The 143103-nt window shown below is 37.3% G+C and overlaps 1 protein-coding gene across 1 annotated transcript; it reads right to left on the reverse strand.

Annotated features, from left to right (window-relative positions):
• Window positions 1-15896: 15896 nt before the first annotated feature.
• On the reverse strand, window positions 15897-108880 carry SPATA6 (spermatogenesis associated 6). Its single transcript, XM_054572837.1, has 13 exons — window positions 108629-108880; window positions 87080-87217; window positions 85885-85933; window positions 69596-69637; window positions 68446-68570; window positions 62070-62150; window positions 57459-57752; window positions 50751-50838; window positions 42692-42732; window positions 38137-38321; window positions 34154-34253; window positions 25859-25950; window positions 15897-16077 (listed from the first exon to the last, which is right to left on the reverse strand). Exons 1-13 carry the CDS (start codon window positions 108878-108880, stop codon window positions 15897-15899), a joined length of 1668 nt encoding a protein of 555 aa, XP_054428812.1.
• Window positions 108881-143103: the final 34223 nt, after the last annotated feature.

Here is a 143103-nt window from a genome sequence, read left to right on the forward strand (position 1 = left end):
ATGTGTTCAGCAAGTAATTCCATCTTAGCTGCCCGAAGACGTTCATAGGAAAAGCCATTAAACCTTGTGTGTTTTATTTTCTCTCTCCTGCACCCTGAAGTGTTTGCTGACATTGGAAGTCTGGTAATAATCATGGTCCCCATGTTTCTGAATCTTCAGGCAAATTCGTGGCTGTCCCATTTTCTGAGTCCAATGTTCTAATCAGCCAATCTGTTCTCAATCCTTGCTTCTGGATATAAAGGCGGAATGAAAAATAAACCTCTCTAAACTTCAAGGTCACAAAGACTGTGCTAGAAAATGTGCCCAGTAGAAAAACTGGATGGTCACAGAAGACAGGTTTTACTAATAAAAATAAATATATTTGAGACTTCTATGCCTTGGCATGAATTGAATGAACCATGGTCAGGGACAAAAAACTGCTCATTCAAAATCTTTTGAAGGGATTTTTATTTTGTTTTGTTTTGTTTTGTTTGTTTTTGTCTTTGTATACCTCATTCACAACAAACTTGAAGTGCAGTAAATTAAACAAAGTGCATCTTGTGTTGTACTCAAATTACTCTCAGAACACACAGATTGCTTAATAAGCATAGAGATACATAAACCTTTATAAATAAGAGGATTTCAAATGGATTCTATCTTTAAAATGTAGCTGCCAGAATAACAGTAGCTTGTTTATTGGCACCAGGTGCCAGCCATTGTGCTATGCATTTCTGTGTATTATCTTGATTAATCCTCCCGACCCACCTGAGATAGGTAGGACCTCTGTACAATGTGGATGATGTCTCCCTCAACTGTGCCACATGGCAGCCCTGGGGACAGGTGTCTTCTATCTTTTTCACAGAAAGAAAGGAAAGTACAGAATGGTTCGGCATCTTCACCAGCTCACACAGCTGGCACCCGACACCGACCAGCTGCTCTGAGTCAGCCAGGGCTCTTACTGCCCTGACCTGCCCTGTACTTTCTCCTCTGCTGTTACAAGATTTACTTATGGTTGGCTAGACAGTCTCTATTACCATGAATTCCTCTTTGTTCTAGCTGTTCTCATGGCCTACACCATCCTGTACACCGCTGCCTACTGAAACCCCACGCATCCCTTAAGGCCCAGCTCCAGTGTCTGTGATAACTTCCCCGGACCCATCTTCCATCTACCAGAATCAACCGTATTCTCCTTGTCCCTACAGTACTCCAAGCGTGGATAGTCCCCTGTTTTTCCAAGATGGAAGAGTAACAGCATTCAAAAACATTGAATAAGTGCAGCTTTAACGCTGAGGTGAGGACAGGAGCACCTCTCGTTCCTTCAGACGGGAAGGGTGCGCCCCCTCTTGCCCCTTTACCTGCAATCCCTACCTCTCCTTTTTTTCCCTCTTTCTTAATTCTTCAGGGTTCGCCACTGGATTTGTATATACTTGTTACAGTATGTTCATGTTGAAGCATAACCCACCTATTTGTCCCTATTTCCTTGGGACTCGAAGCCCCTCAAGAGCAGGGCTGAAGTTTCACTCATCTCTATATCCCATTTTCTACCACACCGAGAACTGCGCCCCGCACGTGTGTTCAAAGCCAGCCCTCTGTGACCTACAAATTTGTCTTCTGCGTGTGTAGATATGTCTTAGTTCAAGGACAGAAAGGCTCTTATCATATGTATAAATGTAGAAGATATAATTCAGAATGTATTTATTGAAATGAAGGTGAAGTGTTACAAAGGAATAAAAAAATCTATTAGCCTATTTCAAAATGACTGCACAGAAAATACAAAGCCCTGTATTTTAGCTCTTTCATTTGTGTTGCGATTGAAGGAAGGTTTCCATTTCAGAGAGAAAACACTATGAGCTTAAATAAAAATGCATTACAATGTCTGTATTGGGGTAATGCTGCATCTTGCATCATAGGTTATGTGATACTATATTCAAGACATGCATTCTAGGGTAGAAGTTGTGTGAAATAGGAAATCCTCTTGTAAAGGAACCTCAATGCAGCCTAAATGCACTTATGCTTCTCTCATATTAAAAATTTACATGAAATTTGAACATTAGGCCGAAGTAATTTTATCCTTAAATTTGGAGAGACAGTTTACATGGATACTTAACACTCTTTGGGCACAGCAAGTCCGTCCACCTCGATGGAACAGAAGCAAACAAAAGCTCATCAGGGTCCAAGGTGATGGCATAATAGCAACGGCTACAAGGTCCCTGACAGGACAAGCTCACACTTGTTTTATACAGTCATATCAAGCCTACTTTAAGTCATGAGCAGAACATTTGAAGAGGAAAAAGAAATTCTGGCATAATGACACGTGCCAATTGCCAGCAAGGGAGGAACGGAACATCAAAGTAGCATAAATGCTAGAGACACAAAACAAAACAAAGCAGAGCCATGTTAGCGTGGAGGCTGCCGCTGCTGGCACGCGGCTCTCCTCTCCCTCAACAGCCCAGCATGGACACCAGCTGACCAGCAGCTGGGGAACCACCGAGACTGCATTATGATATACATTTTAATATATATTCATATGTATATTCAGTATCCTCTGTTTTAAGGAGGTTAGGAAATATGTGATAAGCTCAGATGTTCCAGTCAATAGTTAAAAGAACAAATATTTTGAAGTGTAACAATTATTTGAAAAATTCAGGGATTCAGAACTTAGGGTTCAGATAGTGATGGTTTTACTCTTCTCACCTTTATTCTATGGAGAATGTAAAGCCTATCATGACTTATTTCTTTCATTTTCAGAAAGGCAAAGCAAACTTCCTAATGCCCTCAGATATCATTGCCTTTTCTAATTCAGATTCAACGTAAACATCACTTTTTAAATTATTTCATCTCTGACTATACCCAACTTGAAGTACAGCACAAGTTATCTCAAAAAGCACTTACGTGGTAGGGACAACCCTGCAAAACTATTTTCAGATGAGAGCATGATAGCGTGATGCTGAAAATAAAAGGGAGAATCTGATTTTTACGTTTCCCGTCCCTCCGAGGTCTTCACATTCAGTTTAATGATCAACACTAAGGAACGGCAATGTATACAACGTGCACTACTGCCAAGTAGCACCAGTAGTATCTTCATTGTAAGTGTTTACCTCTGGCAAAACTTCAGGTCTCACTGGACACATCTTCTCTCCATGTCTTATAAACAGTAGGAACCTAAGATTACATCCTTTATAATCACATACAACCTGACGAGCCAGAGGATCACTCAACGTTTCCAGTTTTTTACTTTACCTTCTGACAAGTTCTATTAAAGAGAAGGGAGTAAACTAACTTGTATTACATACAAGATGTTGCCTACACAAGTGCCAAAAAGGGAAGCAAAATGAACAGCCGGAACATATGCCGTGAGCTGACAGCAGAAAGAAACTAGTTCTGCATGAGCAACAAGGAACATCTTGAAATGTACAAGACATATGTGTTTAAGGAAGAAGACTGAAGTGTTTCATAATAAAAACAGGACAAAGTGAACCACGAGTGCTGAATAAAGTTTTAATTAAAAATGGGTTTTAGCCTTCAACGTGAATACACAATCTGCTTCACAGATGGATTTTATATTTAAACCTTATCCAAACCAAAAAGTAAGTGAGACAAATCAAGCTTCTGAAAATGGCACAGAGGCTAAAATGTATGTAAACAATAGAGAGTCCCAGTACAAACAAACAAGGAAGGAAGAACCACCTTCTGTCACCCACTTTCTGTGGGCTTGCACGTTGCATAAGCAGATTATATAACCTACCTTTGGTGCGAACACACTTCTCCTCAGTTTTAAATATACAATAGACACAAACAATTAGGAAGCAACCTAAGTGTCCAAACACAGAGAACTGGTTAAATTACTTCATAGTATATCAAGACAACATTAAGTAACTGTTAAAAATGTATTTATGCATCATTTTAGAAAAAGAAATGTGTTTGTATTAACATTAGTAAGGTACAGAATTTGTAAAAAAAAACTTTGTAGAAATGCATAGATATCACAATATACAAAAATATTACCACGTTATCTCAAGTTTTTACTTTTATATGAGTACTTCATAAACCTTCCAATTTTATGCACTATTTTTTAAAATATTTAACATTTGAAAAGTCCAGTTTAAGCTAAAATAGCTACCTAGAAAAACTGATACAAAATAATGATTTTTATCTTTAAAGAAAATGTTTTATCTTTGATGTCTGAGTTATAGTGGTGCTTATGTATACAGTTTTATTCTTGATGCAAGGCAAGAAGGAATCATCCCCAAAGTTCACTGACTATAGACAAACAATGAGGGAAACAAAGACATCCAGCAGATGAAGATATGACAGTTACCCTCTGTGCACACAGGACCAATGACCATACTTTTCTATTTTTTCCTTCGGGGGAAAAGTCTAAACTATCTGAAGCTCTTCCCAATGCATTTAAACAGCATGAGTTCAAGGTGGAAAATCTCTTAGTGTCTGAAAGTATTCTAATGCCAGGAAATACTCTTCTATTACAAATTTTTTTTTTTTTAAGTTCAGCTGAGGTTTGCGTTTTATGAGAGATTTTTAAGATGGATCGAAAATAAACTCAGGAAAGCCTTTCTTACTAGTTTTTCGGAAGGTTTCATTTCACTGAGGAGCCCTACTTATTGTCAATACTTAGTGATATCCTCCCTACATGAACCCTCAGCTCCAGGCATGTGGTGCCCTCAAACACCTTCGTGCAACAGCTAGTTTTTCCCCCACTTAAACTGTTTTTATCCTTTCCTGCCTATTCCAGTCCAACCCATTCTTCAAATTGAACTCATCCCTCCTCTGTATTCAAGAAACCTTTTCAGATAAATGGCTTTAGTTCTCTCCACCTTTTGAACTCTTATTACTCATTTACTCTTCAGTGTTTATGAATCCCCTTGTGGTATCTCTTACTGTGGTCTTTTCAAGAATTTGCATCGCAGGTTAAACTGGACTGAAAATTCAGTGAGAACATTTAAGAATTATTTTTTATGTCATCTATAGTGGTTGATGTACAAGTGCTCTAAATATGCTCAAAGATGAGAAGTTGCTGGAGACACAGACTACAAAACCCTTATCCTTGGTCTTAATGTGACCTTTGGAATGTCAGCTATATCTGTTCAATTATACTATGAGAATGAAATGGCATTACTGTTCCGGTTAAGACGGAGGCTTTGCCTTCTTGCACAACCATAAGGTTTTGGATTACAACTAACCTCAAAACAAAAAAATAAACACCCAGAACTGCCAGAAAATTAAGCTGTATGGAAGTCCAACAACCAAGGATTTAAAGCCATATTCATTTAGGCAGATAGAAGGGGCAGAGCCAGAGAGCCTGGGCCAAGAGGACATGGTGTGCCAATGGCAAAGTAGTGACGGTGAGGTGGCCTTAAGAATGGGCAGTCCCACATTCACATGTGGTGGATAAAATCAGGAGGGATACCTTGGGAACGAGCGATCCCAGCCCCAGGCCAGACCACACAGCCCAGGGTTCCAGCACTGGGAAGTAAAGCTTTATAACTTCTGGCTGTAAAAACTAGCGGGGGTTGGGGTAGTGGAAGAAACTTCCAGTCTCTTGGGAGGGGCTTTTTAAAGGGTCTGCATGGTCCTAGAATGAATGCAGACCCACCCACTCTGTGAGCCAGCACTGGGACAGCAGCTAGAGGGGCACCAGTTGCATACTGCAAGCGGGTGAAGTGACTGGAAGCGGGGCAAGTGTTAAGCAAGACTCAGTGGTGGTGTCCCCTCTCCAACTCCTCCCCCACATACAGAGCCACAAGGTGGTAAAGCAGGTTGCCCTGCCCTGGTGAATACCTAAGGGTCCGCCCCACACAACTTACCAGGTACACTAAGACAGGGAGTCAAAGCAGCTCTACTCAGTACACAGAAACAAACACAGGGAGGCTACCAAATAGAGGAGACAAAGAAATATGGCCCAAGAGAAAGGACAGAACAAAAGCTCAGAAAAAGAACTAAACAAAATGGAGATAGCCAACCTATAAGATGCTGAGTTCAAAACACTGGTGATAAGGATACTCAGAGAATGCACTGAATTCAGCAAAAGTATGAGGTAAGAAATGAAGACTACACTAAGTGAAGTAAAGAAAAATCCACAGGGAACCAACAGTGAAGGGAAGGAAGCCAGGGTTCAAATCACCGATTTGGAACAGAAGGAAGAAACTAAAAATCAACCAGAACAGAATGAAGAAATAAGAATAAAAAACAAGTAAACAATAAGAAGACCCTAGGACATCTCCAAACATGCCAATATCCAAATCATAGAGATACCAGAAGAGGAAGAACAAGAAATTGAAAACTTATTTGAATAAATAATGAAAGAAAACTTTCCTAATTTGGAGAAAGAAATAGACATACAAGTCCAGGAAGCTCAGACAATCCCAAACAAATCGAACCCAAAGAGGACTACACCAAGACACATAATTAAAATGCCAAAGGTTAAATGTAAAGAGAGCGTCTTAAAAGCAGCAAGAGAAAAGCAGTTACCTACAAAGGAATTCCCATAGTACTATCAACTGAGTTTTTAAAAGAAACTTTGCAGACAAGGTAAAGTTAAAGGAGTTCATCATCAGCAAACTCTTATTATATGAAATGTTAAATGGACTTATTTAAGAACAAGATCAAGACTATGAACATTAAAATGACAACAAACTCACAACTATCAACAACTGAATCTAAAAATCAAAAACAAACTAAGAAAACAACTAGAACAGGAACAGAATCACAGATATGGAGATCATCTGGAGGGTTAACAGTGTGAAGAAGGAAGGGGGAGAATGGGGGAAAAGGTGCAGGGATTAAGAAGCATAATTGGTAGGTACAAAATAGAGAGGGGAATGTTAAGGAAGTATAGGAAATGGAGAAGCCGAAGAACTTATATGCATGACCCAAGGTCATGAACTAAGGGGGAGATTACTGGAGGGAAGCGGGGTACCAGGCAGAGGGGAGCAAAGGGGGAAAAATTGTGACAACTGTAATAGCATAATCAATAAAATATACTGAAAAAAAAGAAATGACATTACTGAGCACGTAGTGGGTTTTGTTGCTGTTGTTCTGATATGAGGATACAATTCAAATCCTATAGCAAGGCAAAGGAAGAAGGACCTTCTGTTGAAATGTGATTTCAACAGACATACCACCCTCATCTTAGGCCCCAATTTTACCACATACCCTCATACTCTTAACCATTCCAACCTCTTGCAGTTCCTTGAATACGCTGTGCGTATTTCACATCCAGGAAGCTGTGATGCCCTGGCTCCTCTTCTGATAAAACCATCCCTGAGATCCAGAGGAAAGGCTGATTCCTCTGTGATGTCTTCCTTCACTCATTGATTACTTCTTCTTTCACATATTTACTTGTACTGTATATACCCACAATACACTTAACATTTTACAGTACACTGTATTATAAAGTGTTTGTGAGAGCTCAGGATTTATCTTATTTTATATTTGCCCAATGCTACTCACAATTAGCTAGTTTATAGTAGTTTTGCTTAATTAATACATAAATAAATGACGATATCTGTTGAGATGAAAAGAGAAAAATAAAGCTCTGGTATTTAAAGGTTGGCCATGGATAACCCAAAAGATACATAATTCACATGGAAATCAAGAGCCAGTCACTGTATTTCTTGGAGCTCAAGGTATTTTGTGCCTAAAATTAAAAAAAAAAAATTTAGATGATGAAGAGATTAACAAAGTAAAAATGTTTTAAAAGGCAACATTTAAATCAGAAAAAGAAAGCCCTCTATGGTCCTTACTACAGATTGGAAGCTATATAGGTGCAGACCCCTCGTTCTCACCTGGGCAAGCATCACAATCACCTAGATAGTCTTAAAAACGCAGTGAAATTGACTGCATCAGAGTCTCCACAGGTTGAGATGAGGAAACTATTTTTAACATGAGTGATTTTGATCAATCAGGATTCAGAGCCACTGACCTGGAACAAAACCAAAAACTTCACCAGCTTTACACCTGGATGCTATATAGTCATGCATATGGTACTTCTGAGTCCAAATGGTACCTAGATCACTGAATTCTTTGAATCCCATAGAAGTCTTCACTGCTAAAACTTTCTGGCAGAGGTGCTTGTAAGTCACAGGTTGGCTAGTTTAATTTCTTTCACTGCTCAATGGAGCAGAAATGTGTTAATAAGCAGGTGAATTGGTCAATAGGTAAGACATAGTTGGAAGTAGGAAAAGCAAATGTTTGGACATATTTACAAACATATAAACATTTTGAATTATGGAAAACAAGCCTCCCCCAAACATAGAAGTGAATAAATCACTGAGAATAAATATCATCCCTTAATATCCAATACCTAAAGAAAATCAAACAAGAGTAGGAAAAAGTTCTATAAACTACTTATGAGAAAATACTAATATCTGGGTTGAAGTCCTAGTTAAGCCACTTACACACCCAAAATGTGACCTGCAAGAGACCCTTAACCCAAACTTGAGCTTTCTCATTTGTAAAAATGAAGATTATAATCCTGCTCTACCTAATTGACAAATGAGTTAAGGAGAGAGAATAAAATAACTCAGGTAAAAATGTTTGAAAATGTTAAAGGGCTTTGTAAAATACAAGTTACTATTTATCATAAAAAATTAGTGGAAATAATGTTCCAAGGCTTTAAATGTTTACTAGACAAAAATTCACTGCAGTTAAATGTTCTTTCCCTTCCATTTTCTCAACATAAACACTTGAAAATACTTCCTAATTCAAAAGCTGGCATCTTTTCTCTCATTTGGCAAAAGCAATTCCCCTCCTTCGGTTTCCAGTGGAACTGAAATGAGTTTGACTGTTTTTTGTTTAAGATTATCAACAAAAAGCCTTCCAAATTATGCAGTTGCCATGCCAAAACACATTCTTTATGCAGCGCAGTTGTAGAAATATCATAAGCGAACAACTGCTGGGCCACGAAGGAGAATCAGGACAGCATATTTTTCTATCCTTTAGGAAAATGCAAAAAGTCTTTAACATGTTCTTTTTGAGTGGCGTGGTAGATTCCTTTTCAATGTAACTTTTACTTAACAGAATATTATTAAAAACAGGGTACAAAGGGAGCTATACCGAGTAATTGTTTCAGCAAACATAGGTTTCAGATGAGTCCCACATATAATCAGTCAGATACATCATCATCATCGTAAGTAATATCACTTATAGAGCCCTTACCAGGTGCTAAGCATTGTTTTAGGCACTTTGTATTTGTTTATTAATTTAATCAACATAATGATGTCATAAGATGGGTAACATTATTTTCATTTTAGAGGTGAGAAAACAGGCACAAAGAAATCAGGTAACTTGTGTAAGGTCACATGGTTACTAAGTGATGACTGGGCAATTTGAATGTAGCAGGGTGACTCCAGAAGCTGTTTATTTAACCACTGGGCTAATTTTCTGGGCAGTGAATAATTTACATACAGGAAGATGCAATAGATAAAATAAAATACTCATTAGCTAGCAATTTCCAAAAATATATAAACCTAAGATGGGTCTACTTTAAAAAGGTATGTATATATGACATATATATATAGACACGTGCCCCATAAATGATGTTTCGGTCAATGAGAGACCGAATATACAAAATGATCTCATGAGACTATAACGGAGCTGAAAAATCCCTACTGCCTAGTGACATCATAGCTGTTTTAATGAAATGTATTCCATGTTTGTGGTGATGCCGGCGTAAACAAACCTACTGAGCTGCTGTCAGATAGAAAGTATAGCACATACAATTAAGTGCATATTACTTGCTAATGATAATAAATGACTGTTACCGGTTTATGTATTTACCATACTATATTACTATTTTACAGTGTCCTGTTTTTACTTATAATAAAGTCTACTGTAAAACAATATGCCATGTTATGCCAGCAGCAACCTCATACATCTTGTGCTCACCGAGTCTCTTGACTGCATCACTTTCTTTTGTGCTGGATTTAGTCTCGTGCTGTTTTGCACAGTACCACGCTATACAGGCTTGTCACTTAGGAGCAGCAGGCTATACCACACAGCCTAGGTGTGCAGCGGGCTAGACCATCTAGGTCTGTGTAATCGCACAAGAATGAAATTGCCTAATGACAGATTTCTCAGAGTCTATCTACATCATTATGCAGCACACGACTGTACACATACCTCTGTGACTAGGGTCAAACAGTATAACCTTCGGAAGAAGGTGGTGATTACTCGGTCACATTCATTACAGGTCCTTCAGCACCACTGAGACGTTCATATGGGCGAGATGATCCAGGACCACTTCTATTGAATTAGGGGGGTTTACTCTAACTTCTACCTCTAACATCCCCCAAATCCAAAGAACATGATTAATGTAAAATATAACCGTACAAAGTTAAAAAAATAAAGAACAAAAGAAATTTCCTAAGTCAAAACTGGCTTAACAGAATATACTCTCAAACTAAATTTAGTTTTATTTTAAAACAATACTTTAACAAGTGAGAGACATCACATATAAAATTTAAACAGATAATATTCTCAGAAACTGAAGTCATGCACTTAGTTCACTTGTAAAATTTACATAAAACCTCTACCAAAGTGCACAACATACAAGGTTAACAGCTTAGCAGTTGTCTATGCCTGGGTGGATTTATGCACAAAACTATTAAACTCATGACGGGGGAAGGGCACTAAATCACTTTTAAGCATATACTTCTTGTCAGGTGCAATGCTAGTTACTTTGCTTCATTTACCTAATATGTATATATTTTATAGTAACAATCCTAGATAGGTATCATTCCCATTTCATGAAAAATAAAATTAAGGTTCAGTACCTTTAGGTAACACCACAGTACAGAATTCAATCACAGGTATATATGGCTCTTTCCATAATTCTGTACTACCTACATACATGAAATAACTAACAGATTTAAGAGCCATACCAAAAATCTGACTACCCTGATCTCGTGACTTAAAATAGCTTAGAATATTTTACATTTATTCACATAACACATATTCCTATTTTCTCCAATCAGATCCTCAGTATCTTTCAGAACACTACCGGTATGTTGACTTGGAGTTTTAGTATCAGTTACTCTTTATCGAGCACCATGTATCATACAAGGTGCTCCACATGTATTAACTCTTCAAATGATCACAACACTATGAAAACAGCTTTCATTTTATAAGTGAAAAAACAAGTTCAGAGGTGGCAAATTTAAAAGAAGAAACCCGAGGTCTGTTCAACTCTAGAACCAACAGTATAGCTATTATGCCACAAAAAATATTTTTTCAAATTGCAAATTCCTTTTCCAAATCATTTCCAAAAAGCAATTATGATAGTGCCTAGTATATGTCAAAGAATGTCCACATTTATTTTTCTATTCAATTCTAATAGTTCTGTGAGGAATGAAGGACGTTTATTAATATCCTATTTCACACGTAGTGAAAAATGAGGTGCCTTGTAAAGAAGTGCTTTTTCTACTACGAAACATTGCTGGAAATAGAATTTTCTGAAAACCTCCATATACATAAATTCTTTAATATTTTGTTTGCACACATTGCTAATTTACTGAAAATGAAACCACAGACAAAAACTCAGGTGACTAATGAGTTTCATTGATAAAAGGGAGCCTCTAACAGGATACACTTATTCTCAGTTCTGTTATATATGTTCAAAGACATTAAAGGCTCTCTCTCACCTTATTTCTGAACTACATCATAAACTCAGAAAGCTCAACTTCTTTAACCTTGTACTGCAACATATATGTAGTGATTCTTGTGACAGTTTTTGACTTACAGTCTATTGTTTGCTGATATTTCTGATATTCTCTTCTGTTCACTATTTGCATGGAATGGTATTTTCCCATTCTTGCACTTTGAGCCTGTGTGTCCTTAAATATACAGTGAGTTTTATAGATGGCATATAGTTGTGTCTTGTTTTATTATCCCTTCAGCCATCCTATGCCTTTTGAGGAGTTTATTTACATTTAAGGTAATTATTTATACAAAAAGGTTTACTTTTGCCATTTTATTGTCTTCTGTTTTGTAGTTCTTTTGTTCCTCTAATCTGATTCTTTTCCTTTGTGTTTTGATTTTTTTGTAGTGATATTAATTCATTTTTCTTTTTCTATTGTGTATCTTCCATATTTTTTTGTAGTTACCATGTGGCCTTTTAGGATGTCCATACTACCCAAAGCGACCTGCAGATCCCTATCCCCATCATGTCATTGCTGTACCCATCAAAATCTTAATGGCATTTTTTTTTAAATAAATAGAAAAAAATTAAATTCAAATAGAACTACAAAAGACTGAGAATAGCCAAAATGATTTTAAGAAAGAAGAATAAGGCTGAAGGTATTATACTTCCTGATTTCAAACTAAGTTACAAAGCCATAGCAATAAAGGATTATGTTCCTGGCAAAAAGATAGGCATATAGTAATGAAAAAGAATAGAGAGCCCAGAAATAAAACAACACATATACAGTCAACTGATCTTTGATAGGGTGCCAAGACTGCACAATGGGGAAAGGATAGTCTCTTCAAAAAATGGTGAAGAGAAAAATAGATATCCACAAGCAAAAAAAAAAAAAAAAATTAGACCCCTACCTCACAGCATACACAAAAATCAACTCAACGTGGATTGAAGATTAGTGTTAAGATCTGAAACTACAATACTCCTGAAAGAAAACTTAGGGGAAAAACTTCTTGACATTAGTCTAGACAATCATTTCTTGGGTATGATACCAACAGCACAAGCAACAAAAGTAAAAATAGATTAAGTGGAATCATATCAAATTAAAAAGCTTGTGCGCAGCAAAGGAAAAAACAGAATTAAAAGTCAACCTATGCCATGGGAGAAAAATATTTGTGACTCATGTATCTAATAAGGGGTCAATATCCCTTTTATTGGTTCATAATTAATAAAGTTTTAGTTATACAAGATGAATGAGTCCTTGAGAACGACTGGACAGCGTGGTGCTTATAGTTAACAAACAAAAAAATGGGACACAGGGAAACTCTGGACGGTGCTGAATATATCCGTTACCTTGAGTGTGGTGCTGGGGTCACAGGTATTCGCACAGGTCCAAATTCATCAAAATGTGCATATTTAATATGTGCAGTTCTTTGTAGATCAATTACACCTCAACAAAGCTGTTAAAAAGGGTAGTGCTACAAGAATGTGTGGTTATTAAATCAAGAGAGTGACTAGGGCTCCACAGTAGGAATTTCATGAGTCCCTCGCCAGCAACTATCCCGTAAACCAACTCTGGTTACCCTGAAATCGTGTGTCAGTTAAAATGAATCTTCAGTGATATTCTTTTCATACACTTCTACCAACTTCTTAGCTCACAGATCTCTTTATTCATTTTTAGTGTTTGAATGTTGGAAATCTGCCCAAGGTTCTACCACATTAACGTGAGCTCAGCTTGCGTTGTAATTTACTGAGGTTCTCTCTGAAGAGATAACTAGCTCCACCATTTAAAAACTTATGAACTGTGACAAGCTGAGTTTTTTAACCACTTATCTGGTTGAGAGGCAGGCTGGGGTTGGATTCAAATCCCAGCTTCACCATTTACTGGCTGTGTTTATCACTGGCCAACCACAGCAGTTTGGTCCTTAGTCAACCCAGCCTATAACACTGCAATTGCTTACACCTAACCTAGTTTACAGAGCTGTCAAGATCAAATAAAATAATGTATGAAAATCAACAAGTACAGATTGTGGTCCTTAATAAATATTACCTTAATCCTCTTGCTTTAAAGAACTTTCAAGATCACACTAAGGTGGGGCTGGGAAGAGGAAAAACCTCCCTCAAAACACCTGCACACATGCATACACCACACAAGTTAGAGCAGAGTACATTCTCTTCCACCAGGCTCACTTCTGTGATTTTTCTTAGCATGAAGGCAACATACAAAGATTAAGATATGAATAAAAATGAAAAAAAAGGACCACATTTCATTGAGAAAGTTTGGCTTAAATATTCACATAAATACCTGACTTATCATACTAATTTTTAATCAAGAGAGCCAGTTTCTAGATTAAGTAGGTTGGTTACATCTGACTGCTAGAAGAAAGAGAATTCAATCCCTTGGTCAAAAATGCACTGCTTTGTGAGTGACAAAAGATAAGACACTGGGAAAGAAAACATTTAAGGTTCATCTTGGGAACCGAGACATTTGCATTTCATAGAAAGGAATTAAACTTCATTGGAATACAAGGTGCTGGAAACAATTGAGAAAATTGCTTCCTTGGTCCATTGCCTAACCCTGTACTTATCACCCTCTGCAGGAGCAGCGTGGGAGCTGGCCCTGGTCACCTGAACGTTTCATATTAGTTGGTTAGCAAGTAACAGACAAACAAGAAGGCAGGCCGTCATATTATGCCTTCTTTTTTCCCCTAAATTTAAGAGGACTCTTTTAAAAAATAGATTTCACTACAGAAACACTAACTCTCTCAACTGAGAAACCATATTTCTCTTCTTGAGGACCAAGGTACAACTAAGATTTTTCTCTTATCTTTTCCGTTTTTATCTCTTTGACTACAGGTATAAATAAACTAGCTCATAGAAACAAGTCTTGTCAGGGCATCTTATTTCTTATATACAGATAGAGTAAGGCTTTGTATTGTTTTCAGTGGCCCTTCATGTATTTTTTTTCTTTCATTCAGTTATTTAATAAACATTGTATATCTACTGCATGCCACAAATGCAAAGGAAAACCCAGAAAAATAGAAAAAGACACAAAAGTCATTGATATTTCAGTTTTTGTTAAGTGCTGTAATAGAGATATGCCTGGATTGTGGTGCTGGGGCTACAAAAATAATACAAAAATGAAGACATATGTAGATATATAAATACAGAGTAAAACTGAGGAAATCCATAGATATTACACTCTGTTTATTTGCCTGACCATCCATCAGTAGTCAAGGTAAGATCCCAGAATTCAAGAACCCCAATTTATCTCACTAAGTGATTTCTTCATATCTTCAAAGTGTCACTGGATTCACAGGTGTGTGTTTGAGGGGTGGGGAAGGCGCTAATTTTATCAACCAATAGGCTTTCCAGTGCCTACTACACAAAGAGTACCGCTATAATATTTTACTCCCTTTTTGGTTCCAGGTATTCTCTAAAGTAAGGATATTACTTTCTTGGGCCATTTCATACCTATGAAAACTCCAAATAGATTAAATTACAATATAATTCCCACACAATTTTTTTTTTGAATTTCTACACACTTACTAACAAAGGCTATTTTCTGATTCTGTTTGTACCAAAAAATGTGATCCTAGAAGAAAATCAGGCAAAGAATTCTATCCTTAAAAATAAGTTATTCACATTTTGAGTCATACACGATCTCTGCTATTCTAGATAACTGTTACGCATTTTAGATGACTCAGAGAATTCTTTTAGAGAAGAGGGAATGAATGGTTATATAAACTTCAGAAAGTGACTTCTAACGAGCTAAGAAGGAAGAAGTAGAAAATACCAGTTAAAACAGGGTTTTAACTCTTAGGTAATTCATTTCTACACAATATATCTTTTTTGCTCACTGCCTAGAAAAGGTAGTTAATATTAATTCTTACTCAGACAGGATAACCGGTTAAGTATATGGAAAGAAAATTACAAGGTGATTAAGGAAGAACATCTTTAGAATCGACTCTTGGAATTTCAGATGGTGATAGGACACTCATGTGACAATATCCTTTTGTAATCACAGTGGACATTGTGATTTTGTTGCAGAGCTTTGACTTTTGGAACATAGCACTCTTTTCTGTGATTAAAAAAAGCTTGTCTATGATAATTTACCATTTAAAATAATAAACTTATTCAAGTCTCACAAATGTACTCGATTATAACCACCTGGTCAAAAAAATAAAGGGAATACAGGTATCGATCACATCAAACGTTTTCATTGAGAAGTTGACACGGACACTCATACAGTTTATCGTGGATGGTCTCAGAAGCTTTCCTGCGTATGAGAAACAGAACTACAGGCCTTTTTGTATAAGTTCCTGTAGAGCTTGTCCATGCTGTTCTCAAAGATGGGTCGGTGGGATTTTCCTTTGTAAGAGGCTGCCCTGTTGGACCAGTATTCACCATCATCCAAATGGAGAGTGCCATGTTGCCGCTGAAATGGGCTATAAGAAAGGAAATACGAGATTAAAACAACGGGGAAACTAAATGAGAGGCAGTGCTATATAAATCAAATATTTACGGAGTACTGCATAGGTATGTATACTCTGTTTAGACTATGTGAAATAAACAATATGGCCTGTGCCTTCAAAGAGTGACGCTATTTGCATGAAACATTACAAAACAATAAAGTGAAAATTGTGTGTGAGACACAGAGTTAAAAAGGAATTCAGAGAACAGAGATAGGTGGGACATGGTAAAAGCGGAGCAGAGATGGTGTCAGGTCAAGCCAGTTATTAGAGTGTCTGGCTTCTAAAGTCAGGCAGACCTGCTACTGAATTCCATTCAATCCTTTAGAGGCTGGAGGTCTTGAGCAACTGATTTAACTGTCCAGGGTCTCAGCTTCCCTTTATTGTATTTTTTTTTCAGTATTGTTTGAAAAGTCAAAGAGGGTATATGCAAGGTGCATAGTACAGTTCTTACCTTGCACAGAGAAGTTATTAATTATGAGGCATTGAACTACTAGGCATTTTACATATATTGATATACATTTATCAAAAAAATCTTACAAATCTCTAAAATTAGTAACTGTGGAAACTGAGACTCAGTGAAGTCAAGTGATTTCCTAAGACTACTCAGCTAGTAAGTGGCAGAGTGGAAGGGGAGAGCACATCTCTGGCCCTAACGCCATTTCTACTGTGGCATGCTATTATCCTCAGGGAGGCATGCAAAGTTAGACTGAATAGGAAGCACTTTTGGAAAATGGGAAAAAAAGCAGAGGAGTGTGTGTTTGAAGTGACAGGGATCCACTGTAAGTTTTAAGAGTTTTGAAGGAAAAAAGAGAGAGAGAATAATAGATAGGAAGCTACAAAATAGCTGTAATGGAAACAGGGAAAAAAGGGTAACTCTGAAAGCTTGATAGTACTTTTAAAAAACATACCAAAGGTATAATTTTACTATCACAACATTAAGTTCTGGGCTTACCACATCATTTGTCAGAAATAAAATGTTGCCTTCTTCAAAGACTAAGTTAATTTTATTTTTTAAATAAATAATTGACCTACTCCAATTAATTAAGTACTTGTTATAGGTAAGACCGCTCAGGCATGTTAGAGATTAAGCTTGTGCCTTATAAAACTACATGTTCTGACTATTAAATATTATAAATATTTTGTTCATATATTTGGAATCTCATTTCACAAAAATAAACAATTTCTTCCCTAAATTATCAGTCCCTTGATGTTACCTCTATTGTCAACTGTGAAATAGGAATTCTTGGAATTGTACATAGATGTTTTGGTTTTTGGCCTTAAGTCAACATTACCACCTGAACACAATAAAAGTAACCATGAAAAAAGGCATGAAGTGGCTGTGTTATCATTTCTAGAGCTTGACACAGTATCAGTGATGATATAGTGAAAAACATTTATACACTCACTTTGGAAAGCTGTTTGGCATTACCAAGTAAGCTTAAATACGCAAACTCACCCCTGTAATTTAACTGCTATATGCCCCGGCAAAGGTCTTGCACATGTTACCATGTGCCAAAATATGTTCACAATAACATTCTTTGTAGCAGAACCAAGAACTAGAAGCAGCCTGAATATCCATTTACATTAAAACAGGTAAATCAAATTTGAGTATATGCATACAATGATATAATATACAGCAGGGAAAAATAATAATCTGTAACTATGAACATGGATGAATTAAAAGAGGAAAAAGCCAACTTCAAGCAATACACAGTTATAATTATATATATATAAAGTTTAAAACAAAAAATTAAATAATTTATTGATTAAAGCTAGATACATGTGTGGTATAACTAAAGAAAAAATGATGAAGAGAAAAGTCACCATAGCCGTTACCCATATGGAAGAGACGCAATTGCTTAGGGGCATAAGAGGCCTTAAAGGGAGGGGTTATGGCCTATTTCTTAAGCTAGATGGTGAGTAAGTGGTTATACATTTATATTTATTATTATTATTATTTAGGATAAACAAACCTTAAAATGAGTTCCTTTGTTATACTTGATACACCTTATATTAAATTTTTAAAACTTCACTTCTGTGAACCATGACAATAGGTCTCTCAGCTTCCTGATGGCTGTGCTAGAAACGGGATTCCAACTCAACCTTCCTAGCATTATTTACTCGATCCTGCCAAACTTTCCTATACTTAGGACTACCATTTTCACCCTGAAAAATTTTTGAAAAATTATATCATTTCTGGGATAACAAAGGTCTTTTAAAACATGATTCTCAGTACTTCTGTCTTATCCACTCAGTCTCACAGATGTAATTGACATAATTTCTAACAATGTCAGCATAATCTTTCACATTTTTCTAAAGGCCTTAGCAATTAGCAAAGTCTTAATGTGCTTTGATATAGTTACATTTCCTTCATTAGCTTTGCTCGACAAATCATCTAGCCAACTGAATGTCATTTATTTCACACCATTTCTCACCAAGCCTATCTCCTGTTGTCACTTGAAACAGTTCTTTTGGTGGGGTGGGGAATTTGAATCAAGTGATAAATCACACACAAATTTTTTCTTTCTTCCTTTCTTTTATTTTTTGCTGTTATTTTGCAATAAGCAAACCCTAATACACACACACAAATTTCTGCATGTTCGTCCTATCTCTGCAAACACATCCACCAGACTGAGTCCCGCACTGGCCGCTGTTGCTCGCACTACGTTAGGAGTCCCACATGTTGTGTGTGTTTGGTTGTCTTCTGTTTATTTGTTGTTTTGCAGCAAGTCATGCACTAATTAATATCTCACCAAACACAGGTTTGTCTCTATCTCCTTACTGTCCACAATCATCAACTTCGCTGCATTCTAATGACCAGATAATCATGTCCTTGCCTGAATTCTATTATTTTGTTTAGTCACCAAGACTAGTTCTACTTCGATAAATCTACTCAAGATAAATTTGAATTTCTAACACACCATTACCAAACTATCAGAAAGGTAACGTTAAAAATCATTCTGTAGGTTTGTCCAAGGTTGTACACCAAATCCCTAATCCCTATATAAAATGTTACATTTAATGTTACCAGGCACAGATTTGCTACTGCCTTGGTTTCATTACACAACACTTTTTTCCCCCATGTCTCAGAGCTGCCTTAAAATACCACCACAGTATCCTGCAATGAATAAATAAAATTCAGAAAGCTTTTCAGCTCTCTTGTTTACAGAACCTGCTTTGTAAACAAAACCTAACATGGCCAAAACAGACATTCTAATGCTTTCAGTTCGTGAGAATTTGGCAGGGAGTTTATTTCTATTTAAAATCGTAAACTCTATAAATTTAGTAAAAGTACTGTGGTTCCCTGGAGAGAATTTGTAAATAGGTTCAACCTGGAAGTCTGAATTGCAAAACACAGATGTGAACACAGTGGGTTCTAATATGGACCATGAATAGGTAGGTGCAAACAAAGATTATCAGAATCTTAAAGACAATATTTACTTCCAGACATGGAAGCATTGGCTCGCTAATTAATGAACTGTTAATATACTGAGTCAATTCTGATTTCCCATTATTGGGTAAATTAATGAATTTAAAATGTGTACGAGACACTGAAAAATCTTATTACAGTAATAGGCTTTTGAAAACTACACTTTTCTGTTTTATCATGAGTATCTCCAGCTTTTATTCATGCAAAGCATTTACAAATTCCTAGTATACTCTATAAAATACTGCATCAATGCTATATACCATCAAATGGTTATCTTCAAAGCAGGGACAATACTGTTATTTTATTGAATGCAGTGCATTATTTTTTAGCAACTTACACTCTCATTATTTCAATAGGGAGCCTTCTATTTAATTACAACAATGCTATTAAGGAAAAAAAGACAAAAAGAACATGGAGACCAGGATAGAACTGGGCAGTTTCAAGTCCTAAGTATTAAAAGGTATAAATTATAAATTTATTTTTTAAAGCCTAGCATATGTGCAAAGAAACATGTCTTAGGTAGCTTAGCATGGAATAGGCTACAGAGAGCATGACTAGCTTTTTGCTTAGAAAAGGGTGAAATCAGTGAAGACCTATGCATACTACTCTATACACAGTCTTCAGATAAAATATCTGTAAGGTGATATTCATAGTTAAAGAAGGTCAGATGGCTATACTACCCAAAGAATATTAATTCTAAAAAATAATTGAAAGGTCATGAGAAAAAAAACAATGGGGGAATTGCTATTTGTGCTCAAAAAACCAGAGCTGAAAGTGACTTTAAAGATGATTCATATTCTCTACTTTAAACTTATGACCTAAGAGTCAACATAATGGGACATTTTATACTACACGAGACAGATTCCTCTCTGTAATACTCAATAAAGGTTCCTATCAAGCAAAACTCTGATTGACAAACTACTGATTATAGAATAGCATTGGGAATGCAATGTATGCTCTATAAATATTGAATGGAAGGATGGGTGGAAGTAGTAGTATTGCAAGTCTTGGAGTTCAGAACAGATGATAAGAAGAATTTATATTAGGGCCTAATAAAATCTAAAAAGCATTTTGTATCTTTTAAGATATGATACAAAGATAAAAATATCATTAAAGATATCTAATTTTACTGATAAATTATAGCAGTAGTTCTCAAACTTTAATATATGCATTAGAGTCATCTGGAGGGCTTACTACAATTCAGATTATTGAGCCTCGACTATGGAATGACTAATTTAGTACGCCTGAGGCGTCCAAGAATTTTAATTTCTAACAAGTAACACGGTGGTGCTGATGCAGATGGTATAGAACTACACTGTAGAAAGCACTGAACTAGAGGGTTAGTTTTTTACAGGAAAATTTTTTAAAAGCTTAGGGGAAAAAATTGGATGTTGTTATTTAACTCCTTTTATTAATTAGCAGCAACTATGCAGTAAACATTAAAAGAAGTCTATTTAAATGAGTTTACTAAAGACTGGTTATTTATAGCTTACTTACAGGTCACTTATTTCTCTTCCCTGAGTGGAAATACATAGAAATGAGCCATTGACAACAGATACAGTCTAACACCTTCCATTATTAATTCCATTATTGATCCTTATCTAGAAATGTTGTTAAATATCACTGTAATAAAAATGAGTTTACTTAAGCAATGCCTTAGAGTTTCAGCAATACAATTGATCATTATTAAAAAGGACCAATGTTAACATTTGAACTTCTTAAAAAAAAAATTGAACTCCTAGAACAATTCAGAGACCTTGATGGGCAGTCAAAAAACAAAGATATGTAAAACATCTGCGCCTTCAAAGAACTCAGTCCATAGAAGGAGGCAAGGCAGATATATAATGAAATAGCCATCATTGTGAGATAAATATTGCTAATTGAAATTATATATATGAGAGGAAGTAGTAAGATAAAGGAGAAAATGCCTAACAGTCTGTTGAGGTCATAAATGGTATCTCTGAAGAGGGAATATCTAGAACTTAGTCCAAAAGGATGAGTAGGCATTCACTAGATAAACAAGAAGACATGGGTTACTCCAGGTACCAGACTGTAATAGAACCAAGGCATGAAATAGTCTGGGTTGTCATGAAATACTGCAGAGGTAGGATCTTGTAAAGCAAGATTTAACTGTTAAGAGTCAAACAGAATTTTATTCTGAAGTGAATAAGAAGCTTAAAAGAGAATACAGAAGGAATTTCTACTGTAATGGGAGATTGAATTAAGATATACTATGTGACCATAAAAAAGAAAATTTTACTTTTTGTGACAGCATAGATAGACCTGAAGATTATTATGCTAAGTGAAATAAGCTAGTTAGAGAAAGACAAATATCATATGATCTCACTTATATGTGGAATCTAATGAATAAATAAAGTGATGAACAAAATGGAAAAAGAGAGGCATGGATACATGGAACAGACTGACAATTGACAGAGGGGAGGGGATTTGGAGGACTGGATGAAAGGAGGCGAAAGGATTAACCAAAAAACATATATGAAGTTTGTCCAGAAAAAGTCCAGCCATTGTTAATATAACGAGAATTGTTTGCATGACAAGGATGTAACCTGGCAGCCCAGGAGAGTGGACTGGAATGCATATATGTGAGCAATGATGACTTCGATGTACTAGTCAGAGGGGGTGGTAGAGGCTGTTGAGTGAGCATGTGTACTGTGTAGCCGTCACATTCAAAATGGCTGCGCAAGCAGACCAATGAATCTGCATCAAATTTTGCGTTAAGCTTGAACATTCCCCCGCAGAAACTATTCAGATGATTCAGAAAGCATTTGAAGATGACGCAATGAATGCAGTGCAAATAAAAGTGTGGCATAAGCCCTTAAAGCACCCTTGAGAATCTGTTGAAAGTAATCCACATTCTGGAAGGCCTGCAGCAAGCAGAACACCTGAGAATGTTAAATGCGTATGGGCTGCAATCAGCAAAGATTGCCAACTGACATTGTGAGAACTAGAAGCTGATCTGATGATTCCAAAAGCTATGAGTACTGTGTCTGAGATTTCCAAGATTTTGATGCAGGGCCTCAGCATGAAACGGTCATTGCAGAATTCATTCTGCGGCTTCTGTTATCAGAGCAGAAGGAGCATTGTGCTGCAGTTGCTAATGACTCAAACCACTACCAATGAACCAGATTTCCTCAAGAGGTCAAAACTGGAGATGAATTGTGGATCTATGCCTATGATCCATAAACAAAGACCCAGTCATCCCAATGGAAGTCGCCTGGTTCTCCATTCCCAAAGAAGGCACAGCAAAGTTGCAGCAACATCAAGAGAATGTTAACTTTGTTTTTTGATTGGGATCATGAGTACACCCCTCCAGACCAAACAATTAATAAGGAGTACAAACACCGATGTTTTTCATCAGTTGAGAGATGCAATATGATGAGAATGGCTGCAGCTATGGGCGACTGGTGATTGGCAGCTTCATCACAATAACGCACTTGCTCATGCATCATGTCTTGTGCGGAGTGTTTTGGTGAAACATCAAATCACCAAGGTGACTCAGTCTGCCTGCAGCCCAGATTTAGTGCCCTGAGACTTCTGGCTTTCCCCAAAACTAAAATTACCTTTGAAAAGGAAGAGATTTCAGGGGACATCAATGAGATTCAGGAAAATAAGATGGGGCAGCTGATGACAATTCCAACGAAGGATTTTGCAGTGTTTTGAACAGTGGAGGAGATGCTGGGAGAGCTGTGTGAGGTCACCAAGGTGCCTACTTTGAAGGGGACTGAGGTATCATTGTCCTATGTACAATGTTTCTTGTATTTTCTTCAATAACTGTCTCTATTCGTCACAGTGCATGGCTGGATACTTCCTGGACAGACCTTGTATACATGACACATAGACACAGACAACAGTGCGATGCCCAGAAGGAAAGGAGGGTGGGGGCTGGCGGGAAGTGGGCAAATGCTGCAGGGGCAGGGAATGAGGATGGAAAGACACTGTGCTTGGGGTGCTGTGCAAACATTGTGCAGATGATGTTTTATTGAGTTGTACACTTGAAACCTGTATGGTTTTGTGAACCAATGTCACACCAATAAATGCAATTAAAAAAATTAAAAATTAAAGAAAATTTTAAAATTACAGTAAAGTCTCCTTAACCTAAAAAATTATTTCTAGGTAAAGAAGACAAGTTGTCTTTATTTAAACACTCAAAAATAGAATTTTAAACTGGCATTTTAGGTCATCCCTCGCATTTCACTAATGCAGGTTGAACTCAGTATCACTGTCATGTCCATTGAGAACATACTATCTGTTTTTATTATTTTATTCTGAATTCCCTCTTACACCTCAAGTAAAAAAATATTAGCCATAAAGCTGACATAATATGGAGTACAGCCCAAATACTTTAGTTTCATAAATAAATAAAACAATATACATACTTTTTATTCCTAATGGCAGTTATGACTAAAGCAGCTACAGTTTTGAGCATAATATCATGAAATACTATGTATTATGGCTTCCAAAGCTAACTTGAGGTTGCTGCTAATAATCTTCTCTGTCATCATCAGCAGTCTATCTATCTAATAATGTCTAGTCAAAACCATAATTGCCTACTTGTTTGTGAGAATGTCATAAAAGCATAAAACAATTCTGGTTGCCTACTGGTGTTCTCTAAGGGGCTACCAGGCATCAACATTAAGTAAGCTAGTTTAATTACCAAGGCATGTTTTTGTTTTTGAAAGATGAATGCAACCCATGGATGTACTCCTTCAGTGCAGGGATTTTTTTTCTTTTCTTTTGATATTATTTTTTGCAAGAACCTTGCTCAAATTCCTGATGTAACTAGCAAAACCCTGTTTTAAAGCAGGAGCCATATTTGATCTAGTATAGATGTTTCCTGTCTATTCTTTGTGACAGGGCCTTTTACATGAGTCTATTCTTTCTGTATGTGTTACATGTTTGTTGTATTAAATAAACAGGGATCTGCATTTAAAAAGTAAAGATGAAACCAACACTTCTCTTTTCTAGTCATCAGAAACTTTTCTAGACCCCTAAGCTACAATTTTTAAAACACTTTGAAAAATCACATAAACATGCAGCAACACAAATTTTCTGAATATCAATATACCCTCTAGACAAAAACCTTTAAAAAACTAAATCTTAAATATTTAATTAAAAAGGACTTTATGATACTCGAGTTAATTACACAAGATCCAATGAATTCCAATTAGGATGAAGCAACATTTTCTCACTTAAAAATGAAGGCTTATTCTTAGTCAAGAGATTCCGAGTCTCTTAAGATATATTATTTAGATTTTTTTATTCCACTTGTTAATACTAAAGATAGCTTTTTGGCTATGTAGTACATCTTAGTAAATTCGTGAAATTAATCAGCTGGTATAGTCAATCCTGTATTATTTAAAAATAAACAGCCAAATTTTAAATTATTCAGTTTTAGATTCTGTTATAAATAATTTCATAATTAAAGCATTTATATTGAGTATATTCCTACTGTTAGTGATCTAAAAAATATGCATAAACAAATAGAAAACAGATATATCAATAGCTAATTCTGTAAGAGAACATGGTTAAAATTTTGGGCAATAGTCATAAAAGGCCAAGTCATATTCTAAACGTGAACTTCAGATTACTTTTATCCTTACTTCTCTCTTTTTGTGGCCAGCTGCCATCTATATGAAGCAGCACCTCAAGCCTGGCCTTTAATTAGGACTAATGCTCAAACAGGATAGTGATGCCAGAAGTACTGTAGGAATTTGAGATATACACAGAGGTACCAATAGGAGGGAAGAGCATCCTGGGGCCCTGAGAACTGGCAAGGTGACCAGGGCACATGTCTAAAACTCTAAAAGAGCAGCAATATGATATTGAGAAAGAAGTATGCATGGGTAGTAGATTCTTTCCCCAATCCAGCTCCCGAATCCCGAAGTATAAGAAGTAAAAAGTCACTTAATAACTCCTTGATAAGAGATTTCTTCTTATTAATTTCATACTCAAAGGCAGTGAAAGACAGGACAACTAGTATGGATATATAATATAGCCTGAAATAAGCCCTGGATATGTGGATTTGCAGGGAAGTCAAATAGACTAAAAATCTTAAGTAGGATGAAAGCATCACCATTAATTGACTATACTTGTTTTCATTGAAAAGTTTCATTAATGCAAACATTAAAATATTTTAATATGATTTTACATACTTAAATATTTTTAACATATAAAAATAATCAATTAATAATAGCTAATTTGAGTCTAAATTTCCCACAAATCCAGCAGATTAAGAAGCAGGTTATTTTTTATATCAATTATGAGAAAGAACTCTACACTACACAGAATTAAGCAAGCTCATACCTATACTCAGGGTCACTGTCATAGGCATAGTCTCTGCATAAAAGACCTCTTTTCAGTTCTAGTTCATCTTCTTTCTCTGGATCTCTCTCATCCTAAAAAAGTAAAGATGATCATGAATTCATTTTATAATTACAATGACACATCTCTTTGGGAAATCCTCTCTTTCTCCGCTATTAAAAGAAATTAAATTAAATGTTTGCATGTCTTAGGAAAGAAACAAAAGAGTAGTTCAAAATTTATTATTCTGTTCAATAAGACAAATATAGTTTTATTATATTTTTGTTAACAATGCTTATCAAAGACTGGACAACCAGTAGAAGTTTCCTGAATCAACCAATGAATGGGAATGGAAACTGTGTATTAAGATATGTAGTAAGATGTGTAGTAATATCTTACACATTGTTATGTGGAATCAAAATGCATGGATACTTCTTCTTCTATGGGCAGAGTGTTCTTCTAATAGACACATTCAAGGGCATAAGAAATAGGATTCTAAAGCAATAACTTTGTAAACTATATCATTCATAGTAATTATGGTCTTAATGTATGGTACTTTATGCAATTTAGTATTAAATATCTTTCTCACCTACTGGCCAATACCCTTATTACTTAGTCGAACTGGAATAGAAATAAAGAAATCTGGTAACAAAAGCAAATGGTAAGCACAAATAGACTACTATAAAGAATAGTGTTAATAATGAATTCACTTTATGTAAAAAGTCAGCTGAAAACCAATTATGAAGAAAATAATTTTTAAAATTTGCTGATAGCATGAAACTGGAAAGAGAGCATTCAGTTAAAAATGTAAGCAGTACACAGTAGAGCAAGTCAAGAAATAATAGAAAATGTGAATATATATCTAGAGTTATTAAAGCTTCTAGGTGAATTGAAACCTTTTATCACTAGGAGGTCAGTCCATTTAATTCTATTAATGCTTCCCCCATAACTTTTTTTTGGTTCACTATTAATTCAGCTACAATAGCATTCTTTTAGTTATGCCTGGGTGGTATATATTTGTCCTTTTATTTTCAACCTTTCATTGTTATTAGGTTTTAATCTTTTTTCTTAAATAGCATACAGCTAGATGTTACTTATTTTTGTCCAGGCTGATAAATCAGTAAAGTGAAGCATTTCCTCTATTAATATCATGGAAAATATAATTGGCTGTAATGAACACAAAGACACTACAAAAAATGTAATGCCTTCAACCTAAGAAATAGATTATGTTGCAAGAAGAACTAAATGAAACAAGTAAATAATATTAAATTTAAAAATTCTCTCCCTGGGAAAAGTTATTTATTTCTAAATTATATAAGTTACTACATAAATCATAAACATACATCAATATTTCTTATTTAATTTTGTCAATACAATTGAAAAGTTAATTTTTGACAATGTTGTAAAAAAAGGTGACTAAATTTTAAAAACATACAAAAGTACTTTTTAAAAAAATCCAAGCCTAAATTATTCATTAAACAAAACCCATGCTTTGCGCTGGGTAGTTACTATCCCAGACGCTGAGGAAAGATGACTACGGCATGGTACCCACACACACATGGAACAAGGGCCATTGATTCTATGAAGCTCTATGGATGGGATGGACTGAAGGGGGGTATTATTAGGAGACATAATAGAAGACAACATAAGGAAAACCATTTCATTAATAAAGCATTCTAAAAACAGAATGGCTGTCTTAAAAGGGAGTAAGATCACAATCACTAAACTATTCATGCAGAGCACTCATCCCCATTTAGGTAAAGGATTTCATGGGGAGGGGGTTATTGCCCTGAGAAATAAAAAGGACTAGACATTCCCAGTTATTCCCATCAAATTTTAAGGTTCTATCTGGTGATGTTTTATATGTACAATCAACACACATACATCTTGTATAAGAGTTCTCATATAGTCTTTTGTTTTAAAGGTCAGGTGATGTAAAAGCAAAGAGGCAGCAAACATCATATCTTATTGTAAGTGACTACAGATCAAGCAAACATTTGAAGAAAGCAACATTCCTGTCCGTGCCAGAAATCCATTCCTAGGGCACAGAGAAGTGAGTCGCCTCTTATTCCTCATCAACATTCCCATTTGCCCATGTGTAAATACAGAAAAAGATGGATAGCACCAATATACGCTGAGCACCTTTTCAAGGTATTTAGGTACTTTTTATATAAATATCATTTAAGCCTTCAATAACCTTATCAAAGGTTCTGACACTCAGAAAAATTAAATAATAAATAACTTAAATAACTTTCCCAAAAATACAAATTATTAAGTGGCAGGGCTAGAATTTAAGTCAAGCTATAACTTGATTTACATTATACTGCCTCCTAGAAGGCAAATAAACTGAACTATGAAATCAAAAATTCCATTTCAAGCCATTAGATCATTCTCCTATATGAAAATTAGGCTTGGCCCTGGCCAGGTAGCTCAGTTGGTTAGAGCATCTTCACTGTATGCCAAGGTTGTGGGTTCAATACCCAGTCAGGACAAAAACAAAAAGCAACCAATGACTGCATAATAAATCAGTGGAACAACAAATTGATTTTCTCTCTCTCAAATCAATCAATAAAAAAATTAGGCCCAAAGTCTTTCAGCTAATATATATTTAGTTAATTTTTTATGAAGGTATTCTGAAATAATGCAGTCCAGAAGAAACTATTTTTCTTTCAGTAAAAGTCATTAATAAAATGAAACCATTACAGGGAAGTGGGGCTCTCCTTCCCATTAACTGGTAGTAAATTAAATGTTCCCTTAAGATTCCAGTTTGGGGTGATAACCAATAAAGTTTCCATAAACATCTGTGAACAGGCTTTTGTGTGAACACATTTAAGAGTAGGATTGCTGAGTCATCTGATGTGTATATTTTGCCCCATATAAAACTGCCAAACTGTCTTCAAAAGTGGCTGTATCACTGGGCATTCCCACCAGCATTGAATAAGAATTTTTATTGCTCCATTTAAAATTTCTACATTTCCTTTACAGCATCTGCTATTTTAAATTTTAGGAGACTTTTGTTTTTGTTTAATTCTAAAAGGCATGGGGTAGCATCATATCATTGTTTTAATTTGCATTTCTATAATGACTATTGAACATCTTTTTCTATGTTTATTTGGTGAAAGGTCTGTTCAGATGTTTTACCATTTTTAATTTGGTAGTTTTTGTCTTATTATTTAGTTGGAAGTTTTTTGGGTATTTTTTTAAATTCTAGATACAAGTCCCTAATCAGATATGTAATTCACAAATATTTTCATCTAGACTGAGACTTGTCTTTCTATTCTTTTAACAGTATATTTCATATGGCAAAAGTTTTTGATATTAATGAAATTCAATCTATCAATATTTTTTCTTTCATGGATCATATGTTTGGTATCATATCTTAAAAGTTATTTCCAAACATAAACTAAACAGATTTCCTACTGCATTTTAGGTCTGTGATCTTTGTCGAATTATCTATCAAGGACTTTTCTAAAAAAAAAAATCCAGAAACCATGTACTGTAAAGGCAAAATATGCAAGGTCTACATTTCACTGACTATGCGCTTGTTTGAAAAATCAGTTGACAATATTTTTGCAGGTATATTCATATTTATGGGGCATCTACTTTACTCTTTGGATCTATGTGTCCCTATTTTAGTCAGTATCACACTGTCTTCATTGTTGTGTTTTACAGGAAGTGTTAAAATTACATACTGGGTCCTACAACTTTGTTGTTCTTTATTTCAATCCTTCTTTGGTTTTTCAAATTATTTTGCCATCCCATATACATTTTAGAATCAGCTCATCAATATCTATTTAAGAAACTTAATGTGGTTTTTATTATGTCTGCACCTGACAAAATAAAATTGGAGAAAACTGACATCTTCATATTGAGTCTTCCAATCTGTGAGTATAGTATATCTCTCCACTTAGGTCTCTTTTGAGTTCCCCAATACTATTTTGTAGTTCATAAAATGCAGATCCTAAACATATTTTGTTAGACTTATACCTAAGCACTTCAATTTCTGATGCTATTATTACATGTGGTATGGATTTTCTAATTTAAAATTTCAATTGTTCACTGCTGGCATATAGGGGAAAAATGACTTTTTTTGTATACTATGACCTTGCTAAACTATTAGTTTTAGGAACTCTTCTGTAGAAGATCCTTTAGCATTTTCTAAAACACTTAACTATATCTTCTTCAAATACAGTTTTGCTTCTTCTTCCTTTCCACTCTGCATGACTTTCATTTCTTTTTCTTACCCTCCTACACCATCTAAGACTCCTGGTATGCTGTTAAAGGAATGGTGAGAGGGGGCATCCCTGCCTTCTTGCTAAATTTAGGGGGAAAGCATTCAATCTTTTGTAAGCACAATGTTAGATGTAGGGTGTTTTTAAATATTTTATTTATTTATTTATTTTTAGAGAGAGAGGAAGGGAGGGAGAAAGAGAAGGAAAGAAACATCACTGTGTGGTTGCCTTTCACATGCCCCCCGGCCTGGGGACCTGACCTGCAACCCAGGCATGTGCCCTGGCTGGGAATTGAGCCAACAACCTTTTGGTTTGCAGGTTAGCACCCAATCCACTGAGACACACCAGCCAGGGTAACAGCCGTTAGCAGTAGGTTTTTAAAGGGTGCCCCTTATTAGGCTGAGAAAATTCTCTTCTATTTTCAACTTTACTCAGATTATCATGAATAGAGTTAAATTTTTCTGGATACATTGTGTCCACTGAAATGACACAGAAAAGAAATACATTTTTATTCTTATTTAATCTGTTAGTGGGATGAATTTACTTTGCATTTCTGGAATGAATCCACCTGATTATGGCATACTTTCATTTTTATAAACTGCTAGATTTGATTTGGTAATATTGCTATTGAGGACTTTTGCATATATATGTTCATGAGGGATTTAGGTGAGTCTAATTTTTATTTTTTGTAATGTAGTTGTCTGGTTTTGACATCAGAGTAAATGTCGACCTCAAAAATAACTTGGGAAGTTTTCCTTTAATTTTCAGGAATACATAAGACTGATATTATATTTTCCTTACAGGTTTTGTAGAATTTACGAGAGAAGCCATCTGGGCCTACAATTTCCTTTTATGGAAGATTCTTAACTTCAAATTCCATTTCTGTAATATATATACAATCACTGAAATTATTCCTTCTTGAGTTAGTTCTGGTAGTTTGTGTCTTTTTAAGTTACCTATCAAAAAGTTTCTGATAGCTTTAACAGCAACATAAACAAAGTAGAAGACAGTAGTAGCAACTTAAAGGATATTTCAAAAGAAAATATCCAAACTTGAGAAAAAAATTTAAAATATCCAAGTAAGTGTAAGGTATATATGAGATACTACCTAGAGATATTATGAAAGTGTAATGGTGAATTCCAGAGGGAGCATAAGGAGGGGCAGAAGCAATGTTTAAAAAGAGAATTAATTGCTACTGCTTTTCAAAAACTGATAAAAGATAATCTTCAGGTTTGAGAAGCTCTAAAAACTTAACATAGAGTTAGTCCAAGAAAACCACAACTAGGTATACAATGGTAAGACTCCTAAACACAAAGGGTGGGAAAACTCCCACACTATTCCAAAGGAATAACAGCTGATTTTTCAACAGATACAAATGAAGCCAGAAGACAATGGAATGGCCTCTGACATACCAAGAAGGTTATTACCAACCTAGATTTTTATATCCAATTAAACCATATTACATAAAATTAAATCAAGATGTTTTCAAAAAAACCAAAGCAGAACTCACATCCAGGAAAATGACGTGAAAATAAGTATCACAGGGATTCTTAAATCTGAGGGAAAATGATTCTAGAATCCAGATGGGAACATGAAATTGCCAGAAATAAAAAAATAATAGAAAGGATAAATATGAAGTTAAAATGAATAAACATTACTATACAAAAAAAATTTGTCTGTTTAATATGTGTAGAATTAAAAAGGCATAACAAAAATAGATACACATAGAGGAGGTGGATTACAAAGAGTTAAATGTTTTTAGGTCCCAATATGATTGGGGAGGTCAACAAAGAAATAATATCAGCTAGGCATGTTGAAATCTTCAGGGCAGACAATGACAAAATAGAAAAAATAAATAACAAGTTAGTAAAAAGGAAAATGAATAGCAAAAAAATACGTATTAATCCAAATGAAAGCCCCATCAATTGATATAAAAATTCTGAAAAAGTCTCATGTGCTTATTACTAGATATGCACTTTAAGTACAATGATAAACAGCAAAGGATGGAAAAAATATACACCTTATATATATTAGCCAAAAAAAAATCACTGTAACTATGCTATCAGAAAAAAATACTATGAAACAAAGAATAATCCTAGAAATAAAAAGGAACATTGCACAATAAAAGGCTCACATCCCAGTCTGAAATATGTAATGAGATAGCTTCAAAATATATAAAATAAAAATCAACAGAACTAGAAAGAAAAAGAGATGCATCCACTATCACGAGACTTGAACATTTCTTGAATCTTGAAACCTATTTACCACTATACAGAAAAAAATAACCCCAACCAAATCATATACTTGTGAAAGAAAACAAAAAGCCTTTAGGAATGAAAAACGACAATGTTTTATAGACAAAAATTTTAAAAATGCTAATAAAAAATAATAAGTTGGGTTTACTAGAATTGAGAACTCTTCACCAAAAGATACCACTAAGAGAATGAAAATGCAATGCACAGAAAAAAAAGATAACTGCAAAACATATACCCAACTAAGAACTCATATCAAGAATCTATATGGGAGTCTTAACAAGCCAAAAAAAGGGAGGCAATCAGTGCAAAAATGAGTGGATGACTTGAACAAATGTTCACAAAAGAGGATATCCAAATGGCCAATTAATATATTCACTAGTCATCAGAAAACAGCAAATTAAAACTATTATGTGATAGAATGCTAATTACTTATGAAAATGCCAAAATGAAAACACACACAAGCACACACACAAAACTGATCAAATAGTAGTGAGGATGTGGAACAAGTAGAACTCATACATACTGGTAGTGGTAGTACAAACTGTTGAGTCACTTGTAAAAATCTTGGGTGGTGTCTATAAAACTGAATGGACACATACACTAACTGAGCAATTCCACTGGTAACTATATACCCAAATAAAATGTATGCAGTGTTACCCAAGGATATGCCTAAACTGCTAACAGCTCTATAATAGACCAAACAAGAAATAACCCAAATGTATAACATGAAGGAATAAGTAAATCAATGATAGTATTTTCACATGATGAAATACCATAGAGCAGCAAGAGTGAAGAACAATTGCTAAACATAACAAGATGTCTGCATGGCCAAAATGTCTGACCTGCAAAAACAAAGTGAAATAAGTTGGGAGAAAAAGTAGATACTGTCATTTATATAAAAATAAAAAATGCACAATACTTACAAAACACACTATTAGAAGTCAAAATAGTGTTTACCCTTGGAGTGGCAATAGCTATGTGAAAAAAGGAGGGACTTATGCACAGCTGATAAAGTTTTGTTTCTTGACCTGGTAGATAGTTTACTTAAAGTGGTATTGTTATAGTTCATGAAACTGTTACTTATGGTGCATGTATATTCTAAATGTATGTTATTTGGAAACAAGTTTAATTAAAAAACACTATGCATATAGAAACTTAAAATGGCACAAACTGATGCCAATGTCACAGAATCCAATTATGTTCTCAGGACTTAGCTTAGTGTCCAGCATGACACTAAGGTTTTGAAACTAAGTGAAACAAATAATCAAGCACAAAAGAACACACAGTATTCATCTCCCAGCTGTCATTCATGTGCACACTTTTTGCCTTATCTCAGAAAATATTCTCATATTGATGTTCTCTTAATACGAAACCTGATAGACCTGACTTGCTCTTTTCCTCTTTTAAACATTTAATTAACATAAAAATTAGCTGGGAGTTTTCTTTAAAATACATTATTTTCTCACTCTCTCCCCTCATTCTACCATTCAGAATCAAGTCTATTTATAGGACATGCATTTGCTTTGTACTGGACAAAGAAACAAGAGTTCCCATATTTTGAAGGCTGTGAAAAAATTATCACAAAGTCACTATTTACTGGCTCTTTATGAGATAATAATCACTAACTTATGGTTACAGTTTAGATAATCCACATCAAACAGTTTGCATAATGACTCAGGTCAAGCAGGAGGTTAGATATGGAGGCTGTATCTTTTCTCTCCCAGTGATTAAATATTGCAAGCTTTAGGCATCTTGGGTGGTTTTCATGCCCAGTTATAAAAAGGATTCAAGAGAAAATTTTAGGAACTAACATATAAATGTCTTTGATGAGCCTGATGTGATTTCAGGACATTTTTCACCCGGTCATGGATCTCATCACAGTTTGAAGGTGAACACCAATCAGAATGGAATCTGTAGACATAAAAAACAAAGGTGAGTTGTAGCTAGAGGGAGAGAAAAAGAAATCTTTCCAAATGCCAGACACAGAAAGTAATTTTTTTTCTCATCTCTATGTGATAATATATAAAGATTAGAATAACATATTTCTTCTTTCAACCAAGAATGAAAGGCAAATATAAAATCAGGTACTGATTCGCAGCTGTAGTATTAAGTATTCATGATATGTTCAGTAAATAGTCTTAATAATAAGCTTTGACATGAATTTGGAAGAACATACCCATATATCTGTCCATTTTAATAATTTCCATATATAATTCTTGAGAGCTTTATGTCTACATAAAGATATAGGTTTTCATATTAGAACAATAATTCCATGAAGAATGCCTTTAAAATTAGTTATTTTCCAGTAATTGAATCATATTCAAACTATGTGGAAGAAATTCCTTTCTGCATAAAGAAGAATATAACTAATTTTATGAAATGACACAAAACATTTATAATAGATTAAAATATTATTTATAATCCAATCATGTTCTTATTCCTTCAGAACACAGGAGAACAATACAAATACTGAATCATTAAGTTGTACATCTTAAAGCAATATAATTTTGTGTGTCAATTATAACTCAATGAACAAATAAACAAGAAAGAATACAGGGGAACATAAAAATTGAATGACCCATTCCCAATACAGATGATACCACTTGAAAAAGTAAATATTGAAGAATAGGAAAGAAAAACATGCCTTTTATTAGACTGTAAGTGTTGGACTTAGAGATGTCAAAGAAGAAATAAATAAACCATTCCTCTTTCTTATGCCTTTCCCAAACTCAAAACTGGCATTAGTATAATTAAGCTATATAAGTAACAATGAAATTTCTAGAGCTGATTATAATGCATCTATATGAAATGCTATTGATAGTTCCTATATAAAGGAATGAGTACTAGAATGCTAATAGGTTGCTTAAAACTTTGCCTTTTTATCCCACAGTTTGTTCTTTAAAAGTTACAATTTTACATGTTTACTCAGAGTATAGACTATTAAGCAGGATAAATGATTTATATTACCTGTTTTAAAGAATGTAATCAATAATGGATGATTAACTATAATCTCCTGCAATTCTAAAAGAAAGTGTTAGTGCATCTCTGCAAATATACTGGCAGACTTTATTTGCTCCATATGGAACACACCTTGAACATCTGAGATCCGTATGTGGCTCCAACAGTACACTATGGTGTCTTTAATGAGACCATGAGAGGATCCACTAGTCTGTGCTGTGGTATAAGAAATGATTGCCTAACAATCTTTAATTCCATTTACAAAAATAAAACCCTTATACATGATTTAAAAGAATATCAGTTCCTTTTTTAATTAGATTTGCTAGTATTCCTTAGTCTTATTTTAGTAATAAGTCTACAGCCTAATACAAACTGTAAGTCATAATATTAATATTTATACTTAGAGGAGAAAACTGCTTCTGAACTATAACACATCAAAATTGAAACCATTTTATGGTGTGTTAACTCTATTTTTGAAGGTATTTTTGAAATGGGCTTAAAGCAAAAAGAACTTTCACTATCAATAAAAAATTCATTTGCTTAGAGTCACTGATAAAGTTTTAAAAGTCTGTTTAATTCACATACATGATTAAGGAGTCAGCATTTTACAGCAATCTTAGAGGAAACTTAATTAATTTTAATGAATACTTCCCCAGATAGATTCCTATAGCTGTGTGTTCTGTCATACTCCCATTTTTTTTCTGGGACATATAATCTACATTTACATCAGTTTAAATTGCTTATTATTCCAATGGATTGTATAAACACCCTAGAAATAGACTGCTGAGTGACATAAAATGTCAGATCAGAGATGTCTTATATTTAAAGATGTGGTACTGAGTGTGCTAAAGAACAAAATGATTTTGATCCTAGTAATATTTCATAGAGGTACTTTATTTTCCTTTATAGACTAAATAATCTTCTTTAGGAAACACACTCAAAATAGAGGTATTTCACCTCAGTGAAAGTAAAACATTTTACCTATCCTAGAAAGTACCCCCCAAATTTTATTAATTGTTTTAGATTAATGCAAAATTAAATTGCTGTTGTATTCTCTTATTTTAACAGTTCCTTAATCATCCTCAAGTCATAGATAAGAGGTAATGTTTAATATTAGAATCACTCATTTTCCAGCAAAGAACTTAACTCATACCTACCATGCAGCATCAAAATAAATGTGTAAATGTCATTATCTACTCTGAACCATCCTCTGCCTTGAAATATGAAAAAAAAAAAAAAAGACAACTGACTTTAGCTATCCTCAATGAAAAAAAAATTTGAACATAACCTCAATGAAGAATTTATCAACCTTGAAAGGATAGGATTTAAAAGCTGGATCAAAATTACATACAAGGATAAAATAATGTAAGACTAAAATTGACATTGTACCATAGTGGTAAACAATTAGAGAGTTCTGCAAAATATGCGAAAAGGTAGAAAAATAAAACAATACTTATAAAAATATATCCAAGGATACGCAGGTAAAAAAAAATCTTAAAAAACTACAGATACTGTAAAGAACCTAATCAACAAAACCACAAGCCCTTAATTCTAAAAGTAGGTAAAAAAGAAAGCAGCACCAACTATATCTCTAAATATCTGAGCAGATAATGGAATTCAAAAAAAAAATCCCTTAATACTAAGATGCAAGTTACCAGACTTCAGCAGAAAAACCTCTCTTTAAAGACTCCTCTTGAACTTTTAAAGCCTATAGTTTATAAAGATTATCTGCCTGCCTACCTACCTATCTATCTGAACTCAATGATCCCCATAGGCATGATTATAATGGATTATACTAGAAGGAACATTAATCAAAATTCCCTACTCAGGATTAGGGTCTTGAGCATACTTCCATATATCTCTTTTGAATGTTTATCAGGCTAATGAGAAAATAGACAAATCTATTTGCTCAGAGCAGGAATGTTTTAGTACAGCCTCCAAACGGACACATCAGTTTTAACATGAACTTTTGATAGAACCTCTACAGTTAAACTTTGTCAGTTATGTCTGATGGCCCTAACATGCTGAAGAAATTTAGTGTACTACTTTAGCTTTTTAATAGTATCATAAAGATAGTTTTTATCTTCATGTTGTGGATGGTATTATATGTTAGGTACTCAAATTTCTATAAAAATTTTTTAAATACTAAGGGTTGAGTGTTTTTTGTTTTTGTTTTTTGTTTTTGTTTTTTAATTTAAGACAACTATTGTTTTCTATGTTACTTTGTGAGAGCAGCAAGGAATTTCCAATTTGGATTTAACAACAATAACAAAAAAATAGATGAAGAGAAATTATTATCTTTTACATTCAAATTATAACTAGGGGCTAACTTTGGTTGCAAAAGCATTTTTAGAGAGAGAGCTAGAATCTACATGATTAAGATTCTCTTGGGGGAGGTGAAAGGAGGTTACTCGAGGAAACTAGGTACCATATACCAACAATATATGCTATCATCATTATCACCAAAGGGAAAATATAACCTATGCTGTTTTTATACATAAGTCATGCCTATAATATTAAATATCTATGAATCTACTAAAAACAAACTATCACACACTCTAGTCTTCTCTTTTATGAACTAAAGTACATAATTAAGGTTAAAGTCACCCTAATTAATAAACTCACTAATAATAAACTCACTTTAAGAGAATGAGGCTGGGGAGGGGTATTTAACTCTATTGAAATATGCAATATGTTCTAAATAAAAACAACTGAAGCCTCTGAAAATCAAATTATACTTTTATAAATAATCACTTCACATACATGATTGCTGCCTTCTCTTTTCTAGTGATTATTATTCAAAGAAAGTAGTCCTGGAACAGAGACCAAGCATTACCTTTCCCTGAGAGAAGCGCGATTTAACACAGGGCTTGGAGAATGCTTCAGCACTGTTGAGGGTGCTGAATGGACCAGCAAGGTCCTCGCTGAATGCTGGGGCTTGCTACATGACCTTGAGCTCAGATACTCATCACACCTTTCCAAAGAGTCGTCGAAATCTCTTCCATGGGGTGTCCTGATAACCTGCTTTAAAAATGATTTATGTTTACGTATAATAAATAGTAACATTAAACAAACACACACACACATGCACATTTTGTAGAAGTTAAAAGTATACATACTTCCACAGCTATATTTGAAAATAAATTTCAGAGAGTAGCAATCATTATTACTGCAAGAGTAAACATTAAATCCATCTGGATTGTTCATTCCACATGTCTAAAATTTACATACCTAGAGAGATACAGGAATTTAAATTCACAATCCAGATGAGACAGGGCATAAGCAAAAGATAAATGAGAATGAGACACATTAAGTGTCAGGTATACCCTAACGACAATAACTGCAGAAGGAAACTCAAAAGACTTCTAATGAGCTGACTGGTGAGGTCTCATGGAGAAGGAGAGATGGCAATTAAGACCAAAGTAGAGAAAGGGGGAGAAAGGGCATCTGAATGTGGAAAAACGCAGAAGGACAGATAAACTGACTATAATCACTTGGCTATCTCTACAAGAAAGTAATACGAGAGAATACGATACAGAAAAAGAAGGGTACACTGTAGAGAAAATTAATTGTTATAATTCAATACTGTTCAACATTTATTAAGCATCTTCTATGTGCCATATAAAGTATTGAACAAGGTAGGTGAAAGAAATTACAGATACATATAACAGAGGACCTCAACGACATTACAATCCAGAAAGTAGACATGGAGAAGAAAGTAATGATAAAACTCTGAGGAATGAAATTAAAACAAAACGGACATACAATAAGTAATTATGCAATGGGAACACAGCTGAGATTCATTCTTTCCATAGAATTAGAGTAAATATTTGTTTTGGGAAGTTTTATATTTAAATGGAAGACTGGGAGGTATAATGAGGGGGTCTTTGATGAGAATTCACTTCAAACTTTCAACCTTAAGCCTTAGTTTTAAAAACGTTTCCACAGATCTTAAGAGTTTTCCACAGGTTACTTACTTCCCAAAACCAAATGAAATACAATCTCTCTGGCTTATAACAGAAGAGTTCCATTTTTTGGATGACTCCTCAAGAACACTGGCTTTAAAGTCCAAAGACACAGGTTCAAATCCTTCCTAGTTATGGGACACTGAGCAAGTCATTTACTCTATCTAATCTTTAGTTTCCTTTTTATAAACTGGGGGAATAACCTTATAAATTTGCCACAAATATAAATAAAATAAAATTAGTGAAAACACAAAGTAGAGGGCTTGCCTTATAAATGTCAATAATATTTCTATCCTCTGTTAACAGCAATCTTCATATGTCAGCATAAAAAGATCTTTTTATATTTATGGAAATAGTTCTTTAAAGGCCTTTTCTATGACCTCAGAAGTATAACAATTACAACATTGAAAATACTGAAAGATATCACGAAAAAAACCTAATATTTTAAATCAATATGAAACTGTTACAAGAAGAAAAGAAAATTTCATACACTAAACTCACTGCAGTTACATTAATGTGATTATGTAAATAACATACTTTTCAAATATGTGATATATAATGGTTTGGTTCTACCATACTTATAAGATTCCTGAAAAGTTGCTTATACAGTAAGTTAATAAGTTAAACCACATTAATGGCCATGCAGTTTTTATACTTACAGGAACTCCAAGGTCAAGTTATTGAAAGAAAGAATTAACTATTAAGTATAATGGGAACCACAGAATTCACTTATACAACAAATATTTGTTGAAAGTGTACCTATTGCCTGTTATTACGCACCATACTCTAAAATTTCTCTGTTGTAATGGGCCATAAAATTTAACAAATACATTAAAATAATTCTAATGGAAATAGAATTCCATTATTCTATTGGGGGGAAGCAGTTGAGAATAAAGACCATAAGAAAGAAGTGCAGTATAGCCACTACTTTCAGGATGGTAAAAAGAAGTTATGGTTCTGATTCAAAAGGGAGAAAAACAAAGATTGGTAACTTAGATCAGTTTCTCAAATTTTCCAGAAACAGTCCTTGGTGAATCCTACTTTAAGTGAACAATCAATTCCTATTTTATACAATTTAAAAATTCATATGCTACACTATCTGGTTTGGTTTAAAGAAGATGTACTTTCTTTATACTGGAGAAGAATGTATAGAATTCAAAAATAATGCAATAAAAATAAGTAATTCCTAAGTATATTAGTCCTTGGACTGAGGTGTGGGAAACCCTCCCTTCTTAGACCGCTGTTCTTATGCACTTTTATAAACAACTTAAATCTGCACAACAATATTATGAGGTGGGTGTTTTTATTATCTACACTTTACAGTTGAGAAAACTGAAGCAAAGTTAAAAAGCTATTAATGGGCAAGGGTTGCAAGCCAGCGACATAGGAGAGGTCTATGACAGAAACAAATGAAAAATTCCCATAGTTCCAGCCTCACTGGATGACTATAAGGAAAGTACCGCAGAAGATGGTCTCACAATCCAACTCACTAACAACTTGATAGACAGAGCTAAGGGACAGACTGACTCCCAAGAAAAAAAGAAAATATTCCTCACCTAATTTTTTGATGTAATCATAATGGTTCTACCAAACCCTTCAAGGAAAGTAGAAGAAAGGTATTCACAAACCATCCTCACTAGTGGTATATATGGAAAAAAATCTTAAATAAAATATTAAAAATTGAATTTAATAATGTTAAAAAATATAACATGACCAATTTGGGTTTATCCAAAGAATACAAGAATGGGTTAACATTAGAACATCTATTCATTCATTACAAAAAAAAAATCATTATCAACAAAAAAGAGGATACTGACAAAAAGCATTTGATAATATTCAATATCCACTCATTATTTAAAAATAAATATTTTTTGCAAACAAGGAATTTCAAAGGGAACATCCTTAACAAGCTAGGGAATATCTAACAAATATCTACTGCAAGAAACATTCACAGGTGTGAAACCTTGGACATGAGCCTATCAAAGACAGGATCAGGACAAGAATGCACACTCCATTAGTCTAGGCTGCAACATATTAGGCTACACTGCAGTAGCCAATTAAGTTTTGAAAATCAGGGCTTAACATAATAAAGGTTCATTGTTCCCTGTGCTTTATGGTAGTACAGATTAGCAAGAGAAATGAACACTTCACAAAACTGTCCAGTGACTCCGTGCTGATGAGACTCATGGAAAAACTTAGAATTGTGCCATCTAGGACACAAGGTTTTATTGTCACTGTAACAGAAGAAATTTCATATTGCTTCTTCTGAGCTTCATCCTGGAAGGGATCCACATAACTTCCATTCACAGACTACTGGCTAGAACTAGGCCCCCGCAGACCGGCCAGAGGGCTGGAAAATATGATAGGGCATACAGAGCCATGAAGCATTAAATGTCTGCCCCCCATCCACTATCACCACTTTCATTTAACACTATATTGAAGATCCTAGTAAGCTAAGACAAAGAAATGATTTGAAAGGCAGTATGAAAATTCATTATTTGTAGATGATATGGTTTCCTCTATTAAAATATCAATATCTACGACAAGAATTTTACATAAAAGTCAATTGCAAACCTATATAGTAAAACACAAAAAATGTAATTTGACATAAAATACTATTTGCAATAGGAAACACACCTATGAGGTTCCTAGGAATAAATCTAACAATGTGTGCCACTACTGGGAAAACATGTATAACTTCAGTGGAACATGAGGCCCGAGACCACCTGCATTCATTTGGCTTCACTATCGGCAAGGAGCTGAGGTCCACCTACCTCAGCTTGACTTTACCACGAATTCCATGAAATTCTTTCTCAAGAAAAAAAATATTATAAACCATTAAATAACTTCATTATTTGCTTCAGGGCCTTCCTGTATAACATTTATCTGAACAGCAGTTTGCTCCATCATCAATCAGCTCCCTTCTTGAAAGAATAGATTTTTCAATCCAGACAAACAGTCCCTTTCGCAGGACAATAGATCAGTCAACTAGACAAATCCCTTCCTTATCAAATACTGTTTATTTATCAAGGGTTGCTGTAAGACCCCAACCTTAGTGTCCACTAATCCTAAACTTTTGTATCACAAACTTTATTAGGAGTATGCCCTGTGCATGACTGCAGTTTATACACAGGACTGTGTGAGGTACAACTAAAAGTAACAACCAATTTCACTGTCTCTCTCTCTCTCTCTCACACACACACACACACACACAAAAGGAACTAAACCAAATGAAAAATCAAAAGCCACAAAATACTTGTAAAAAGACATGCAATGAAAAGTCTATTCTAACTGACAATGTAGCCAAAACAATGACATTCATGATATGACAATTATTGTTGGTACACTTTTTGACTTTGATAATCTCTGACTTCTGTTTTCTCTGAAAGCAAGGAAAATTATTATTCCATAATTTATACTACATACCTTATAATCCTTGGGTCGGCAGCTGCCAAGATGACAATGATCTGAAAAAGATATACAAAAGAAACTATAAATATTTCATATCAAAAAAATTTGGTTTCATCTTTGTTTTTTGCTGCTATCACTCTGTTTCTATGATTATAATGCATATACCAGATTTCAGAAATATCTTAAAATCCTTCAATGTTACATAAGCAAAGATGATAAGCAACAAATTGAAACCTGTATTAGTTCTTCAGTAATTAAATGACTTCATAAACACTAATTTCATTGGAGTAGAAAATATCTGAAAATAGACCAGAATAATTTTTAGTTGATTAACCAATTTGTCCACATAAATATAGATATGGATAAAACATAATTTTTAGTTGATAAATCAGTATATGATGTAATGTAATTTTAATACATAGATTTAATATATATTGTCAATCCTTGGAGACAGAGCTAGAATCAAGTCTGTATAATGAAAACAGGACCAGTTTTGGAGGTGGTAGCATGCGTGGGTGTGCTCGTCTTGTTGACAGACCTACACTGCAGTCCAGCCCCCAGCACTTTGAGTACAACTTTGGCCAAATTAATCTCTCCAAGGCTCATATTCCTCATCTGGCTAATGTACCTTGTTCATAATTAGTTTTAAAGATTACATTAGACAGTACATGCAAGGTAAAAAAAATAAATGTTAACTCTTATTATTAACACCGTCATCAGCATCATTACTATCAAATTCTAAGTCAAACAAGCCTAGGTTCAATATCTGATGCCACCACTTATCAAATGTGTTACTTTGGTGAAGTTATATAATTAATCTGTTTCATCCCTCTTTTTAAGCGTATGAAGGCAACGCTTATTTTACGTCAGGGAGTCACAGTGATGATTAAGTTCTATAGCTTATAAAAAGTCCCAAGCACAATATCTGTAACAAAGTGGATTAGAAAACTATTCTAAATCTCTCCCTAAGATAAGGACCACTACATTGCAGATACAGATTTTGGGTTTCACTCATTACTTAAAGGAGTCAACTTTCAAGAATCAACTTTTAAGTATTATAATCTCTGTTACATTGACAGTCACACGAATTAGAGCCATAATTCTCAATTCTACTTCCTTACTAATACATTTTGGTCAAAAGTATTCTATACTTTACCTTCCAAACAGCTCTGTCCAGAAAAAAAGAATGGCTATATGAATAGAGACCAAGGATAATCTATATTCAGTCAATTAATTAGCTTTTGTTAATGGCACAAAATGTTGCTTTTTTCCCCAAGTACACTGAACCATTATAAAGAATTGTTGAAACATTAACGTCTTTCACACAAGGAAAATTTCACCATTTAATTCAGAAAGATTCAACTTACTTCAAGTGCTTTTCAAAATTATAAAATAAATCACATCCCAACTCCTCCTCTGTAAAGTCTAATGCACAGCATGGCCACAAATAGCAGAAGAAATAAAAGAATAATAAGGATATTGAACCTAATTCTCCAAACATGCTAACATTGAAAATTAAAATAATAATTTCTGGATATGGTATATATTACTTCTGGCCACTAATGTAATGTTAAAATATCAATATATTAAAACACTTGTATGTGTTCTGCTTTCCACAAACCATTTATAAACTTACCCTAATTCAGACAGATTTATACGTTTCTTTCATTTTTACAAATTAATCTGTTACTTTAATCTGAGGTTTCCCAATGTTCACAGTTAATCACCCTTACCAATTACTACTATATTCTAAATGCAGGAGATAAAGGAGATAAGACTCATGGCCCATGGCTGTGAAGTGCTTATAAATTACATCGGTTAAGTTACACGAAGTTGAGTAACAGCAGCATAAAAGAACAGACTAAGTCAGAATGATACAGATAATTAATACTACTAAAAAGTCCTATCAAGATCAAACTCTCAAGGCTGAAGGAAATCAGAAAAACGTCCTAAAGGAGGAAGTTGAGGTGGGCCTTAATGAACGGGTCATATTTGAGAAAAGTATGAAAGAACTAATTTCAGATAGTGTGTGTGACTTTAATTAAATATACTTCTTTAAATCTCAGGGGTTTTTTTAGAATAAATAACCGTATCTAAAATTCTTGGGGTTATAAGTACTTAGAATAGCAACTAGCAGAAAATACATTCAAGAAATGTTGGCAATTATGTGATTCTTCAATAACTCCATGAACTAGGTATTATGGACTGAACGTTTTTGTCCTCTCAAAATTCAGATGTTGAAGCTCTAATCCCTAAAGTGATGGTATTTGAGATTGGACCTTTGGGAGGTAATTAGGGTAATCAGGGTTAGATGAGGTGATGAGGATGGAGCTCTCATAATGGAAAAAATGGCCTTATGAAACAAGATATCAAAGAGCTTGCTCTCACACACATATTCATGTTGTCTCTCTCTCTCTCTCTCTCTCTCTCTCAATTTCTTTCTCCATTCACACATGAGGAAGAGGTTATTTGAGCTTACACTGAGGTGGCAGCTGCCTACAGACCCAGAGGTCTCAGAATGAAACCTACCTTGCCAGTACCTTGAAGTTGGATTTTCCAGCCTACAGAACTGTCATAAAATAAATGTCTGTTTTTTAAGCTCCTAGTTTATGGCATTTTGTTATGGCAGCCTAAGCAGACTAATACAGTACATAGGACTGTTATTTCTATTCTACATTTCAGGAGGCTGACTTCCTATATAGCTAACAAATAATGGAACTGAGGTCTTTGATTAGTTCAGTGCTACATCCGCTAATATATGAATAGTAGATTTCCTTATAATAAAACAAAAGCACACAGAATAAAAGTGACTTTGTCTCAAAAATGACATCATGTTATGGATTTGTTAACCAAATGGATGTGATATATAATCAAATTAATCAAATATGAAGTAATGACTAACAGGAGAGGTTAAAAACAAAAAGTGCCAACCAGTCATTAAAACATTTCCTTAGCAACTATCTAACATAAGACATTAAAATCCATTTTATATTAAAGTCACCATTCACACTGGAAGTAGTTTAATAACTTAAGAGTCTTTGTATCCTTCCTCTCTCCATAGCTGACTTTCACCCAAAAGGTTTAGATATGACTGAGTCCTAAAGGACCAATCCTGACTTTAAGTAAGAAGGAATTAAAGCTTTAACTCTATATTAACTCATTGTTTCCATCAAAGTAAGCCTTCAGCCCTGTACTGATAATTATTGCTACTACGTGTTCCCCACAAGTCAATCCCGATCTTGGCAACCTCCATAGTACCCTAGTAAGGAGGGTACTATTATCTTCCTTTTTCATAACTTCAAGAAATTACATCCCATTCTGGTATTTAGTGCTACTATTACTGCAAAACACCTATGTTGAATGTATATACCTATTTGAATCTTCAAAGAGCAGGACACTGGAGTCCTTTATCAGGACTTACTCTACTGCTATCCCAGCGTCCGTGTAACATTCTAAGGCCAGCCTCTGCTCTCCTGTGAACCGCCATGGAGAGCAGGGCCAATGCATTTGCCATATGTACAGCTTTGTAAAATAAAACCAGGGTTTAATATCTCTCAGGGGATCCCACCTTCTAAAAAGGAAAGACACATAACAAAGTGTTTTTTTATCTCTTGGTCACTTGTGATGTATTTACTTGAAACTAATTATTCTGACCTCTAATATTTTTATCTTTTCTATCTATGGCTGTCAAAGTCTCAGTAACAAAAGTCTCAGACCTTCCTCCTCACTTTTTTCTTGTCTGAAGTTTAGGAAACAGCAAGTTCCCTACTTACTAATGACTAGAAGAGTGATGATCATCAAAAAAAGACATATAAATGACTAGTAAGCACATAAAAAACACTCCATGCCACCAGTCAAATGCAAATGGAATCACAGTGAGATAGGAGGGCATACCCACTAGAATAGTAATAAAAAATGGCAGGAGCAAGTGATGACAAGGATGTGGAGAAACTAGAAGCCTCATACATTGCTGCTGGGAATGTATTATGGAGCAGCGCATTTGGAAAACAGTTGGCAATTGCTTTAAAAGGTAAACATAAATTTATCATATGAACCAGCTATTCCATTCCTAGGTATCTGTCCCAGAAAAAAGAAAATATATTTCTATGCAAAGACTTCAGTGAAAATGCCCACAGTAACATTATTCCTAATAGCCAGAAAGTGGAAGCAATCCAGGTACTTAGGTGGGAATGCAGGTTTACTGCAAATGGGTATATGGAAACTCTTCTGGATAAGAGAAATATTCTCAAAATGGATTGTGCAAATTTACTTAAAAATCATTTAACTGTACACTTAAAACAGGTAAATTTTATGGTAGATAAACTTTACCTTTACAAAACTACTAAAATATTTAATAAAGAACAGAGAAATAAAGAAACTAAGCTGTCTATTGCTAAATGGAGGAGGGACACATTTAAATAAAAACCGACATAAATGAGATATTTTGCTAATAAATATATACATGATGACTACATGCTATTTCATTCAGAAAACATTAAAATATGACCATGTATTTCTATCTACTCAAGATATGACATATTAAGATTTAAGTATTATTTCCATTTTATGGGGGGCAAAAGTAGGTTTATGGTTGTTTCATGGAAAATAATACAATAATTAATAAATAATAATACAAAAATAAACTCTACCTCATGTACCCACAACTGTAAACCCACTTTTGCCCTACCCTGTATTTTACTTTACAAATAATAACCACCAAAGGAATTAGCAGAAGTTCATAAAATATTACAATCTTATATAGAAATGAAATTCATAAAAGAATCTTCAAATGAAACGATTAAGACAAGTTTCCTCCCAGGGAGAGACAGAGTCTAACATCTTTCCTAAATTCTAAGCAAATAAAAGGGACCAGGATGACACCCTTGATTTCCTCTTCAAAATTCACAAGTGACTGGATAAAGCTTCCAAACATAATTGAGGTATAAGACATACTTTGAGTTTCTTCAAAAAGACCGCACAAATTACAATTAGAATTACATACCATGGAAATTCCTGGCAGAGAAAATGTGCTTGAAAAATTTATCTAAAAATAATACAGCTGAATGAATGTAGAGAAAGTAGTAGGAGAGCGGTGGAAAAGAAGGAACTTGGGGTTAGAAGACTTGTGCTCTAGACTGAAGATGGCTCTTTTGCAATTCTCCAAAAAATCAAACTCTCTAAGTCTCTGTCATTTTTCTTAAATAGTTAAATTCATCTTCATACGATGATTGTGAGGACTAAAACAATCAATGACAATGAAAATGATATCCCATAAAAACTTAAGAATTATTAGGCCTAAGTAGAGGGTTCGATCCCCAGTCAGAGCCCATGTAAGAATCAACCAATGAATGTGTAAGTAATGGAGAAACAAATTGATGTTTCTCTCCCCCCTTCCTCGCTCTTTAAAAATCAATGAATAAAAAAATATTTTAAAAAAGAATGATTAGGTAAGATAATTTGGCAAAAGAGTGTTCAAGAAGAATTTCCATTAAAGTAAGATAGTCACCAGTGAAATTCACTGCTTTAGAGACTTTATCACACGAAATCCTCATATGCATTTAAATAGTTTATGAAAACTCAAATCATAACTGCCAACCAGGAAAAAAAATACTGAGCCAAACAACACAGGCAACAAAATTAAAGAAATGAGAAAAAAAGGCTTTCCATAGTAGAAAGACAAGTAATAAATGCAGAAAGAATAATGAAATATTTTTCAATCACTACTTGGTAATCACTATAGAAACAAATTTTTTCAAGCAAAAATCATCAATGTATGCTACTGGGGTCAAAGTTGAGGAGTCACAGGATATTACATAGTCTCAAGTTATCTCCCCATAATTACAAGAAAAGAAATAGCACTTTCATGATGAAGAAACCAAGCATAAACCATCTTAAGCAAGTGAGCAAATTAATATCACCAGTAACAAAGCAACTTCACATACATTCTGACATGATGCACTGAGAGTAACATATCACTTTCATTGTATTCTGAGGAAAAACAAATAATCTAAATCTAATAATGAAATTAAAATCAAACAATCCCAAATTGAGGGATATATTACAAAAATATTGCTCAGTATTCTTCAAAATTTCAATGTCAAATACATTCTCAATGTCAAATACAAAGGAAGTCAAAGAAACTGGTCCATGTTAAAGGAAACATGGCAACTGAAGGATCTGCATGATGTGGGGTTTCTCTTGCTATAAAGATATTATTGGGACAGGTAGCAAATCTGATTTAGATTTACAGGTTAGTTACTGTTCTTATACCAGTGTTAATTCCTGCTCTGATAATTGCATCTCAAACAATAATATCATTTTGGTTTCCTCGGGTTGCCATAACAAAATACCACAGACTAAGTGGCTTAAACAACAGACATTTATTTCTCACAGTTCTGAAGCATGGAAGTCTGGGATCCAGGTGCCAATACAATCAGATTCTAGTAAATGTTCTTGTTTTGGCTTGAAGATGGCCACCTTATAGTTGTGTCTTCACATGGCAGAGAGGGAAAGCAAGGTCTCTGGTGTCCCTTCTTACAAGGGCACTAACCCTAACAGGAGAGACCCATCCTCATAACCTCATCTAAACCTAATTAATTCCCAAAGGTCCCATCTCCAAATACCACACAAATGGGGTTAGAGCTTCAACATAGGAAGTTTGGAGGGACACCATTCATTTCATAGCGATATCCTTGTCAAAATGTTTATACACAGGCACACACACACAGGTGAAGGCAGGAGAGGAAAGATAAGGAGAGGGAGAGAGAAAAGCAAATATTAGTATGTGTGGATTCTGAAAGGTGCATGAGAATTCTTTGTACTCCTTCAACCTTTCTGTAAGTCTGGAATCAGCAAATGTGTAACTGTCAAGAAAAATCACACACTTAAATGCATTCCAAAAACATCTTCCAAATGACATGTATATTGAAGTTATTTCTGAGTTTCGTGTTCTTAAAGGTTATTTTTCCATGTCCGTAAATTTTTTCTAAGAAGAGAAACAGTGTAACATCTGTTCCTAATTCATATAATCTGACATCCAAGGAATAAAAGACATTGATTACCACATCTCTCTCCCTGTTAGTGCTAAAAAGTAAAGCAAAATAAATGAGCATAAACTGTGAATGTTCTTTGAGAAGAATGTTTCATTTCCTCACTTAATAAAAAAGATTACACACTACAGTTTAGAAAGAGAAAGTGAAGGAGCTCACAACATGTCATGATTATATTTTTTTCACTCTATCTCATTCTTTTCTCTCTCTGCCTTTCTCAGTGTGTAGTAAATTAACATAAGGGCTGTTGGTGAATGCTTGCTGAACTGACTAGCCAATGTCTATGGATATTAACACTCAAATATCCTTAATTATACAATTCCATTTAACCTTCATAAAAATCATCTTCATATTAAATTTAAGAAAATACTTATCTAACCATTAGGATGAGGACTAAAGTTTAAAGATGTATTCTTACAAACTAACCCTGAAGGATGTTATCTTTTCAGAAATAAAAACGGTAAGTATTACTTATATATTAAAATGACAGCTGGTATTTATAAGTCCAGTGTGCTAGGGCAGTTTACAGGGTAATACCATGTAATCTTCACTCTTTGATAAACAAACTGATTATTAAAGTAGTTAAGGATTTATTCAAGAATGCCCATTTTGTAAATAGGTGGCAGAACAAATATTCAAATACATGTGTAAATGTCTGTCCAAAATCTACAACCTTGAACTCTCTTTACTATAGTATTCCCCAAAAACTAATATATGTTAAGTGAGAGAAGGCTTCCAGAGTCAAATAAATTTAGAAATTGTTGAGCAAAACAAAATCAAGTTGCTTTTATACTAGAAGGGAATATATATTTTTTTTCTTAAAGAGAAAGATGGTTTAACAGCACAGAAATTCTACTGTTTTTAGGGAGGACCTATACAGGTGTCCCACAAGTTATAAAAAGTAGCACTATATCATATTATCCAAGAATGCAGAAAAGATTCTGTTTTTGTTAATTGATGCCAAGTTAAAGTCTTGATAGCAGCCAAGGCAATGAAGCAAGAAAGAGAAAGAACTTGTAGCTTACCATTGTGCATCCTAGACCATCCATCTCGTTCACAGTCTCTGCCAGAAGATCCAAAGAAAGTATCAGCCCTGGGACTTGGGGGGTCGACCTAGAAAAGAGGAATTCAATGTGAAAAAAACCAGCTTAAACCTTTCAGTCCTCTGGAACCAGAGTACAAAGACCACATATCTTCAGGTTACCATGATAGTGACCATACGGTTCAGGCATGTTTCCAAGTCAGAGCACAGTGGAGTATTTTGCTCCTCATCTTTAAACAAAATTGATATTAAACTCAAGAAATATTGAATTATATATTTGAGCCTAATTTTAAATGAACAGATACACAGATGAAATGTCCATTACTCCATTGCCTAGTTTGCTTTTCATTACAAAGTTTGGGACATCTACACAGTGGAATACCACTCAGCCAGAAAAAAGAAAATCTTACCCTTTCTAACACTATGGATGGACCTAGAGATCATTATGCTAAGTGAAGTAAACCAGTCAGAGAAAGACAAACACCATATGATTTCACTCATATGTGGAATCTAATGAACAAATTGGAGGAGGAAACTGGGGACAGACTCATAGACAGAGAACAAAATGACAGTTAGTGCGGGGGGAGGGATGGAGCAAAAAGGAGAAAGGACTTATGGACATGGATAACAATGTGGTGACTGTTGGGTGAGGGGGTATAAGGGGACTAAATGATAATGGAAAAAAATACAATGAAGATTAAATAAAATTTTAAAATATTTTTAAAAAAGGTTTAGCCATTTGCTACTTGTCTCCTTAGCAAACAGAATTTGAATTCAGTGTCTTTACTTGGTTGTGTTCAGAGCCCGGAATGCTGAGTGCTTTATCATTTATTGACAATAAGCAAAATAGAAAGTCAGAGTGATATAAATCTGTGTAAAAAAGACAGCTCCATTCATGAAAATTAAAAACTGTGTGTTTTACAAGAACAGACCCTTAGACCAGTGGAACAGAATAGAAAGCCCAGAAATAAGTCCAGGTCTCTATGGGCATCTAATAGTTGACAAAGGGGGCAGAAGCATAAAATGGGGCAATAATAGCCTCTTCAACAAATGGTGTTAGGAGAGCTGGACAGCTACATGCAAAAAATTGAAATTGGATCATCAGCTGACAGCATACACAAAAATAAACTCCAGATGGATAAAAGACTTAAATATAAGTCACAACACCATCAAAGTCCTCGAGGAGAACATTGGCAGGAAACTCTCAGATATCCCACGCAGCAATTTTTTCACTGATATGTCTCCTAAAGCAAGGGACATAAAGGAAAGAATAAACAAGTGGGACCTCATCAAAATAAGAAGCTTCTGCACAGCAAAAGAAAACATCAGCAAAATGAAAAGGGAGCCAACCCTATGGGAAAATATATTCGCTAATGATACATCAGACAGAGGTTTGATCTCCAAGATATATAAAGAACTCACTCGACTCCACCCCAAGAAGACAAACGATCCAATCAAAAAATGGGCAAAGGACCTGGGCAGATGCTTTTCCAAGGAGGAGATACAGAGGGCCCAGAGGCATTTGAAAGGATGCTCAGCATCACTAGCCATCAGAGAAATGCAGATCAAGACCACCATGAGGTACCACCTCACACCGGTCAGAATGGCCATCAGAAACAGATCAACAAACAACAGGTGCTGGCGAGGCTGTGGAGAAAAGGGAACCCTAGGTCCACTGTTGGTGGGAATGCAGACTGGTGCAGCCACTGTGGAAGGCGGTGTGGAGTTTCCTCAAAAAGCTGAAAATGGAACTGCCTTTTGACCCAGTGATTCCCTTGCTGGGACTATACCCTAAGAACACCAAAACGCCAATACAAAAGAACCTATGCACCCCAATGTTCATAGCAGCACAATTTACAATAGCCAAATGTTGGAAGCAACCTAAGTGTCCATCAGTAGATGACTGGATCAAAAAATTATGGTACATATACACAATGGAATACTACGCAGCAGAAAGGAAAAAAGAACTACTAAACTTCGCGACAGCATGGATGCAACTAGAAAGCATTATGCTAAGTGAAATAAGCCAGGGGGCGAAAGACAAATACCATATGATCTCACCTATAAGCGGAACCTAACCAACAATACAAAGATGCAAGGAAAATATGACCAGCAACACTGAAAGGAAAAGAAATCAACAGAGACAAGAGGGAAGGAGGGAGGAGCGGGCAGGGAAAGGGAAGGGAAGGGGAAAGTCAAGGAACATATAGCAAGGACTCATGGACAAAACCAAAGGGGAAGAGCTGAGGGAGGGAAGGAGGGAGGGAGGGGGCAAAGGAAAGTTGTGGGGGGTAGGCAGAGACAAATGTATTTAAAAAGAAAGAAAGAAAGAAAGAAAGAAAGAAAGAAAGAAAGAAAGAAAGAAAGAAAGAAAAAAAAAAACTGTGTGTTTTAAAGAACGCTACCAAGAGAGTGAGAAGAGACAACCTATAGAAAATATCTGCAAATTATCTGATACATAAGACATTAATATACAGAATACATAAACTTCTACAAATTAATAAAAACCTCAATTAAAAGTGGGCAAAAGACTCAAATAAACATGTCTCCAAAAGATATCAAAATAACCAGTAAGTACATAAGAAAATGTTGAACAACACAAATCATTAAGGAAATGTAAATCAAAATCACAATGATATAATACTTCCTACACATTAGGATAACACTATAGGGAAAGAAACAATATAATTAAGTGTTGATGAGGATGTGGAAAAGTTGAAGCTCATTCGCACTGTTAGTGGGCATGTAAACTGGTTCACCTATAATGGAAAATAATATGGAGTTTCTTTAAAAAATTCAAAATAAAATTATAATATGACCCAGCAATTCCACCTCTGGGTATCTACCCAAAATGTCTGGAAGCGGGGAATAGAATAGACATTCTGACACCATGTTCCCAGCAGCATTATTCACAATAGCCAAAAGGTGGAAGCAAGCCAAATGTCCATCAACAAATGAATAAATAAAATGCAGAATATACATATAAAACAATATTATCCCACTGTAAAAAGGAAATTCTGACAAATGCTAGAACATGAATGAACCTTGATCATATTATACTAAGTGAAATAAGCCAGTCAGGACTGGACAAACATTGCATATTCCACTTATATGAGATGCCCAAAGTAGTAAAATTCATAAACACTGACAGTAGAAATGGTAGTTGCCAGGGGTTGAAGGAAATGGGAAGTGGGGAGTTACTGTTTAATGGATACAGAGTTTCAGTTTAGCAAGATGGAAAAAGCTCTGGAGACAGATGGTAGTGATATAAATGTACTTAATCTCAATAAACGGTACACCTAAAAATAGTTAAAAGAATAAATTTTATATGGTGTATATTTTATCACAATTTTTAAAAAATATTTAAAAAAAAAAAAGAAAAGCCAAAAGACAAGCCACAGAATGAGACAAAACGAGAAAAAAAATTTACAAATCATACCTGATAAGGCTCTTGAATCCCAAACATAAAAAGAAAACTCACAATGAGCAGCAAAAAGACAAACAACCTACTTAAAAATGGGCAAAAAAAAACCCTCACTTGAATAGATATCTCTCCAGAGAAAATACACAACTGACTAATAAATACACAAAACGATGCTCAATGTCATTAATCATTAGGGAAATGCAGATCTAAATCATAATGAGAAACCATTCCACATCCCCTAGGATGACTGTAATAAAAAGAAAACAAATGTAAGATACTAAATATTGTCAAGAACGTGAACAAACGGGAACCCTCATATATTGCTGGTGAGAATGTAAAATGGGGCAGCTACTGTGGAAAACAGTTTAACAATTCCTCAACAAGTTAAACATAAAATTACCTTACAGCCCATCAATTCTACTCCTAGATATTAAAGCAATTAGGAATTAAAACGGTATTCAAGCAAAAACATGTGTACAAATGTTCAAAGAAGCACTGTTCACATAGCCAAAAGGTGAAAACAACTCAAATGCCATTCAGTAGGTGATGGATAAACAAAATCTGGTATATACAAGGTCTGTCCAGAAGGTATCCAGCCATGTAATATGAAAAATAGGGACATTTATTGAAGAAGATACAAAATACAAGAAACACTGTACATAGGACGACACCTCTGTTCCCTTCAAAATAGGCACCTTGAGACCTCACACAATTCTCCCAATTGCCATCAGTTATCATATTTTCCTGAATCCCATTGAACGTCCGAAATCTCTTCCCTTTCAAAGGTGATTCTAGTTTTGAAACAAGCCAGAAGTCTCAGAGCACCAAATCTGGGCTGGAGGAGGGCTCAGTCACCTTATTTTTTGATGTTTTGCCAAAAAACTCTGTACAAGACGTGACACATGAGTGGGCACTTTGTTGTGATGAAGCTGCCAATCACTAGTTACCCATAGCTGCGGCCTTCTGAATCATCTGAATAGTTTCTGCAGAGGGATGTTCAAGCTTAATACAAAATTTGATGCATATTTATTGTTCTACTCATTCAGTCATTTTGAAAGTGATGGCCGCACAGTACACATGCTCACTCAACAGCGTTTACTGCCCCCACTGACAAGTGCAGTGAAGTCGTCATTGTTCACGCATGCGCCTTCCAGTCCACTCTCCTTGGCTGCCAGGTTACATCAGTGCCGTGCAAACCATTCTCATTACATTAACAATGGCTGGTCTTTTTTCTGGGCAGTCCTCATACACATGTAAACGATTATTCAGCCATAAAAAGAATCAAGCACTGACATATGCTACAACATGGATAGAAACTCAAAAACACTGTACTAAATGAAAAAAGCCAGGCACCAAATGCCATATATTGTATGATTCCAGTTATATGAAACGGCAGAATAGGAAAAGCCATAGAGATAAAAAGCAGATTAGTGGTTCCCAGGGGCTGAAGAAACAAAGGAATGAGAAGTGAATGCTTAATGAGGTTAGGGTTTTGGTTTAGAATGATGAAGAAGTTCTGGAACTAGATTATTGTGACAGTTGCAGGACAGTGTGAATGTACTTAGTGTCACTAAAATATACACTTGAAAATGACTTAAGTGGTAAATTTTGTTATGTGAATTTTACTGTAATTTTAAAAATCCGATTCTTCATAAATAAAATCCTATTCTGGATAAATGAAAAAAGAAAAAAATGCTGTTTAACTCTTTTGGAATGGTTTTTCCAGTTAGTCTGGAAGCATGGTAGTGATTTCTTAAAACTGCTCCATATTCTTTAAGGCTATTTTTCATACAACATATCTAAAACTAGAATGTCTTTCCTAAAAGTGTTAACATTTTGTATATGCATGTACCAAATTAAAATTTTGCTTGGTTATCAATTAATTAAGTGCTTTTAAAATCATGAACAGCTATGCGGGGTAGGGGGGACTTAGAGGGAAGACATGTCTACATTTACAAATACAACTGGAAAAATCCAATTTCCTATGCAATAAGGTAAGCAATTTTCTAACTACAGGCTTAGAAGTATGCATTTCTTTCTATTCATGAGAAAGCTAAGATGAAAATCATTTTAATAAAAACGTCAAAATTTAGCCCTGGCTGGTGTGGCTCAGTGGATTGAGTGCGGGCCTGTGAACCAAAGGGTTGCTGGTTCAATTCCCAGTCAAGGGCACATGCCTGGGTTGCAGGCCAGGCTCCTGGAGGGGAGCACGCGAGGGGCAGGGGCACATTGATGTTTCTCTTCCTCCCTTTCTCCCTCCTCTCCCTTCTCTCTAAAAGTAAATAAATAAAATCTTTTAAAAAATTGTTTTAAAGTCAAAGTTTATACAAGCCATGTTAGAATTATTCTATTTTGAACAGATATGAAAAATAACATAATAAATACTTTAAGAGCAGTTATTTCCCTAAACAATTTCTATGTAGCTAACCCCTAAAATATTCCTGGTTATCTTTATGCATAGGCACATAGTATGTCCTTTCTTTTCAATTTAATTTACAATTGAGGACAGATATAAAATTAAAAGCATTCTGAAACTGCCATAAAACAAACAAGTAAACATTATCTGGACATTGCTTACATAAACACACACACACACACCCCCACCCACCCACCCACCTTACCAGAATTTATAAATTCTTCAGAAATAAGACAAGTGTAATCACAATAATTTAAACTCAAACCACATGAAAAGTAGGTTTTTGTACAGAAAGATTAAAACTATGCTAACCTTAATTCTTTTCACTTTCAAAGGCCTTCCAATCCCCATCAAATAATGATTTGCTTCAAAGATCCATTCATTATATAAGGTTACCAAAGGACACAATTTCAAGGGGAACTCGCTTTCCATTACAATTTTTAAAAACTCTGGGGGCAGAGGGGTGGGGTCTTCCTTTTCATAAAGAAAGCTTGGTCCTCTTTTAAATCCTACTCTGCCATAGTACTAATGTCAATTACATCTAAGTTCAATTTGTAGAGTCATTTTTCTGTACACTGTATAAGAAGAAAGGAAATGGGTACTTAGAGGATTTAATATGCCATTCATAGTGGAGCCTGATCTTTGTGGAGCTTGATCTTTGTCAGGTTTAAAGACTGGCAAAAAATGTTCTTTTATTCTAAGTTAATTTTCTGTTTTAGATTGCTAGGCTAACAGTTCAGGAAAGAAAATTATTAACATAGGCTAGAAGTTGAAAGAAGTTCTAGAACAATATTTTTATGACATAACAAATTAAACCAGTTTCAAATGGAAATGTTTAAGAGAACACATACATGTCTAATCACAAATGGAGGTTTATCTGTTTCTTTTTTGAATTCATAGGGTCCCAGATTTAAATGGGCCAGCCGCCGCCTGGTGTCTTCAGATAGCTCACACATGCGTCTTTTTGTGTAGGGAGATGGAGAATGTGATTTTGAAGAAATTGTAGGCTGTTCGTAGTTTTTTGCATTTACACAATACTTATTTCTTTCAGGTGACTTGGATTTTTTCTTTTGTGATCTTGATGTTCTGCTTTGCAGTCTGCCGTGTGATTTTTCAACTGGAGCCGTATGGTAAATATATTTATCCTAAACATAAAAAATAAAAATTAACTTGGGTAGAAGATAGATGGATGGATGGATGGATGGCTGGATAGGCAAACAGATAGCTAGACAGAGATATGCACTTTTAAAAAGCAATTGATGGCATATATAATTTAATACAACTAGATCAGGCTTTCCTATTTATGCAGATCCTTGGAAAAGTCAAACCCATATTCTCTTAGATAACTTTATCTAGTAGGTGATAAAGTATACTGTATCAAACTTCCTTCTTAAGTCTAACAAGTACTTTATTAAAGTGAAAGCCTAATATTTAATCATTTGAAAAAAATCTAGGAAACAAAGCCAGAAAAATTATTTTTCAGTGTACTAAAAAATTAATGCAAATATTTATTATTTATAATTAAGTATTTGAATAATTGGATATATAACTTAAGAGGGCTTTGTTTAATAATGTCACACATACACATGTCTAACTGATTATGACATCTTTATTAAGAAAAGTATTAAAGTAGGTTTTATTCATACTGCTATAATTATAAATATATGTGTATGATGTAAAAATGTGAAGTTTATACATATTTTCGTGAAATGTATTACTTGGATTCTACAAAGTGATTAGAATTTTCAGATCTCTTCCAAACTATAGCTTTATAATTTAATGACAGAAAATTGTACCATCTTAATTCTGGTTTCATACTGTTATAAAAGTAAAAATGTATAAAAGATATGTTATAAACTTTAGTGACTAGTATCCTAATTTCTAAAAATATGGTTAGCAGTCTAAAATTTTGAAAAAACAAATGTGATATTTCTAAAATTTTTTGCATTAGGATAAAATTTTATTTAGTCTCTACCTTATAAACGCATTAAAAGTTGAATTGTTAGTAAATAAGACAACTTCACTCATTATGTAGAATTATGAGCTTCCCAATATTAGAGAAAAATGAGCAGTAAAGAATCTTTGAACATCCTCTTAACAATAATCACTTTAAAAAACCACCAATCCTTCCCCACTCTCTACTTTCTCAATCCTCTTCCCTATTTACCAAAGGTCTCTATTTAAAAAAAAAAAATACAAATGTGAAATAACAGGAAGAAGAGTCAAATATTTTTAAGAGGTAGAAAAACAGGAAAGAAAACATATTTTCCTAATTGGAAAAAGAAGTCCATGAGTTTCATACAAACCAGCAGTATCAGATTATTTCATCATCTTTCTTTCTTCTATAGCTCTTGATATGCTCCTGGCCCTTCTCCCACCTTGTTCGATGGCTTCAACAAATAGTTCAGAATTTTTCTACCTTATCCCCATATCATCGGCCTCTATGACATCACACTGACTCACAGAGGAAGGAATATTAGCACATGAAAGGATCTTGAAGTTTAATAAAATGTTCAAGAAATGAATCTCCCCAAACCCTTGGACTGAGACTTTCTATTTCTCAGCTTTAATTAGTTATCTTCTTGTACTTTATCTTAGATTTCATTATTACGCAGATCCATTGCATCCCAAACTCCGAGAAACCCTTGCTCACTAAAACTTTTCTGCTTCTTTTATTCTCACTGAATCTCTTACTTGCCTTCTCAGTACCTCAGTCCTCAGACCCTTCCCACAGATCTTCATGTATTTTTCGTATCTCTTACCACCAGAACAAGGTGAGCCCATAATCATCCACTTCAGCAATGTTGTAAAATTCCTCCTTATCCACCTCTGATTATACCAAACCTAAAGTAATTAACCCCATCTTCTTGCCTCATGTTTTTGAAAGCTGAGTACTACTAGAGGAAGTTGTAAACTGTGGTGTATCTACTCAGATACATGTTTTCTAACTCTACTCAATCCTTAATGCATGCTATTATTGCCAATAAAACTCAAAGCAGGTGGTGTTTTACACTGTTGCTCCTTTGGCCAATGGGATAATAGCACGCATGACCCAGGGGAGACTTGAAAAGTACTTGCTGTCTTTTACTCCTGAAAAACCTTCCTGCCTAGTACTATGTGATAGAGCCATACTGAGTCAAATTAGCCTACTAGATGAGAGATTGTGGCCATCGACCCAGATGAAATCAAGCCGATTACCAGAAACGTGAAGTCCCTCCCTGGACGAAACCAACAGCCAATTGCGAGACCTGTGAATGGAGTCATCCCAGACCCTTCAGTCTTAGCCTAGCCAGTCCAGACCAAGACTCACCAGCCCGTCCACAGGACTGGGAGAAACATTTGGCTTTAAGCCACTAGGTCAACGTGACTTTTTACAGAGCAAAAGCCACCTGATATGGCAGATCAACAAGCATATTAATAAAGCTACTGTAGATATTTAATATTACTACTTTGCATTCTACTTTGCAGAAGGTAAAAAGAATAAGTAGAAAACCAGTTTTATTCCAGAAAAATCACAATAATACGCTTAATTCTTTTCAGTCCATTCAATTGGTGAAAACACATCCAATTTTTAAAATTCCAAAAGAAATAAAGATCATTATAAGTATTGTAAACCTCGATAACCTCAATGATTTTTATGATTTTACTGACTCGTCTCTTAACAACAAAAATGGTTTGTCTTATTCTTATTTCTGAATCTGAAGGTGCTGCTTTTATAGCCATTAAAATTTTAATGGTAACTAATATTCACTTTTAAGTAGATTGATCACATTCTCAGATAAGGTCAAATAAGATTAAAATTCTGGCTGTTAACATTCAGAATTTTAATGTAAGTGTACATACTTCGTTGTGCCTATTCAGGCATTTTCTATTTTATATTTCAATGATTGTCTCTGACCTCTCCTGATTATCTTAATTAAAATAACCCAGTAACAGCCAAAAAATTAATTAATTAAATGTTATGTGTCAAGCACACTACATATATTCTCTAATTTAATCTTTAAAGCAGCCTTATAAATAACTTGAACCCAAATATGTCTGATTCCAAAGCATATTTTCTTAAACCCTGCCTGACACCAAAGCCTATTCTCTTACATTTTTGTTCAGTAAAGAACAAATGACAAACTTTGCAATAGCAAGATAAAAAGAGTCTTCCCAAAAGTTTACATAGGAAAATATTTCTTAAGTCCAATGAAATTACTAATGGGGAGTCAGTTTTACACTTAGAAAGGACTCTTCTACCGATCTGTGTACACTTTGAATGTATGTACTTTTCTGTGTATATTTCTATACTCCAGCCAAAAAGAGACTTCTCTATCTGCCCACTAGAAGGGCATATTCTAATGTGGAGAGAAAAATTTTGTCTGAGTTCAGGTAAGACATTTGTAACAACTTACAATTTCCAAAAAGCGTGCAGTATATAAATTAAAAACAAGCCAGAAACATTATCTATGCATTTGGAAAGCACAGGTTGTTAGAACTCTAATAGCTGTGCTTCAGCTTGCATTGAAAAGAGGTAAATAACTACAGCCAAACTCTGAGGTATTAAATATCTTGTTAAATAAAATTATCCCTTTGATAATTTTTATAACTCTATGTTACCTTTTGTAGCTTAAGTCACAGTTATCATCCTCAGCAAATTTACTCTAAAACTGATAATGCAGGAGATTAATACTCCTATCTTTCCATCGTAGGTCCAGTCTTGCCCTGTTTGGGCCCTCTGGGCTTTATACATTACTGGCTTGTCATCACAGGCTGGTCATTGTTACCTGGTCATAATGCAATCACATATAAGTGACACCTAGACATTAGTAGATAAGCTGTGGACAAGGTAACAAGACGATCCTGGTGACTCAGTAAGAAGTTAAGACTACAATGGTAGATTAGATCCAGGTATTTCAGCTTACTAAATGCTGTTTTCAAAAATACAGAGGGTACCTAGGCTGCAGTGTCCAAACTTTCCTTGATCTGATAGTACCAGTGTGCTTGCCAAACTGAGCAATAGTCCCTTAAGGAATTACAGACGCTCAAGAAATCGTAACTTGCCAACACCAATATCCCAGCTTGAGAAGCCCTGGTCATATTTGCTATAAAGATACCCTTTGAACTTTCCGCAGCACTCTGTGACTTCTGTAAGATTTACAGAAGCCTCCAATCTAGTTTTTGTGGGATGTCTTGAGCCCAATGTATTTCTGACAGCCTGACTTCTCTTCATTAAAGAAAGGCCCATAAAGTTTAAAAAATAAAAATGATGGCACTGTTTATCATGTATACCAAACTTTTCACTCTCACATTTACTAAGATGTATCCAAGCTGCTAAAACCTATGATAATTGCTTTTCCTAAAGACTGGCAAAAAAAGTCAAAACAGCTTTAGCCAAAATAAAAAAAAATTATTCTTGCCAAATGCCCATAAATATGAACAAATAAGTTAAACTATTAAATACTTTAAAAGACTTTAACCTGAGTGCGGCACTTCCTTGAACTTATCAGACATTCAGTAATCACTGAGGTTGTAGAAAATTCCAGCTTTGGAGCAATTCCCTGAGGGAGAGAAAGAGGGCATTATTAGACATTTCAATTAAAAAAAAAAATTTTAGTGGTGAAAATATGACCTAAAATAACCAACAGTTGTCAAAGTTCAGCTGTTTCATTTGTCAGTTTGCACTTCTTATTAAAGATAAAGACAGCATAATACGTAATGCTAAATGTCTGCTAGAAGCAATTTCATTGTTGACTCACAAGTTGATTATATTGCTTTTATGAAATACTTAATACTTTTTTTATTTTCAAGTATTTTCCTGTCAAATTCTTTTAAGATTTTTAAACTATGACACAATATTAAAGTCATAAGTACATGAAAATCCTGAATGGATTTTAGCTCTTTTTATTTTTACAACTAAAGACATATCTAACTACATATCAAGAAATATTTTGGATAGTCTCCTCATGTTAAAAAAAAAATCAGAGCTCCTTGATATGCAGCTATTGAAAACAGAGGAGAGATAAGTCTCTACGAATTCCTCCAACACTTTTTTCCCATAATGTAGCTTACATTCAGATCTATGAATGAATCTTGATTCTATTTCTTTGCAACATTTCAATCATCAGCTTGAGCACTGTTTTGAGATAAATGAAGACAAATGGTAAAATCCAAAAGAACAGTCACAAGGCACTTGAGAAAATATTTGGAAGTACCCAAGTTATGCATTCACCAAAGCATTAATAGATGGTGCCTGTTCTCCATGCAGCGTCACTCTAATAATAGTACAAGCCAAACATCCACAAACCCAGCCTCTGACCTACTAAGTGTCAAGTTTCAAACATCACACATGTTTACAGAAAACAAATCTGACTTGCCTAAAAGTTAACTGAACAATTGTTTTTCTGTAAACATATCTACCATTAATGGTCTCCGTTATGCCTCTTCATTAGTTATCTATTGCTGATAACATATAAAACACCATAAACATATCTCACGTAGTTTCTATGGGGAAGGAATCTGGCAGACACTAAACTGAGTGGTTCTGGCTCAAAATCTCTCATGAGAGTGCAATGAAGATGTCATTTGGGCTGCAGGCATCTGAAGGGAGGGTCTGCTTCTGGAGAAGGTTCGTTCACAGAGCTTTGGCTGAAGCCCGCGGTTCTTTTCCAGCTTTCAGCACGGACTGAGTTCCTCATCACATAAACCTCTCCACAGGGCTGCTCAAGTGTCCTCATGACATGGCAGCTAGTTCTCCCAAAGACCAAGTGACCCAAGAGTAGAGCAAGGAGGATGCCACATTCCTTTAGTAATGTGGTCTCAGAAGTGTAACACTCACGCTCCTCCTGTCATATTCTATTCATTAGCATCACTAAGTACAGCCCACAATAAAGGAGTTAGGCCAACTTTCCACCAGAGGAGAATGAAAAATTTGTGGACATGTTTTAAAACCACCACAGTCTACCCTCTGACCACAGACTACTTTTATTATTCTCATTTGTTAACTAAACTGAGGTCCTATGAAAGGGAGAGAGAGAGAGAGAATGAAAAATACATGGTTCTTGGCTCTACAATCGGGGCTCCTGCTTCCATCATTTGAATTATCATTCCTTTGTAATGACAGGTAGACCGTGTTTGGAGCTGCACATGTTCTGTGCTTCAGTCCTGTAAATAGAATTTTGGGGGCCAAAGGCCTTTTTATTTTTTAGGTCTCTATCCTTTTCAAACCAAGCTGGTAATGTTTCTGCCAATATAATGCTCTTAAAAACATTTTGGATCTCTCGTGAAAATCTTATTAGAGTTCACACTTTTAGACAAAAGTCATATTCTTCTCTACCATGGGCTTTTTCCGAGATTGCTAAGGGATAATGCCCTTAAGCACGTTCGAAAACCTATGACTTAGTAAATTATTTTCCGGGGCAACATTTTGGATCTTACTGAGATTTAAATGGAGAATTTTACAGTCACACTCTTGTCAGACCACAATTTCCTCAAAGTGCCCTGGAATATTTTTCCTTAGAAGACTGGATTGCAATTTATTGTATTTGCCTTTGGGAAAGGCTGGGAATCTTCAGAAACAGTAAGTTCCAACTCCTTTTTGTTTAACTCCCTTTTCTTTTGTTTCTCTTTCCCCTCTCGTATTTTTCCACAAACAGCAAGGAGGAACCACTCTGAAAGTCTTCTTGTACGGATCACCCATTTCATTAGGTATTTTTCTACAGCTTACATTGTCACAGGGGACTATGTTGCTAAACTTTCTGCCTTTACAAGAATTATTTTTTCTCCTAGATCCCAATAACATTTGCCTCACTTTCCTGAAAACATGCACCTGAGTTTCTTCAAGGGTATTCAATCTTTCACAAACACTCCAGCAAAGCTATTCAACTTCTGCCCTTTGCAGAAGGACATTCAGAGTTGCTTGAATGTCCTCATACATGACAGCTGGCTATCCACAGAGCGAGTGATACAGGCGTGAATGCAAAGAGAAAACCGCATGCATTTAATGACCTGGTCTAAAGACTAATACTATCACTTCACCACATTATATCTGTTAGCGTCATATTGTCCGTATTGTCCATAGAATTAGCTCTGCCTTTGGAAGAGAGGAGTGGACATATTTTATAAATACCATAGCCTGGTATGGATTGCAATGTATCACTTTATCCCACTCCATATACTACTGGTCATACAGTAAATAAAGTTTTAGCCATTATATTTACTGATCTTCCTTTTTTTTTTAAAGATTTTACTTATTTATTTTTTTGGGGGGGAGGAGAAAAAGAGGGAGAGAAACATCAATGTGTGGTTGCCTCTTGTGTGCCCCCAACTTGGGATGCCCCGCAACCCAGGCCTGTGCCCTGAACTAGAAATCAAACCAGCAACCCTTTGGTTCACAGACCAGCACTCAATCCACTGAGCCAAACAAGCCAGGGCTATTTTTAGTGATCTTTCAAGACCCATATGTATTAATTTGGGTTCTCCAAAGAAACAGAACTAATAGGATATGTGTGTGTGCATGGAGGGAGGGACGGAGGGACGGAGGGACAGAGGGATGGAGGGAGAGAGTGCACTTTAAGAAACTGTTTCTCACAGTTGTGAAAGTGGCAAGTCCAAAATCCATAGGGCAGGCTGGCAGACTGCAAACTCAAGCAAAAGTTGATACTGCAGTCTTCAGTGAAAAATGTGTAAGCAAGCCAACAGGCTGGGAACTCAGGCAGTCTTTCTGGGTTACAGTCTTGAGGTAGAACCCTTTATTCTTCAGAAAACCTCAGTTTTTGCTCTTTGAGCATTTAGTTAATTGGATGAGCTTTACCTATATTATCAAGGGTAATCTCCTAAACTTAAAGTCAACTGGTTGGAAATATTAATCGCATCTACAAATATCTTCACAAGCGATACCTAGACTAGCGTTTGACCAAAAAAATTGGGTCCCATAACCTAACCAAACCGACACATAAAATTAACCATCACACCATCTCAAATGTCAGTTACTCTATAAAGTCTACAATAAGATGCAATTCACTTATTCAATTCAGTCAAGAGGCATTAACTAGCTACTCCAAGCAAAGTACTGTGCTAAGAGTTAAATTCCAAAATGAGGAAGTTACAGATTCTGTCTTTATGCCACTCACAGTCTAAAGGAGATACTGCCGTCATCACCGCCATCCCTACCACTGTGGTGATCTCCACAGCCATCGCCGCATCGCTAACATTAATCCACGCTACGACCCTGTGATGCCTCTGTGTCACGGTGCTTTGCTCAAGTTCACTCAGACAGGCTGCAATTGCCAGAATTTAATCCCACATGTGATCCGAATCCTTGCCACAGTGATGAGCTCAGGAGGATAGCCTAAGACCCAGATCTCTATGTAGAATCCCAAGAATTTCTGAGGAAGGGTGGGCCACATTATTTCTCCCTAGGATTCTGACACCAATGTCAATATGTGGGTTTTCCAATATCACCAAGCAATTCTGTGACACCAGCTTGGTATCCCACATTTTAACTCAGTTTTGACACTATGGACCTGGCGACAGCTTCAGATCTCACAGGGTAGTCCCACGAGGCTGTCCCCAACTCACTTCAGATGCCAATCGCTAGTTTAGTTTGTCACCTTTGCTTCTGACCAGTTGGCTATAAATGGAAGGTTCTCATGACCCCCTCTCCTCAGGTTTAATTAATTGGCTGGAGTAGCTCACAGAACTCAGGATAACAGTCTACTATTTCCCATATTAAGGGTACGGATTAACATCTAGATGGAAGATATCTGCAGGACAGAGTATGTGAGAAGGGACACAGGTCTTCCATGCCTTCTCTGGGCACATCACTCTTCCAGCACCTCTCTCCACATGTTCACCAACCTGGAGGATCTCTGAACCCAGTCCTCATGGATATTTATGGAAGCCTCACTACACTGGCATGATTGACTATATCATTGTCCATTGGTAACTGATGACAATCTCCAGCCCTTCTACCCTTTCTATAAGTCCAGGGTAGGGCTGAAAGTTCCAACCCTCTAATTACAAGGTTGGTTCCCTTGGCAACCAACCTGTACCTGAACGGAGATGAAAACCAAGTGTACACAAATATATTTATTATAAATCACAGTATCATAGTCTCACTGTCCACAATTAATTCTGACTCCTGCAGTAAGAAAGCTATGGATTTTTCTGCCCAGCTCCAGGTTTGGTGAAGCCACAATCCTCACTGGCCGTGCAGGGTGTGGGGGAGTCCCAGGCAAGAAGGCCACATACTGCTGCCACTTCTACCCAAAGCTTTAGCAGTTGTTCAAGCATAAACACCCTTAATTTGTCTTGTCTTAATTGCCTTAACTGCCAGCCAGCTTCCATTATCCTGAAACTGTTGTTTGTGACAATTTTGCCCAGTTTTAAACTTATTTTGTATGGAGAGAGGAACTGGCCAAACTCTCTCTACAGACGCCCAATACCAGAGGTCCCATATATATATATATAAAATGCCTTAGCAATGCAGTATCTTCTGAATGTATGTTGTATGTAAGAATAACTCCAATTAAATGAAGAAAGATAACTGTTAATGGTCCATACTCTTATGTTTATATTGCCAATTTGGTATACTATAGTATTTTAAATTACTTTTAAAAGACCATAATTTAAATCATATTTTTTTTTCATTGCAAGTTTCTAGACAGTTGCTGAAACACTCTTTGAAGTCTTTCATAATATAGAAGGCAGCTAATGGATACTAAAAATATCCCAAAGGAGGTATATTTTCATAGATTTGCTAGTTAGTCAACTTTTATATTTTCAACAAGCTGAAGTTGTTATTTCCTAGGCTAGAGCACATCATAAATTTAGACCTACAGGAGAAATTACTTAATTCACCATATTGGCTCATATATCACCCCACTTTCTTTACTCAGACTTCTCTAGTATTTTATAAAGTTAGTAAAAAATGTCCATATTGTTTCAAGTGAGATAATCTTTGCTTTTTTCTTCTTTGAAACAGCAGAGGCTCTTCTCAGTTTCTTTAAGTGGAAGACATTTTCAGGGATGAAAATGTTTTGAAATCATCCAACGACAGCTGCAGGAAGTTGGAAGAATTTGGGGGACTCTGCTGTCACAACGCAGCTTTCATGGTTAGGTGTATAAATATATATTTCCATTACAAGAACATATAATAACCTAGCCAAATTCCTACTAATGAACATTTCAACTACTTCAGTTTTTCACTATTATAAACAGTGCAACAAATAAACATGCCTAAGAAGGCTCTTAGTGTTCCAGTGAAAGCACATTGCGGAGATACATATCTTGAGTATCACAGGCTAAGAGAATCTTTGCCTCTACTAGACAGTTCTTAATTGTGGCTGTTCCAATTCACATGGCACAGCGGCATAAGTTTTCTTTTTTCACACTTTTGATGTCAAATTTATTAAATTTTACTATGTTTATGGCTGTAAAAATGAAATATGGTTGTTTTCATTTAGATTTTCTTAAATGTTAGTGAGATTGAGCACTTTCCCAAATGTTTATTGGTCATTCTTTTGAGAAAACTATAGAAAAGAGAGAAGAGAGACAAAGGAAAGGATAGGGATGGTGGAAAATGGAGGGGTAGGGGCGGTAAAGAAAGGAGAGAAATGTAAAGACTATAAGGCAAAATAGCATTTGTTAATTTTGGGGTGGATCCATGTGCTTTGTTTACTTATTTTCATTTAACTTCAGTATGTTTAAAATAACACTAAAATTTCATAAAACCATTATGATTCAATCAAATTAAACTCTGAATTAGTTCCTCACATTTCAGATATTGAGGGTTCCATGGCAGTTTTAACAATGATCCAGCATCACAAATTAATTCAGAAAACAATAAGCACTTACTCGAAGGCCAGAAATCCTCCTCATGGTAACCTGGCGGTTTGAATCATGGTGTCCAGAAATTTGGTTTGGACCCGGAAACATGAAATCTCGTGTATTTTCATCATATGTAGACAGTGTTTCACCCACTACAAGAAAGATATCCTGTGATTCAAATTATAACAAAATATTCTATTTAGGAACCAAATCATCGGGTATAATATATATATAATGCCTGATGCCTTACTGAAATACCTGCTTCAGGGTCATGTTTTTTTTTCTATGAAAGGAAAATTAAAGATATTAAATGGATTAACACATTTCCTTATTCAAACATGTAGCACACTATACTAATTATCTATATCCCCTTTTGTAGAAGGAGTGAGTACCTATGAGTTCCTTAAAAAAAAAAAAGTATTTGTAAATGTATCAACTTGCTATGACATATACACATCTGAAATTTAATTATAATCTCCACAAATTTTTCTATGTTCCATTCTTTTTTACCTGCCATTATAAGGTATTAATTACATGCTGAAAAAAATGTAAACATTTTCAGAAATTTGTGGTTATCTGGATTTGGTATATATTTAGTATTTAGCATTTTTCAAGTTATTAGTTTTCAATAAAATACAGCTCTCTATTTTTCACATAAATAAGTATTCGATTAAGATAGATATCTTCTATAATCATATATATCGGTAACAGAAATGAAACCATTCTCTGTATGTTTAACTCTACCTATTCTAGGGATTTGTAATGATTGCTAAATAGATAAGGTTTTATTCTCCTTCACTCCCAATAACAGTCCACACATAAAAACAAAGATAACTGACCACTTCATCAACAAAGCATTTAATTTTAGAAAAATCACAAAAACCTAACAGTCACTTTTTATGAATGTGAAAAAATATATTAGAATGAAGCCAGGTTATTTTTCATTTTCATTTATTACTATTTATTAAATTTTAGAACAGTGTGTTCAAGTATACTTATGTCAATCTTTCTGTATATATTACTTTGACCTATTGACATTTTACATCGAGTGGACCAATACTAGAAACTCAAAAATGTTCTTAATTTCAGAAGGAAGGAAAAAAGAAGAGATATTTAAAAAGCATTTCATTGAAGTGGATTCAAAGGTCAATTACTTTATCAAAATATAATACAGTACCTGGTGGAACTAGTTGAATCAACTCAAACAATGCTGTATCATCTGAAAGTTTAAAGAAAAATTTCAGTAAACAAATTAATTAACAAACAAATACCATTTACTTTCTCACAGAAGTATCTACAAGTCAAAGTACTTTCTGGGTACACTACATATTATATATATTTATATCTTATAAATATACAGTGTCCTTATAAAAGATGCCCTAAAACGCTTCCCTGCCCCTTCCACACGGAGAGAACACAGAGAGAAGATGGCCATGGATAGATAGAAAAGGCACCCAGACAGACATGGAAACTCCTGGTGCCTTTATTTGGGACTTTCAATAAAATCCAGAAGTGTGAGAAATACATTTCTATTGTTTGATAATCCTCTCAGTCTATGGCATTTGTTATAGCAGGACAAACATACTAAGACAGCCAACTAGGAACTGAGGCCTAAATTTAAATCATACAAATCCTGTCTGAATTAAGGTGATCTAGAATTGTTAATGCTCCCTAGTAATCTGCTAAAACAATCATAAATCTGATCTGAAGGAAAACATCCTCTACTATGGTTTTGAATTATTTCTAAAATTGTTACATTCAAAGTCTGCCATTCAGTGAAAACTGACCAAATAAATAGAAAAGAGAATAGTGATTGGAATTAAAAACTGAGAGAAATAACACATAGTAAAAGCAGATAAATAGGAGATTCAGGGGGAAAAAGTAATCAGACTGAGATTTAAAATGTGCTTGATATGCCCAATAAAATAAAATTCAATTTGCATTTCTCTGATGATTAGTGACTTTGAGCATCTTTTCCTGTCTTTTGGCCATCTGTATGTCCTCTTTGGAGAAGCATCTATTAAAGTCTTTTGCCCATTTTTTAAATTGAATTGTATTTTTTTTTGGTGTTGAGTTTGATAAGTTCTCATAAATTTTGGATATTAACACCTTATCAGATGTATCAACAAATATGTTCTTCCTTTCAGTGGGTTGTCTTTTTATTTTGTTGATTGTTTCCCTGGCCATGCAAAAACTTTTGAGATAACACCTCACACCAGTTAGAATGGCAATCACCAATAAATCAACAAACGGTAAGTGCTGGAGAGGATGTGGAGAAAGGAAAACACTTTTGCCTTGTTGGTGGGAATGCAGATTGGTGCAGCCACTGCGGAAAGCAGTATGGAGATACTTCAAAAAATTAGAAATGGAACTGTCTTATGACCCAGCAATCCCACTTCTGGAAATTCATTCAAAGAAACCTGAAACACTGATTCAAAAGAATGTAAGGAGCCTTATGTTCATTGCAGTATTATTTACAATCACCAAGATATGGAAGCAGCCCAGTGTCCACTAGTAGATGAGTGGATAAAACAACTATGAGATGTTTATATAATAGAATACTATTTGGCCATAAAAAAGAAGAAAAATTTACCATTAGCAACAGCATGGATGGGCCTGAGGAACATTAGGCTAAGTGAAATAAGCCAATCAGAGGAAGACAAATACCATATGATTCATTCATATGAGGAATCCAATAAATGAACTGAACAAACAAGCAAACTAGAAACAGACTCATACAGAGCAGGATGAGTTATTGGTGGGGGAAGTTAGGGAGAGGAGGGATCAAGCAAAACAGAAAAAGGACTCACAGACATGGACAACAGTGTAGTGATTGCAGGGGAAAGTGGATATAAGGGGAATAAATGGTAATGGAAAAAATACAATAATTAATAAATAAATAAATAAAACAATAAAACAAACACGAAAAAATAAAATGCAGGATTGAGAATGTTTAACAGAGAACTGGAAACAATTATAAACAACCAAATGGAAAATTTTTAACTTAAAAATAAAATAACTCAAAATTAAATATGATGGATGGATTTATCAGCAAATTGCAAATGACCCAAGAGAGACTTTTAGAATTGGAAGACAATTGTGTGTGTGTGTGTGTATGTGTGTGTGTTTGAGAGAAGTACAGAGAGTCAAAATGATGATGAACAAATAAAAGAGAACAAAGGGATAGACTAAGAGGATCTAACACTGTGTAATTGGATTTACAAAATAAGGGAAGAAAAATACTCATTTGAACAAAGAATCTGTATTTTATTCATTTTTGAATCCCCCGTGAGGGGTGTCCAATCTTTTGGTGTCTCTGGGCCACACTGGAAGAAGAGTTGTCTTGGGCAACACATTAAATACATTGTGATATGCAATCATAAAAAAATCTCATAATGTTTTAAGTAAATTTACGATTTTGTGTTGGGCTGCATTCATAGCCATCCTGGGCGGCACGTGGCCCGCGGGCCGCAGGTCGGACACCCCCGCCCTATATTATCTCATAGTGACAGAGTCTGCACAGGCAATCAAACGGCTTTTTAAAATGACAAATCTTAATTCTAATCGTAAGTCAGTGGATAAGTAATTTTGCTTAAGTAGACTTTTCTATCACCCCTTGAATTGCACAACGTATTTCTTGAATACATCATGGCTGTTTCTCATCTCATTACCAATAAATGTAAGAACAGAAAAGGACTGATGTTAAAGGTGATACTGAAGTAAGAAATAGGCTCTTAAAGGAAGGACCTGTCTTTTAAAAAAATATCTGAACAAAAAATAAAATTTCATTAAAAATCAAACAAACAAAGCAAACATGATAAGCTCAGTGTCATAATTTTCTATACATACTAGTACTATAGATTTCCCTGAGATCACTTATTCTGCAACCTCAACTATTTGAAAGACATGTTTACAAACAAACTAGAAAATACACTAAAAAAATATGGGCTGTCAATACCATAATATTAATTACTACCATTTGGAGAGTATCTTCTACGGGTCAGGACTGAGCTCCTATAAGCTTCACACAAATCCTCAAGACAACTCCCACAAGTGATTATCTCCATTTTACAAATTAAAAAAATAAGGTCAAGGTAAGCAAAGATAGTAACTTCCTGAGCTGAGATTTGAGCTCAGCTAAAACTAGTTGTCTTCAAGGTTTGCACTCTTTTCATTAACAATGCTGCTGGAACTAAAAAGTAGTGATTTACAAAATAAATGTGAGGTGAAGAAGTTGTATATTGAATGAGGAGTACAATAAAGAGGACAGGAGCTAGATGGGGCCAAAGAGGAAGACAGGGAATACTTTTTAAGATGGGAATGTACAGCATGTTTACATGGAGTGTGTGTAACAAGATAAATTGGAGGATACAGAGGGAAAAAATTAGAATATAATGAACAAGAAGCTAGAAATGGCATGAGAAGATGAGTAAAGGAAACCAATATCCAAAATAACTTTGAGCAGAAGAGAGAAACTTCATCCTCTAAGACCAGGAGAAAGAAGATACGAATAAGAAATAACGTAGGTGACTTTTAGGACAAGGGTACAGGGAATGGAAGGATTACTACGATGGCCTCAATTTTGGTCAGTGAAGTAGGAAGGAGAGTCATTTGTTCATCTTAAGAATTTTGGAGTTTAAACAAGAGACAGGTTATAGGAGAAATGAATATACTTGGAGTACCTAAATGACAAATTAGGAGTTCTCCAAGAAGCAAAGAGACTGGAAGTTAACACCGAGAAGCAGCTTGTGGCAGCACCAATCTGAAGCTCATGAGTCTATCGGCAACACCAAGCTAATGCTTATGAAATAGATGTTTGCCAAACAGATTAAAACTATAATCTACTGTTTAAAAAATAGTAAAGTAATACCAGAATTTGAAGAACTATATCAATCAAATTTAGAAAAATGAAAGTGAGATGGTATAATTCAGGAAAGATGTAAAAACAGAAGAAGTCATTTCAAAAATGAATATTAAACTGTAACAAAAGCAAATAAACACAACAGATAATGCCCTAAAAGAAACTGAACAAAAAAATGGGATCTTTCTTAATCACAAAGAAACAAAAGAAATTTAAATATGAGAGAAAATAACAAATACTAAACAGGCAAAAAAGATTCAACATACTACAATAGTAGAGCCTGATGAAGAAAACTAAGGTAAAGGAAGAAAATAAACACTAAATAGTATAGTTCAGGAAACTGCAGAAATTAAAAAAATAAAACATATAAATGAAACAGAATGCATCATACCAAGAATAGCAAGCCATTAAAAAAGAGAAAACTACTTCACAGCATATTCTAGTAAAATTACTAGGCTTAAAAAATATTTTAGGTATCTAAGCAAAAAAAAAATGACTTATAAATGAAAGAACATTAAACTTTGAGAAAATGATTTAAATATCTGAGGAAGAACTGGGGTTAAGTAAAGCAAAAATTAAAAAGCTAAAACTATAAAAGTAAGCACAGGAGAAAAATTATTAATTCAAGCAAAAAGCAAAATTCTTGCAGGAAAGTAATCATAGTCTGTATACCACATGGTTCAGCTATAAATACTTTTAACATGGTCATAAAAATATAAACCAAAATTATAATATAACTGTATTAAAAGGAAAAAAGACAGAAAATGGGCATATATATGTTTTGAGAGAAAGCAGAGGATTTATGAAAAGTATTTATATCCTCATTTTCCATAAGGGAAAGTAGAAATAATATCTAAAATTAAAAATAAAAATGTTTCAAGGGCAGAATAAGCATGCTAAAGATATGTAGGTGGGTACAAAGAAAAACATTTTTAACAACATGAGACGGAGTCCCTGCAGGAGTGGGCAGTGATGAAGGAGAGGGCGCTTACAGGGCTGCTGTTTTCTGTGGTAAGCGCTGTACACTACATACAGCTCTGCTATACAGTCAACCAGTACAATTCTATAACCAATTAAAATATTTTGATAAAAGTAAAAAACAAGTTTAAAAAGATTAGCATTTACATATGTGTGTGTGTGTGTGTGTACACACACACACACACACACACATGGTCTAAGCAAGTCCTATAGAATATTAAAATTAATATAAAAAATTATTTCATAAAGAAAAGTGAAAGGCTAAAATAAAGCCAAGGAAGGAAATAACCCTTTTGTAAAAGATCTAAGTAAAGTGAAAATGCCCCAGCCCAGCCAGAATCACTCTGGAAAGTGAATGTTCCTGGAAACCAAACCTAAATTATGTAAATTACATCTACTGGAATATGGGAAGGAATTAACCTCATTTTATAGTTGCACTTCACCTTATAACTAAGTAATGAAAATTTTCTTCCCTCTGAAAAAATTTCATTTTCATGTGCTTTTAGTGTGAGTTAAAAGTAAATGCACTGCAAAACTCCAGAAATCCTGGTCATGTGTAGCAAATCAAAAGCTACAGGAAATACCTTGAGAGAATGCCAGAATGCTCTTAACTCTCTGTATCAGCAAGAACAACTGCTATAATAATTTTTTCTAAACACTGATTTACCTGCCCTAACTACAAAGCTGAAGGTGAATTCGTTGGAATTCATTTGCCATTGCACATTTAAAATATACACTAAAAATTAAATTGAAAAAACAAGTAAAATAAAATACGCATTCTGAGTCCTATAAGCTATCCTGAGGATCCAGGCAAGGATACTCAAACTCATAGACTTTGAGGATTTATTCTCAGCCTTCAAATCTCTACCTGAAAGCATTTTAAAAACCCCAAACACGAGGTAAGGACTAATTCCCAGAAGCTGAAAAGCAGGGACTTTCATGAAACTGCCATTTTTCCCTACAGGCAAGAAAAAGCAATAGGGAAACCTAGTAACCTACTGCAATATAAATAAAGATCATTATCTTCTCTTTATCCAAATGTTGAAGGGAATGAAGCCAGAGTAGCTATTATAAAATTTCAAATACAAAATATATTTGCTAATCAAAGGATTATAGCACTACAAATAGGTATCTCTCAATTGGACAATTCCAACACTCACAAAAGTAATAATGACAAGCAGTATTATATTTTATTTAACTCCTTGGATATCAAATATCTAGCATATGACATGTATTGCCATATGCACTAGAAATACAGAAAAGAGAAAAAGTCTCTGCTCTTATAAAACTGTCATTCTAAAGAAAGAAAAATAAAAAAATAAATAACAGCACTAGTAAGAAAAAAGAGGAGGACCATTCTTGACTATTTACCCTGAGCAGTGCCCTTTTACACCTCTTGTCTTGGTGGAAATATTAAAAGCATATTATAACCTGGTGTAGAAAATATGGTAACTCTTAAAGATAATGGGATAGTGATTGAGATACTGAGCAAAGTGATGCTCTTTTAGATATATTGGTGAGAAAATGCTTCTTATTATGGTGATAAATTTGAGCAGTGACTGCAAAGAAGTGAGGGAGCAAGCATTATGTTTATCTGCATGAACAGCCTTTCAGACAGGATACCTGTATCAGCATACTGTGCGTGTGCAAGTGTTTGTGTGCAAGTGCATGAGTGTGTGTGTGTGTGTGTGTGTGTGTGTGTGTAGAAGAGAATCTAAACCTTCAGTGAGAAAGAATGAAAACCCACAGTTTCAACAAAGAAGTAGAAACTTTTCATTCCCTTTCTTGCTTAAAAATGGTTCACAGAGTATAGTTTTAGCTATAAATAATTTTATTCTCATAAATCCAGAATTAAAACCTTATCCCTAAAGAGAATGCCTTCTCTATGTATGTAAAAATCCCTGTGATGCCTTTAATATCACTGGCACTTAATATCATTTTCTATATCATAAATATACGAGGTCTGTCCTGAAGGTATCTAGCCATGTAATATGAAAAATAGAGACATTTATTGAAGAAGATACAAGATAAAAGAAACATTGTACATAGGACAATGATACCTCAGTCCTCTTCAAAGTAGGCACCTTAGGACCTCACACAGTTCTCCCAATCACTATAAGCTGCCCCATCGTATTTTCTTGAATCTCATCGAAGGTCTGAAATCTCTTCCCTTTCAAAGGTGACTTTAGTTTTGAGAAAAGCCAGAAGTCACAGAGCACCAAATCTGGGCGTAGCTGGGCTGAAACACCTGGGTGATCTGATGTTTTGGCAAAAAAACTGCACAAGACATGATGCATAAGCAGGCGCGTTGTCATGATGAAGCTGTTAATTACCAGGTACCCATAGCTGCTGCCTTTTGAATCATTCAAATAGTTTTCGTAGAGGAATGTTCAAGCTTAACACAAAATTTCAAGCATATCTGTTGCCTTACTCATTCAGTCATTTTGAACGCAATGGCCACCCAGAATACATGCTCACTCAATAGCATCTACCGCCCCCACTGACTAGTACAGTGAAGTCATCATTGTTCACACATGTGCATTCCAGTCCACACTCCTTGGCTGCCAGCTTACATCGATGTTGCACAAACCATTCTCATTGTATTAACAATGGATGGACTTTTTCTGGACAAACTCATATACTTCCCCAGCATCTTAGGTGATTCTGGGCCTCAGGAGTTTCCTTAGAGGTGAGAAATGGTACTGGTAAGTTCTCCACTAATAACAATAGTATTGGGTTGCCCAAAAAGTCTGTTTAGTTTTTTCCATAAAATAATAGACAGATTTTCCATTTTCACCAATAACTTTATTGATTTGGATATTTTGAGTTGTTGGCTATCTCCTGCATGGTATAACATTCATTGTTCTCAGGTAATGTCTCAATTCAATCACGATCAACGTCAACTGATCTACCCAACTGTGGAGTATCATCCAGTGAGAAATCTCCAGCATGAAACTTCACAAACTACTTTTGACATGTTTGATCGGTCATAGCACCTTCTCCATACATTGCACAAATCATTTATTGCATTTCAGTTGCATTTTTACCTTTCTTGAGATAATAAAGCATAATATATGAAAAAATGTTGCTTATTTTCTTCCATCTTCAATATTAAAATGGCTAAACAAAAATTTACCAATTTAAAAATTTTTTTAATGCACACTGATATGACAGCTGTCACAATACAATATAACAAAATTGTTTCAAATGAAGTTAAGGACAACTAAGCACTGCTGGAGCTATCTTACAAAACAAAACAAAACAAAATGAACTTCTTGGCCAACCCAATAATAACACATTACCAATAGTAATAACCATGGGATATTTTTAAGGGTTTACTGTGTGCCAAAGACTGTTGTGTTTTACCTGAGGTTACTCAAGGGCTACTTATCAATCAGACTGTCCAATTAAGGGGATCCTAGAGTCTCCTTGAGCATTTGGACCACGCTCTATTTGTTTTTAGACAATATATTCTTAATTAATTAATTTTGGATTTTAGACAGTCGGAAGGACAAGCACACATAAGTTTTGCATGTTACACATGGGAAATGATATATGTAACTTCCAATTCCTGAAGAGAATAGGTAAGTGGAAATTCTGGAAGAATCCACATAGATTCTGTGTTTCCTTACTTGAAATACTTCCCTTTGCATTCACTGACATAAAGCCTGCTTTCTTCTTTGCGCTCAACTTTATATTTTATTTGAAGGGACTGTTTCTACCATTTCTATCATCGCTCTATGTTTGAAGGATCAGAACTATGGAGACTTACTGCAGGGACATCTATGAGCTATCTCCACACCATTAAATCCCTCTTTTTTCTCCTTCCATTAGAGACCTATGCAGTTCTATCAAAGGTTACACATGTACCACCTGAAACAAAGGAAGATATGTTCAAGTTAAGCCAACAGCATACTATTCAATACATCTCCCATCCTACTGAGATTAGAATAAATCTGAAGACCTGATGGAAGTTATGGATCACAGATCTCTTATTTTTAGAATATGATTGGGAGATATGAGGCCTGAAACTGCTGTAATTTTGCTACCATGAATTTTTACTACCATAAAGAAGGTTAAGATTGAGGAAGATATAATTATAAAGGTATAAACAATTAAAACAGAGCCTCAAAAGATATGTATCAGTTTGGGTCCAATTAGGAGACAGAAACCACACAGGGAAAGTTTAATAGAAAGAATTAACTATGAGGGGGGTTAAGGTAATGAGGGATAGTCTAGGAAGACATAAAGAGAACTTAAAGAATACAGGGATAGCAGATAGAAGGAACCATCAGTCCTGGGCTCAGCCAGAGCACGGAGGAAGAGCTCTCCCCAAGCTCTCATCCCCAGTGCTGAGCTCCAGAACTTGCTAGAGAGAGTGCAGCCTTGGCTCACTGAGAGCTGCTTTAGTGCCATGCCAGTAGAACTTACTGGAAACCCGTCTTCTGGAACTTGTCACAAATCACTCCTCTAGGGTGCCAGGGAGGCGCTTCACCAGAGGCACTTCATTACAAAACTACCCAGGGGGCAGTTAGTGGACGCTGCTGTTGGCCACCATGTATGGAAATATCTGAGCACCAGAGAGGTTGCAAGAGCCATGGAAGCTTGGTCCTGAGGAAAAAACAGGCAGTGTGCAGGAGCCTGCCAAGCAGGCACACCCACATCTGGAAGCAAAACTCTTTCCCTCTGCAATGTTACTCCAGGGCCCTCTACTACACAATGCTTCAGTGCCAGCTGGAAAGAAACAAATATTTAAAGGGCCAGACCAACTTCCACAGATCAGGCAGAAAGATTAGATTGGAACTGTGGGGTAGTAAATCAATAACCAGTACATTATATGAAGCAAAAACTGATAAAAATGAAAGAAACAGAAAATTCAGTAATTATAGTTGAACATTCAAATGCCTTTCTCTCAGTAATTGATAAAACAACCAGGTCTCTTCTAGCCCCCAAGAAATAAAATCAGCAAGAATACAGAAGACTTGAACATTATCAACTGACTTGACCAAGTGACAGAAATAGACTGATATAGAATAATCAAATCAACAAGAACAAAATACTCATTCCATTCAAGTGTACTTAGAATATTTTCAGAAAAAAATCATGTACCAAGTAGGTAGAAGAAAGGGATATAAGGATTAAAATTAAAATCAATAAAATAGAAAAGGTTATTGAAATAAAAAATAATTCTCAAAAAATATGAACAAAATTGGTAAACCTTTAGGCCAACCATCCAAGTAAAGAAAACAGAGAAAACACCAATTACTCAAGTCAACAGTGAAAGAAAGGACATCATTACTCAAACTACAAATATCAAAAGAACCATAAAGGAAAACTATGAACAATTTTAAGTACACAGAAAAGACATCTTAGATGAAATGCACATTTCTAGAAAGACACAAATATCAGAGTTAACTCAAGGAGAAATACAGATATATATATACATACATACATGTATATGTCAAGAATTTGATATAGTAATTTTATCCTCCCCCCCCAAAAAAAAAAACAAATCCAGATGTCTTCACTGGTGAGTCCTAACAAATATTTAAAGCTGAAATAATATTAATCTTACACAACTCTTCCAGGAAATACAGAAAGAAGGAACATCTTTTAATTCATTCTGTATGGCCAGTATTACCCTAGTAACACAGCAAGACAAAGAACCTACATAACTACAAACCAGTGTTCCTCATAAATACAAAAAAATCATTAAAAAAATATGAGCACACTGAATCCGGGAAAATATACAAAGAATTATCTACCATAACCAACTAGGATTTATCTCAGGAGTGAAAGGTTGGTTTAATACTGGAAAATCCATAATATGATAAACCATATTTATAAAACAACGAGGAAAAAAACACATGATTATCTTAACACAGAGAAAGCATATGACAAAATCTAATATCCACACATGATAAAAACTTTCAACCAGGACTAGATCTCTTCTTCTATTAATAGGTCTCCTGATAAAGAGCGTCTACAATAAAAATTATAGCTAACATATTTAATATGAAGAATGTACTCTCCTGGCATCAGAAACAAGTAAAGAATGTTTGCTTTCACCACTTCTTTTTAACATTGTACTGAAGGCTTGAGCCGGGGGAGTAAGGCAAGAAAAAAATTAAAGGTATACAGATTAGAAAGGAAAAAGTAAAACTGCTTTTATTCTCAGACCATATTATTCTGAATAGAAAATATCAACAAAAACAACAAAAACTCTATCTGAACTAAAAACTAGTTTAGCATGTTCAAAGTTCACTATCAATACATAAGATCAATTTTATTTCTATAGAATAGCAAATAAGAATTCAAAATTAATTTTTTAAATACAACTCTATTCATGATAGTATCAAAAATAAAATACAAATAAACTTAACAAAAGAAATGTATAACCTGTATGCTGAAAACTACAAAACATTGCTCAGAGAAATTAATAATCAGCTAAAAAAATGAACACACCATGTTCATCAATTAGAGATATGATAATTTATGAAGGCAGTTCTCCCAAAATTTATCCCTAGATTAAACATTATTTCTATCTTAGTCAATATTCTTACTATCCAATTTCCAACAAGCTTTTATGCAGAAATTGATAAACTGACTCTAGGATAGCCATACAGATGAATAGAACAGACTAGAGAGTCCTGAAGTAACCCCTCATGTTTAGAGTCCTCTGGTATTCATCAAAGGTGCAAAGGCAAGTAAATGGGAGAAAGGGTAGTTTCTCTAACAAATGATGAAGGGACAGCTGTATAGCCACTTATCAAAACAGAGGGGTGGGGAGGGAGGGAGGAAGGAGAGAGGGGCGGGAGAACGGAAGAAAGGAGGGATGGAAGGAAGGGAGGAGGGGAGGGAAGAAGGGATCTACAGACCCTTACCACTCACCATACACAAAAATTAACTCGAAATGAATCATAGGCCTAAATATAAGAAATAAAATTACAAAATATCTAGAAGGAAAGATAGGAGAAGGATTTAGTGACCTTGGTTAAACAAAGATTTATGTCATAGACATGACACCAAAAACAGGATCCACTAAAAAAACGATACATTGGCCTTCATAACTTATTCTTCAAAAGACACCATTAAAAGAATAAAAAGACAAGACAGAGACTGGGAGAAAATATTTACAAATCATGTATCTGATAAAGGACTTATATTTAGAATATTTTTTAAAAAGAAAAAAACCTTGCAACTCAATAAGATACACCACCCAATTCAAAAATGGGCGAAAGATTTGAATAAGCATTTTACAAGAAAATATAAATACCTAAAACAAATGCTTAACTTCATTTAGTGACAATTTAAATACAAGATAACACTACAACATCTGCTGAAATGGCTATGTTCTAAAAGACTGAGAATATCAAGTCTTGGGGATGATATGGAAAAACTGAAAACTTCATACATCGCTGGTAGGAATAAAAATGGTACAACAACTTTGGAAAACCTGTTGACAGTTTCTTAAAAAGTGAAACATACAGTTACCGTACAATTCAGCATATGTCTATAGGGGGCCACTTTGCGAGGTATCGGGAACTGTAGTCCCGCACAAGCTGGGGCCTGGGAGAAGCCCCATAAGACTTGGCTGGAACATTGGTAACGCAGTTGATAGGCAGAACCCAATAATAGCTCTGAGGGTCCCCAGGGGAAATAAGGCCTAGAAGTAAATTACACTTCTTGAAACATGCTTTGTTTCTCCCTCAAGCCCCATTAATCTCATACCAGATAACCAGCTCAAGGCTGGGAAGGAAATTTATAAAATTCCTGGACCCAAATCCCATCTGAGGCCATAATGTTTCCTCATCTCGGACCAAAGCAATCCAGTGTTTCCCTGTCACTGTCTTCTGTAAACATCACCTATTCTCTGTAAGCTTAAGTTACTGATCTAATTAGATTACCTATACATTCCTGCTACCCGTCCTCTGCCTGTAACCCTCTCAATAAAAGCCAGTGAGCATGGGGGCTCGGGACATTCCCCACTGGAGGGAATCACCTTCCCCTTTCCTTGACAGGCAAACGGCATCTGGAAAGACTCTTCCACCCGTGGCGAAGACTCCCATATATAGCCATATATTTTTAGCAACGTTGTTCATGATAGCCATAAACTAGAAACAATCCTAATGTCTGTCCAAATGTTCATAAACTAGAAATAATGTTAAATCTAAAGATAAACTTTGGGAGAATTGTCTTCAAAGCTCTGATCTATGCACATCATGTGTCATTGCATTTTTTAAGATGATCTTTAATTTCTCTCAGCAATGCTTTAGAGTTTTTGGCAGGGGAAATAAGTCCCACACAATAAAATAATATTCATCCATAGAAAGGAATGAACTACTACTACACGAGACAACACGGATAAATCTCAGAAGCATTATGCTAAGTAAAAGAATACAGCCACAAAAAGCTACATATTATATTAATCCATTTATATGAAATTTCTAGAAAAGGCAAATACAGAAAGACAGAAAAAAAAAAAAAACAGTGGTTCCGGGGGACTGGAAGTGGGAATAGAGGATCACTGCAAATAAGCATGAGGGAACTCCCCAGAGTGATGGAAATACTCTAAATTGTTTTGTTAGGATAGTTCACAACTGTTTACATTTTCTAGGAATCATTTAACTACAGTTACAAGGGGTGAATTTTGTGAGATGCAAACTATAACTCACTAAGACTATTAAAGTAAGGAAAGGAGAGAAGAATGACCCTGCCTTTTCTATGAGAACTATATTTCACAGTAACCAAACTGCTGAGAAGGACAAAAAATTTTGGAATTGAAGCTAATAAATACAGAAAGAATGACAATATTATTTTAAAATAGCACATATTGTAACTCCTAATGAAAAGATGTATTTTTCTTAATTTCTCTATAATGTTGAACATTTTTAATTGGAAAAATAAATTAAGCAGAAAAGAAGTATGCAATTCTACTATTTTATACAGAGCTCCTACTTGTAAATATTGCTATATTAACCATTTTTAAAGTTATTTTCTGAACTGTAAAAAAAAAAAAAGAAAAGAAAAGATGGCTCTCAGCAAACACTAAAACTATTAGATGAAAGGCTGGTGAACTTTACAATGGAAGAGTGAGGCTAATGCTGCCTGGGTCAACGTCACTAAACTTAACACAATTAGACATTTATTGCCACTCCATAAGATGCAATCATACATACACATCACCAACTATGAAGGATTTTTGCCAAAACATAAAATAAGCCTGAGTTTAATCAGTTCTCTAGGGGTAATTTCAATTTACATAATACAAGTAATAAACAAGCTAACTTGCAATTAGCCGAATCCAAATTGTGGGACAGTCTAAAGGACCTGGTTTTTCTAACAAATTCACAGCATTAAAAAAGAAAAAAGTAAAAACACTATTATAGAAAAAAAAAGCTTAAGAGCATATACAATGTGTGAACCACATTTTGACTAGATCCCGAGTTTAGCAAACCAAGCTTAAAAGACATTTTGGTGATTAATGGGGAAATCTGTACAATGACTGTATTCGATGTTATTAAGGAATTACATTAATTTTGTTAGGTGTGATACCAGCATGACGGAGAGAAAATATTATATATATCTATACACACACACACACACACATATATGTGTATATATACATGTATATATATTTGTAGTGAAAGGATGTATGTATAGAATTAACAATTTTTTTTAAGCATCAGGGTGAACATGCAGTAAGATCGGCAATATGTCAAACATTGCTGAAGTTGTGTAATACATATATGGCACTTCGACATTCTCTCCTCCCACTTTTAGTGTGTTTCTAATTTTTCATATTAATGAGGGTAAGGGACAATGAAAGACTGCAAAACTGAGAGTAAAAAACGTAAAAGAAAAAGGGACCCAAAGCTCACAAAAGAGGCCAGGAATAAAGACTGATGTGGAAGCCATCAGAACGGGTAATATATATAAAACCAAGTCTTTGGAGAGTAAATAAGAGTAGAAACTAAGCAAAAAGACATCAAAGAAATGAGGCTGGTGGAATACCAATATTTAAAGCCAGGGCAGAGAAAGACGAAGTTCAGAAAGATACCGAAAAGATGTCAGTGATGGGTAGAAGAGACCTAAGAGAAAAGATGAATCACTGAAATGCAGGCATTAAAATTTCGAAATGATAACAACTAAGTACTCTTTTATAGCCCCAAAATTTCAAATCAAATAGAAAAAAACTGTTTTTAATGGTTTTTACTTTATATAATTTTTTATTTTTCATACAGTTGACATACAATATTATATTAGTTCTGGGAGTACAACCCAGGGCTCAGACATTATATAACCTACTAACTGATCATCCCGATAAATCTAGTACCCCTCTGACACCATGTATAGTTATTACAATATTATTGACTATATTGCCTGTGCTGTCCTTTACATCGCCCTGACTATTCTGTAACTGCCAATTTGTACTTCTTAATCCCTTCACCTGTTTCACTCATCCCCCCAACCCTCCTCCCATCTGGCAACCATCAAAATGTTCTCTGTATCTATGAGTTTGTTTCTGTTCTGCTTGTTTGTTTGCTTTTTGGATTCAATAGTTGACAGATATATATTTTTATAACAGAAGAATTTCAGAATGATGATACAATTGTCTTCATACCTTCTAACATACAGTTTCCCAGATATTGAGTAAAATGTTCAGGAAATATTAAAAATCACACACCCACTGGCACCAAATTGCCACCTAGTTAGTCTGCTACAGTGAAAGAGAATACCAAGTGAAAGAACAGCTATAAAAACTAAGGTATTGTCACAGGCCATAAAGAATTCCCTGGAGAAGAGTTGACTAAACTATAAACTCCCTGAATGTAAGACAACGAGCCAGCCCCCATCCCTCCCATATGCCCAGATCCCCGCATGGTGCCAGGCTCCACGTTTCCACATTGCGAGAGTCCCAGTGAGGTGTGGATGGAGGGAAGGTGTGGAGGAGATGACAGACACGGATGATGCCCAATACGGTTGACCTTTTGATATACAGTTACATATTAGACCAATCTGGTGATCCCTGATCCCTTTCTAACTGCAGGAATAACAATGGAGCTTTTCATTTTATATCCAGAGCTCAAGTAACTATTCCCAAGTGCAGACCTTTGTACTACTGCTCTCCCCAACAGCTGCACCTTTTTATAGTTGACTTCTACTACTTCGAAGAATTTACTATTATCCTTAGCCTTGAAACTGTAACATTGTACCAAATACAAAACATATATTTTAAACTACCATTACATCAATCTTGTATTATTTACTCTCTTGATTTGCAATAGGCTGAAAGTTAAAAGACATATTTTTGTCTGCAGGTCAGAGCCCTACCTAACACGAATCTCTGTTCTTACATTATAAACAATCTACATTATCTTAATCAATGAAAAGTTCAAATAAGTCTTTTTGTTTTCCATAGACCAACCACAGAAAAAGAAAAAATTCCCAGCCTCTCTGCAGCCATGCATTTTTTTATTATTTCCAGGTAGGTAAATTCTGAAATTCCCCAAAAAATGCTCAAGGTTTTTAAAATTCTTATTAAACTCTTTTTAACTTTTATTAATTCAAGATTAAAGAGAATTCTAAGATGTCTTAGAATCTGGATTGAAAAGTTAAAAACTTACATTCCAGCTGTGCAACCACATCCCCAGGGTCCACTGCTTCAGGGAACACCTACAGGCGGGGCGTGGAGAAGGAGGCAGGATGGAGGAAAGGAAGTGAAAGGAACAGACATGTAACACAGTCTCTGATTTTTCCCTCTTGTGCCCCAAATATTCCTTTCCCAAACAAAGAAGCTTTTGCATTACTGAGAACTATGGCCCGTTCTCTGCTCCCCATGACCACTATGGAAGATTTCACAGACACTTCCGCCGGCGCCGCCTCCCTCTCCACCCTCGCCTGCCAGGGTCCTTCCCTTTGTTTTGTTACCTCAGTCATATCGGCCTTCTTGGTGTTCCTCCAACTCATCAAGCTTGTGTCTAACAAGAAGCCTTTTTATTTTCTATTCCTCTGCCTAGAATGCTTTCCCCCTAGACCTTCAAATAACTGATACTGCGCCATAATTCAGGCTCAGCTTAAATGTAATTGCCTTCTCTGGCTCCCCTTTAAAATAGACAATCCCCCTATCCCTCAGTCCCTCTCTGTCCCTTACCCTCCCTTTATTCCCTTCGTGACATTTACCACTATCTCAAATTGTATTATTTATGTGTTTACTTAATTATTGCCTCCTATGTCTCCTATTCAAATGAAAGCTCCAAGAGGGGAAAGGTGTTTGTCTACCCAGTGCTTTCAAAAGTGCATGCAACAGAGCAGGCACTGAGTAATCATTTGTGGAGAAAAGGAAGAGGGAAGGAAGGGAAGTAGGGAAGGAGGGATGGAAGAGAGGGAAATAGAGAAAGAAGGAAATTTTAAAAGTGAGAAATACAACTGGTAATAACCAAAAGCAGAGGTTTTAGGGGAAAAAAAAAGACAAAGAACACACACAAGAAAACCATAAGTAAAATATGATCTATTCTTACCTATTAATATTTCCTCTCTCATTTTTATGAGAATATTATTTAGAATTCAAGGTTCTGTATTTTATATATCACTATCACAATTTTAAAAATAAACTGATCCATCATGAAAAAGAGGCAATGGATCCAATGTATAACATAATTCATATGTACTTTCAAGCCTCCAAATTTATGTGACAAATCTTCCTTTGAATTAAATCCACGTACACAGTCAGCAATAATAATTTAGGTCGTGTAATTTAATCAAAATTTGGAACTATTTAAATCTTTTGTTCATTAATTTTGCTGTGAGATTTGAACTTACCTTTTCAAACACCATTCTGGCGTTGAAGACCAGTGGAAAAGTGGCTGGGACACATTGTGTCTTTTTGTATTGGCCAAACACACAGATGCTAAGGTAGATATCCTCCTTGTCTTTCAGCACCACTCCTGGACAGGTTACCTGAAGGAAATTAGGTAGATGGATGTAACTGCCTTAGGAAGTCCCTGATCCATCCTGCTAAAATGACTTTTAAAACATAACATTAAAACACAGATCTGCTAAGCTAATAAAAAATGTGCACAAATAAAAAGATATAGAGAAATTCTAGCATTTGTAGAATTACAGAAAATGCTTTTATAACTTTCATCCCCCTGAGAAATCTTTGATTTTCCATTTGGTTGTTTGTGCCACATTTGAAGCTCTAAGTACTGGCTCTTGGGACAGACACTAATAGTTTTAAACAGTCAGCCTTAGGCGCCCACTCTGTGCTGAAAGCTTACATACACTGCTTCAGCATCATTTAATCAGGAAGGATTAAGAATCAGCAGAAATAAAACACTACAATAGAAGACAAAAAAATATCAATAAAGAGCACAAACTTGACCTGCATTACCCTAAACAGCAGCCTATACACCCCCTCATCAAAACCAATATGGCAAAGTACCATAGCAAGTGAATTTTAAGTTTCTAGCCCAATAAAATATTTTTTAAATATAAAATTGCACTTAACCATCCTCACAGATGACTGAAAGTATACACATAAAATGTGGAGTTTCTAAAAAAATACATTGCACAGTCTCTCCAGTCCCTGTCATATTTCATTGTCAGTGACAAAACATGCCGTTATCAGGATCTTAAAGGCATTTTAAGATTTGAATGCAACCTACCCATATAGAACAATTACCCAACATCCCGTAATAACAAGATCAAAGTATATTTTAATTGTTTTCTGAACACACATAGCTTTCTTGCCCCATATTCTTCCACTTTCTGGATAACTACTCCTTACTTGTCCATTCCACCTTCACCTCATTTACTCCCACCATCTGCCAAGGCTTACGCCAACTGTCATTTCCTAACAAAGCAAAAAATACTTCTCTTAATTCATCAGCTATCATTATTCTATCTAATTCAGATATTTACTGTGAGTTTACTATATGCAAGTAAATATGTTTTAGATTCTCATAGGGTTTTGTTGCTTTCTTAAGGTCCTAATTATTGTCACCATGCACTTTAATTAAATGGAGACATCTCACCTCTTTTATTTGACTATACATTCCCTGAGGACAGAAATTTTATTTTCCTTGTCAATGTATCTAAAAACACCAACTTTCAGTATTAAGAAGATGCTCAGAGATTTTCTAGTATGGTTTTTGATTTTTCAGATATGAAAACAACAGAGCCCCACAAAAGAATAGTTGATTTACTTACTTAAAATCACACAGTAAATATCAACACAATACATTCGAAGTGCTTAGGACAGCGCCTGACAGAGCATTTATCCAGTACAGCTATCATCATTTGACTGAAAACCAAACCATTTACCTTCCACATTAATATAGACGACCATGTTTCATAAATGACTATGACTTCATGTCCCTTCATACACAGAAGTTGATTATTTTCTATGCCAGATATTTTTTATTCATATTTACCCCTTATTCTACTTTCTACTTTGTCCTAATATATCCCCAATTGATTACTAAAATCAAGGTGCTCAGTAAGTCTCCTTCTGTCAATCAGCTTCTCTGCCTCATTAAAACCAAAACTGTCTGAGAATCGCTCAAAGACATGTTCTCCCAAGTGGTCACTGCTAGCCACTTATGCCTATAGATGTGGCCAGTTCAAACTCAAATGGGTTGTTATTCTTGTAAGATACAGGATTTTGAAGACTTATTACAAAAACAGTTACTACCTTATTAATAACTTTTTTGTTAGTTATATTTTGAAAGGATATTTTAATAAACTGATTTAAATGAAATTATTAAAATAAATTTATCTATTTCTTTTAACTTTATTAATATAGCTAGTAGAAAATTTGAAATTTCATATATACAGTATTTATTTTGCATAGTGCTGGTCTAATTGTCCTCACTGAAAAACTTTGTTGTCTCTTACCAATTTGTAATATATGCAAGAAGGCATGACTTTTTTTTCTCATTCATATTTCTACAGATTCTGCCAATCTTTAAAGAAATATCTGGCATCTTTCCAAAAAGAAAGCAGGAAAAGGGAGGGGAGTTCAAGTAAATAAGGCAGAACAAACAGGAAATAAATAGCAAAGTGGTTGACTTAAACCAACCCTATAAATAATTTCATAAATATAAATACTGTTGTAAGCATTCTAATTAAAAGGCAGAAATTGTCAGATTGGATGAAAAAGTAGGACACAAATATGCTGTCTCTGCAAAAAATCCTACTTTAAAGATAAAGACCCACATAAAGAAAGCACTTTCAGAATGGAGGAATATATATCTCTAAAAGGCAGCCCCTCTATAAAAGCAACTGAAACACTACCAAAATCTGTCAAAAACAAATTTTTAGAGCTCTGGAAATTAACCAGAGGCTTACAACAACCTGAGGAGCATTTATTCAAGAAAAATATTTGAATTCTGGTATAAATCATAATATTGTGGTGCTTTAACATACTCTACTGCCAATCCTTTTTACGCAGGTCTTCTGTAGCCATGAAAACCAAAACCCTTACAATCATGGTAGCCATGAAGCCAGGAGCCCCCTGTCACTGGAAGAGAACAGATTTAGAGCCAAAACCCCTATTCCCAGGGCACTGTCATTGTTCAACCTGTCTCGCAGTACCATGGAAATCCCCATTTACAGAGTTCTCTGTATTTGGCTTGATCAGAGCTTACAAGACAAACAGGCTTTCCCTTTAAGGTGTTTGTCAAAAACAATCAGTAGCAATTATTTAACATCACAGATGCCTGAAGCAGGGATCTCAACGGGGCAAACAATAAAGTGACCAAAACACTTAAAAGGCAAAGCTTGAGAAATGCGGGGCGGGGGGGGGGCGGTGCAGGAGGAGGGAAAAGGGTGGTTGCCAAGTTAGGATATATTCTTGGCAATTTAGAAAGTCAGGCACACGCACAGTGCTGTGCACATGACTCTAAATCACTAAAATAGCCTTACTCTCTCACCACAGGCTGATCTTAAGGTTTTAGAAAAGTTAGAAGTGAAGACTAAGAGTTGTACTCTGCCTGCCAGGACATAGAAAGCAAATCCCAATTTGCACACAGAGTGATCCTCAGCAAAGGCTGGGATACTTATGGGTACAAGGCTTTTAAGAAATATAAATACAATCATTAGCAAGCCATGAGGCATAGACTTCGGTGGCCATATACGACAAAGAATTACAAACTTTAGTTCAGGAAAGTAATGAAAACAAACAAAATGCAACAACAACTGAAAATAATAAACCCTAGGAAATAGGGAGAATCAGATTCATAGAATTTGGTATATTTAAAATGTCAAGTTTTCAACAAAAATTATCACATGCAAAGAAACAGAAATATGGCCCATACACAGAAAAAAAAAAAAAGCAGTCAATAGAAACTATCTCTTAGAAAGTCCAGAAGTAGGGCTTACTAAACAAAGTCTTTAAATCATCTTTTATAAATACATACAAAGGACTAAAAGAAACCTCGTCTAAATATCAAAGTAAAGTATGGCACTATGGCAATATGGCAACAATGTCTCATCAAATAACAAATATCAAATAACAAATAGATTTTTTTAAAAATTTTAAAGCAACCAAATAACAATTCCAGAGTTGAAAAGTACAAAACTGAATTGAAAAATTCACTATAGAAGATCAAGAACAGATATAAATTGGCAGAAAAAAGAATAACTGAACCTAAAATTATGTCAATTAAGGTTATCCTGTCTGAGAAACAGAATGAAAAAGGAATGAAGAAAAATGAAGTCTCGGAGACCTATGGGACACCATCAAGCACAGCAACATAGATATGAGAGCCCCATAAGGAGAGGAGAAAGGGCCAAAAAGAATATGTGAAGAAAAAACAAACAAAAACTTCTCAAATTTAAAGAAAAACCACCTACACATACAAACAAGCTCAAAACACTCCAAGTCATACATCAAATAATCAAATTTTTAAGACAAAGATGAAGAGAGAATATTGAAAGTATCAAAAATGATTCAGCAGACACCAAAATTCTCAATAAGATTTCATGCTGATTTCTCATCAAAAATATGAAACCAGAAGTGGGAAGCCTATTCAACATGCTGAAAAACTTTCAAACAAGAATTTAATACCTAGAAAAATTTTCCTTCCAAAAAGAAGAAAAATTAAGACATTTTCAGGTAAGCAAAAACAAATATTTCATCACTAGCAGAACTTCCTTTCAAGAAATACTAAAGAAAATCTTTCAGGTTGAAATGAAGGGGCACTAGAGAGCAATTCATATCCCCATGAAAAAATAAAGACCACCAGTAAGGTAGCTACTAGGACAATATAAAGTAATCATGTATCTTTTCTCTCATTTCACCATTTAAAATAAAATTTCATAAAGCAACAATTATTAAACTATTTTATGGGCTTATATGAATAAAAATGTAATTTATAGGACACTAAAGAGAGGGGGGATGGAACAGAAGAAGTTTTGCATACTTCTGAAATGAAATTGTTATTAATCCATATTAGATTGTTATTAATTAAGATGTTAATTGTGAACCCCAAAACAACCACTAAGAAAATAAATTTTAAAATATTGTAAGAGACACAATAAAATTAAAGTGGTACTTTATAAATTAGTTAACACAAAAGAAAGTACTAACACAAGAATAGAGAAACAAAAAAGACAGAGAAGACTACAAACATCTTTGAAAGAAACTGAATACCTAAATAGATGGAAAAAAATATACCAGGTTAATAAATTAAAAGACTCAATATTGTTAAAATACCAATTCTCCCAAAATTGGCCCATAATTTCAGTGCAATCCCACACACAAAGAAAACCAACAATATTGAATATCATGAGATAAATTCACTTCAAGTGAAAAATTAGTTTGCACAATTTGAAAATAATTTAAAAATAACTATTTTGGATCTTTCACCTTATAAGGGAGAAAACCTCCATTAAAATTATAAAATTTAAAAAGGTAAAAATATTTGGCAGATATATAAAAATAGGCTACGCGAGAAATCTTGGAATATTTAGTCAATGAAATGAAAAATCTCAATAAAGGAGATTGAAAATTACCTTAATGAGTTAATAAGAATGTAATACTGAAGTCTAATAGCACTGTCAGAAGAAAGAAGAGAACAGCAGAAAACAATATTCAAAGATATAATATCTAAGAATTTTCTAGCTGAAGAAACCCATAAATTCTTAGATGGAAAACACTCAGTGCAAAACAAAATAAATATAAGGGAATCCACAGCTCTATACATCATGGTGTACTGAAATACATCAAGAATAAAGTGAAAATACATAATTATTATGAAAACTTTAAGGAGACCATGCAGATAAAATTTAATATGAAATTAAAGATATTTCAGAGAAAACAAACTTCATAAGAGCAGCAGATAGAGCCCTACATCCAACAGAAGAAGTTATATATTATTTTCAAGTAAATAGAGAACATTCACAAAAATGGAGTAAGTATTAGGACATAAAGGAAATATCAACAAAAATATCATACAAGCCCCATTCAATATACCAGTGAAATTAAATTAAAATGCCACAAAAGATAGTAATTATACATATGTGTAGGTGTGTATCTATGAGGAGGTGTATACATACATATAAATCCTATGCATCTTGAAGTTAAGACAAACTCCTAAATATTTCATAAGCTAAAGTAGAAATAACAATAAAAATTATAAAATATTTCAAACCAAATAATTTAAAAACAGTATTATCAATGCTTTTGGGATGACAATTAAGCAGCACTTGGAAGTAAATCAAATACCTTAAAGATAGGTACTAAAATGAGAAATACGTTGAAAAATACAGAGGAATAACAACACAAAATTCATCATAGTGATTAGCGAAAGGTAAGAAAGAAGGAGGGATTCTCACAGAGGGAGATATACAGAAGGTTTCACCTCTATCTGTAATATTTTACTTAAGCTGGTAGGTGGGTATATGGGTGTTATGTCACTCAATAACTTTTTGTATGTCTGAAATGTTTCAAAATAAATGTTTTAAGAATAAAAAACTTAAACCTAAATGAAGTATTTGATTCACAAACAAAAATCTCATCAATGAACACAAATGAAAGATCCTAAACAAAAAATTAGCAAATAAACCCAGCAAAATATGGTAAAAAATAATATGTCCTGACCAAAAAGAATTTATCATAGAATGGAAAAGGTGCGACATCATAAAATGTGCCCTTTTTATAAATATGGGAGCTGTATTATATAATAATCTCATTAGATTTAGAAAAAGCACCCAATATAATTCAATTCTCAGAATATTTTTGAAATTAGGAATAGATGGAAACTTTCTTAACTTAATAAATGAAAATCGGCATGTTTGTTCATTTGTATTAAAAATATGGTCCACTGTCAGCAATTTCATAAGATTCAATCTAATATTTAGGTGTGAAACAAAAGAAGCATAGCTTGAAATAAAAATAAAAATAAAAGACTAGTATATCTACTATTATTCTTACTCTTTAATATTATACTGGGGGGATGGCGAAAGAGTAAGTAGAAGCTGCGCTACTCTCCTCCCAGGACCAACCTGGTATAACAACTAAATAGAAGAGAAATCATGCTGCATAACTAACTGAACTCCAGCTAGAGAGGAGACCTATAGCCAAGGATAGACAAAAGAAAAACACTTCAACACAACGAGACTGGCAGTGAGTGAGGAGAAGGCAGAAACGGCTGGTTGGGCTACCATGGGTGGCAGCTGAACTGCCGCCATGGGTACCAGGTGGATAATTCAGTCATGAAGGGTTCTCCCTGAGAACTGTGGGGTCTAAAGCCAAGCTGGGCTCCCAGGATACAGCACCAGAGCCAGAAAGGAACCCCAGGTGACATTCAGCTGTGAAAAGGAGCAGGGTTTTTGTCCCCCAGGGAGAGACAGCTAGAGATGCAGAGAGCTTCTTAAAGGGCCAATGCACAAAATTTCATTTGCACCCACTTACCCTGGGGCTCTGTCAGAAGACGGGAGAGTAGACTAAAGACATTTGAGAAAAGTCTGGGGTTGGTGGACTTGAGGAGAGAGCCGAAGGAACAGCCACCAGGATCCCTGTGCTGGGTCATTCCCAATAGTGCAGAAGCCATCTTTCTCAGACAGAGCATTCCTCTCCAAATGGCATCAGCCTGAGGAGAATAATAGCCCAGACTGTAAGAATTACTCTGCCCCACCCTGTGGTGCTTAAGCCAGGCTGCTGATTACAGCTTAAAACTATATCACTGATTGGTTTAATAACTAAGGTGGAAAATACAAAGAAGCCAAAATGGGAAGACAAAGGAACATACCCCAAATGAAAGAACAAGCGAGTTCTCAGGAAGAAGAACTAGATGAAATGGAGGCAAGCAATATCTCAGATAGAAAGTTTAGAGTAATGATTATAAGGGTACTCAATAGCATGAAAAAAGACATAGACATAGAAACCATAAAAAAGGTCCACTCAGAAATAAAGAATGCAATACCCGAACTAAATAATGCACTGGAAGAAATAGACAGTAGGTTAGCTGAAAAAGAGGACTGAATCAGTGATTTGTAAGACAGGGTAGAAAAAAAAAACAAAAAAACACCCAGGCAGAGCAGCAAAAAGAAAAAAAATTTAAAAAATGAGAAGAGCTTAAGAAACATTTTGGACAACATGAAGCGTGATGACATCTGCATCACAGAATACCAGAAGGAGGAGTGAGAAAGGGATTGAGGCTCTATTTAGAGTAATAATGACCGAAAACTTCCCTAATAGGTAAAGGAAAAGATACACAAGTCCAAGAAGCTCAGAGAGTCCCAAAAAAGTTGATATCCAAATAGCCCTACACGGAGACACATCATAATTAAAATGAAAAGGCTTAAAAGCAAGTAGAGAATCCTAAAAGTCGCAAGAGAAAAGCAGGCAGTTATATACAAGGGAGCACCTATAAGACTGTCATCTGATTTCTCAACAGAAACATTTCATGCTAGAAGGGAATGGCATGAAATATTCAAGGTGATGAAAAGCAAGGACCTACAACCAAGGATAGTTTACCCAGCAAGGCTATCATTTAAAGTCAAAGGAGAAATAAGGAGCTTCCCAGACAAGAAAAAGCTAAAGGAGTTTGTTAACACCAAACCAGCACTGCAACAAACATTAAAAGGCTTGCTTTAAGAAGAACAAGAAAAAGAAAAAAAAAGGGGAGGAAAACAGTCTAACAATACAATGGCACTAAATAGATTGTATCTATCAATAATCACCTTAAATATACATGGCTTAAATGCTCTAACCAAAAGACACAGGGTAGCTGAATGGATAAGAAAATAAGACCCATATATATTCTGGCTCCAAGAGACCCATCTCAGATCAAAAGATACATACATACTAAAAGTAAAGGGATGGAAAAATATATTTCATGCAAATGGAAAAGAAAAGAAGGCTGGGTAGTGCTACCTATATCTGACAAAACAGACTTTAAAACCAAGGCTAGTAAGAGACAAAGAAGGACACAACATAATGATAAAGGGAACAATCCAACAAGAGACTGTAACCCTAGTAAACATTTATGCACCCAATATAAGAATGCCTAAATATGTGAAGCAAATTTTGATGGACATAAAGAGAGAGGTCAACAGAAATACATTCATAGTCAGGGATTCTAACACCCCACTGACTTCAAAGGATAGATCTTCCAGACAGAAAATCAACAAGGAGACAGAGGCCTTACATGACACACTAGATCAAATGGATTTAATTGATATCTTCAGAGAAATTCATCCCAAAGCAGCAAACTATACATACTTTTCAAGTGCACATGGAACATTTTCTAGGATAGACCACATGCTAGGACACAAAACAAGTCTCAATAAATTTAAGAAGATTGAAATCATATCAAGCATCTTCTCTTGACCACAATGCAATGGAACTAGAAATCAATCACAAGAACAACACTGAAAAATATGCAAGGACATAGAAGCTGAATGACATGTTATAAAACATTGAATGGGTTAACAACAAGAGAAAGGAAGAAATCAAAAGACATCTCGAAATGAGTGAAAATGAGGACAAAACAATCCAAAATCTGTGGGAAAAGCAATCCTAAAAGGGAAATTCATAGCATTACAGGCCTATCTCAAAAAACAAGAAAAAGCTCAATAAACCATCTAACTTCACATTTAAAGGAACTTGAAAGAGAACAACAAAGCTTAAGGTGAGTAGAAGGGAGAAAATAATTAAGATAAGGGCAGAAATAAACACAATAGAGTCTAAAAAAATGATACAAAAGATCAATGAAGTCGAGAGTTGGTTCTTTGAAAATATAAACAACATTAATCAACCTTTAACCAGACTCATCAAGAAAAAAAGAGAAGGTACTCAAATAAATCAGAAATGAAAGGGGAGAAATAACAACTGACACCAAAGAAATACAAAGGATTGTAAGAAAATATTATGAGCAACTACATGCTAACAAACTGGACAACCTGGACAAAATAGGAAAATTCCTAGAAAAATACAATCTTCCAAAACTAAATGAGGATGAATCAGAGAATCTGAATAGACAGATTATACCTAGTGAAATTGAAGCAGTAATCAAAAAATTCCCAACAAACTAAAGCCCTGAACCAGATGGCTTCACAGGTAAATTTTACCAAATATTCTGAAAAGAACTGACACCTTACCTTCTCAAACTATTTCATAAAATTCAAGAGGAAAGAAGTCTCCCAAACTCATTTTACAAGGCCAGCATTATTCTCATTCCAAAATCAGATAAAAGCACTACAGCAAAAGAAAATTACAGGCCAACATTCCTGATGAACATAGATGCTAAAATCCTCAACAAAATATTAGCAAACCAAATACAGCAATGCATGTAAAAGATCATACACCATGATTAAGTGCAATTTACTTTAGGAATGCAAGGTTGGTACCACAGTCACAATTCAAGAAATGCAATTCATCACATAAACAAAATGAAGGATAAAAACCACGTGATCATATCAACAGATGCAGGAAAAGCATTTGATAAAATCCAGCACCCATTTACGAGAAAAACTCTCAGCAAAGTGGGGTTAGAGGGGACATACCTAAACATAATAAAGGTCATATATGGCAAACCCACTGCCAGCACCATACTCAATGGGCAAAAACTACAAGCATTCCCCCCTTAAGATCAGGAATAAGACAGGGGTGTCTGCTTTCACCTCTCTTATTCAATGTAGTACTGGAAGTCCTAGCAACAGCAATCTGACAAGAAGGAGAAATAAAAGGCATCCAAATTGGAAAAGAAGAAGTAAAACTGTCATTATTTGCAGATGACATGATATTGTACATAGAAAACCTCAAAGATTCCACCAAGAAACAACTATAACTGACAAAGTAGCAAGATACAAAATTAATATTCAGAAAACAGTTGCATTTTTATATGCAAATAACAAACTAATAGAAAGGGATAATTAAGAAAACAACCCCACTCACAATTACTTCAAAAAGAATAAAATACCTAGGAATAAACCTAAGCAAGGATGTAAAAGACCTATACTTGGAAAATTATAAGACACTGAAGAAAGAAATTAAAGATACAAAAAAGTGGAAGCATATGCTGTGTTCATGGAGAGGAAGAATTAACATCATTAAAATGCCCATGCTACCCAAAACAATCTATAGATTCAACACAATTCCTATCAACATTCCAATTGTGTATTTCACAGAACTAGAACAAATATTCCAAAAATTTATATGGAACCACAAAAGCCCTGCATAGCAACAGCAATCCTGAGAAACAAGAACAAAATTGGAGGAATAGTGCTATCTAATATGAAATTATAAAGGCCACAGTAATCAAAGCAGCACGGTACTGGCATAAAAACAGACACAGAGATCAATGAAACAGTATAGATAGCCCAGAAATAAACCCTCACCTTTATAGACAATTAATATTTGACAGAGGAAGCAAACACATACAATGGACTAAAGATAGTTTACTCAATAAATGGTGTTGAGAAAATTGACATGTACATACAGAAAAATGAAACTAGGCCACCTTGTTACACCACACAGAAGAATGAATTCAAAATGGGTCATCCCTGGCTGGTGTGGCTAAATGGATTGACTGCCAGCCTGCGAACCAAAGGGTCACCAGTTCAATTCCCAGTCAGAACACATGCCTGGGTTGTGGGTCAGGTCCCTGGTTGAGGGTGCACAAGAGGCAACCACAGACTGGTGTTTCTCTCCCTCTCTTTCTCCTTCCCTTCTTATCTTTCTAAAAATAAATAAATAAAATCTTTAAAAATGGATCAACTTAAATGTTACACGCAAAGTCATAAAAATCATGGAAAACATAGGCAGCAAAATCTTGGACATTGTTCATAGCAGTATTTTGTCAAAGACGTATCTCCATGCAAGGGAAACAAAAGAAAAAAATAAATAAATGGGACAACATCAAACTAAAAAGTTTTTGCACAGCAAAGGAAATCAACAACATAAAAAGAAAATGCACAGAAAGGGAGACATATTTGCCAATACACTACGCAAGGGGTTAATATCCAAAATTTATAATGAACTTACAAAACTCAACACCAAAAAAACAACCCAACCCAATTAAAGTATGGGCACAGGAACTGAATAGACAGTCCTCCAAAGAGGACGTACAAGTAGCCGATAGATACATGAAAAGATGCTCAATGTCACTAATCATCAGAGAAATGCAAATTAAAACCACAATGAGATATCGTCTCACACCTGTCAGAAGGGCTATCATCAATAAATCAACAAACAAGTGCTGGCAAGGATATGGAGGAAGGGGAATCCTTTTACACTGTTGGCGGGAATGTAGATTGGTACAGCCACTGTGGAAAGCAGTATGGAGATACCTAAAACTAAAAATGGATCTGCCTTTTGACCCAGTGATCCCACTTCTGGGAATATATCCGAAGGAACCCAAAACACTAATTCAAAAGAATGTAAGCACCCCTATGTTCATTGCAGCATTATTTACAAATGCCAAGTTATGGAAGCAGCCCTAGTGTGCATAAGCAGATCAATGGATAAAACAACCACGGGACATTTACATAATGGGATACTACTCGGTCATAAAAAAGAAGAAAGTTTTACGTTTTGCAACAGGATGGATGGACCTGGAGAACATTATACTACTAAGTGAAATAAGCCAATCAGAGAAAGACAAATACCATATGATTTCACACATACATGAAATCTGATGAACAAACTGAACTAACCAGAAAAATGGTGATGGACTCATAAATGGAGAGCAGGATGAGAGCTAGTTGGGGCGGGGGAGCGGTGAGGGGGTAGAGTGATTGAGCAAAAAGGAAAAAGGACTCATGGACATGGACAACAGTGCGGTGACTGAGGGGGAGGGGGCGGGAAGGGATCTAAGGGAACTAAATGGTAATAGAAAAAAATACAATAAAGATTAAATTTAAAAAACTATACTGGGGATTTTAGTCAAGGATATAAGTAATAAAAAAATGTATGGAAGAAGTAAAAACTTCTATTTGCAAACATGTACTTCCACATAGAAAATCCATAAAACTATTAGAACTAATATGAAATTTCTGCAATGTTGTTGAATATAAATATAAAGAATGTTCATAGGAGCACAATTTGTAATATTCCAAAACTGGAAAAGATGATAATGCCCACCAACAATAGAAGAGATGCAGAAGAACTGAATAGTTTTCTAAAGAAGACATACAAATGGCTAACAGAAACATTAAAAAGTGCTTAACATTACTAATCATCAGGGAAATGCAAATCAAAACCACAATGTGATATCACCTCATACCAGTTAGAATGGCTACAATAAAAAAAGACAAGAGATAACAAGTGTGAGTGAGGGTATGGAGAAAAGGGAACCCTTGGACACTGCTGGAGGGAATGCAAGTTAGACAGAGCCGCTATGAAAAACAGTATGAAAGTACCCCCAAAAATCAAAAATAGAACTACCATATGATCCAGCAATCCCACTTCTGGGTATACATCCAAAAGAACAGAAATCAGGATCTCATAGAGATATCTGCACTCCATATTCTTTTTTTTTAAGATTTATTTATTTATGTATTTATTTATTTTTAGAGAAGGGAAAAGAGGGAGAGAAACATCAACATGTGGCTGCATCTGACACATCCCTACTGGGGACCTGGCCTGCAACCCGGGCATATGCCCTACACTGGGAATCGAGCCAGTGACCCTTCAGTTTGCAAGCCAACACTCAATCCCCTGAGCCACATCAGCTAGGACTGCATTCCATGTTCTTTACAGGATTATTCACAATAGCCAATATACGGAAACAACCTAAGAGTCCATTGACAGATAAGAATGAGATATGGGGGGGGGGGGGGGGGTGTATTATTCAGCCATAAGAAAGAAGGAAACCCTGCCACTTGCAACATGGATGAATCTTGTAGGAATTATGCTAAGTGCAGTAAGTCAGAGAAGACAAATACTGTATGATATCACTATATGTGGAATATAAAAAATATAAACTCAGTGAAACAGAGTGTTGAGTGGCAATTACCAGGGGTTGGGGGTCGGGGGAGAAATTAGAAGATATTAGTCAAAGGGTACAAGCTTCTGGTTATAAGGCTAACACATTTGGGCTCTAATGCACAGCATGGTGATTGTAGCTAATTATATTATATCATATACTTTGTCGTTGCTAAGAGTATAGATCTTAAATGTCGTCACCACAAAAAGGAAATGGAAACTGTGTAATGGGATGGTGGTAATCATTTTGCAATTTATAGCTTATCAAACCAACAGGTTGTACACCTTAAACTTACACAGTTGTGTCAATTATATTTCAATAAAGCTGGAGGGAAGAAAAAGCAATAGAATGGACAAAGAACTACTGCCTCACAAAACAAGAATAAATTCTCATAAAGAAATTAGACTATAAAAAGTTCATACTGAAAAGAGTTCAAAAGATATTGTGACAGAAGTCAAGATAGAGGTTACCTTTAGGAGAGGAAGGGGCAGGTGGAGTAGATGGGAGGAATGGAACACAAGAGGCAGTCTGGGGTACAGACGATACTCTAATCATTGATCCGGGTAGTCATTAGACACTTAGGATTTGTGCACTTTATGACTGTAAGCTATAATTTCATAAAAAGTTAATTTAAAAAGTCAGTAGCATTCTTTATTTGCCAGCAGAAAAAATTTATATCTATATCTATATCGATATAGATATCTATATCGATATAATGAAAAAAAGGAATTCCTAAAGAAAGTGAAACCAAAGGGGAAAAATAAGCTTGAATTAGAAGATTTTTAGAATTTTACAGTATGTATAAACAATAGAGGTTAGTATCTCAAATATATTTAACAAGAAAAAAATCCTCCCTGGTTGGTGTGGCTCAGTGGACTGAGTGCCAGCCTGCAAACCAAAGGGTTGTTGGTTTGCTTCCCAGTCAGTGCACACACCTGGGTTGCAAGCCAGGCCGCCAGTTGAGTATAAATGAGAGGCAACCACACATTGATGTTTCTCTCTCTCTCCCTCCCTTCCTCTCTCTCTAAAAATAAATAAGTAAAATCTTAAAAAAAAAAAAAAGAAAAGAAAAAAGAAAAAGAAAAAAACCTTACATACCCAAAGGGCAAAGGAAATGAGGTAGCTATTAATAAAAAAGGAAACCTCTAGAACTGGAGATTGGAGTTATGCAGCCACAGTCCAAGAAATACCTGTAGCCACCAATAGCTGGAAGAACCATGCAGCCTCCTCCCTTAGAGCCTCCTGAGGGAGTTTCGGCCCGCCAATACGTCTGTTTTGGGCTGTTGGCCTCCAGAAATGAAAGATAATAAATTCAGTTGTTTTAAGACACCAAGTTTATGGTAATTTGTTATAGCAACTCCAGGGAGCTAATACAATTCCCAAAGACTCAGTAGTTCCATTTTTAAACCTATTCCCCAGAGCACTGGTCTCTATAAGATCCAAAATCACTTCTATTACAACAAATATTTTACTATTTACCTACGTAATTAAAAAATAAACCAAAACTGAATACAGAAATAATGTATAATAAAAAATATATTTGTACATGTAGATGCTCAGGAAGGACTAAGCTAGAAGATGTAGTATTTGTACCTGTGGGCCCTGCAGGGAAAAAAAAACAAACAAGAAAAACTATCAATAAGGGCTCCTAGGGGCTAACTGGGCTCAAAACAACACCAACAAGAAAGGACAGAGCCCACTAGCAATTTCTAAACAGGGGCCTCTCATACAAGTGGCACTTCAGGGAGAGACCTTCAGGGAGAGGCCTGGACTGCCTGGCTACACTGTGTTCCTGCAGTCTGAGCCAGCCTTTACAGTAGTTCCTGGAACTGTATTTCAACCAACAGGACTGAGACTTTCCCCATCTAATGGGAGCTGTGCAGCTATATCTTCATTAGTATCTTCACCCACCAATCAGAGCAGCTCCATTCTGGTCATCTAGGAACAGTGCTTTCTGGACCAATCAAACTGTGAAGATTTGGAGTCCTCATTTGCATGAGGACTGACCACTCATGGACCAGGGACAGGGTCTTCTCTAAATGTAAGTCAGCTACCTTATGGCTTAGAGAGTACATTTTCCTTCAAAGACAGAAGACTTCATTTCTCCGTGTCTTCAGGGCGCAGAAGAGAGAGCCAAGCAGGGTAGAGCTCTCTGGCAGGAGAGGGGCCGCTGCTGAGGTTCACGTCACTGCAAGGGGGCCTCACAACCATGCGGTTCCACAGCCACGCTGTTTCATAATTGAGCTTAAACAACACTGCGCTGTCTCACGGCAGTGCTGTTCTCACAGCCCTGCTGTATCACAAATGAACTGTTTGCAGCGAATAGTTTCCCTCTTCACCGTACCCCAGATGGGAGATTCCTGTTGTTGAATTGGCACTAGTTACCATCAGTTGACATATCTATAGACGGAATCTACATGAACTCAACAGTTTCAGAAGCATAATAATAGGTGTTACATATTGTCAAGTCAAACACAAGCAGTGGCGTCCCTGGTGCCATGATTTTTCATAAATAGAACTCTTAGCAGAGTTCCAGGCAAAACAAAGTACACTCTCTCCTCAACTTACATGGAAATTGTATTCCTAAAAAATCCACTATATTTTTAAAAATTTTTTTAAAAGTTTGTGTTTATACATAAAACAGAATTGTTATTAACCTCCAATAATTATAAACAGGTTTTCATCTCTATATCCAATGGAACAGTCAAGTCATGCAGAATAGCAATTAACATCAATAGGACCCCCAACCACTATGGCAAACAAACGTAGCCCAACAAATTTCTAAGTTACTCCCTAGAGCACGTTACCTGCCCTGGAGAAAAAAGCGACATACGGACAAGAGGGGATATGTACAAAGTACACTCATTGCTACACTGTAATATTAAAAAATAAGAAAACACTGGCATTTAAAATTTCATGACCAGGGAGATAAAAATGAAATCACTCATAAACATACAGCACTACAGAGCAATTAAGGAAATGAGCTAGATCCACAAGAAACAACACTAATAAATTTCAAAAACAGTGAAGTGCAAAAACAGGTTTATAGAAGGATACATACACTATGATTTCATTTGTGTAAAGTTTTAAAAATAATAGTATAGGTGGTACTTAAACATACACAAATATGTAGTAAAAGTACAAAAATCTGCATGAAAAGAATATACTCCTACTTCAGGATATTTATTACCTTAAATATAGAAAGAAAGGTCAGGAAGAGGTGCAAAGGGACCTTAACTAGGTTTTTTAATTTTATATCTTTAAAACAAAAAGTTGTGTCTTTAAAAGAAAACATTTTTATGTCTTTAAAACATAAATCTATAGCAAACATGTAAAATGGACTATTTGTTAAATTGGGGTGGGAGGAATCACAGTATTCAGGGGGTTTTTTCCTGAAAATTTGAAGTATTTTATAAAATATTTTGTGAAGTCTATATATGCCAGAGAAACTTACCACCAAATGTAGCGTAACTGAGATACCACTCTATAGAAATGTGGGTAAGAATCACATTCAGATGAGCAGTGACTGAAAAACACCCAATGTAGGGTAAATGGAGGCAGTCTGGCTTCCTCACCCAGATGTCTGGGCGACTAAGGGAAGACGTTTCCCATCACCTTGAGAATGGGCCTGATAAGCAGTGTTCTCATAGCCTTGAGACTGGGTCCAGCAAGCAGATCCCACACCCCTGAGTGGGCTTGCATGCGTGGTATGAAGCTCTGTTGTATAATACCTGTTGATTCCCTGCCGGCTTCGTTTGCTGTAGGTATATAAGGGAGATAAGGGCATGGGACAGGGGCCACGCAATGGGACACATGAGAGGGGGGACAGGTGACATGCAGTGTGACATGCAGACACATGCTGGGGACACACAGCTTGCCGCATGCGTGGATCGCCCGCCCCAGATTAAAGGCATCTCAGATATCCCAACAGCTCTGTGAATATTCTTCGGTCTGCCTGTATCCTGTGAACCTGTCCAGCCTTAAACGGTTCCAACACACCCAATGTTATCAATAATTTGAGTGAAGCAATGAGGTGAAGTAAGTAAAGAGAAAAAAATTATATACATAAACTAACCCCAAACTGACATTATTCAGGTAAAGCAAATTGGCCAGTTTCATGGCTCAGTCATTGGGCTTTACTATCATATTTCCAATTTCTTCCATGTTCCCAAATAATGTCATGAAAATTGAACTACTGAATAGTAAAAAGATAGAAAGAAGCAATAAAAATACTTTTTTCCTATCACAGATGATTCAAATATTAAAAGTGTAAAGGATGGGAAATATAATTCTTTTGCTGCCCTTTAAGAAAAAGTTACTTGGCATATCATATCATTCTCCAAAGATTCATTGAGAAAAGTCACACTTTCTTCCTGGCAATGTATTTCCTCTCAAGTCATATGGCTCTGCTGAGCAACACAACATGCTGATTCCCACTAATACAAGACAGCAGCACAAATAAACACAGAGGGGGAAGAGAGCAGAGAACAATAGAGCGCCATACTTTCACTACGCAAGAAGAGATCAAGCATCTAACTTCCAGTTTATAAGAACTGGAGAACAAATTAAATGTACAAAAAATTCAAACAATAACACAACAAGAGATACTCTGTATCTGAGCCCCACCTCTTCAAAAGGTAATGTGTACAAAAAGATTTGTGCATAAATGAATGTTTATAGTAGCTTTATCCAGGGCAGCCACAACCTGGTAACAATCCATGTAATCATCTATAAGGAGAATGGATAAACAGATTATGCGCATACACAGCAACAAACATGGATGGATCTCAAAAATATGCTGGCCAAAAGAAGCCAGCACAAAATAATGATACGCTACCTGGCTCCATTTACCATGAAGTTCAAGTCTTAGCAAACTATAGCAACAAATCAGAATAGTAGCTCCCTCTGCATGGGGTTTAAAGGATCACAAGGGAACTTTCTGGGGTGAGGGATTTGTTCCAAATCTTGACCTGAGTAATGGTTACATATGTATATGAATTTATCTAAATTCATTGAGGGGGGGAAAGAAAGGAAATTCCACGGGAGTAGAAAAGGATAATGCTGTGTATTAAAATGGACTAGAAAGACCTAAAAAGACAATGCGACACATAAACTTTGACTGGGTCCAGGTTTGAAAAAGTTAACTATACAATTCATTTTTGAGACAACTGGGAAACTTGAATATGGATTAGATATTAAGGAATTATCACTAAGTTCTTAGGTGTGTGATAATGGTTTTGTGGTTATGTAGAAATATGTCCTAATTTTTAGATGTATACTGAAGTATTTAGGAGTGGATGAAATATAATATCAATAATTAACTTGAAATTTTTCAACAAAAAATACTTCTTTTATATATAAGCATATACATATGTCCTTTCAACTACTATGTTTGAAAATGTCAATAAAAAGAACCATATTTCATAGATATAGAATGATCCTCAGGGTATATTAAATGAAAAAAAAAAGCAAAGTGCAGAACAGCTTACATAATATACTATCAATTATTCAAGAAATGAAAGTAAAAGAATATGGAGGAATTTATTGTACATGTATGTGTATCTATTTTGTTATATTACAAAAGAAAATACTAGAAGAATAAATCAAAGATGAATAAAAAGTTATCAATAGCAGATGAGGATAGGTGGGGAAAAGGTTTGAGTAGAGCCAGAACTGAAATTTCTCTGAACATATCATTTTATATAGCTTTGACTTTTATGCCATATAAATGCATAAAATTAAATTGAGAAGAAAAATCTAAATCGAAAAGAAGATGTTAATATCCATGGTCACCTAATTCCTCTATTCAATCAAAGCCAAATTAACCAAACTTGTTAAACTTGTATAGTTATTAATGGTCTTTTTTGCTACCTCTGACCATCAGAGCCATTTAACAGGGCTTGTGCTGGTCAGAAAACTTAACATCTTGTTGCAGATGTGCCCCTTAATAGTTGTGCAATCCTAGAAAAATAGTCATGCTATGCCTCAATGATTTTCTCATCTGTAAAAAAAGAAAAAAATACAATGATAGATAAGATTTCTTAGAAATGTAAAATCCCGTGACTCAAACGCTTGGTTAAAAAAAAAAAAAGTAAACAGGAAGGTTCCATTCTTTCTGTAGTGCAAATAATACTGAGAAGAAACAAGAGAGAAATAAAACTTGTTTCTCAGACTCCTTTAGGCAGCCAGCAGGTAGAGAGTACAGCAAAACATTTCCTCTTAGAAAGTCTGTGCGGGCAAAGGAAGGAAAGCAGCAGCCGCCGCACTCAACAGGCTGCAAAACCCCATTGGTTAGCTGGGACGAAACAGCAGCCAGTAACAAAGTCTGTAGACTTTTACTAACTGCCAAAGCGGAACGGTTTAGGAAGCGTCCTGTATTCTTTTACTGAACTGATCTTACTTTCCAAATAATTTGCCAACCGTTGGCAGCTGTGGAAGGAAAACATCTGAAGCTAGGGCTATAGTTTCCAACAGAGCAGAGAGAAAAATCTCTGCTGGCTTTAAGACAAACTTGGATCTCCTCCACCCCTGCTGCACACTCTGCCCTACCCAGCCTTCCCTTCTCTAAGACTTAACAAAAGACCTAAAATAGTCTTGTGACTTCCCTGGAGGTTTCCTGGACTGCGCTGCAGGAGCCTCATTCTAAAGTGAGGAGGGACAGCCAGGAAAGGAGGGACGCAGCAAGGGTGGGGCTCAGTGGAAAGAGAAGCCTCGCTGCAGGGCGTGCAGGAAGTGAGAGGGCTGCTTCGTGCAGCACCCAGGCGCCTAATGTTGCACATTTAAGTACTCTCACCGCCCTCAAACCCCAGTTTTGATGCGAGAGCAAAGACTGAGCTGAGAGATAAAAAGACTTAGAGAGGTGGGAGGAGAGAAAAGGGACTGAAGGAAGAATTCTGGTTCCAAACTGCTCGCGGATCTAAAATGGGGGTATGGGGAAAACTCTTTGGAGATTTCGTCCAGAAGAGAAGCTGGAGCTCTTATATGAAGAAGGGAATGAGAGGGTTCTCTAAAGAATGAAGGAGAAGGAAGTTTTCTCTTAGCATAGAGAGGTCCACGTCCCGTCACTGGAGGCCAGGTTTAAGAGTTCTCTGCCTGGGCTGGATTTGCACAGCAAGTTCGGGGAAAAGAGCCTCTTCGGCAAGTCTGGAGGGAGCCTGGATGGGGCTGTGGGTCCTCCAGGGGGAGTTGAGAGAATGAGCAGTTTCTCTGTAAAAGTTGATGCCTTTCTTAGTGTAACAGGAAGGATTAGGGGCATCTCTCATCGTTCGGAGCGTTTGGGGATTGGAGGGGCCTGAAATTATTTCGGAGGGGTTGGAGCCGGGAAGGGCGGCGGGGGTCAGGGGGAGTAGGGTGATGGCAAGATGCTTTGTGAAACGAAGGCACACTTCAGTTGCTGGGTGAGGGAGTTCGACTTTTTAGAGTGAGAGTAAAAGGCCACCAATCAGAAGGTTAGAAATTTTGCAAAGTCTGCAGTGATTTGGGAAGAAATGCTCCCGATCCTACCTCCCCGCAACGCCCCGCTCCTCAGAATGGAGAAATGGGGCCAATAATTCTCACTAAGAGGAGCAGAAGAGAGGAACTTTAAGAGAAACCCGGCCCCAAAAATAACTCCCTGGAAAGTTGGGGGCGGGGAGAGGATCTCTGAAGCAGTTTAGAAATGGTGGGAAGGAACCGCCAAGTGGAAGTTGGGATGAAGTCAGAAGGGCTGAGACAGGGGCCAGGTCTCTGCCCGACTGGAGTGGGAGGGACCTCAAGTGTTTGAGGTGGGAAGACCGAGGTGACAAGGGGTCTAGGCTACCTAAGGATGATTCGGAGGGTGAAGGATATTTTGAGGTGACTCGAAGTTCTCTGAGTTGAACAGAGGAGGCGTCTGGAGTAAATTCCGGGGACTCGATGACACTTGGCGGCTGGGGCTGGGAGCGTGACCGGTACTCACAGAGCGGATCTCCAGCGCCAGAGCGCATTGCAGCGCCTTCACCTTCGGCATCCGCGCGGGGTGTGGCGGCGGGGAGGGACCCCGGCCGCGGGCCCGAGTGAGGCGAGGAGACGCGCGGCGGAGCGGGAACGGGGAGGAGACGAGGTGGCGGCCGCGGTGGCAGCTGTGGCCCCCAGGCCGGGGCCCGCGGTCCAGCCTGGGTCCGGCCCGAGAAACAGCAGTGCGCGGGGCGCGGACTCGTTGCCATGGCATCCAGGTGGGCGGGGCCGGAAGAGAGGCGGGGCACGGACGCGCCTGAGCGGCAGCGCTAGGGCGACCGGCTGGGGGCAGGGCTCGGGCTGGAGGCGGGGCGCGGGGGGGGGCAACGCCGAACGGGGCGGGGTCGCGCGAGGAGGCGGGGCTTCCTAAGGGGTGGGGTGAGATCGGGGCAGTTCTGTGACATCAAACTACGGGCCCAAAGGCAGACAAAGGGGAGAGTGACTGTGTCAAGGGACAGTGCACGGGTAGAAAGTTGGACTCAGGAGCCCTAAGTTCCAACGTGGCGATGATACCTTGGGTTCGTGGCGTCCCTTTGCGGCCTCAATTTCCCCAACTATTAAAGAATAGTTATTACTAGTTCTCATTTGAGTTTCGCTATAGTTTACAATGACAGCAAGAGGAAACTGAGGATTAGAGGGGACTTGCCCAAGTCAAAGGCATAATCGAAGTATTACCTTTTACATTTTGATGTTTAATCCGCCAAAACTCAATCTTTGTACCTGATGTTAAATAAGAATCTGGGATTCTGTTTTGTTTGTTTTTCCTCCAGAGAGTGAGCTAAATTTCCCCAACAATACCCCTTTAAACTTTCTATACTTCCCTTATTGATTTGTGACACCACATGTGTCATATATTAACTACCTAAAGTTCTGTCTTCAAGCATTCTATTCTGTTTCAGTGTTCTATTTGTCATTCTTGCAATATTATCACACTGCTCTATTACTATAACTTCTTAATATCCTGTTTGGCAAGTCTCTTTTTAAAATGAGATTGATTTAGCTATTTGTGATCCTTTATTGCTTCATTTTATTTTAGGGTAACTTCATCAGTTTCCTCAAACAGTCCAAATGGAATTTTTATTATAATGCATTAAATTTATAGACTTATTAAGAGAATTGACATCTTAGAAATATTAAATCATCCTATCCAAGAACATAAAATGTTCATCCATTTATTAGCTCATCTTTTATGCTCTTTAATATAGGTTTCAAGTTTTCTGCATAAAGGTTCTACTTAATTCCTAGGTATTTAATTATAGTTTTTTCCTGATACTATTGAAAAACAGTTTCTTATTTTTTAATATATTTACTGGTTTGTTTTTGCAACTCTAGGAAAAAATTATTTTTATAGTTTTATCTGGCAAAATTAAAACTAAAATCTGTTAAACTCTTCATGTGTGGGACATTTTCTCTCTTTGTCCCAGTGTTTTCATTGATATTTTTCTCACAGAGGTGATAAGTACTGTATTGGGTTTCCATTGCTGCCATAAAAAATTACCACAAATTTGGAGGCTTAAAAGAACAGGAATTTATTATCTTAAGTTTTGCAGGTCAGAAATTCAACTCAGGTCTCGGTGGGCTAAAATCAAGGGGTCAGCCAGGTTCCTTTCTGGAGGCTCTAGGGGAGGATCCGTTTCCTTACCCTTTCCAGGGGCCATAGCATTCCTTGGCTCACAGTCCCCTTCCTCCATCTTCAAAGCCAACAGTAGCTTATCAAGTTTTTCTCACATTGCATCACTCTGACCTCCTCTCCTACCTCCCTCTTCCATTATTAAGGATGCTTATGATTACATTGAGCCTACCAAGACAATCTCCTTTTCTGAAGGTCAGCTGATTAGCAACAGTAATTCCCTCTGTAACCTTAATTCTCCCTTTGCCACATAAGATAACATAGTCTCAGAATCAGGGATTAGGATATGGATATCTTCGGGGATCATTATTCTGCCTACCATAGGCACCAAAAAGAATAATAATATGTTGCACTGAAACAAGCCAAATATGTTAAAAATCCATGAGTTGTTAACTCAAGGGGCAATAAAGCATTAGGCAGCTGGGGATGATTTAAGAACCAACTTATTCTGAAAACTTATAAATGAAAGAATCCAGCATTCACCCCAGACTTGTTTGAACTATACCTCGGGGTGACCAACGAGTTGATGAATTTTCTTTACAGAAAACTTTCAAGTATAAATGAATAGGAATGAAGAATTAGAATATATGTGGCTGCTAAAACCATCAGTGTAAAGCTGATGAGGAATTTTATAATAGTTGTGTCAGTCTGATAACACTCAAACAAACTGATCAGTCTTAACATCACAAAAAGAGAGACAGTAAGACATTATGTCCCTTCTGAGGTGATGCAGTTACGAGTACACAAGATCACCTTTCATGCCAAAAATCAAACTTAAATCTGGCCAAGGATCCAAATCTATCACCAATGTGCTGTAAATACAATGTTCAAAGTAAACTAACCTGTTAAACAAAACCATAGTGTTGCAAGCAGCAAAATAAAGGCAATGTGACTTTTTCAACAAATAAATTGCAAAGAAAAAACACAAGAAAGGACACCTTATGTATTAAAAAAAAAAAAAAAGGCTAAACAGGCACGACCCAATGTAAAGTATTTGAGACCACAGGGGAAATTTGAATGCCTATTGGACATAAGATGATCTTAAAGAACTTTAGTTAAAATATTTTTAGGAATAATAATGGTACTGGAATCCTGTTCTTTAAAAAAAAGCAAGCCCTTATCTTTTAAAAAGTCATACTGAAGTATTTGTGGAAGTTATATGATGTTCTGGATATGATGTCCAGTGGAGGTAGGAGACGGTAGTGTTGGAAAGTGGGTGAGGGATGGATGAAACAAATTATCCGTGTGGTTCTTGAAGGCTGATGACAGGTAGGCCGGAGTCATTATACTATCATTCCTACTTTTGTATATATTTACATCCATGTTAATTTATACAAAAGTAACAGGTGTTAGTGTCAAAAAAAAGTATTTGACACTGTCTAACACCTGTTACTTTTGTGTTGATTATTGACAAAATTAGATGAGCCTTATAAACTTTAGCTTACTTATGAAGTGAACGACACTGATAGATTTTTCTGCTGCTGTGCCATCTTTGTAGTCCCATACTGTTATTTTTGAATATACTTTTGTATTATGTTAACCAATATTTTATTTAGGTTTTTGCATCTATGCTCATAAGATCATTGGACCTATAGCTTTCTTTTCTTCACTGTCCTTTCCCAGTTTTGGAATCTGGGTTACACCATCCTCATAAAATGAGAGTATATATTAGACCATTTGCTTACCCCTGTCCACAGGTCTCCAATGTTCTCTTCGTTTTTCTTCAGTCTTTTTTTCTCAGACTCTTTTGTTTATTTTCTATTGATCTGTCTTCAAGGTAACGGACTCTTTCTTCTGCATCCCCAATCTCACGTTAAGCTCATCCGGTGAATTTTTCTTTTCAGTTAATGCAGTAATCAGTTCCAAAATTTCTATTTGGTCTTTTTTTTTTCAATTCCTTTAATTTTTGAACATTTTACAATAGCTGCTTCAAAGTCTTTGTATGCTCTATTCCGCATCTGTGCCCTGTCAGGTTATATTTCTACTAACTGCTTGTTTTTACCACTGTGGATCACATTCACTGTTTATTTGTATGTCTAGTCATTTTTTTTTTTTATTGAATACTGGATATTCTGAAGAACACATTGTAAGACCCTGGATTCTATTATCTTTCTCTGAATAATGTTTTAGCAGGAAGTTTAATTACTGGGTGATAACGTTAACATATACAGACAGTGATACATTTGTTAGTACAGATATGTGTAAAATCGAAGATGTTTTTAAAGCCCCTCTAACTTGATAGGACTCAACTCCCAAACTCTGTCTCCCCTATAGGTTTTGCTGGGTTTGGTTATAATTGTTGTTAAGGCAAGTTTAGTGCAGGCCTTACTATGGGGTATAGTCCTTTCTGGTAACATGCAGCTTTTCTGCTCTATCAGTTGGGATCTAGGAGTATTAACAAAGTGTTAAAAAAAAAAATCTCTTCACAATGGAAGGTTCATGGCGCTAATGTTCCCCAGCTGTACTTGATCTCAAGAAACCCTGTTCTGCTCCCATCCTGTCACAGTTGCTGACTGGAAAGCTTCAGGTGATCTTACCCTGTGTTTATAAAGCTCATTCCTCAGCCTTGAACTTGTGGGAAAACTGCTCATAGGTTTCTAGGCTCTCTCAGCATAGCTCCTGTCTCATCAGCTTGGGTGGCTTCTATAACAGCACACCATAGATGAGGTAGCTTATAAACAAGAGAAATTAATTTCTCACAGTTCTGTAGGCTAGAAGTTGAGATCAGGGGACCAGCATGTTGGGTTCTGGGGAGAGCCCTGTTCTGGGTTTCAGGTGTCCATTTTCTCTTTGTGTCTTCACATGGAGAAGTGCGCAAGGGAACTCTCTGGGGTCTATTTTATAAAAACACAATCCCATTTGTGAGGGCTCCACCCTAAAGACCCAATTACCTCTCAAAGGCCTCACCTGCACACGCCACATGGGGTTTAGGATTTCAATATATGAATTCAGGGAACACATTCATTCCTTAGCAACTAATTTGAAGATGTTCCCTCTGTCATAGCCTTCAAGTTCCAGCCTCATACAAAATTTCAGCTGCCAATTTCTAAGCCCAGACATAGAATTTTGGTAAAAATTCTAATATGCATGAGTAGCAGCATTGTGAATGATGGCAGCACTATAATTAATGATATCTCTGGGAGATTTATAATCACAGGTAGATTCTGCACTTCCCCTCCTTTTATCTTCTATAAAATTTTACGGCAAATAGTCCAATAAAAAACGTTAGCTCTTAAGTCTTTCCCAGAACTCCTACCTCATTTGATGGATATTTTGAAGGGATAAATTAAAGAATTTTTTAATACTGCCTACTTTGCCTTTATGAAGTGACGATGGACACTCAGACTCTCTAGCCAAATGGTCAGATGGTCAGAAGCATCTTTAAAGTCCTTGGTTGTTTTTCATTCATGTTCAGTCTCCATAAAGGAATTGATTTCTAACAATCAGTGTCTTCATTAGTTATAAGATGACTAACAATAATAATAACCATAGTAACCACTCAGTAACATTACAGTATATGTCAGAGATTGTACAAGGTACTTTATATACATAATTACATACCTCACACATCTCTACAAGGTAAATGTTTATATCCCATTTAACAAATGAGGAAGTGAGCTCAGAGGAAATTAACTTGCCCATGCTCACAGAACACCTGGCACAGCAGGAATTTGAACCTAAATCTGCCTTACTCCAAAGGCAGCCTTCCTTCTGCTATTAAAGTGCTGCCTCTTATTGTTTATTATTTTAATGCTATCGAAAACAAACATGCCAATTAGTTTAAGATACAATATAATCAAATTATCATGATGACAACAGTAATTGCTATATTAATAGGATAGATGTTATATATAATTTGTCATTATGATCTTGCATTTGAATATAAATTTGTTTCTGCCATCACTTAATTTGATTCTCAGAAAGAATCTGTATATCTTGAAGTAGAACTATTTCTAAACTTCTAACTCTAGACTATTAGGTGGGTTTATCACTGAAAATGTCAAAGGCTTAAGAAAAACAAGACTTGGAAAATTTATGATATAATTTGGAATGGAAAAATAAAGCAAACATCACCCTGTCGTAAGAATTTTCTTGTATAGAACAGCATGAATTGTACCCCTTGGGGGGGAAAGGGTGATTTGGCTTAAAATGTATTATGCAACTATAATGATAAATACCCAGGAGAATGTTTTGTTTTATTAATATTGTCCCCCTATGCAAGATATGCTAGTTCAATCAATAATAACTAAATTGCCATTCCTCTGACTGAGTTTGAAAAAGAAATAAGCAATGAGGAATCACTTCCACTTTCTCATGTAACAGCCTTGGGGAAAATGAACAAGTACTAGACAAGTTTGCTTTTGAAAAACAGGAGGTGGGCATGGGAGGACACACTGTAAAAGTTCTGAGCCCTGGTTACAAACTGGGTCTGCTGGAAATGGGCAGGACTTCTATCCTGGCAGGTGGCCTCCTGAGTCTCTACCCTGCTGCCTCATTTCAGGAAGGATAAAGACCTGGGCACCAGCCAGTAGCGTAGCACTGACTGTAAAATGCATCCATCAAGGGAAGAATTTCTGAACAAGGAAAGGTCCTCTTTTGGTGCTGAAACTATGGAGCTATTGGGAAAAAATGACATTTATTTTATCCACAGCTACCAAGCTGTAAGCACCTGGGACGCTGAATACTTGAGGTAAACTGAGTAATAGCCTCGCAAAACAGTCCACTTCCTGATCCCCAGAGCCTGTGGCTATTACATTCTATGGCAAAAAGGAGTTTGTAGAGGTGCTCAACTTAATGATCTTGAAATGGAGATTAACCTGCTTTATTTTATCCAGGTGGGCTCATGCCAACACAACGTGGCCAGCAGCCGTCAGAGCTGGAAAACAGGGCAATGTGACCATGGAGGCGGAGGGAACCCCGGGGGTGTGATATGGGGCCAAAAGCTGAGAAATGAGAGTGGCCTTTAGAAACTGGAAAAGCCAGGGAATGGATTCTCCCCTAGAGACGCCAGAGGAACCAGCCCTGCCAACGCCTTGATTTTAGGCCTGTGAGACTCACTCTAGACTTCTGACCTCCAGAAATGGAAGATAGTAAATGTGTGTTGATCCAAGCTACTAAGTTTGTGGCAACAAAAAGAACGTGTTCTTAATTTGGTCAAAAACGGCAGGTGGGTTAGAAGTTGAACAAGCTGACTGCAAATTTCTTAAACTAGTCCAGAATTAGTTGTTCAATAGAAGGGTCAGATTTAAAGATCATGACACAAATAGTGACCTAGACAACTTTTTAAGTCCTGCTGTCAGGAAACAAAAAGCACCTCTGCAGTGTCTCCTGGGGCTGGTCTCTTAGCATGCTAAGTGATAAACAGCCCGTCCCAGTCCTTCCTGGGCCACCTGCTAGTTTCAACAAAATCAAATTCTAGTAACAGTCCCTGAAAATAAATCAGGCTATTAATTGAGGCTGTCAACAGAAAAACATAAGGCCATACTGGCACCAAGTGACTGCCCTTACTCCATGCGTAGCCCTGGGTATTCCACTCTGGGTCTTTCTCAGTGGATATGGCTGCCAGTGCCACTGGGAGTCTTCATTTCCCCTTGTTCTTACAGGAAAGAGGTGTGGAAATGAGTTGGGTCTCTTACCATTTTCTGAAATAGATATGCAGCCTGACCCCTACGCTGCAGACCCCATTTTACATTGCTCCTCTCTCAGCGTCTATTCATCAGAACAAAATTGGCTTCTCATCTTTCCCTCAAAGTTCTGGGATTTTTAATAATAATAATAATAATAAAGTAAGAAGTTTTCCTCTAATTGGTTTAACCAATTTTCAGATCAATAATGGGTGACAATACCTAAAATTATAAATCTGGTCTCATCTAGATCAATTAAATCAGTACCTTTGGATTATTTGGACTTCCAATCAAAATGGTGGTGTAGATACCACATCTTGCCTCCTCACACTACCACAGCAAGAATTACAACTGAACTACAAAACACATATCACCCAGAATTGTCAGAAAATTGAGCTGTGTGGAAGTCTAACAATGAAGGAATTAAAGAAGTCACATTTATCCAGACAGGCAGGAGAGGCAGAGGTGCGTGGAGATGTGGAGATGTGGAATGCACGACCCACGGATATGACTAAGGCGGGGAAATAACTGGAGGGAATGAGGTGTATCAGCTGGAGAGGGGAATGGGGGAAAAATTGGGACAACTGTGATAGCATAATCAATAAAATATATTTAAAAATAAATCAGTACCTTTGGGAGAGAGGCCTAGGCATCTATATTATTTAAATTTCTTTAGGTAATTATAGTCAGAATTGAGAACCACTGGTCTAAGCCAATCATGAACATCCTATTCCTGGCCAAATTTTAATACTCAGTATTATGAGCTGAATTGTGCCCCCCATTACCTCAAAATAAGACTATTTGGAGATAGGTTCTTTAAAAAGGTAATTAAGGTTAAATCAGGTTATTGGCTGGGCCCTAAATCCAATAGTGTCCTTATTAGGAGAGGAGATTAGGAGACAGACTCACACAAAGGAAAGATCATGCAAAGAAAGAGAGAGAAAATGGCCAACTCCACACTAAGAAGAGAGGACTCACAACCCTGCCAACACCTTGATCCTGAACCGTGATCCTCCCGTACTGTGCAAAAATAAAAATTTCTGTTGTATAAGCCACCACAGTCAACCTTACACAACTTGTAAAAAAGAAAAAAAAAATTAAACTGAAATCCATTTTACATTTTTATCTTAGGAAGAGTCATTTTCTGAACTCTGAACATTAGCATGGGCCATGCTTCTCTCTTTTTCAATCATAACAGCTTTCACCGTAGGAAAATAACAAATACTTGGGTAAATTGCTTTTACTTGCAAATAACAGAGAACTCAATTATCATTGGCTTAAAAAAAATAAAGACATTTAATTGTCTCTCATAACAAGAAGCCTGTCTTTGCATTTCATTGACATTTTTAAGTTTTTTTGTTTGTTTTGTGTTGTTGTCTTCAGGCTGGTTGTCCAGATTCACACCAGAAAAAGGGACAAAAGTAAGCACCAACAAATGAGAAAGCATGTCTGTCCCTTTTTATAGGGAAATAAAAGCTTTTGAAGAGGTTTCCCAGCAGACCTCCTTTGCTAGGCCACAGGGCTTCCTGCAGCTGTAGGGGGAGACTAGAAGTGAAATATCTCACAATTGAGAAAAGGATGTTTGTGACTGAGAACAAGTGGTTTTTAATCCTGACTAGAATCATCTGGAAAAATTAAAAAACAATGGGTACCTGGGCTTCATTCCCAACGGTGCAGATTATATAAATAAACTCTATGGGTGATTCCATTGTGTAAGCAGGTTGAAAACTGCTGGTGTAGACCAACTATGATTCATCCATGGTACCACCTGGAACAAAACTGGGACTCAACAAGCCAGCAGGGAAGGAAAAATAGCAAGCTATGGATTAACATCTTGTGGCAGACACAGTTAGAAATTATTTGCTCATAAAACAAGGACAATGCAGCTGGATTTATTTAGGCATATTTGGATATAAGATGTAAAGGATCAATCGATCTCTTTCTCTGCTCTCTCCCTTCCTCCCCCACCAGCCTTCATTTTTATCTCTCTTCCCTTCAATTTTCCTGTCTCTCCACCTCTGCCCCTGTCACTCCATTTTTTTTTCTCTTCGTCTCTGTCTCCCTCTCCCTATCTCCAGCACATCTTCATAACCAGGGTTAGGTCATTATAAGCAGAATTATAAAAAGTATTCCCCACAGAACCAAAACAGGTCATCCAAGCACTGGTTGGATGCTTCCAGTGACAGAAAACATGCTACCTTTTGTAGAGTTACTACATAAGATGGTGTGATGACAGTTCTGCCCTAGGGCACCTGCCCAAAGTAGCAAATAAGGTCTGAGTGCCATTTTTGGCTTTAACCACATAGAGAAAGGAGCGCCTTTTTTTTTTTTTCTTAAATTCCCATGAAAATGCCCTATGGGCTAGCAGGAACCCTGGCATTATGAGGGTACCCTTTCTATTGATGCATGGTTGTGACTGTTACAAAGTTCTCCTTTGCAGTGAGGCAAAACCTACCTCCTCAAACATTCCGCTCGATGATCCATTTAATGGCTTGGAGCTGCGCAGAACAAATTTTCTCCTTCCTCTCCTGTCCACATGACATCTTTTTATCCTCCAGGTTGTTCAGCCCTGGTTCCTTCATCAGCCTTTCTGCTTCAACATGGCTCAAATCCCCTTCGTCATTCCCCCTCAGTCTTCGTTGGGGGCACTGCTGAGTGGTCAGTGGCCTGCCTAAGCTGCAGCACCTCAGCATTGTAAGAGGGAAAGTCTGCCCAGATATTGGGTGGCTTTATTGTCCTTGAAGGGGAGAATGAGGATGTGGAAAATAAAAGCTTCCATTCACAGAAATCATCTTGCTGCCCAGCCATGAAGGGAGGGACATGGAAGGGCACAAGAACATGCAGCAGAATTGCCATGGAAGCCAACAGAGGAAAGAGTTTCAGGGACGGAGCGATGATGGCAGTGCCCACGCTGTTAGGAGATAGGTACTGAGGGTGCTTAATGGACTTGAAATACGGACATTGGTGGCCTCCGTTAGATGAGTTTCAGTTCATGGATAAATGCCAAATAAAGCAGTAGAGAGAGCAATTGCAGAAGAATGGAGAGCTTAGAGATGGCTGTTACAGACAGGACATAGCTCGAGGGTGGAGGGCAGGGTGTGTGTGTGTATGTAGGTGGGTGAACATGCGTGTTTAATGATGGCAAGGTTTCAAGTGGTTATAGGCTATGCAAAAAGAGGCAGTATAGAGCTTGAGAAAGGCCGCAACCAGGAAGCGGGAGGATGGTTATAAGAGCTATGTTCCGGAGGACTCGGGGGAGTCCGGGGTCAAGGGCATGGTTCATTGGTCTGAACAGGTAGGCTATCACATCTTCCTTGGAGTCTGAGGGAAGGAGGAATAATGTGCACATAGAAAGCTGGAAACTCCTTTGAAATTCAAACACAAAAAGGTTTGGGGAGGTGTCTTTTATAAAATGAAGCAATCCCAGTGCTAATATGTCCATTGGTCCCTCTCTCTACCCCCTTCATTGGATATTTATTGAATTCCTGCCACGCAGCATTGTGGATACAGAAAAGAGACAAAGCCTTGGTCCTTGCAGGGCTCCTGGTCTGGACGGAGATGGCCCTGCCCCTCATCCGTCACTCTCCACCACCAACAGGACCGAGACCAGCACCACACGTAGGCCAGGGATTAGAGAGAGCTCTTCCCCCACAGCGCACAATGTCCCGTTGCCTTTACATCTTTCTAGATGGTCTCACATTTCTAATCATTTTGTCAAAGCTGAATAGGAGAACACAGCTCGCTGCAATGGGCCGGGGAGGGAAGAGAAAAAAGTTGGGATAGACCAAGTAGGGAGGAAATAAATTACCCTAGGACAGAAGGCCCAATCCTTTCCTGGAAAGAACTGTGCTTGTTTAGAAAAATAATTTCAAGACTTTTCTACAGGTATGAAGAGGGAAACCTAGAGGGCATCTATGGATAATCCGGCACAGTCCTGCTTTGTACAGCGAAGTAAGATGAGTTCTGACTGGGCGTGGGAGGAAGGGAGTCTGGGAATGCCCCCTATGTGAGAGGGAGCAGGAAGGGCTGGAAACACCATGAGACCAAGCAAGTTCCATGAGCCCCTAACAGTTCATATCTGAATAGGGAAAAAAAAAAAGAGTTGGGGGTAGGAAGGGAGGCAAAGGCCCGAACTTCCCAGTGACACGCCGTGTGATTTTTGGTTTATGCATTGGGTGGCCCAGCAGCCTGCGAGACCCTTGAAGCCGAGGGCCAGGTCTTGGCTATTCCACGCCCAGCAGCTATCATTGGGCCTCAACAGTTGTGGGTTTTATGGACTCCGAAGCTTGTATGTATAATTGGCAAGCCCCCTTTAAGAAAAAGGAATACAAAATTTGTTAATGGAAAATTAAGAAAATGAATATTTATTTAATATGAAAAAACAAATCACAAGTTAAATTTTTAAAAATCTCAAAATCCAGAAAAATCACAAGATGTTTTTGTTAATTAACTACCTGATATATACATCTATAATATTTTTTTCCTGCATTTTCAGTATTTTTTTATCATCTCTATTCATATGACTACAATTTTTGTAAGGTAATTTTCTTTTCAGATGACAGAAAGATAATTCAGTCTTTCTTCTAGCATGATGGATCAAAAGTGGGTATTTAGTTTCCAGAATTTTAAAAAAAAAGTTCATTTTAGCTTCACAACTCCTTACTGTGTATATTTTTCAGACTGTGATTTTGGCAGCCTCTTGCAAGTTTCTCGTATTGGGTGCTAGAAGAATTCAAGGCATTTTGCCTCTCCTAATCCTGCACTCTCTGAATTGACAGCACTCGATGCTTTGTTGCCGATGGATATCTGTTGTAGAAGCCCTGTACCTTCAGGTGGCTTCGTTAGATAAGTCAGTACAGTGGATGTCTGAAAGCCATCCTTATACCCAGGGTGGCTGGCAATGGTTGAATTATACACGGGAAGTGACTGTGCAGCACACAAACAGAACCCAATCACCCCAAACTTCAACTCGACTCTCCTTTACCTGGATCCCCAAAATGCAGTGTCTACTTGGTTGCCACCATATGTGAAGACAATTGAGGTGGAGGAAAAATTGGAGTGGAAAGAGACAAGGGTCGTAGAAGACTACTATTAAAATCTCCCTCGTGCAATTTATAGAAAAATATGATAGGTGAACACAGTACCGAGGAAGATGCTGGAGCAAGTCAGGGGCCCTGAAGCCTCTTGTATGTACAATAAACCTGTCAGTCTGCCACATAGCAGACACACGCAGAGTGAACAGATGTGAAGGGGAGGGAGAGAAGGAAGAAGGGGAGCGAGCAGGAAAAACAGCGCTGATACCTGGCCAGGAGATGCCGGGTGCTGCTGGCTGTTGGTGGGACATCATTTGTACCCCAGCCTGACCCGAGCTAGGGAAACCAGCTTTGCTTGTCCACTGGGGCTTCGGACCTCCTGGGAGGCTGCCTCTGTTCTCCCTCCTCTTCACTCCAGCTGTTCTAGCCACACAAAGGGCTATATTTTCATGGCTGTGGCAGGAAGTTTGCCAATCACCAACCCTCCCTGTGTGCCTTTGATTTGCTACATTTAAAGGGCATGAAGAGCTGCATTCAGAGGCAGGCTTTTAAACCTGAAGTTACCCTAGTGTGAGTCCCAAATGAAACATCCTCGCTGGCAGTAACCACTGAGCACAGCTGGGCGGATGGCAGCATTTGCCCTATAACACATTTGATACTTTGCCAATAAACTGTAAAGAGGAGAAGAAAGCCCCTGTCTTGTGTGAAGTTACAGAGCAGCTTTGGAATTTGCTGACCAAAGCAGTTAGCGGGCCCCAACCCTGCTATGAATGCAAGTGCAGTTATCAGCACCGCAGGCCTCTGACCTACGCCCCCACTCAGCAAAGCCACGGGGATTTCAGGGCCTGCCCCAGAGCCCTCTCTTCCCCATGGCGGAAGGGACGGGGGCTGAAGGGTGTCCTCAGGAACCACCGAAGCTGTCCGGCCCTGAGAGGCCACAGTCATTCTCCCCTTCACCTCTCTGAGGCTTTGTCTGTCAACCGGTGCTACTACCACGACAAAAGAAGAGAGACGTGAACCTCCACTGCCATTATCGCCACCCTTTAGAGCTGTTTCTTCACGTGCACCCTTGCTTCTCTGCTTTCCCTGTCACGGTCCGTGAAGGGGCAGGCTCTCCAAGGCAGTGCAACACATCCCCTCAGTCAGACTTCAGAGGGTCTGGTAACCTACTGAAAGCAGTTCCTTGCAGAGCTTACCGAAGGTCAACATCCTTTCTGATTCCATTCTTGACGAGCATGGATCATGTTATGCAGGGCCAAGACGGAAGATAGTTGAATGGTGGCATCCAGTATCAAGTGCAAAACATGCTTCTTTCCTGCCAACTCGCAAACCTACAAAAATTCCAAGAGAGTCATAGGCCTCCTGGTGCAGGAAGAATTCCTTGACAACCTGTGGATCCTGCTTGAGGGCCTCCTGTGAGATGAATGGATTTGAAGATTCAAGTGCCAGGAATCTGGGCTCAGCCATCAGATTCAAGTCCTGTCACTGCTTCTCTCCAGGAGGGCTGGGAGTTCTTACACAAACAGGTTTCCTGGAGGGTTTGCTCTCCCAGAGTTCCTGTCTTAGTTTGGGTTCCCCCCAACCCTCAGACAATTATTTGAGTACAAGCCATTTACTGAGGTGGTGATCCCAGGACACTAATCAGAGAAGGAAGGAGGCTGATAAAAACTATGTTTTTAGCAGGTCACCGTTGCGGGCTACTGGAGCTGAATCCCAGTGTGAGCCAGGGTGGAGTATACACCTTAGAATACGCCATCCAAGAGGTGAGGAATCTGGTGTCTTTATCCATATAGTCCCATCAGCCGTTGAGTGAGTGCTAATCCCAGCCCTTCTTGGCCTGCCCTGCGGGCAGAGTGGGCTCCAGCAGCTGCAGAAGGCAGAGAATCCCAGGTGCTGGCAGCTGGAAGTCTGGCCAGGGAGCACCAACACAGTGCATCTGAGAATCTGAGGTAACAGGGGTGGGACACTGACATGGAGGCTGCCGTTCCCAAAGTGGACAAGCAGGACCCTTTCATGATCCATAAAGAAGACCACAACCAAGGAAAAGTAGTTTGTATGATCTTTGGGGTGTGAGGATAGTCTGTATGGAAGTCCCAAGTGATCTACCTAGGAAGGAACAGCTGAGAATATAGGGACTGGACCAGTCCTACATCCCTGGGCCACTGGGCACTATTAAGAGTACGGCAGGGAGCTGGGGTTTGGAACAGAAGTCTTAGTTCAAAAAGGAATTGGGTTTGAAAGGAAGGGAAACTGAGGCATAAATCTGCATTGCTGTAGATAAATGGTTCTGCATGAGAATGGTATTATCCTATAGGCATTTCAGAAATATGTGGGTCTTTTAAAAATGACTGTCACGATAATTGGAGGGGTACTCCTGGCCCTTGGTGGGAAATATTAAAGAATGCCAGGCAGTCCCACATAATGAAGTGTTCAGCGTCCCCAAATCCTATCCCTTTACATATCCTTATAGGTGAAAAACTTATTTATAAATATCTGAATTTGCAGACTAACTTCATTTCACATATAAACTCAAAGCCTTTTTTTGCATAATTTTAATACAGAGCAGTTTTTCCAGGAATAATGCAACTTCCTATTAAATCAAGGAAAAAAACTATATTTTGTTCAGAACTCTACAAGAGTTTAGAAAAGCACATTGCTCTCAGCTAGTGGCAGTATTTGAATCACAATTCAAAATATCTGACTGAGTCAGTTTGCATTTGCAATTCTCACATTTAGGTAATTTTATGAAGACATGAAAGCATGTGCTACTTCATTATATCTTTTTATGTGGTCGTGCCAGAGCATTTCCATATGGAAAGACATATTATTCTATTATATGTTACTTCTCTTTTATTTCTCCTTTTAGAATAATATACGTATTTTTAAAATTGTATATGTACGCAAGTTCTATTTTCTGTGAATTTTGTATTAAAAGTGTTACATAATATTTTTTTTATTTAAAAAAAAGTCTGGTAGGACTTTAAGTCTGATAGGACTGAGACTCACGGCTCTGCATTTATCAGGAAAATCCCAGGAAGAGCAAACATAGCTCCAGCCTCCCCAGACGGGTGAGGACCAGCTGCTGCCACCCTGACGGCTTCCTTCACCCTGCATCGTGGGGACTAATTCTGAAGTTGGCCTTCAGATCTTGGTATTTGTTTTACAAAAGCTATCAACAATCTAGTAACAGCCAGACCTGACAACAGATGTGGCTGAGGTGTCAAGGGATCTGAAAAACCTTACCCTGGGCGCGGGGTGGGGGTGGGGGGGGGGGTTGGGGGGGAGGAATAAGCAGTTAAGAGGGATTGAAGGATTAGAGGTATTTACCTTGGAAATGTGATTCAGGAGTGAGCCATGGTGGAATGAGGGACCTAAATCCTATCATTTAATTGCTGATGGGCTGACACACAGCAAACTGGTTCTGAGTGGGAGAGAGGAGAAAGCTAAGATCAGTGGTCATTTAACTGGAATAAAATAAACACAGACAAAACATTAGGGTGCAAATATGGTCACTTTTTTTCTAATTAAATAACTGAATTCTCTCTTCACTCCTTAGATGAGTTATTTTCTGGAAGTCCAGTATATCTTTCCTGAGTCCTCTCATCATTCCTCTGCTTGTATAAAAATCGAATCCAAACCTGGGCCTCAGAGCCAGATAAACGCAGAATCAAGCTCGGGGTATTCCACTCCTGCTGTTGCATCTTGCTCCCACGTGGTGGCACTGTTGGAGACAGCCTCACAGAATGCAAAGATGCTCGCCTGCTGGGGAGCTGACAGTAAGGATTGCCATGGTTCATTAAGGAAGGATAACCCTATGCTAAAAGAACCCCCATACTTTGACCCTAAAGTTTTCAATTCTTAGTACCTGCTCTTTCAGCTAAAACACCTCTCCACCTTTCAAGGAACAAGCTCGCCACTTTTGCACTGTGACTCTGGTGTCTGACTCTTCAGAACCAAACCTCTGTTCCTTACCCTCCTCTAGTATTCTCGTTGGGTAAATGGCAGCTTTTCCTCTTGAACTCTCAAAATGCAATCTCATTCTCCCCACTTTTCAGATCGTTTGCCCTTTTCTTTCCAAAGTTCTCAACTCATTTCTATTCCTGCCTATTTGGGGTGGTCAGTGTCTCTTATCACACAATGATGGTTTATCTCATGATTTTGCCGCTGGCAAAAACTTATCTAGCTGGAACCTATCACAACTGATTCAAGAAGGTGGGGCGGGGGGGAGGAGAGGTAGATTTGAATTTAAGAAGGAACTTAAAATCCAGAGCTCTGTAAAGTCTGCCTCAAGAGGTCGTGAGCTCCTCGCCTCCAGAAATACTTCAAAGAGGCTACTTGAGCAACCCCCAGGCCAATATCTCAGCGGGCACACAGAACAGAGACACCTTCTGCCATCATGACGTCAAGCCTTGCCCGTGTTAGCTGTCAACCCCCGCAGCCCCTCAAATGTGACTATTATCACAGTTTTCCCCTTTTGTTGAAACTAATGAGTCACGATTCGAGTAATGTTTTTCTGTGACTCCAAAACCATTTTGCTTAATGAGGTACTAAGTCTTTATAATTAGGCCCAGAAGGAAACGAGGACATGGCCCTTAAGAGCAATAATTATTTCAGTTATTTATGGTAATAAAAAATTGAAAATAGGAATTCTTCCTCAGAATGTTACTATTTATTCTTTTACATATTGCCTAACAGGCAATTACCCTATTAAGGCAGCATTTTGTCGCCAAAGACATTAATTGAAATGTAAATTAAATGTAAATCAGCTAATTAAATTGATATGTAATGAACTTGTCAGGCGGGCCTCTCTGATCAGACGCATTTCACTAATAAATAAGCATTGCAGCCGGCCCAACGTGCAGCTGGGGCGAAGGAGGCCTGAGCTGTTCCCTCTCCAGACCTCCGGATGAAGGAGGGAGGGGCTACGTTACCCAAATCTTCGGGAAGAAAGGAGAACAGTTCAGGCAGGCCCCTTAGAAACATGGTTCCCTTGTGATACCGCTCTGGGCCTCTTTATTTGTGGTTTCAGCAGACACGATGCCTTCAGATGCAAAAACTAGAAAATTCAACTCAAGCTGGCTCAGGTGAATGGAACATCCAAAAGTAGGATGGGTTTTAGAGTAGCTTCTCCTTTGCTCTCTGGCTTTATCATCTGTGCATGCCTCCCTGAGTTGGCTTCATCTTTAGGTTGGTATCTTTGTGGATACATATCACGTGCAGTGGGCGCTGGCTGTTGTTTCTGCAATCACTGAAGGGAAATACTGAGGCTTGTGCCAATAGAACCAAGGCAGCTTTGCAGCTGGTATGCACTGGTACAGCTGTACCAGTTGTTAAAACAGTGCAAGACTTTCATACAGTTGGTAAACAGCTATTTCTTCCCCTCTCCCAAAAAAGCTGCTTTCCCCTTAAATGCATCTCCTCTACCCTAGCCTCCTAGAGCCCTTCAGACCAGTCCAAGATTCAGCAAAGAGAGGCTTAGTGCCTGACATAAGAGGGGGTCTTCAGAACCGTGTTCTGGTACCATGCTGGCACCTATTCTGATTGGATGGTGCCCTGACTAGGCTGGTGGTTAAATGTTTTGAAAAATTTCCCCACATTGGATCTCTCCTAAACAAATCTCTGTGATTAGGGAAATTCCATTTTCTGATTGGCTATACCCCTGAATTTATACCATGACAATGGGAAGAATTTTTCTTGATTACTCTAGACTCTAGACTCTCAAACTTGAATGCGTCAGAATTGCCTGGAAGGCTTGTTAAAATGCAGGTGGCTGAGCCTCACTCCCAGAGTTTTGGATCCAGGGGTGGTCCCGAGACTCCATTTCTATCTGTGTCCAGATGACGCTGACGCTGCAGGGCTAAGGACCACTCTCTGAGAGCCACTGCTCCAGGTCTTTGCCATGCTTGGGACAAGAGGGAGAATACTGTTTGAATCACGTTCAGTGTTGGGCAGTTCAGATGAGGAACCTGGGTGAGAAAAGCCGCTCTAGGCTTGGGGTCAGCAAACTATGGGCCACAGACCAAATCCACCCTCCCACACATTTTTGTAAGTAAAGTTGATTTAGAACCTTGTCCATTTGTATATGGATTGTCTATAGCTGCTTTCATGCTATGGTGGCAGAGTTTAGTATAACTGGGAGTATGATGGGCAAAGCCTAAAGTATTTACTAACTGATTCTCCTTCAAAGAAAGTTTGCCAACCACGGCTCTATACTAAACAAGGCCCACCTCTTGAGGTGAAAGTGGGAGAAATCTCATCCATGAGCCCGACTGCTACGCAACTGAGGACAAGTCAAACGGATGGAAAGAAAACAAATCGTGTCCATCAGAGCCCTCATCCATGAAGTGGGCATGATAACCCTTGCTCAAAAGAAGGGTTATTATTTTGCAACCAAGTAATCAAGTTTACACAAGCATTGGCAGAAGCAGACAGAAAGGTTTATTTAGCACTGAGGATATGGGAATGAAGCCTAGCACAATCCTTTGGGCTACCTCAGAAACCCATTCACCTGCAGGCTGATCTCAGCTTTGTCTGCAAATCCCCTCAAAGTCTGGGGAACCTAAAAGCTTCCCTCAGGTTTCTCCTACATATCATATTCTGGGCAAGTGAGACACAGATGGTTTTTATCAAAACAAGACATCTGGAAATAGTCATTCACCCATCCATTCACTCATTCACTTAACAGATATTTACTGAGCACCTACTTCAAGTAAAAACTGTTCAAGGGGTACAGCAGTGAACGAAAAGGGCCCTCCTACAGCAGCTTGCCAGGAGTTCAGCTTCGCCCATGTCCACAGAAGTCTGCCACTGCTTCTAGGCCTCTTGGGTGCAAAAATCCACAAGAGATGCCCTTTATCAGGTTTGCTGAGAGTTTGCCCAGAGGTTTTTATTTGTGGCTTTAACTTTACTTTTTTATTCTACTAAAATAGTGAATTTTATACTGATTTCAAATGCTAAAAACAAGCTTGCATCCCAGGGACACACGTGACTTGGTCAAAATACCTCATCCTTTTTATAAATGGGTATATTTGGCTAATTCTTATTAAGGATATTTATATCTGTATTTATAAAAAATATTGGTCTGCAGTTTTCTTAAATGTCTTTATTTTCCCCTAAATTGGGTAATATTAGCCACATAAAGGGTATTGGGAAATGTTGCCTCCACTTCTATTTTCTGGAAGACTTGGAAGAGGTTTCATTCTATTACTTTGTCCAATATTTAATAAAATTCACCAGTGAGACCATCTTGGTCTGAAATATTTTTTTGTGGCAAGGTTTTTAACTATAAATACAATTTCTTGAATAGATATAGAACTATTTGTATAATTCTTTTTTCTTGAGTAAGCTTGGGTAAGTTTGTATGGCCATGAAATTTTTGGATTTCATATAATTTGTCAAACTTATTGGCATAAAGTAGATCATTATATTTCCTTATTATTCATTATTTCTAGGATTTATCCTCTTTTCCATATTTGATATTAATAAATTGTATCTTCTCACGTTTTACTGATGAGCCTAGCCAGGGGTTTATTGATTTACCGATTCTTTAAAAAAAAAAACAAAAAACAAAAAACAGCTTTAGGGGACAGAAGGATTATTCACCTGGTTACTAGGCACCACCAAAAGCTGAGAGTACACATCTGGGAATGCATCCTAAGGGACTAGTGCAGCAGGGATTGGGGTAGTTGAATATAAGACTGTATAAAAGAGATTTTATCAAATGGGGGTATTAACCTGTGATTGAGAACTTAGCATCCCCAAAAGACACCTGAAGCCAGTGCTAACATTCTGCTTTATGGTTCCTTTAATCTTGAATACACACACACACACACACACACACACACACACACACACACACAGGATGGCCTGCAGTAAATGAGGAAAGGTGCTAGAACTGCCTTGGCAAAGTACTAAAAAGGACTAAAAGACGTATAGTCTGGAGGTACCTTGGTTGTTTGGTGTATGGAGTCACACTGGTCTGCTGTATTTGTGACATCACAGAAGACAAGCCTGAAGAGCAGAAAAGGTCAAGTAGTCCGAATGCGCTGGTAGACATGGGTGCTGGAGCAGTCCCGGTAGCCACAGTTGGTCAGCTAGTGTTGGGTGTTCAGGAAAGGAGCTCGCATGTAAGCAGCAACCAGGGGAGTGAACAGCTAGGATTATAACCCTAAGTCCAAATGAATATGGCATGTTTGAGAAACAGGAAGAAGGCCCATGTGGCTGGAGAACAGAGGAAAACGGGGAGTGTGGTGAGAGCAGAGGTTTGTGAGGTGTGGAGGGGCCATGTTATGTAGGGCCATGGGTGCCAAGCTAAGATGTGCAAATTTACGTTGACCCATTTGAAACTTTTTTTTTTTAATTTAAGCTTGGTGAGGAAAAAATGAAGTGAGAATGACATTTTGGTCCTTTTGGGCTGTGATAACAAAGTTCCTTAAACTGGGGGGCTTGGAAACCAATTTATTTCTCATAGTTCCAGAGGCTGGGAAGTCAAAGTTCAGGATGTTAGCACTTTTGGTGTCTGGTGAGCACTTCCTAGTTGATAGCGGTGTCCTCACATGGTAGAAAGAGACCAGAGAGCTCTAAGGGGTCTCTTTCATGAGGGCACTAATCTTATTCATGGGGGGTCCACCTTCATGACCTTGCCTCCTCCCAAAGACCTTCTCTCCTAATACCATCCCATTGGGCATTAGGTTTCAACATACGAATTTGGGGGGAACACAAACATTTAATCTGTAGCAGATAATTTTTTAAAAATACCCTTTGGTTTATGTGGAGAATATACTGCAGGGGAGTGGAGGTAAAAGCAGGATCCTTAGGAGGGTTCTGCATTCACTCTGGCTGGAGGTGGTGGTGGCTTGTTTAAAGTGGCTACAATGGAGATGGAGAGAGGTGGATGGATGTTGGGTGTATTTTGTAGCTCTATTGGTGTAGTAGGTATGAAGGATCAAAAAAGAGGCATCAGGACTAGCAACAAACTGTTCGGCATGAGCAAGCAGATGATAGTACCTTTAGCATGGAAAAGAGGAGGATGTTTGGGGCAGGGATTTTAAAAATGGGGAAATCGAAAATTCTGTTTAAGTGTGAGATGGCTGGTAATCAGCACACTATATGATTCTGAATTCCTGGGATGGTGCTAGGCTAGCGACAAGGATCTGCAATTGTTGGCACCGTCTGTCAGTTTTAAAGCTGCACTTTGAAGCTGGGAAACACTTGCACAGATGGAGGTGGGTCCCAAAGTGCTTGGTCTTTGAAGCCAGTCTGAAGTGAGTTTGAATCCTCTCTCTACCATTTACTAGCATTGTGGCTGGCCCTGGGCACATCACTCATTGCGTCTCCAACGCCTCGTCTACAAAATGGGGACTGTAGTACTTCTTTCAGGGTTGTTGGGATGATGAATAACACACATCCATCTCCTGGCATTAGTAATAGTAGTTGTTGGAAACATTGGCACCATCACTCACCTGGGGAAAGAGGCTTCAATTATAGCTTTAGTGCCTAGGAGTAAACATGCTAATTCTACTAACCCAATCCTTTAACTCATGTTCCATATAGAAAAAAAGATCTAGATAAATGTTTATACAAACCTGGACTAGGGTTGGAGTAGGGAATAGAAATCTTGGTGTGTGTTTCTGCCATTGAATGGTTCTGTGCTAATAATTCGCATTTGTTTTCCAGTGGTTGGTAAAGTTGGAAAACATCTTCAATGTTTTGAAGTCCTGGCTTGAAGCCAATGGCTTAAAGTCAGCCAGATCAGGGTTCAAATCTCCAGTTCACCTTGACCTTACCGTTAAGCATGAACTTTAGTTGATGGGAGGGTGGCAGCAACTCTGACTTCCCAGCTGTTGCCTCATTGGTATGAGCAGCCCACATCAGTTCTTTCAGGATCTGCATAGTTAATAAATGTGTCAACTGGCATCTTTGTCATTTTTCCTTTAATGCGGCTCGTCAGGAGCTTAGCATTGAGGAGCCCTTGAGTTTGAAGCTTATGGAGCAATTAAGCTCCCTCCTGGGAGACTCTAGACCTGGAGACTGTCAGTGCATGGAGATGATCAATTGTGTGTTTGTTGCCCTCATGCCGGAAAAAAGTGGAATGCTCCAGAGTTCATCGAGGACTTATGCTGTATCTCAATGAGCTGTATGTGCATTGCATACTATGTAATTAATCTAGAAAACTACTCATTTAATAAACTCAGGGAAACTGCCCATCTTCTATTAATTTCTTTTAATTAGTTATCATCAGGAAAGTCCGAACGTCTGTCTGATGTCACTCCTACCCACCTGATGGGAATGGTCAGTCATGCTGAACCAGTGGAAGCCTTGCTGATAAATCGAAGCGCTGACACATCCACGCTGTCATCTCCTGACAGAGCTTTGAGTCAGATATGGCAGACAGCATAATCCCCATCAGATCCTGGAGCTCAGAGAGATGAAGTGACTTGCCCAAGGTCACAAGAAGGTTTGTTTCTCTACAAAGCCAGGTCATGGAAGGTAAGGACTCTGGAATTAGGCGCACCTGCAGTCAAACCCAAGTTTTGACAGTTACTTGCTATGTGACTGGCCTTTGTGGCCCTGGTCATTGCTCACTGTTATTCCCTTGACCTCATCAATGGAGGGAATGCTGCCCAACTTCTGTCAGCACCTGCATTTGTGTGGCTTCCAGAGCCTGCTTCGCCCCTGCCCCCACAGCAGTCCAGAAGAGACAGGGAATTAAGGATCTTTGGAGCAGCCTCAACCAAGGCTAAATGGAGCTGATGAAAAATGCCAGCTCCCACATCCCTTACGTGGGATGATTCTCAGATATGAGTCCACTTGATCTCTGAGTTTCCCCCCAGGATTAAGTTAAAGTTACTCATGGTGGCCACTTGCTGGATAAAAGACATTTCATTGGCTCATTTTCCCATTTCTTCGCTTTTTTTCTTGGGAGCTCTTCTTAAATAAATTCCTTGTAGTTGGGTCCTTGTCTCAGGGTCTGTTTCTTGGGGACCTACAGTAAGACAGTGACCTTTGATAAACCATTTAAGTCCTCTCTGACTGTTGGTTTCCTCATTTGTAAAAAGAGAATCTGTACAGTACTCACCTTATAGGTTTATAGGAAAGCTTAAAGGACATATTGCATATAAAGGGTTTTGCATAGTTCTGTTCATACCAACACAATTTACAAAAGCAGACAATGGGAAATGACCAAAATGTCCAACAAGAAGGAAAGAGAAAATAAATTAGGTTTTATCTGTATGGTAAATATTACATAGTCATTAAAATTAATGTTTTCAAAGAAGATTCAATGACATGGAAAATTATACATGAGGATTATATATTATACATTCTACCTGGGGAGCTAAGTGGGAAAAAATATCAAAAAATACAAATAAAAATTACCTCAATTTCCTTAAAAATGTATTAAAACATTAAAAGTTATTTATCTCTTAATAGAGTTATTTTCTTTATATTTTTTCTATTTTTAAAATTTCAAAATTTTCCTAACAGTACTATGTTCATAAAGGAAATGTTACTTATAGAAATTGATATTAACTTCAAGATTTCAACTCTAATAAAGAGTAAAGATGCCTAAAAATTTATAAAATCTCAAACACTTTTTGTTTTCCTTTTCCCTGGTCAAATGCCCTATTGAAAAGAACTTCAGCTTTCATGCAGTGTCAAAGCGGACAGTAAGTAAGTGCAGGACATTGCAAAGCCCTAAAGAATGTTAAAATCTGAGGCTCTTAGGGTCCAATCTTCAGGCTACTCACCCTCTTTCTTCACAATTTCAGTTCAGCGGCACCTCTGGCTCCCACTTGTGCTTGATTCCAAGCTGGAGTATCAACTTGGAGCAACTCATCAACAGAGCCAGCATCGATGGCCCATTTGGCCCAGCTCACTTGATCCAGCTCTAGATTAATCTCTTTGGAAATGTCCATGACTTACCTGTGCCTGCCCCATGTTAATCACCTCTGTACATCAAAATCTAGGTTCTGCATCCAACCTCACCCAACCATCATTTGCCCCCTATATTTGTAGGTAGAAATTATTGTTACAAAGGAAATAGCCCATCTATCCATCTACGTGCCCAACTGTCCATCCATCCACCCATCCTTTCACTTAACAAATAATCAATCCCTGGGTGTGCAACTCTGTGCGTGCACTATTTTAGATTCTTGGGATGCAGAGCTGACCAAGATACAGTTGCTACTAAACTTCCCAGCCATGGGATAGCAAAGACAAAGCATTAATGGCTCACTTGAGTGTCCTGTGCCCATGTATAGCAAACACTGTGCTGCCTGCCAACCATCTCCCCAGCTTGCCTGACTTTGGCACAGCACAGTGGGCAGTTCCATGCACTTGGCCAGCATCCTTTATAAGGTGGAGTTCGACTGCCTCACGGGTCCGCCTTGCAGAGGAGCAACCAGAAATGAAGGGGAATTTATGCCCCAAAAAGCAACTCTCATCTGTCTCTCTGTTCCATAGGGAGACAACTCTGAAGAGTGTTTTTATACCATTTCTAAGAAAGTCCCTAGACAGATTGAGATCCCTGTCCTCTCAGAGGTAATTAGCTCATTAACACACTCTTTAGTGGATTTTCTCTCTGCTCTGTCACATTTTTTACTCTTACTTCTACTTCTAGGTATCATCTGGCAACTAAGCTGCTTGCTCTCAGTTCCTTTTCCCAGTCTCTGCTTTTGGAAGAACCCAAGTTAAGATCCATGGCAGGCATTATGGGTGAATGAATGAATGAATGAATGGATGGATGATGAAAAACTGATGATATTATAATGAGAGGAGTGAAGGACACTGTTAAAGGTAGACAAATGACCATCTGCTGTTGATGAAGAAAGACCCTATTACCTACCTCATTTTTCATTTATAGTGAAGGACCATAGCTTTCCAGTGTGCATGCCCGCATGTTGGCTTGGCTGACTACCTGAGAAATACTGAACCTCAGAGTAATGTGGGTGGGACTAATAATAATTTCCCTTGAAGAGACACTTTCTTTTGGTAGGGATTTAATTCACATGTCATTTATTCTTCACAAACCTCCTGTGACCCAGGAACTAATTAATCCAATTTTATAAGTGAGGAAACTGAGGTTGATAGAGGTGGATCAAGACCACATGGTGACACAGCTGAATCTCAGCTGGCCCCATCAGATAGCAGAGTCCATACTCCTGTGCCCACCTGTCTACATGAGTCTATTACAGAATCCAGTCTGGCACCTCATTCTCCAGCTGCTTGGCAAGCAATTTATAATATAATGCACACTTTTCACATCAGGGTGTGCCTTCTCTCAGGGTCTAGGTCAGCCATAACAGGTCTGCGCAGCGAAATATAGTCAATAATTCACAAGTATACTTGTTATGGTTAACCAACACTTAAGATAAAACATTGCTTTATTTATTCTGTCTGGCAGCTCAAGGGTGCTCCATGATGTCTATGACATGGTGATATTTATTAGGTCCACAGCACTGCACCTTCTGTATGCCAGGTTCGCTGGGTCACCCGCTGGTTTCATCTCTCCAGTGGCCTCTGGTTCACCATCGGGTCTGAGGACAGAGAGAATCTTTGGGAAGCTGGCATTACCTCCAGAGGTGCTGAACTGAGTATGAGCATTTACTGACTAGATATCTTTCCCACAGTTTTAGGGTCTGGTAACCTGACATGCTTTTCTAGGTGGATATGAGACCATCCTTCAGGGTAGGCAACTGGGTAGTGAGGGGTCCTGGCACCCCAAAATGGCACAACAGTAGCCCTTAGTGATCACCTAAATGGACAGACTCATTTTATAGATGAACAAATAGGCTTAGAGAGGGAGAGTGACTTCTCTAAAATTATATAAATGCTAGTGGACTGGGATTAACTTCCAGATATTTTTGTTTCCAGTTCAAGCTCTTTCTAATGGATCATTTTGAGGTCCCTGTCCCTTGTCTTTGTCCCCCTCCTATTGTGTGGCTATAGAATGGATGCATGCAGAGAATGTTTGTTCCTTCTCCCCACTGCATCCATTTTCCCTGAAGTTCCTGAAAGCAATCCCGTGAGTGAGGAAAAGTAATCATTCTTAATCCACCCTGCAGGTGAGGAAATGGAGGTTCAGGGAGGGAAGATGACAGCAGCTGAATCAGGCTTAAATTCAGGCTTCCGGGTGAGCACTCTTTCCAACAAACCACACAGCCTGCCTAAGGGGGCGTGAACAAATGAACAAAAGAAAGAAAGAATGAATGGATACATGAATGAACTTACTAAAGAACACATTAAGGCATGCGTGATGACCAGAGTTTAATTTTTGAAAGTCCCCATCCTGCGTATTTGCATTTCAACACCAAATGCCAAGCCGCCTGAAGCTGCTCTGTAGACCAGAGCAATGAAGTGTTTACTCACAATCACGCACCCTCCACTCACCACTGCCCAGTACTCAGCGTAGTTTAGAGCAGGCGCTCAGTCAGTGCTTCTAAAATGGAACAGAAATGAACACGGCATCTACCTCTCTAGGAGCAGTGAGGGGAGGTTTGGGGTGTTAAGGAGAGAGCAGCCTCTCCCTCCATAACACCACACCACGGCTGCTCTTTTTTTTTTTAACCTTTTGTCAAGACAAACCTGAAGAAGGAGAAAGAGGAAAAAAAATAGATAGGAACACAAAGGCTGAGATACGGGAAAGAGAACTAAACATGAGATCACCAGCTAACGGAGTCAGAGAAAGGGATTCTTGGTGGTCTTTCCACCCTGAGGGACTGGCCTGATGGAGGTAGCATCAGCCTTCACTGAGGCTGGGTGGGAGGAAAGGCGGCCCTGACCTCCTGTGGGGCTGGCACACAGTCCAGGGAGGCTGCGGGGAGGGGAGGTCCATTCATATGGATGAAAGGTCAAGAGAGTAGATAGAATTTCAAACAGAAACTTAACCTAGGACCTCTGACTAGGAGGTGAAGTGAAAACGTGTTTAGAATCAACAATGATCTGTCACCTAATACTGTGTGATGCTCACACAAAAATATTCATGGCTACACAAACTCCTGCATTTTCACATTCAAATATAAAGAGGTTACTCATAAAAACCTCATACACAATGCAAATAGACTAGTGTACACACACACACACACACACACACGCACACACACGCACACCCACTCACACACACATTCAAATTCATCACAGTCAATTAGCTGTCGCCCTCTCCCAGTCTTTCCTCCTCCCTCTCCCTTCTTTGTCTCTCTCTCATGGATGCTTGTAACTCCAAAGTTTAACGGCTTCATATATGGGCCTGCAAACTAGGTTTGCTCCACTTTGCCCAGAAGTTTAAGCGGTTGCCCTTGTTTATAAACTTCTAGAGGCAGGAAGACAAGGAGGGGTATCAGGCTCACAGAAATGTTCTGCTCAGAGCAGCTGTCCTCATCTTCATTTCCATCAGCAGTAGGACCAGCAGCAGCAGCAATATCTGCAAATTTGCACTAAATGGTTACTCTCTGTCTGGCCTTTGCTGGGCCCTGGGACCTGAGCAATGTGTAATGCTGGGTTTTGCCATCTCTAATTATCCTGCCCCAATGTGAAGTTGAATTGGGAAGACAAAGCTGATACACAGGAAAAGTGAACTACCAAAGCCATTTCTAAGTGCCAAATGAGATGTTTAGACAAGAGTTCCCTTAGAAGCTTAGAGGAAGAGTTATCTATGGGGGCTGGAAGGTCATGGAAGACTTCCTGAAAGAGGGGTCTTGAAGGATAGGTAGAAATCAGGACCACAGAGAAGAGTGGGAAATGTCTGACAAACACAAGATGTTTAATACATTTTGTTGAATGATAACTACAGGACAATCCAGGCCAAAGGCAAAGAATGCACAAGGGTGGATCTTTATGAGATCTCAGAAGGAAGGGGGAAAATACTGGGAAGTACTTACCAAACAAACTGTATATTCCCATTCATCATCATGTCCTCACAATACTCCTGGGGGTAGGTTGCCTGGGCATTATGTCACCATATCAAAAAGTAAGGAACCAGTTGGAGGTCTGAGGAACCTCCAGATGGGGCAAGAGATTTACTTAATGTCACACAGCCAGGGAGTATCAGAGCAGACAGCAGAACCGTTTCCTAATGGCCATATCTTTGTATCTTCTGGCTTTACAGTTTGAACCCTGAGGGAGTCGATGGGTAGGAAGTAACTTGGGGTGAAGGGAGAGGAAGACTTTGGAATATTTTGTGGGAAAACTCCCTCTAGTTGGCGACCAGCACCTGCTTATAGTGCAGGCCTCCGTGGCACTATCCCATCCTTATCTCCTGGCAAAACATCTCCCTTGTCTTCTACCTGTGAAGGCAATTATTTTGACTATTATTTCAAAGAGAGAGATGTGGGCCTGGAGGACGTGCAGGACATCAAGCTGCAAAGGAGAATACCTAAAGCCAGGCCCAGGGGAACGCGGCCCATGAGGTCATGTACAGGAACAGAAGTAAACCAGTGAGCTCCCTGAGGCAGAGGCTCTTTATAGCCAGTGTTAAATATCCACTGTATCATCAGGCTTTGGGGTACTGTTCACAGAACGGCCGAGGGGAGAATGAAAGGAGGGCCAGCAGTGGAGCCCGGCGACATCCAGGCTCCGCTTAGGAGCTGTGACTGTGGGCAGATTACTTCACCTCTCGAAGCTTCTGTCTCCATATTAGGGAAGTGAAAAGAATACTTCCTGCTTTATAAGGCTGTTGAGAGGATGATATGAGATCATGTGAGATAAAGCAACCAGTGCAGGGTCTGGAGCCCAGTAGGAACCCAGTCAGGCAGAAAGACAGCAGAAGCAGCAGCAGCAGCAGATTAACAATAAGAGCAGTAATTATAACAGTAGCAGTAATAGGGGTGGCGGCAGTAGTAGTAGTAGTAGTAGTAGCAGTAGAAATAGAAGATCAGCAGTAATAGCAGCAGTACCAGCATCAGTAGCAGCGGTAGTAGTAGCATTAGTAGTACTAGCACCAGAGCAGTTCTAGCAGTAGTATTAGTAGTACTAGCAGTAGTCATCAATGCTTTGGGGAGATAAGTCTGTAATTAAGGTCTAGTTATTAGAATGAGCTCAGGGTGAAATTTTGGATTTGAGATTCATTCACTCTTTTTTATTCTGCTGTTCTCACTTGAGTGTCTGATATGCCTGGAACTGTGTTAGGTACTCTAAGAAGTACAGAGATAAATAAAGCCCCATCTCTGCTCTCCCGAAAATTCAATGATAGTGGGGGAGGTGACTAACATCTGAGTGAAATAAATATATAAATAAGCAAAATGCTGAGGGATACAAGGAAAGGAAGCATTTAATTACGACAGGAGAGACGTCATGGAGCTGGCATATCTGGGCCAAGCCTTGGATGATGGGAAGGATTTTCTTCAGTGAGGAAGAGTAGAGATGGTGCATGGATATCAGAGCCACCAGCAGGCAAAACCTGCAGGATGTGGGAACTGATCAGAAAGAAGCATGAAAGACACAAAAGCAGGATACTATCCAGGCTCCTGGCCTCGCAATTGATTTAAAAGAGATGCTGAAAACACAGGGTCTGGTTTTAGAGAGATCCAGGGAGCCCCCTGGAGAGAATTGGAGGCATGGCAGTCAGTGAGGGGCTGTGACAGCAAACCAGGTAGGAGATGGTGGGGCAGCGAGGAGGGAGAGCCTGGGAATGGTGGGGGAGGGGAAGTGCACAGCAGTCCTGCCGATAAGTATTACGTGCCCACTTTAGAGATGGGGAAAATAAACTCTGCTTTAAATGATTCACAAGGCAATAAGAGGAAGAAAAAGAAGAAGCAGCAAGTGGGGGAACTGAAACGAAAACCCAGGTGTATCTGACTCCAAACTCGCTCCATTACACGGTGTGAAGGTGGAGATATCACAGACGCAGATGCTGTAGGCATGGCAACTGGTTGTGTGGGGCAAAGGAGGGTGAGTTAAGGCAACAGCAAGGTTTCCAGCCTGAACAAAAGGAGACATCAACCGAGACAGCTGGTGCTGTGGAGAGAAGCAGCTTTGGGCTTGCGATGGATATGGGACCAGCCAAAAGTAAATCTCAGGCCTTTGAGAGACAGGTAAAAATTAAGTAGTAAATGCTGTAAAAGGAGACAGGGATAACTTTCTGAGTAGGCCAGGCTCTGCGTTGAGGCTTGGGATTGAACCCAGGAGCAGTGGGGTGTGGCAGAGTCGGGTTCGTGCCCAGGCCCTGTCCTCGTTACTTTCCAGGTGTGGATCATGGGCAAGGGACTTCATCACACTGATCTCAGTTTCTTCACTTGAAAAATGGAGACAGTAAGCCCTGTCCAGCATGTGCCTGTGTTTGGTGAGAGTAGGAAAAGCTAATAGAGCGGCCGGTTCTACAGGGAATGTCCTGAGTTGCAGCTAGCAGAGCGTATCCATCAGCATGATAACTTCATAGAGACTACTCCTGAGAAACTGTACCAATCAAAAATAACAAAGACAAGAGTCTCTTATAAATCCTGCTAAGCTTTGTCTGTTATTTTAATAAAACGTGGTATCTTAAAGAAAGTATACCTTCCCCACCTCATTTTAGTCTTATCAATTCTGCCTCAACTCGGGCTTGGTGAACATTGTGTTCAACACTGTCTACCCACCTGCTCAGAGCCCCAACTCACAAAGGCTCTTTGCTCTCCTTCGAGGGTTCCAGGCCTGTGGACCATCCTCAACAACTGTTCATTCCACACTCAGTGAGCACAAACTCTGATAAGCACTGAAGCCACAAGGATAGATAAGACCTATGCTCCTGGCCTGACACTCTCCGTGCCTGTCACTTCTCTGGACACTTTCCTCACTCCTGTCCTCAGAAAGGGTTCATACCTCTGTCTACCCTCCGTCTGGGAGTAATGAAAGCTTTGGCTGCAAGAAAAGAAGTGTCCGACCCCAGTGAGCAAACAAGGGTGGGCAGGGTGGCAGCGGTTTGGGGAGAAAGTTCTACTCTGTGTCTGGTGTTTTATAGATGGTATTACATTTTTTAAAAAACAGCTTTAACTGAGGTATAAATACACAAAAATGCAACTACTTAATGTATACAAGTGGATGAGCTTGGACATACAAAAACACCTATGAAACCATCAACACCATCAAGGTAATATACATACTCATCCCCTCCAAAAGTTTCCTTGTGCCTCTTTGTTGTTGTTGGGCATTTTGTCTTCTGTTGTTGTTAAGAACACTTAACATGAGTCTTGCCAAATACTTAAGTGCACAATATAGTATTAACTCTAAGCACTATGTTGTGCAGCAGTTTTATTATATTTAATCCTCACAATAACTGTGCGAGGTAGATATTATCATTCCCGTTCTACAGACAAGGGTCCTGAGGCTTAAAGAGATTAAAATCTTTTCCCAGAGCCTTACAGCCTGTTAACAGAAGAGCTGGGGTTCGCATTTCAGTTTGTCCAACTTTTTAAACCCAGACTATTTCAATGACATAATAATCCCTCCCCTATCCTGTCTGCCCTGGTGCCTCATTGGCTGAGCTGAGCCCTGAGGAAAAGGGCCTCTAATCTCGGTGCCCTTACAGTGCTCAGGCGGCAGGGCTCCGCGGAAGAATTCTGAACAGCGTGGGGACATGGTAGGCTCAGCTCACACACTCCAGAAAGAGGGAGTGATAAGGCACCAGAACTAAATTATCGTTGGCCTGCGGTCAGTAACCCAGAGGGTGCCAGGATGGGCCCTGCAATGGCTACCTTGCTGGGCTTCCAGGGCCCTGGAAGATCTAGAAGCCTCTGCATGCTAAGTGATAAATGGGCCTCTTGGCCAAACCCCGTCCTGCGGGAGTGCCCAGCAGGAACTCAGACAGGCAGGAGGGAATGAGAGATGGGAAGACGGCAGGCAGGGTTTCAGCAGCAGGTGCTAAAAAGTCCTGAAATCCTTACACAGCCACCCAGCCTGAAGACTTAAATGCTGCCTTCCTCTCTCCCTACCCTGCACTACCTCTAAGGGATGCCATTGTTTACTCGTTATTCTGGTTCCACCTGTTTTCCTAGAGACAAATAGAGAAGGCCCAGTTAGAATAGTGGAAAGGGCTTGAATCCAGGTTCTCGGTAGCCATGTGAAGGCAAACAAAGCATTTTGCCTTTGGGAGTCTCAATTTTCTCACCTGGGAAAGGGACAAAATGATACCTCAAGGGACTGTTGGCACTATCAAATAAGGCAATGGATGCAAAGGCCTCTAACACAATGCCTGGTACACAGTAAATGTTCAATAAATATGTGGTAAATGTATGAATTGATGCTCAAAAGTGTTAATCGCTCCAGACTTCCATGGCTGGCACTCCTCCTGCAACTTAGGAAAATGAGTTGGGGTCCCCTTAGGCGTCACGGATGTGTCATTGAATTACAGTGAAAGGATACAGCTCATCCTGTGCCCTTCTCCTATTCAAAGGCAATAGGAAAAACTAGTGAAAGGCCTTCTGGTGCTGCTGCCAAGCTAGCAATGTCACCAAGGCAGGTGACCCATCCTCTGCTGAGGCCTGAGCACAAGAATCTGGGGGTCTCCTGCTTGTCCATCAGTTTTTGAGGCTAAATAGAACTTCACTTCAGTCTCTGAGCCTCTGGACTGATGCAGAAAAGCACTGGCATTGTTTTTGAAGAGTTGTGCGAGAGCAAGGTAGAGATCCAGCATGTCTCTTCTCTCTCCACCCTTCGTTTTTGTACAGTTGTCTCTCCTACCTGCTTGTGGCTCTAGCCTGAAAATGGGCAGGCAAGGAGAGAGGCTAGAGCGCCCCCTGCTGGGCCTAAGTGGGCGAGTAGCTTCTGGCTGGGTCACCTTTCAGATTGGGTTGGTGCTGTCCTCTATCTCAGTGCTGAAATCCTTCCCCTCTAATTTGAGACCATGGGCATAATCTGGATCAAAAAAGCTAGGGAGTTGTTGAACAGGCCAAGGTGACAGGAAGGGCCACTGAAAATCCCTCCTTTTTTGGTCAGGCGTTTCCTCTCTGCTCTGCTCACGTGGGAGAGCGGACAGCATTATCGCAAAAATATCCTACAGTCGGCTTTATAGCTATGTATTTTTTCCTTCTAAAGGAATGCTAAATGTTAGCAGAGTCCATATGCTGTAATTTAGACACATTGAATGGCATCTCTTTAGCATTAAAAGATACTTTTCATACTGTACACTCCATTCCCTGACATCAGTTATGTAACCCCCGCCTCATGTCATTTCTCTCCAGATTTATAGATTAGGAGGTGATGCCACAGAGCATCAAGCGTCTCCCTAGAGAAGAAGCCCCCCCCATTTCCTCCATGACAAATGTTTATTCAGATGCAGCTTGCATACCTCTGGTGATGGGGAGCTCACTGTTTCACGGGAGCCCATTCAATGATTGGCAACTCTATTCACCTCATTTTTGAACTAAAATCTAGCTTACTGCAAATAGCTTCCTAGAGTTGTTTTTTTTACCTTTGACAACACAGAAAAAGTGTGCTTCTTTTGGACAGAAAGAATTTCCAAGATTTCCTTTTAACTTTTTAGAGATTGCTTTCCTATCTCTATTCCCTCTTAAGACTTTGTCTCAGGGACAAACAACTTCAGTCTCCTCTTCCATTTCTACTAGGAAATGATTTGCAGACACCCCACCATCCTGGTCACATTACCAACAGCATAGCTATCATTTATTGAGCACCTTTTCTGGCATACTTAAATTCATTAAATCTACATAACTACTATAATGAGGCAGACATTACTATTACCATCTTATGGGTGAGAAAACTAAGATTCAGAAAGTTTAAATAACTTGCCCAGGATCACACAGCAATTAAAGGACAGAACCAGGGTGAGGATGCAGAATTAAAACCCAGAGTTGTCTGGCTCCAAGTTTTGGCTCATAAACTATTAGCATACCCACTGCTTGTAAGGTCTGTGAGCCAATTAATCAAAGCAGTTTTAAAACATGGGGCCTAAATATAGTCACAACATACAGAAACAGTCTTGCCAGGGAAAAACAGACCTGGACTATATCATCTTTCTTATTTTATGCAATCTGCCTCTATTTCTGCTGTCTTAAGAGATGCTGTCCTTTCTGAAAGGCCTGTCTTGCTGTCAGCTCATGACGAGCTGGTTGCAGTCAGCTGAATCCTCGGGACTCTGACGTGGGAACTGCTGGAAAGACAAGTCCTGACTGTTCTTCCTTGTCTTGGTGACAGAGTCCCTGACAGCAAGGTGAGGGTTATACCA

This window comes from Pteronotus mesoamericanus, unplaced genomic scaffold, assembly GCF_021234165.1.
Source record: "Pteronotus mesoamericanus isolate MK-2021 breed Mesoamerican mustached bat unplaced genomic scaffold, CSHL_Meso_final contig_105, whole genome shotgun sequence".
NCBI lineage: Eukaryota > Metazoa > Chordata > Mammalia > Chiroptera > Mormoopidae > Pteronotus > Pteronotus mesoamericanus.

Bases quoted from the DNA above. Each gene is read 5' to 3' on its own strand.
- SPATA6 (XM_054572837.1), bottom strand. From the start codon at position 108,880: ATGCCATGGCAACGAGTCCGCGCCCCGCGCACTGCTGTTTCTCGGGCC. The intron at 87,218-108,628 runs GTGAGTACCGGT...AATTTCCTTCAG, and splicing joins TGGCGCTGGAGATCCGCTCT to GTAACCTGTCCAGGAGTGGT. The intron at 42,733-50,750 runs GTAAGCTACAAG...TATCTTTTTCAG, and splicing joins ATGGTCTAGGATGCACAATG to ATCATTGTCATCTTGGCAGC.